Raw genomic sequence first — 144,179 nt, forward strand, 5'->3', positions numbered from 1 at the left:
CACACGGAAATTGCGTCGCTATGAATTACAATGGGTTCTATGACTTCTCCTTCTAAAACAAGTAACGTTTCTATGGAAACGACAGGACTTTTTTTTGGGATACGACAATCTCATTTCCGATCCATTAATCCTTCTTTACTGCATCCCTCACTCCCAAACATTGACGAATTCACACGGAAATTGCGTCGCTATGAAATACGAGTACTATGTGTTCTAAGACATTTCCTTCTAAATCGAGTAACGTTTCTATGGAAACGACAGGATTTTCTTTTGGGATACGACAATCACATTTCCGATCCACTAATCCTTTTTTACTGCGTCCCTCACTCCCACACATTGACGAATTCACACGGAAATTGCGTCGCTATGAATTACAATGGGTTCTATGACTTCTCCTTCTAAAACAAGTAACGTTTCTATGGAAACGACAGGACTTTTTTTTGGGATACGACAATCTCATTTCCGATCCATTAATCCTTCTTTACTGCATCCCTCACTCCCAAACATTGACGAATTCACACGGAAATTGCGTCGCTATAAACACTATGTGTTCTAAGAAGTTTCCTTCTAAATCGAGTAACGTTTCTATGGAAACGACAGGATTTTCTTTTGGGATACGACAATCTCATTTCAGATCCACTAATCCTTCTTTACTGCATCCCTCACTCCCACACATTGACGAATTCACACGGAAATTGCGTCGCTATGACAACCGAGTGCTATGTGTTCTAAGACATTTCCTTCTAAATCGAGTAACGTTTCTATGGAGACGACCGGATTTTCTTTTGGGATACGACAATCACATTTCCGATCCACTAATCCTTCTTTACTGCATCCCTCACTCCCAAACATAGACGAATTCACACGGAAATTGCGTCGCTATGAAATACTATGTGTTCTAAGATATTTCTTCCTAAATCGAGTAACGTTTCTATGGAAACGACAGGATTTTCTTTTGGGATACGACAATCTCATTTCCGATCCACTAATCCTTCTTTACTGCATCCCTCACTCCCAAACATTGACGAATTCTCACGGAAATTGCGTCGCTATGAAATACGAGTACTATGTGTTCTAATACATTTCCTTCTAAATCGAGTAACGTTTCTATGGAAACGACAGGATTTTCTTTTGGGATACGACAATCACATTTCCGATCCACTAATCCTTCTTTACTGCATCCCTCACTCCCACACATTGACGAATTCACACGGAAATTGCGTCGCTATGAATTACAATGGGTTCTATGACTTCTCCTTCTAAAACAAGTAACGTTTCTATGGAAACGACAGGACTTTTTTTTGGGATACGACAATCTCATTTCCGATCCATTAATCCTTCTTTACTGCATCCCTCACTCCCAAACATTGACGAATTCACACGGAAATTGCGTCGCTATTAAACACTATGTGTTCTAAGAAGTTTCCTTCTAAATCGAGTAACGTTTCTATGGAAACGACAGGATTTTCTTTTGGGATACGACAATCTCATTTCTGATCCACTAATCCTTCTTTACTGCATCCCTCACTCCCAAACATTGACGAATTCACACGGAAATTGCGTCGCTATGAAATACGGGTACTATGTGTTCCAAGACATTTCCTTCTAAATCGAGTAACGTTTCTATGGAAACGACAGGATTTTCTTTTGGGATACGACAATCGCATATCCGATCCACTAATCCTTCCTTACTGCATCCCTCACTCCCACACATTGACGAATTCACACGGAACTTGCGTCGCTATGAAATACTATGTGTTCTAAGACATTTCTTTCTAAATCGAGTAACGTTTCTATGGAAACGACAGGATTTTCTTTTGGGAAACGACAATCTCATTTCCGATCCACTAATCCTGCTTTACTGCATCCCTCACTCCCACACATTGACGAATTCACACGGAAATTGCGTCGCTATGAAATACTATGTGGTCTAAGACATTTCCTTCTAAATCGAGTTACGTTTCTATGGAAACGAAAGGATTTTCTTTTGGGATACGACAATCTCATATCCGATCCACTAATCCTTCCTTACTGCATCCCTCACTCCCACACATTGACGAATTCACACGGAAATTGCGTCGCTATGAAATACTATGTGTTCTAAGACATTTCCTTCTAAATCGAGTAACGTTTCTATGGAAACGACAGGATTTTCTTTTGGGATACGACAATCTCATTTCCGATCCACTAATCCTTCTTTACTGCATCCCTCACTCCCAAACATTGACGAATTCACACGGAAATTGCGTCGCTATGAAATACGAGTACTATGTGTTCTAAGACATTTCCTTCTAAATCGAGTAACGTTTCTATGGAAACGACAGGATTTTCTTTTGGGATACGACAATCACATTTCCGATCCACTAATCCTTCTTTACTGCATCCCTCACTCCCACACATTGACGAATTCACACGGAAATTGCGTCGCTATGAAATACTGTGTGTTCTAAGACATTTCCTTCTAAATCGAGTAACGTTTCTATGGAAACGACAGGATTTTCTTTTGGGATACGACAATCTCATTTCCGATCCACTAATCCTTCTTTACTGCATCCCTCACTCCCAAACATTGACGAATTCCCACGGAAATTGCGTCGCTATGAAATACGAGTACTATGTGTTCTAAGACATTTCCTTCTAAATCGAGTAACGTTTCTATGGAAACGACAGGATTTTCTTTTGGGATACGAAAATCTCATATCCGATCCACTAATCATTCCTTACTGCATCCCTCACTCCTACACATTGACGAATTCACACGGAAATTGCGTCGCTATGAAATAGTATGTGTTCTAAGACATTTCTTTCTAAATCCAGTAACGTTTCTATGGAAACAACAGGATTTTCTTTTGGGATACGACAATCTCATTTCCGATCCACTAATCCTGCTTTACTGCATCCCTCACTAGCACACATTGACGAATTCACACGGAAATTGCGTCGCAATGAAATACTATGTGTTCTAAGACATTTCCTTCTAAATCGAGTAACGTTTCTATTGAAACGACAGGATTTTCTTTTGGGATACGACAATCTCATTTCCGATCCACTAATCCTTCCTTACTGCATCCCTCACTCCCACACATTGACAAATTTACACGGAAATTGCGTCGCTATGAAACACTATGTGTTCTAAGACATTTCCTTCTAAATCGAGTAACGTTTCTATGGAAACGACAGAATTTTCTTTTGGGATACGACAATCTCATTTCCGATCCACTAATCCTTCTTTACTGCATCCCTCACTCCCAAACATTGACGAATTCACACGGAAATTGCGTCGCTATGAAATACTATGTGTTCTAAGACATTTCCTTCTAAATCGAGTAGCGTTTCTATGGAAACGACAGGATTTTCTTTTGGGATACGACAATCTCATTTCAGATCCACTAATCCTTCTTTACTGCATCCCTCACTCCCACACATTGACGAATTCACACGGAAATTGCGTCGCTATGAAATACTGTGTGTTCTAAGACATTTCCTTCTAAATCGAGTAACGTTTCTATGGAAACGACACGATTTTCTTTTGGGATACGACAATCTCATTTCCGCTCCACTAATCCTTCTTTACTGCATCCCTCACTCCCACACATTGACGAATTCACACGGAAATTGCGTCGCTATGAAATACGAGTACTATGTGTTCTAAGACATTTCCTTCTAAATCGAGTAACGTTTCTTTGGAAACGACAGGATTTTCTTTTGGGATACGACAATCACATTTCCGATCCACTAATCCTTCTTTACTGCATCCCTCACTCCCACACATTGACGAATTCACACGGAAATTGCGTCGCTATGAAATACGAGTACTATGTCTTCTAAGACATTTCCTTCTAAATCGAGTAACGTTTCTATGGAAACGACAGGATTTTCTTTTGGGATACGGCAATCATATTTCCGATCCTCTCATCCTTCTTTACTGCATCCCTCACTCCCACACATTGACGAATTCACACGGAAATTGCGTCGCCATGAAATACGAGTACAATGTGTTCTAAGACGTTTCCTTCTAAATCGAGTAACGTTTCTATGGAAACGACAAGATTTTTTTTTGGGATACGACAATCTCATTTCCGATCCACTAATCCCTCTTTACTGCATCCCTCACTCCCAAACATTGACGAATTCACACGGAAATTCCGTCGCTATGAACTACGAGTACTATGTGTTTTAAAACATTTCCTTCTAAATCGAGTAACGTTTCTATGGAAACGACAGGATTTTCATTTGGGATATGACAATCACATTTCCGATCCACTAATCCTTCATTACTGCATCCCTCACTCCCAAACATAGACGAATTCACACGGAAATTGCGTCGCTATGAAATACTATGTGTTCTAAGTCATTTCTTTCTAAATCGAGTAACGTTTCTATGGAAACGACAGGATTTTCTTTTGGGATACGACAATCTCATTTCCGATCCACTAATCCTTCTTTACTGCATCCCTCACACCCAAACATTGACGAATTCTCACGGAAACTGCGTCGCTATGAAATACGAGTACTATGTGTTCTAAGACATTTCCTTCTAAATCGAGTAACGTTTCTATGGAGACGACAGGATTTTCTTTTGGGATACGACAATCACATTTCCGATCCACTAATCCTTTTTTACTGCATCCCTCACTCCCACACATTGACGAATTCACACGGAAATTGCGTCGCTATGAATTACAATGGGTTCTATGACTTCTCCTTCTAAAACAAGTAACGTTTCTATGGAAACGACAGGACTTTTTTTTGGGATACGACAATCTCATTTCCGATCCATTAATCCTTCTTTACTGCATCCCTCACTCCCAAACATTGACGAATTCACACGGAAATTGCGTCGCTATTAAACACTATGTGTTCTAAGAAGTTTCCTTCTAAATCGAGTAACGTTTCTGTGGAAACGACAGGATTTTCTTTTGGGATACGACAATCTCATTTCAGATCCACTAATCCTTCTTTACTGCATCCCTCACTCCCACACATTGACGAATTCACACGGCAATTGCGTCGCTATGAAATACTATGTGTTCTAAGACATTTCTTTCTAAATCGAGTAACGTTTCTATGGAAACGACAGGATTTTCTTTTGGTATACGACAATCTCATTTCCGATCCACTAATCCTTCTTTACTGCATCCCTCACTCCCACACATTGACGAATTCACACGGAAATTGCGTCGCTATGAAATACGAGTACTATGTGTTCTAAGACATTTCCTTCTAAATCGAGTAACGTTTCTATGGAGACGACAGGATTTTCTTTTGGGATACGACAATCACATTTCCGATCCACTAATCCATTTTTACTGCATCCCTCACTCCCACACATTGACGAATTCACACGGAAATTGCGTCGCTATGAATTACAATGGGTTCTATGACTTCTCCTTCTAAATCAAGTAACGTTTCTATGGAAACGACAGGATTTTCTTTTGGGATACGACAATCACATTTCCGATCCACTAATCCTTCTTTACTGCATCCCTCACTCCCACACATTGACGAATTCACACGGAAATTGCGTCGCTATGAAATACTGTGTGTTCTAAGACATTTCCTTCTAAATCGAGTAACGTTTCTATGGAAACGACAGGATTTTCTTTTGGGATACGACAATCTCATTTCCGATCCACTAATCCTTCTTTACTGCATCCCTCACTCCCAAACATTGACGAATTCCCACGGAAATTGCGTCGCTATGAAATACGAGTACTATGTGTTCTAAGACATTTCTTTCTAAATCGAGTAACGTTTCTATCGAAACGACAGGATTTTCTTTTGTGATACGACAATCTCATATCCGATCCACTAATCCTTCCTTACTGCATCCCTCACTCCCACACATTGACGAATTCACACGGAAATTGCGTCGCTATGAAATACTATGTGTTCTAAGACATTTCTTTCTAAATCGAGTAACGTTTCTATGGAAACGACAGGATTTTCTTTTGGGATACGACAATCTCATTTCCGATCCTCTCATCCTTCGTTACTGCATCCCTCACTCCCACACATTGACGAATTCACACGGAAATTGCGTCGCCATGAAATACGAGTACAATGTGTTCTAAGACGTTTCCTTCTAAATCGAGTAACGTTTCTATGGAAACGACAGGATTTTTTTTTGGGATACGACAATCTCATTTCCGATCCACTAATCCTTCTTTACTGCATCCCTCACTCCCAAACATTGACGAATTCACACGGAAATTCCGTCGCTATGAACTACGAGTACTATGTGTTTTAAAACATTTCCTTCTAAATCGAGTACCGTTTCTATGGAAACGACAGGACTTTCTTTTGGGATACGGCAATCACATTTCCGATCCTCTAATCCTTCTTTACTGCATCCCTCACTCCCACACATTGACGAATTCACACGGAAATTGCGTCGCCATGAAATACGAGTACAATGTGTTCTAAGACGTTTCCTTCTAAATCGAGTAACGTTTCTATGGAAACGACAGGATTTTTTTTTGGGATACGACAATCTCATTTCCGATCCACTAATCCTTCTTTACTGCATCCCTCACTCCCAAACATTGACGAATTCACACGGAAATTCCGTCGCTATGAAATACGAGTACTATGTGTTCTAAAACATTTCCTTCTAAATCGAGTAACGTTTCTATGGAAACGACAGGATTTTCATTTGGGATATGACAATCTCATTTCCGATCCACTATTCCTTCTTTACTGCATCCCTCACACCCAAACATTGACGAAGTCTCACGGAAATTGCGTCGCTATGAAATACGAGTACTATGTGTTCTAAGACATTTCCTTCTAAATCGAGTAACGTTTCTATGGAGACGACAGGATTTTCTTTTGGGATACGACAATCACATTTCCGATCCACTAATCCTTTTTTACTGCATCCCTCACTCCCACACATTGACGAATTCACACGGAAATTGCGTCGCTATGAATTACAATGGGTTCTATGACTTCTCCTTCTAAAACAAGTAACGTTTCTATGGAAACGACAGGACTTTTTTTTGGGATACGACAATCTCATTTCCGATCTATTAATCCTTCTTTACTGCATCCCTCACTCCCAAACATTGACGAATTCACACGGAAATTGCGTCGCTATTAAACACTATGTGTTCTAAGAAGTTTCCTTCTAAATCGAGTAACGTTTCTATGGAAACGACAGGATTTTCTTTTGGGATACGACAATCTCATTTCAGATCCACTAATCCTTCTTTACTGCATCCCTCACTCCCACACATTGACGAATTCACACGGTAATTGCGTCGCTATGAAATACTATGTGTTCTAAGACATTTCCTTCTAAATCGAGTAACGTTTCTATGGAAGCGACAGGATTTTCTTTTGGTATACGTCAATTTCATTTCCGATCCACTAATCCTTCTTTACTGCATCCCTCACTCCCACACATTGCCGAATTCACACGGAAATTGCGTCGCTATGAAATACGAGTACTATGTGTTCTAAGACATTTCCTTCTAAATCGAGTAACGTTTCTATGGAGACGACAGGATTTTCTTTTGGGATACGACAATCACATTTCCGATCCACTAATCCTTTTTTACTGCATCCCTCACTCCCACACATTGACGAATTCACACGGAAATTGCGTCGCTATGAATTACAATGGGTTCTATGACTTCTCCTTCTAAAACAAGTAACGTTTCTATGGAAACGACAGGATTTTCTTTTGGGATACGACAATCTCATTTCCGATCCACTAATCCTTCCTTACTGCATCCCTCACTCCCACACATTGACGAATTCACACGGAAATTGCGTCGCTATGAAATACTATGTGTTCTAAGACATTTCCTTCTAAATCGAGTAGCGTTTCTATGGAAACGACAGGATTTTCTTTTGGGATACGACAATCTCATTTCAGATCCACTAATCCTTCTTTACTGCATCCCTCACTCCCACACATTGACGAATTCACACGGAAATTGCGTCGCTATGAAATACTGTGTGTTCTAAGACATTTCCTTCTAAATCGAGTAACGTTTCTATGGAAACGACACGATTTTCTTTGAGATACGACAATCTCATTTCCGATCCACTAATCCTTCTTTACTGCATCCCTCACTCCCAAACATTGACGAATTCACACGGAAATTCCGTCGCTATGAAATACGAGTACTATGTGTTCTAAAACATTTCCTTCTAAATCGAGTAACGTTTCTATGGAAACGACAGGATTTTCATTTGGGATATGACAATCTCATTTCCGATCCACTATTCCTTCTTTACTGCATCCCTCACACCCAAACATTGACGAATTCTCATGGAAATTGCGTCGCTATGAAATACGAGTACTATGTGTTCTAAGACATTTCCTTCTAAATCGAGTAACGTTTCTATGGAGACGACAGGATTTTCTTTTGGGATACGTCAATCTCATTTCAGATCCACTAATCCTTCTTTACTGCATCCCTCACTCCCACACATTGACGAATTCACACGGTAATTGCGTCGCTATGAAATACTATGTGTTCTAAGACATTTCCTTCTAAATCGAGTAACGTTTCTATGGAAGCGACAGGATTTTCTTTTGGTATACGACAATTTCATTTCCGATCCACTAATCCTTCTTTACTGCATCCCTCACTCCCACACATTGCCGAATTCACACGGAAATTGCGTCGCTATGAAATACGAGTACTATGTGTTCTAAGACATTTCCTTCTAAATCGAGTAACGTTTCTATGGAGACGACAGGATTTTCTTTTAGGATACGACAATCACATTTCCGATCCACTAATCCTTTTTTACTGCATCCCTCACTCCCACACATTGACGAATTCACACGGAAATTGCGTCGCTATGAATTACAATGGGTTCTATGACTTCTCCTTCTAAAACAAGTAACGTTTCTATGGAAACGACAGGATTTTGTTTTGGGATACGACAATCTCATTTCCGATCCACTAATCCTTCCTTACTGCATCCCTCACTCCCACACATTGACGAATTCACACGGAAATTGCGTCGCTATGAAATACTATGTGTTCTAAGACATTTCCTTCTAAATCGAGTAGCGTTTCTATGGAAACGACAGGATTTTCTTTTGGGATACGACAATCTCATTTCAGATCCACTAATCCTTCTTTACTGCATCCCTCACTCCCACACATTGACGAATCCACACGGAAATTGCGTCGCTATGAAATACTGTGTGTTCTAAGACATTTCCTTCTAAATCGAGTAACGTTTCTATGGAAACGACACGATTTTCTTTGGGATACGACAATCTCATTTCCGATCCACTAATCCTTCTTTACTGCATCCCTCACTCCCAAACATTGACGAATTCACACGGAAATTCCGTCGCTATGAAATACGAGTACTATGTGTTCTAAAACATTTCCTTCTAAATCGAGTAACATTTCTATGGAAACGACAGGATTTTCATTTGGGATATGACAATCTCATTTCCGATCCACTATTCCTTCTTTACTGCATCCCTCACACCCAAACATTGACGAATTCTCACGTAAATTGCGTCGCTATGAAATACGAGTACTATGTGTTCTAAGACATTTCCTTCTAAATCGAGTAACGTTTCTATGGAGACGACAGGATTTTCTTTTGGGATACGACAATCACATTTCCGATCCACTAATCCTTTTTTACTGCATCCCTCACTCCCACACATTGACGAATTCACACGGTAATTGCGTCGCTATGAAATACTATGTGTTCTAAGACATTTCCTTCTAAATCGAGTAACGTTTCTATGGAAACGACAGGATTTTCTTTTGGTATACGACAATTTCATTTCCGATCCACTAATCCTTCTTTACTGCATCCCTCACTCCCACACATTGACGAATTCACACGGAAATTGCGTCGCTATGAAATACGAGTACTATGTGTTCTAAGACATTTACTTCTAAATCGAGTAACGTTTCTATGGAGACGACAGGATTTTCTTTTGGGATACGACAATCAAATTTCCGATCCACTAATCCTTTTTTACTGCATCCCTCACTCCCACACATTGACGAATTCACACGGAAATTGCGTCGCTATGAATTACAATGGGTTCTATGACTTCTCCTTCTAAAACAAGTAACGTTTCTATGGAAACGACAGGATTTTCTTTTGGGATACGACAATCTCATTTCCGATCCACTAATCCTTCCTTACTGCATCCCTCACTCCCAAACATTGACGAATTCACACGGAAGTTGCGTCGCTATGAAATACTATGTGTTCTAAGACATTTCCTTCTAAATCGAGTAGCGTTTCTATGGAAACGACAGGATTTTCTTTTGGGATACGACAATCTCATTTCAGATCCACTAATCCTTCTTTACTGCATCCCTCACTCCCACACATTGACGAATTCACACGGAAATTGCGTCGCTATGAAATACTGTGTGTTCTAAGACATTTCCTTCTAAATCGAGTAACGTTTCTATGGAAACGACACGATTTTCTTTGGGATACGACAATCTCATTTCCGATCCACTAATCCTTCTTTACTGCATCCCTCACTCCCACACATTGACGAATTCACACGGAAATTGCGTCGCTATGAAATACGAGTACTATGTGTTCTAAGACATTTCCTTCTAAATCGAGTAACGTTTCTATGGAAACGACAGGATTTTCTTTTGGGATACGGCAATCACATTTCCAATCCTCTAATCCATCTTTACTGCATCCCTCACTCCCACACATTGACGAATTCACACGGAAATTGCGTCGCCATGAAACACGAGTACAATGTGTTCTAAGACGTTTCCTTCTAAATCGAGTAACGTTTCTATGGAAACGACAGGATTTTCTTTTGGGATACGACAATCACATTTCCGATCCACTAATCCTTCTTTACTGCATCCCTCACTCCCACACATTGACGAATTCACACGGAAATTGCGTCGCTATGAAATACGAGTACTATGTGTTCTAAGACATTTCCTTCTAAATCGAGTAACGTTTCTATGGAAACGACAGGATTTTCTTTTGGGATACGGCAATCACATTTCCGATCCTCTAAACCTTCTTTACTGCATCCCTCACTGCCACACATTGACGAATTCACACGGAAATTGCGTCGCCATGAAATACGAGTACAATGTGTTCTAAGACGTTTCCTTCTAAATCGAGTAACGTTTCTATGGAAACGACAGGATTTTCTTTTGGGATACGACAATGTCATTTCCGATCCACTAATCCTTCTTTACTGCATCCCTCACTCCCAAACTTTGACGAATTCACACGGAAATTCCGTCGCTATGAAATACGAGTACTATGTGTGCTAAAACATTTCCTTCTAAATCGAGTAACGTTTCTATGGAAACGACAGGATTTTCATTTGGGATATGACAATCACATTTCCGATCCACTAATCCTTCTTTACTGCATCCCTCACTCCCAAACATAGACGAATTCACACGGAAATTGCGTCGCTATGAAATACTATGTGTTCTAAGACATTTCTTTCTAAATCGAGTAACGTTTCTATGGAAACGACAGGATTTTCTTTTGGGATACGACAATCTCATTTCCGATCCACTAATCCTACTTTACTGCATCCCTCACACCCAAACATTGACGAATTCACACGGAAATTGCGTCGCTATGAAATACGAGTACTATGTGTTCTAAGACATTTCCTTCTAAATCGAGTAAGGTTTCTATGGAGACTACAGGATTTTCTTTTGGGATACGACAATCACATTTCCGATCCACTAATCCTTTTTTACTGCATCCCTCACTCCCACACATTGACGAATTCACACGGAAATTGCGTCGCTATGAATTACAATGGGTTCTATGACTTCTCCTTCTAAAACAAGTAACGTTTCTATGGAAACGACAGGACTTTTTTTTGGGATACGACAATCTCACTTCCGATCCATTAATCCTTCTTTACTGCATCCCTCACTCCAAAACATTGACGAATTCACACGGAAATTGCGTCGCTATTAAACACTATGTGTTCTAAGAAGTTTCCTTCTAAATCGAGTAACGTTTCTATGGAAACGACAGGATTTTCTTTTGGGATACGACAATCTCATTTCAGATCCACTAATCCTTCTTTACTGCATCCCTCACTCCCACACATTGACGAATTCACACGGTAATTGCGTCGCTATGAAATACTATGTGTTCTAAGACATTTCCTTCTAAATCGAGTAATGTTTCTATGGAAACGACAGGATTTTCTTTTGGTATACGACAATCTCATTTCCGATCCACTAATCCTTCTTTACTGCATCCCTCACTCCCACACATTGACGAATTCACACGGAAATTGTGTCGCTATGAAATACGAGTACTATGTGTTCTAAGACATTTCCTTCTAAATCGAGTAACGTTTCTATGGAGACGACAGGATTTTCTTTTGGGATACGACAATCACATTTCCGATCCACTAATCCTTCTTTACTGCATCCCTCACTCCCACACATTGACGAATTCACACGGAAATTGCTTCGCTATGAAATACGAGTACTGTGTGTTCTTAGACATTTCCTTCTAAATCGAGTAACGTTTCTATAGAAACGACAGGATTTTCTTTTGGGATACGACAAACTCATTTACGATCCCCTGATCCTTCTTTACTGCATCCCTCACTCACACACATTGACGAATTCACACGGAAATTGCGTCGCTACGAAATACGGGTACTATGTGTTCTAAGACATTTCCTTCTAAATCGAGTAACGTTTCTATGGAAACGACAGGATTTTCTTTTGGGATACGACAATTTCATTTCCGATCCACTAATCCTTCTTTACTGCATCCCTCACTCCCACACATTGACGAATTCACACGGAAATTGCGTCGCTATGAAATACGAGTACTATGTGTTCTAAGACATTTCCTTCTAAATCGAGTAACGTTTCTATGGAGACGACAGGATTTTCTTTTGGGATACGACAATCACATTTCCGATCCACTAATCCTTTTTTACTGCATCCCTCACTCCCACACATTGACGAATTCACACGGAAATTGCGTCGCTATGAATTACAATGGGTTCTATGACTTCTCCTTCTAAAACAAGTAACGTTTCTATGGAAACGACAGGATTTTCTTTTGGGATACGACAATCTCATTTCCGATCCACTAATCCTTCCTTACTGCATCCCTCACTCCCACACATTGACGAATTCACACGGAAATTGCGTCGCTATGAAATACTATGTGTTCTAAGACATTTCCTTCTAAATCGAGTAACGTTTCTATGGAAACGACAGGATTTTCTTTTGGGATACGACAATCTCATTTCCGATCCACTAATCCTTCTTTACTGCATCCCTCACTCCCAAACATGACGAATTCACACGGAAATTGCGTCGCTATGAAATACTATGTGTTCTAAGACATTTCCTTCTAAATCGAGTAGCGTTTCTATGGAAACGACAGGATTTTCTTTTGGGATACGACAATCTCATTTCAGATCCACTAATCCTTCTTTACTGCATCCCTCACTCCCACACATTGACGAATTCACACGGAAATTGCGTCGCTATGAAATACTGTGTGTTCTAAGACATTTCCTTCTAAATCGAGTAACGTTTCTATGGAAACGACACGATTTTGTTTGGGATACGACAATCTCATTTCCGATCCACTAATCCTTCTTTACTGCATCCCTCACTCCCAAACATTGACGAATTCACACGGAAATTCCGTCGCTATGAAATACGAGTACTATGTGTTCTAAAACATTTCCTTCTAAATCGAGTAACGTTTCCATGGAAACGACAGGATTTTCATTTGGGATATGACAATCTCATTTCCGATCCACTATTCCTTCTTTACTGCATCCCTCACTCCCACACATTGACGAATTCACACGGAAATTGCGTCGCTATGAATTACAATGGGTTCTATGACTTCTCCTTCTAAAACAAGTAACGTTTCTATGGAAACGACAGGACTTTTTTTTGGGATACGACAATCTCATTTCCGATCCATTAATCCTTCTTTACTGCATCCCTCACTCCCAAACATTGACGAATTCACACGGAAATTGCGTCGCTATTAAACACTATGTGTTCTAAGAAGTTTCCTTCTAAATCGAGTAACGTTTCTATGGAAACGACAGGATTTTCATTTGGGATACGACAATCTCATTTCAGATCCACTAATCCTTCTTTACTGCATCCCTCACTCCCACACATTGACGAATTCACACGGTAATTGCGTCGCTATGAAATACTATGTGTTCTAAGACATTTCCTTCTAAATCGAGTAACGTTTCTATGGAAACGACAGGATTTTCTTTTGGTATACGACAATTTCATTTCCGATCCACTAATCCTTCTTTACTGCATCCCTCACTCCCACACATTGACGAATTCACACGGAAATTGCGTCGCTATGAAATACGAGTACTATGTGTTCTAAGACATTTCCTTCTAAATCGAGTAACGTTTCTATGGAGACGACAGGATTTTCTTTTGGGATACGACAATCACATTTCCGATCCACTAATCCTTTTTTACTGCATCCCTCACTCCCACACATTGACGAATTCACACGGAAATTGCGTCGCTATGAATTACAATGGGTTCTATGATTTCTCCTTCTAAAACAAGTAACGTTTCTATGGAAACGACAGGATTTTCTTTTGGGATACGACAATCTCATTTCCGATCCACTAATCCTTCCTTACTGCATCCCTCACTCCCACACATTGACGAATTCACACGGAAATTGCGTCGCTATGAAATACTATGTGTTCTAAGACATTTCCTTCTAAATCGAGTAACGTTTCTATGGAAACGACAGGATTTTCTTTTGGGATACGACAATCTCATTTCCGATCCACTAATCCTTCTTTACTGCATCCCTCACTCCCAAACATTGACGAATTCACACGGAAATTGCGTCGCTATGAAATACTATGAGTTCTAAGACATTTCCTTCTAAATCGAGTAGCGTTTCTATGGAAACGACAGGATTTTCTTTTGGGATACGACAATCTCATTTCAGATCCACTAATCCTTCTTTACTGCATCCCTCACTCCCACACATTGACGAATTCACACGGAAATTGCGTCGCTATGAAATACTCTGTGTTCTAAGACATTTCCTTCTAAATCGAGTAACGTTTCTATGGAAACGACACGATTTTCTTTGGGATACGACAATCTCATTTCCGATCCACTAATCCTTCTTTACTGCATTTCTCACTCCCACACATTGACGAATTCACACGGAAATTGCGTCGCTATGAAATACGAGTACTATGTGTTCTAAGACATTTCCTTCTAAATCGAGTAACGTTTCTATGGAAACGACAGGACTTTCTTTTGGGATATGGCAATCACACTTCCGATCCTCTAATCCTTCTTCACTGCATCCCTCACTCCCACACATTGACGAATTCACACGGAAATTGCGTCGCCATGAAACACGAGTACAATGTGTTCTAAGACGTTTCCTTCTAAATCGAGTAACGTTTCTATGGAAACGACAGGATTTTCTTTTGGGATACGACAATCACATTTCCGATCCACTAATCCTTCTTTACTGCATCCCTCACTCCCACACATTGACGAATTCACACGGAAATTGCGTCGCTATGAAATACGAGTACTATGTGTTCTAAGACATTTCCTTCTAAATCGAGTAACGTTTCTATGGAAACGACAGGATTTTCTTTTGGGATACGGCAATCACATTTCCGATCCTCTAATCCTTCTTTACTGCATCCCTCACTGCCACACATTGACGAATTCACACGGAAATTGCGTCGCCATGAAATACGAGTACAATGTATTCTAAGACGTTTCCTTCTAAATCGAGTAACGTTTCTATGGAAACGACAGGATTTTCTTTTGGGATACGACAATGTCATTTCCGATCCACTAATCCTTCTTTACTGCATCCCTCACTCCCAAACATTGACGAATTCACACGGAAATTCCGTCGCTATGAAATACGAGTACTATGTGTTCTAAAACATTTCCTTCTAAATCGAGTAACGTTTCTATGGAAACGACAGGATTTTCATTTGGGATATGACAATCACATTTCCGATCCACTAATCCTTCTTTACTGCATCCCTCACTCCCAAACATAGACGAATTCACACGGAAATTGCGTCGCTATGAAATACTACGTGTTCTAAGACATTTCTTTCTAAATCGAGTAACGTTTCTATGGAAACGACAGGATTTTCTTTTGGGATACGACAATCTCATTTCCGATCCACTAATCCTACTTTACTGCATCCCTCACACCCAAACATTGACGAATTCACACGGAAATTGCGTCGCTATGAAATACGAGTACTATGTGTTTCCAAGACATTTCCTTCTAAATCGAGTAACGTTTCTATGGAGACTACAGGATTTTCTTTTGGGATACGACAATCACATTTCCGATCCACTAATCCTTTTTTACTGCATCCCTCACTCCCACACATTGACGAATTCACACGGAAATTGCGTCGCTATGAATTACAATGGGTTCTATGACTTCTCCTTCTAAAACAAGTAACGTTTCTATGGAAACGACAGGACTTTTTTTTGGGATACGACAATCTCATTTCCGATCCATTAATCCTTCTTTACTGCATCCCTCACGCCAAAACATTGACGAATTCACACGGAAATTGCGTCGCTATTAAACACTATGTGTTCTAAGAAGTTTCCTTCTAAATCGAGTAACGTTTCTATGGAAACGACAGGATTTTCTTTTGGGATACGACAATCTCATTTCAGATCCACTAATCCTTCTTTACTGCATCCCTCACTCCCACACATTGACGAATTCACACGGTAATTGCGTCGCTATGAAATACTATGTGTTCTAAGACATTTCCTTCTAAATCGAGTAATGTTTCTATGGAAACGACAGGATTTTCTTTTGGTATACGACAATCTCATTTCCGATCCACTAATCCTTCTTTACTGCATCCCTCACTCCCACACATTGACGAATTCACACGGAAATTGTGTCGCTATGAAATACGAGTACTATGTGTTCTAAGACATTTCCTTCTAAATCGAGTAACGTTTCTATGGAGACGACAGGATTTTCTTTTGGGATACGACAATCACATTTCCGATCCACTAATCCTTCTTTACTGCATCCCTCACTCCCACACATTGACGAATTCACACGGAAATTGCGTCGCTATGAAATACGAGTACTATGTGTTCTTAGACATTTCCTTCTAAATCGAGTAACGTTTCTATAGAAACGACAGGATTTTCTTTTGGGATATTACAAACTCATTTACGATCCCCTGATCCTTCTTTACTGCATCCCTCACTCACACACATTGACGAATTCACACGGAAATTGCGTCGCTACGAAATACGGGTTCTATGTGTTCTAAGACATTTCCTTCTAAATCGAGTAACGTTTCTATGGAAACGACAGGATTTTCTTTTGGGATACGACAATCTCATTTCCGATCCACTAATCCTTCTTTACTGCATCCCTCACTCCCAAACATTGACGAATTCACACGGAAATTCCGTCGCTATGAAATACGAGTACTATGTGTTCTAAAACATTTCCTTCTAAATCGAGTAACGTTTCTATGGAAACGACAGGATTTTCATTTGGGATATGACAATCACATTTCCGATCCACTGATCCTTCTTTACTGCATCCCTCACTCCCAAACATAGACGAATTCACTCGGAAATTGCGTCGCTATGAAATACTATGTGTTCTAAGACATTTCTTTCTAAATCGAGTAACGTTTCTATGGAAACGACAGGATTTTCTTTTGGGATACGACAATCTCATTTCCGATCCACTAATCCTTCTTTACTGCATCCCTCACTCCCAAACATTGACGAATTCTCACGGAAATTGCGTCGCTATGAAATACGAGTAATATGTGTTCTAAGACATTTCCTTCTAAATCGAGTAACGTTTCTATGGAAACGACAGGATTTTCTTTTGGGATACGACAATCACATTTCCGATCCACTAACCCTTCTTTACTGCATCCCTCACTCCCACACATTGACGAATTCACACGGAAATTGCGTCGCCATGAAATACGAGTACTTTGTGTTCTAAGACATTTCCTTCTAAATCGAGTAACGTTTCTATGGAAACGACAGGATTTTCTTTCGGGATTCGACAATCACATATCCGATCCACTAATCCTTCTTTACTGCATCCCTCATTCCCAAACATTAACGAATTCAGACGGAAATTGCGTCGCTATGAAATACTATGTGTTCTAAGACATTTCCTTCTAAATCGAGTAACGTTTCTATGGAAACGACAGGATTTTCTTTTGGGATACGACAATCTCATTTCCGATCCACTAATCCTTCTTTACTGCATCCCTCACTCCCACACATTGACGAATTCACACGGTAATTGCGTCGCTATGAAATACGAGTACTATGTGTTCTAAGACATTTCCTTCTAAATCGAGTAACGTTTCTATGGAAACGACAGGATTTTCTTTTGGGATACGACAATCTCATATCCGATCCACTAATCCTTCCTTACTGCATCCCTCACTCCCACACTTTGACGAATTCACACGGAAATAGCGTCGCTATGAAATACTATTTGTTCTAAGACATTTCTTTCTAAATCGAGTAACGTTTCTATGGAAACGACAGGATTTTCTTTTGGGATACGACAATCTCATTTCCGATCCACTAATCCTTCTTTACTGCATCCCTCACTCCCACACATTGACGAATTCACACGGTAATTGCGTCGCTATGAAATACTATGTGTTCTAAGACATTTCCTTCTAAATCGAGTAACGTTTCTATGGAAACGACAGGATTTTCTTTTGGTATACGACAATCTCATTTCCGATCCACTAATCCTTCTTTACTGCATCCCTCACTCCCACACATTGACGAATTCACACGGAAATTGCGTCGCTATGAAATACGAGTACTATGTGTTCTAAGACATTTCCTTCTAAATCGAGTAACGTTTCTATGGAGACGACAGGATATTCTTTTGGGATACGACAATCACATTTCCGATCCACTAATAATTTTTTACTGCTTCCCTCACTCCCACACATTGACGAATTCACACGGAAATTGCGTCGCTATGAATTACAATGGGTTCTATGACTTCTCCTTCTAAAACAAGTAACGTTTCTATGGAAACGACAGGATTTTCTTTTGGGATACGACAATCTCATTTCCGATCCACTAATCCTTCCTTATTGCATCCCTCACTCCCACACATTGACGAATTCACAAGGAAATTGCGTCGCTATGAAATACTATGTGTTCTAAGACATTTCCTTCTAAATCGAGTAACGTTTCTATGGAAACGACAGGATTTTCTTTTGGGATACGACAATCTCATTTCCGATCCACTAATCCTTCTTTACTGCATCCCTCACTCCCAAACATTGACGAATTCACACGGAAATTGCGTCGCTATGAAATACTATGTGTTCTAAGACATTTCCTTCTAAATCGAGTAGCGTTTCTATGGAAACGACAGGATTTTCTTTTGGGATATGATAATCTCATTTCAGATCCACTAATCCTTCTTTACTGCATCCCTCACTCCCACACATTGACGAATTCACACGGAAATTGCGTCGCTATGAAATACTGTGTGTTCTAAGACATTTCCTTCTAAATCGAGTAACATTTCTATGGAAACGACACGATTTTCTTTGGGATACGACAATCTCATTTCCGATCCACTAATCCTTCTTTACTGCATCCCTCACTCCCACACATTGACGAATTCACACGGAAATTGCGTCGCTATGAAATACGAGTACTATGTGTTCTAAGACATTTCCTTCTAAATCGAGTAACGTTTCTATGGAAACGACAGGATTTTTTTTTGGGATACGACAATCACATTTCCGATTCACAAATCCTTCTTTACTGCATCCCTCACTCCCACACATTGACGAATTCACACGGAAATTGCGTCGCTATGAAATACGAGTACTATGTGTTCCAAGACATTTCCTTCTAAATCGAGTAACGTTTCTATGGAAACGACAGGATTTTCTTTTGGGATACTTCAATCACATTTCCGATCCTCTAATCCTTCTTTACTGCATCCCTCACTCCCACACATTGACGAATTCACACGGAAATTGCGTCGCCATGAAATGCGAGTACAATGTGTTCTAAGACGTTTCCTTCTAAATCGAGTAACGTTTCTATGGAAACGACAGGATTTTCTTTTGGGATACGACAATCACATTTCCGATCCACGAATCCTTCTTTACTGCATCCCTCACTCCCAAACATAGACGAATTCACACGGAAATTGCGTCGCTATGAAATACTATGTGTTCTAAGACATTTCTTTCTAAATCGAGTAACGTTTCTATGGAAACGACAGGATTTTCTTTTGGGATACGACAATCTCATTTCCGATCCACTAATCCTTCTTTACTGCATCCCTCACACCCAAACATTGACGAATTCTCACGGAAATTGCGTCGCTATGAAATACGAGTACTATGTGTTCTAAGAATTTCCTTCTAAATCGAGTAACGTTTCTATGGAGACGACAGGATTTTCTTTTGGGATACGACAATCACATTTCCGATCCACTAATCCTTTTTTACTGCATCCCTCACTCCCACACATTGACGAATTCACACGGAAATTGAGTCGCTATGAATTACAATGGGTTCTATGACTTCTCCTTCTAAAACAAGTAACGTTTCTATGGAAACGACAGGACTTTTTTTTGGGATACAACAATCTCATTTCCGATCCATTAATCCTTCTTTACTGCATCCCTCACTCCCAAACATTGACGAATTCTCACGGTAATTGCGTCGCTATGAAATACTATGTGTTCTAAGACATTTCCTTCTAAATCGAGTAATGTTTCTATGGAAACGACAGGATTTTCTTTTGGTATACGACAATCTCATTTCCGATCCACTAATCCTTCTTTACTGCATCCCTCACTCCCACACATTGACGAATTCACACGGAAATTGTGTCGCTATGAAATACGAGTACTATGTGTTCTAAGACATTTCCTTCTAAATCGAGTAACGTTTCTATGGAGACGACAGGATTTTCTTTTGGGATACGACAATCACATTTCCGATCCACTAATCCTTCTTTACTGCATCCCTCACTCCCACACATTGACGAATTCACACGGAAATTGCGTCGCTATGAAATACGAGTACTATGTGTTCTTAGACATTTCCTTCTAAATCGAGTAACGTTTCTATAGAAACGACAGGATTTTCTTTTGGGATATTACAAACTCATTTACGATCCCCTGATCCTTCTTTACTGCATCCCTCATTTACACACATTGACGAATTCACACGGAAATTGCGTCGCTACGAAATACGGGTTCTATGTGTTCTAAGACATTTCCTTCTAAATCGAGTAACGTTTCTATGGAAACGACAGGATTTTCTTTTGGGATACGACAATCTCATTTCCGATCCACTAATCCTTCTTTACTGCATCCCTCACTCCCAAACATTGACGAATTCACACGGAAATTCCGTCGCTATGAAATACGAGTACTATGTGTTCTAAAACATTTCCTTCTAAATCGAGTAACGTTTCTATGGAAACGACAGGATTTTCATTTGGGATATGACAATCACATTTCCGATCCACTGATCCTTCTTTACTGCATCCCTCACTCCCAAACATAGACGAATTCACTCGGAAATTGCGTCGCTATGAAATACTATGTGTTCTAAGACATTTCTTTCTAAATCGAGTAACGTTTCTATGGAAACGACAGGATTTTCTTTTGGGATACGACAATCTCATTTCCGATCCACTAATTCTTCTTTACTGCATCCCTCACTCCCAAACATTGACGAATTCTCACGGAAATTGCGTCGCTATGAAATACGAGTAATATGTGTTCTAAGACATTTCCTTCTAAATCGAGTAACGTTTCTATGGAAACGACAGGAATTTCTTTTGGGATACGACAATCATATTTCCGATCCACTAACCCTTCTTTACTGCCTCCCTCACTCCCACACATTGACGAATTCACACGGAAATTGCGTCGCCATGAAATACGAGTACTTTGTGTTCTAAGACATTTCCTTCTAAATCGAGTAACGTTTCTATGGAAACGACAGGATTTTCTTTCGGGATTCGACAATCACATATCCGATCCACTAATCCTTCTTTACTGCATCCCTCATTCCCAAACATTAACGAATTCAGACGGAAATTGCGTCGCTATGAAATACTATGTGTTCTAAGACATTTCCTTCTAAATCGAGTAACGTTTCTATGGAAACGACAGGATTTTCTTTTGGGATACGACAATCTCATTTCCGATCCACTAATCCTTCTTTACTGCATCCCTCACTCCCACACATTGACGAATTCACACGGTAATTGCGTCGCTATGAAATACGAGTACTATGTGTTCTAAGACATTTCCTTCTAAATCGAGTAACGTTTCTATGGAAACGACAGGATTTTCTTTTGGGATACGACAATCTCATATCCGATCCACTAATCCTTCCTTACTGCATCCCTCACTCCCACACTTTGACGAATTCACACGGAAATAGCGTCGCTATGAAATACTATTTGTTCTAAGACATTTCTTTCTAAATCGAGTAACGTTTCTATGGAAACGACAGGATTTTCTTTTGGGATACGACAATCTCATTTCCGATCCACTAATCCTTCTTTACTGCATCCCTCACTCCCACACATTGACGAATTCACACGGTAATTGCGTCGCTATGAAATACTATGTGTTCTAAGACATTTCCTTCTAAATCGAGTAACGTTTCTATGGAAACGACAGGATTTTCTTTTGGTATACGACAATCTCATTTCCGATCCACTAATCCTTCTTTACTGCATCCCTCACTCCCACACATTGACGAATTCACACGGAAATTGCGTCGCTATGAAATACGAGTACTATGTGTTCTAAGACATTTCCTTCTAAATCGAGTAACGTTTCTATGGAGACGACAGGATATTCTTTTGGGATACGACAATCACATTTCCGATCCACTAATAATTTTTTACTGCATCCCTCACTCCCACACATTGACGAATTCACACGGAAATTGCGTCGCTATGAATTACAATGGGTTCTATGACTTCTCCTTCTAAAACAAGTAACGTTTCTATGGAAACGACAGGATTTTCTTTTGGGATACGACAATCTCATTTCCGATCCACTAATCCTTCCTTATTGCATCCCTCACTCCCACACATTGACGAATTCACAAGGAAATTGCGTCGCTATGAAATACTATGTGTTCTAAGACATTTCCTTCTAAATCGAGTAACGTTTCTATGGAAACGACAGGATTTTCTTTTGGGATACGACAATCTCATTTCCGATCCACTAATCCTTCTTTACTGCATCCCTCACTCCCAAACATTGACGAATTCACACGGAAATTGCGTCGCTATGAAATACTATGTGTTCTAAGACATTTCCTTCTAAATCGAGTAGCGTTTCTATGGAAACGACAGGATTTTCTTTTGGGATATGATAATCTCATTTCAGATCCACTAATCCTTCTTTACTGCATCCCTCACTCCCACACATTGACGAATTCACACGGAAATTGCGTCGCTATGAAATACTGTGTGTTCTAAGACATTTCCTTCTAAATCGAGTAACATTTCTATGGAAACGACACGATTTTCTTTGGGATACGACAATCTCATTTCCGATCCACTAATCCTTCTTTACTGCATCCCTCACTCCCACACATTGACGAATTCACACGGAAATTGCGTCGCTATGAAATACGAGTACTATGTGTTCTAAGACATTTCCTTCTAAATCGAGTAACGTTTCTATGGAAACGACGGGATTTTCTTTTGGGATACGACAATCACATTTCCGATTCACTAATCCTTCTTTACTACATCCCTCACTCCCACACATTGACGAATTCACACGGAAATTGCGTCGCTATGAAATACGAGTACTATGTGTTCCAAGCCATTTCCTTCTAAATCGAGTAACGTTTCTATGGAAACGACAGGATTTTCTTTTGGGATACGGCAATCACATTTCCGATCCTCTAATCCTTCTTTACTGCATCCCTCACTCCCACACATTGACGAATTCACACGGAAATTGCGTCGCCATGAAATGCGAGTACAATGTGTTCTAAGACGTTTCCTTCTAAATCGAGTAACGTTTCTATGGAAACGACAGGATTTTCTTTTGGGATACGACAATCACATTTCCGATCCACGAATCCTCCTTTACTGCATCCCTCACTTCCAAACATAGACGAATTCACACGGAAATTGCGTCGCTATGAAATACTATGTGTTCTAAGACATTTCTTTCTAAATCGAGTAACGTTTCTATGGAAACGACAGGATTTTCTTTTGGGATACGACAATCTCATTTCCGATCCACTAATCCTTCTTTACTGCATCCCTCACACCCAAACATTGACGAATTCTCACGGAAATTGCGTCGCTATGAAATACGAGTACTATGTGTTCTAAGACATTTCCTTCTAAATCGAGTAACGTTTCTATGGAGACGACAGGATTTTCTTTTGGGATACGACAATCACATTTCCGATCCACTAATCCTTTTTTACTGCTTCCCTCACTCCCACACATTGACGAATTCACACGGCAATTGCGTCGCTATTAATTACAATGGGTTCTATGACTTCTCCTTCTAAAACAAGTAACGTTTCTATGGAAACGACAGGACTTTTTTTTGGGATACAACAATCTCATTTCCGATCCATTAATCCTTCTTTACTGCATCCCTCACTCCCAAACATTGACGAATTCACACGGAAATTGCGTCGCTATTAAAAACTATGTGTTCTAAGAAGTTTCCTTCTAAATCGAGTAACGTTTCTATGGAAACGACAGGATTTTCTTTTGGGATACGACAATCTCATTTCAGATCCACTAATCCTTCTTTACTGCATCCCTCACTCCCACACATTGACGAATTCACACGGTAATTGCGTCGCTATGAAATACTATGTGTTCTAAGACATTTCCTTGTAAATGGAGTAGTGTTTCTATGGAAACTACAGGATTTTCTTTTGGTATACGACAATCTCAATACCGATCCACTAATCCTTCTTTACTGCATCCCTCACTCCCACACATTGACGAATTCACACAGAAATTGTGTCGCTATGAAATACGAGTACTATGTGTTCTAAGACATTTCCTTCTAAATCGAGTAACGCTTCTATGGAGACGACAGGATTTTCTTTTGGGATACGACAATCACATTTCCGATCCACTAATCCTTCTTTACTGCATCCCTCACTCCCACACATTGACGAATTCACACGGAAATTGCGTCGCTATGAAATACGAGTACTATGTGTTCTTAGACATTTCCTTCTAAATCGAGTAACGTTTCTATGGAAACGACAGGATTTTCTTTTGGGATACGACAATCTCATTTCAGATCCACTAATCCTTCTTTACTGCATCCCTCACTCCCACACATTGACGAATTCACACGGTAATTGCGTCGCTATGAAATACTATGTGTTCTAAGACATTTCCTTGTAAATGGAGTAGTGTTTCTATGGAAACTACAGGATTTTCTTTTGGTATACGACAATCTCAATACCGATCCACTAATCCTTCTTTACTGCATCCCTCACTCCCACACATTGACGAATTCACACGGAAATTGTGTCGCTATGAAATACGAGTACTATGTGTTCTAAGACATTTCCTTCTAAATCGAGTAACGCTTCTATGGAGACGACAGGATTTTCTTTTGGGATACGACAATCACATTTCCGATCCACTAATCCTTCTTTACTGCATCCCTCACTCCCAAACATTGACGAATTCACACGGAAATTCCGTCGCTATGAAATACGAGTACTATGTGTTCTAAAACATTTCCTTCTAAATCGAGTAACGTTTCTATGGAAACGACAGGATTTTCATGTGGGATATGACAATCACATTTCCGATCCACTAATCCTTCTTTACTGCATCCCTCACTCCCAAACATAGACGAATTCACACGGAAATTGCGTCGCTATGAAATACTATGTGTTCTAAGACATTTCTTTCTAAATCGAGTAACGTTTCTATGGAAACGACAGGATTTTCTTTTGGGATACGACAATCTCATTTCCGATCCACTAATCCTTCTTTACTGCATCCCTCACTCCCAAACATTGACGAATTCTCACGGAAATTGCGTCGCTATGAAATACGAGTACTATGTGTTCTAAGACATTTCCTTCTAAATCGAGTAACGTTTCTATGGAAACGACAGGATTTTCTTTTGGGATACGACAATCACATTTCCGATCCACTAATCCTTCTTTACTGCATCCCTCACTCCCACACATTGACGAATTCACACGGAAATTGCGTCGCCATGAAATACGAGTACTTTGTGTTCTAAGACATTTCCTTCTAAATCGAGTAACGTTTCTATGGAAACGACATTATTTTCTTCCGGGATTCGACAATCACATATCCGATCCACTAATCCTTCTTTACTGCATCCCTCATTCCCAAACATTGTCGAATTCAGACGGAAATTGCGTCGCTATGAAATACTATGTGTTCTAAGACATTTCTTTCTAAATCGAGTAACGTTTCTATGGAAACGACAGGATTTTCTTTTGGGATACGACAATCTCATTTCCGATCCACTAATCCTGCTTTACTGCATCCCTCACTCCCACACATTGACGAATTCACACGGAAATTGCGTCGCTATGAAATACTATGTGTTCTAAGACATTTCCTTCTAAATCGAGTAACGTTTCTATGGAAACGACAGGATTTTCTTTTGGGATACGACAATCTCATTTCCGATCCACTAATCCTTCCTTACTGCATCCCTCACTCCCACACATTGACGAATTCACACGGAAATTGCGTCGCTATGAAATACTATGTGTTCTAAGACATTTCCTTCTAAATCGAGTAACGTTTCTATGGAAACGACAGGATTTTCTTTTGGATACGACAATCTCATTTCCGATCCACTAATCCTTCTTTACTGCATCCCTCACTCCCAAACATTGACGAATTCACACGGAAATTGCGTCGCTGTGAAATACGAGTACTATGTGTTCTAAGACATTTCCTTCTAAATCGAGTAACGTTTCAATGGAAACGACAGGATTTTCTTTTGGGATACGACAATCACTTTTCCGATCCACTAATCCTTCCTTACTGCATCCCTCACTCCCACACATTGACGAATTCACACGGAAATTGCGTCGCTATGAAATACTATGTGTTCTAAGACATTTCCTTCTAAATCGAGTAACGTTTCTATGGAAACGACAGGATTTTCTTTTGGGATACGACAATCTCATTTCCGATCCACTAATCCTTCTTTACTGCATCCCTCACTCCCACACATTGAGGAATTCACACGGAAATTGCGTCGCTATGAAATACGAGTACTATGTGTTCTAAGACATTTCCTTCTAAATCGAGTAACGTTTCTATGGAAACGACAGGATTTTCTTTTGGGATACGACAATCTCATTTCCGATCCACTAATCCTTCCTTACTGCATCCCTCACTCCCGTACAATGACGAATTCACACGGAAATTGCGTCGCTATGAAATACTATGTGTTCTAAGACATTTCTTTCTAAATCGAGTAACGTTTCTATGAAAACGACAGGATTTTCTTTTGGGATACGACAATGTCATTTCCGATCCACTAATCCTGCTTTACTGCATCCCTCACTCCCACACATTGACGAATTCACACGGAAATTGCGTCGCTATGAAATACTATGTCTTCTAAGACATTTCCTTCTAAATCGAGTAACGTTTCTATGGAAACGACAGGATTTTCTTTTGGGATACGACAATCTCATTTCAGATCCACTAATCCTTCTTTACTGCATCCCTCACTCCCACACATTGACGAATTCACACGGTAATTGCGTCGCTATGAAATACTATGTGTTCTAAGACATTTCCTTCTAAATCGAGTAGTGTTTCTATGGAAACTACAGGATTTTCTTTTGGTATACGACAATCTCAATACCGATCCACTAATCCTTCTTTACTGCATCCCTCACTCCCACACATTGACGAATTCACACGGAGATTGTGTCGCTATGAAATACGAGTACTATGTGTTCTAAGACATTTCCTTCTAAATCGAGTAACGTTTCTATGGAGACGACAGGATTTTTTTTTGGGATACGACAATCACATTTCCGATCCACTAATCCTTCTTTACTGCATCCCTCACTCCCACACATTGACGAATTCACACGGAAATTGCGTCGCCATGAAATACGAGTACTTTGTGTTCTAAGACATTTCCTTCTAAATCGAGTATCGTTTCTATGGAAACGACATTATTTTCTTTCGGGATTCGACAATCACATATCCGATCCACTAATCCTTCTTTACTGCATCCCTCATTCCCAAACATTGTCGAATTCAGACGGAAATTGCGTCGCTATGAAATACTATGTGTTCTAAGACATTTCCTTCTAAATCGAGTAACGTTTCTACGGAAACGACAGGATTTTCTTTTGGGATACGACAATCTCATTTCCGATCCACTAATCCTTCTTTACTGCATCCCTCACTCCCAAACATTGACGAATTCACACGGAAATTGCGTCGCTATGAAATACGAGTACTATGTGTTCTAAGACATTTCCTTCTAAATCGAGTAACGTTTCTATGGAAACGACAGGATTTTCTTTTGGGATACGACAATCTCATATCCGATCCACTAATCCTTCCTTACTGCATCCCTCACTCCCACACATTGACGAATTCACACGGAAATAGCGTCGCTATGAAATACTATTTGTTCTAAGACATTTCTTTCTAAATCGAGTAACGTTTCTATGGAAACGACAGGATTTTCTTTTGGGATACGACAATCTCATTTCCGATCCACTAATCCTGCTTTACTGCATCCCTCACTCCCACACATTGACGAATTCACACGGAAATTGCGTCGCTATGAAATACTATGTGTTCTAAGACATTTCCTTCTAAATCGAGTAACGTTTCTATGGAAACGACAGGAATTTCTTTTGGGATACGACAATCTCATTTCCGATCCACTAATCCTTCCTTACTGCATCCCTCACTCCCACACATTGACGAATTCACACGGAAATTGCGTCGCTATGAAATACTATGTGTTCTAAGACATTTCCTTCTAAATCGAGTAACGTTTCTATGGAAACGACAGGATTTTCTTTTGGATACGACAATCTCATTTCCGATCCACTAATCCTTCTTTACTGCATCCCTCACTCCCAAACTTTGACGAATTCACACGGAAATTGCGTCGCTATGAAATACGAGTACTATGTGTTCTAAGACATTTCCTTCTAAATCGAGTAACGTTTCAATGGAAACGACAGGATTTTCTTTTGGGATACGACAATCACTTTTCCGATCCACTAATCCTTCCTTACTGCATCCCTCACTCCCACACATTGACGAATTCACACGGAAATTGCGTCGCTATGAAATACTATGTGTTCTAAGACATTTCCTTCTAAATCGAGTAACGTTTCTATGGAAACGACAGGATTTTCTTTTGGGATACGACAATCTCATTTCCGATCCACTAATCCTTCTTTACTGCATCCCTCACTCCCACACATTGAGGAATTCACACGGAAATTGCGTCGCTATGAAATACGAGTACTATGTGTTCTAAGACATTTCCTTCTAAATCGAGTAACGTTTCTATGGAAACGACAGGATTTTCTTTTGGGATACGACAATCTCATTTCCGATCCACTAATCCTTCCTTACTGCATCCCTCACTCCCGTACAATGACGAATTCACACGGAAATTGCGTCGCTATGAAATACTATGTGTTCTAAGACATTTCTTTCTAAATCGAGTAACGTTTCTATGAAAACGACAGGATTTTCTTTTGGGATACGACAATGTCATTTCCGATCCACTAATCCTGCTTTACTGCATCCCTCACTCCCACACATTGACGAATTCACACGGAAATTGCGTCGCTATGAAATTCTATGTCTTCTAAGACATTTCCTTCTAAATCGAGTAACGTTTCTATGGAAACGACAGGATTTTCTTTTGGGATACGACAATCTCATTTCAGATTCACTAATCCTTCTTTACTGCATCCCTCACTCCCACACATTGACGAATTCACACGGTAATTGCGTCGCTATGAAATACTATGTGTTCTAAGACATTTCCTTCTAAATCGAGTAGTGTTTCTATGGAAACTACAGGATTTTCTTTTGGTATACGACAATCTCAATACCGATCCACTAATCCTTCTTTACTGCATCCCTCACTCCCACACATTGACGAATTCACACGGAAATTGTGTCGCTATGAAATACGAGTACTATGTGTTCTAAGACATTTCCTTCTAAATCGAGTAACGTTTCTATGGAGACGACAGGATTTTCTTTTGGGATACGACAATCACATTTCCGATCCACTAATCCTTCTTTACTGCATCCCTCACTCCCACACATTGACGAATTCACACGGAAATTGCGTCGCTATGAAATACGAGTACTATGTGTTCTTAGACATTTCCTTCTAAATCGAGTAACGTTTCTATAGAAACGACAGGATTTTCTTTTGGGATACGACAATCTCATTTACGATCCCCTGATCCTTCTTTACTGCATCCCACACTCACACACATTGACGAATTCACACGGAAATTGCGTCGCTACGAAATACGGGTACTATGTGTTCTAAGACATTTCCTTCTAAATCGAGTAACGTTTCTATGGAAACGACAGGATTTTCTTTTGGGATACGACAATCTCATTTCCGATCCACTAATCCTTCTTTACTGCATCCTTCACTCCCAAACATTGACGAATTCACACGGAAATTCCGTCGCTATGAAATACGAGTACTATATGTTCTAAAACATTTCCTTCTAAATCGAGTAACGTTTCTATGGAAACGACAGGATTTTCATGTGGAATATGACAATCACATTTCCGATCCACTAATCCTTCTTTACTGCATCCCTCACTCCCAAACATAGACGAATTCACACGGAAATTGCGTCGCTATGAAATACTATGTGTTCTAAGACATTTCTTTCTAAATCGAGTAACGTTTCTATGGAAACGACAGGATTTTCTTTTGGGATACGACAATCTCATTTCCGATCCACTAATCCTTCTTTACTGCATCCCTCACTCCCAAACATTGACGAATTCTCACGGAAATTGCGTCGCTATGAAATACGAGTACTATGTGTTCTAAGACATTTCCTTCTAAATCGAGTAACGTTTCTATGGAAACGACAGGATTTTCTTTTGGGATACGACAATCACATTTCCGATCCACTAATCCTTCTTTACTGCATCCCTCACTCCCACACATTGACGAATTCACACGGAAATTGCGTCGCCATGAAATACGAGTACTTTGTGTTCTAAGACATTTCCTTCTAAATCGAGTAACGTTTCTATGGAAACGACAGGATTTTCTTTCGGGATTCGACAATCACATATCCGATCCACTAATCCTTCTTTACTGCATCCCTCATTCCCAAACATTGTCGAATTCAGACGGAAATTGCGTCGCTATGAAATACTATGTGTTGTAAGACATTTCCTTCTAAATCGAGTAACGTTTCTATGGAAACGACAGGATTTTCTTTTGGGATACGACAATCTCATTTCCGATCCACTAATCCTTCTTTACTGCATCCCTCACTCCCAAACATTGACGAATTCACACGGAAATTGCGTCGCTATGAAATACGAGTACTATGTGTTCTAAGACATTTCCTTCTAAATCGAGTAACGTTTCTATGGAAACGACAGGATTTTCTTTTGGGATACGACAATCTCATATCCGATCCACTAATCCTTCCTTACTGCATCCCTCACTCCCACACATTGACGAATTCACACGGAAATAGCGTCGCTATGAAATACTATTTGTTCTAAGACATTTCTTTCTAAATCGAGTAACGTTTCTATGGAAACGACAGGATTTTCTTTTGGGATACGACAATCTCATTTCCGATCCACTAATCCTGCTTTACTGCATCCCTCACTCCCACACATTGACGAATTCACACGGAAATTGCGTCGCTATGAAATACTATGTGTTCTAAGACATTTCCTTCTAAATCGAGTAACGTTTCTATGGAAACGACAGGATTTTCTTTTGGGATACGACAATCTCATTTCCGATCCACTAATCCTTCCTTACTGCATCCCTCACTCCCACACATTGACGAATTCACACGGAAATTGCGTCGCTATGAAATACTATGTGTTCTAAGACATTTCCTTCTAAATCGAGTAACGTTTCTATGGAAACGACAGGATTTTCTTTTGGATACGACAATCTCATTTCCGATCCACTAATCCTTCTTTACTGCATCCCTCACTCCCAAACATTGACGAATTCACACGGAAATTGCGTCGCTATGAAATACGAGTACTATGTGTTCTAAGACGTTTCCTTCTAAATCGAGTAACGTTTCTATGGAAACGACAGGATTTTCTTTTGGGATACGACAATCACTTTTCCGATCCACTAATCCTTCCTTACTGCATCCCTCACTCCCACACATTGACGAATTCACACGGAAATTGCGTCGCTATGAAATACTATGTGTTCTAAGACATTTCCTTCTAAATCGAGTAACGTTTCTATGGAAACGACAGGATTTTCTTTTGGGATACGACAATCTCATTTCCGATCCACTAATCCTTCCTTACTGCATCCCTCACTCCCACACATTGAGGAATTCACACGGAAATTGCGTCGCTATGAAATACGAGTACTATGTGTTCTAAGACATTTCCTTCTAAATGGAGTAACGTTTCTATGGAAACGACAGGATTTTCTTTTGGGATACGACAATCTCATTTCCGATCCACTAATCCTTCCTTACTGCATCCCTCACTCCCATACAATGACGAATTCACACGGAAATTGCGTCGCTATGAAATACTATGTGTTCTAAGACATTTCTTTCCAAATCGAGTAACGTTTCTATGAAAACGACAGGATTTTCTTTTGGGATACGACAATCTCATTTCCGATCCACTAATCCTGCTTTACTGCATCCCTCACTCCCACACATTGACGAATTCACACGGAAATTGCGTCGCTATGAAATACTATGTCTTCTAAGACATTTCCTTCTAAATCGAGTAACGTTTCTATGGAAACGACAGGATTTTCTTTTGGGATACGACAATCTCATTTCAGATCCACTAATCCTTCTTTACTGCATCCCTCACTCCCACACATTAACGAATTCACACGGTAATTGCGTCGCTATGAAATACTATGTGTTCTAAGACATTTCCTTCTAAATCGAGTAGTGTTTCTATGGAAACTACAGGATTTTCTTTTGGTATACGACAATCTCAATACCGATCCACTAATCCTTCTTTACTGCATCCCTCACTCCCACACATTGACGAATTCACACGGAAATTGTGTCGCTATGAAATACGAGTACTATGTGTTCTAAGACATTTCCTTCTAAATCGAGTAACGTTTCTATGGAGACGACAGGATTTTCTTTTGGGATACGACAATCACATTTCCGATCCACTAATCCTTCTTTACTGCATCCCTCACTCCCACACATTGACGAATTCACACGGAAATTGCGTCGCTATGAAATACGAGTACTATGTGTTCTTAGACATTTCCTTCTAAATCGAGTAACGTTTCTATAGAAACGACAGGATTTTCTTTTGGGATACGACAATCTCATTTACGATCCCCTGATCCTTCTTTACTGCATCCCTCACTCACACACATTGACGAATTCACATGGAAATTGCGTCGCTACGAAATACGGGTACTACGTGTTCTAAGACATTTCCTTCTAAATCGAGTAACGTTTCTATGGAAACGACAGGATTTTCTTTTGGGATACGACAATCTCATTTCCGATCCACTAATCCTTCTTTACTGCATCCCTCACTCCCAAACATTGACGAATTCACACGGAAATTCCGTCGCTATGAAATACGAGTACTATGTGTTCTAAAACATTTCCTTCTAAATCGAGTAACGTTTCTATGGAAACGACAGGATTTTCATGTGGGATATGACAATCACATTTCCGATCCACTAATCGTTCTTTACTGCATCCCTCACTCCCAAACATAGACGAATTCACACGGAAATTGCGTCGCTATGAAATACTATGTGTTCTAAGACATTTCTTTCTAAATCGAGTAACGTTTCTATGGAAACGACAGGATTTTCTTTTGGGATACGACAATCTCATTTCCGATCCACTAATCCTTCTTTACTGCATCCCTCACTCCCAAACATTGACGAATTCTCACGGAAATTGCGTCGCTATGAAATACGAGTACTATGTGTTCTAAGACATTTCCTTCTAAATCGAGTAACGTTTCTATGGAAACGACAGGATTTTCTTTTGGGATACGACAATCACATTTCCGATCCACTAATCCTTCTTTACTGCATCCCTCACTCCCACACATTGACGAATTCACACGGAAATTGCGTCGCCATGAAATACGAGTACTTTGTGTTCTAAGACATTTCCTTCTAAATCGAGTAACGTTTCTATGGAAAAGACAGGATTTTCTTTCGGGATTCGACAATCACATATCCGATCCACTAAACCTTCTTTACTGCATCCCTCATTCCCAAACATTGTCGAATTCAGACGGAAATTGCGTCGCTATGAAATACTATGTGTTCTAAGACATTTCCTTCTAAATCGAGTAACGTTTCTATGGAAACGACAGGATTTTCTTTTGGGATACGACAATCTCATTTCCGATCAACTAATCCTTCTTTACTGCATCCCTCACTCCCAAACATTGACGAATTCACACGGAAATTGCGTCGCTATGAAATACGAGTACTATGTGTTCTAAGACATTTCCTTCTAAATCGAGTAACGTTTCTATGGAAACGACAGGATTTTCTTTTGGGATACGACAATCTCATATCCGATCCACTAATCCTTCCTTACTGCATCCCTCACTCCCACACATTGACGAATTCACACGGAAATAGCGTCGCTATGAAATACTATTTGTTCTAAGACATTTCTTTCTAAATCGAGTAACGTTTCTATGGAAACGACAGGATTTTCTTTTGGGATACGACAATCTCATTTCCGATCCACTAATCCTGCTTTACTGCATCCCTCACTCCCACACATTGACGAATTCACACGGAAATTGCGTCGCTATGAAATACTATGTGTTCTAAGACATTTCCTTCTAAATCGAGTAACGTTTCTATGGAAACGACAGGATTTTCTTTTGGGATACGACAATCTCATTTCCGATCCACTAATCCTTCCTTACTGCATCCCTCACTCCCACACATTGACGAATTCACACGGAAATTGCGTCGCTATGAAATACTATGTGTTCTAAGACATTTCCTTCTAAATCGAGTAACGTTTCTATGGAAACGACAGGATTTTCTTTTGGATACGACAATCTCATTTCCGATCCACTAATCCTTCTTTACTGCATCCCTCACTCCCAAACATTGACGAATTCACACGGAAATTGCGTCGCTATGAAATACGAGTACTATGTGTTCTAAGACATTTCCTTCTAAATCGAGTAACGTTTCTATGGAAACGACAGGATTTTCTTTTGGGATACGACAATCACTTTTCCGATCCACTAATCCTTCCTTACTGCATCCCTCACTCCCACACATTGACGAATTCACACGGAAATTGCGTCGCTATGAAATACTATGTGTTCTAAGACATTTCCTTCTAAATCGAGTAACGTTTCTATGGAAACGACAGGATTTTCTTTTGGGATACGACAATCTCATTTCCGATCCACTAATCCTTCTTTACTGCATCCCTCACTCCCACACATTGAGGAATTCACACGGAAATTGCGTCGCTATGAAATACGAGTACTATGTGTTCTAAGACATTTCCTTCTAAATCGAGTAACGTTTCTATGGAAACGACAAGATTTTCTTTTGGGATACGACAATCTCATTTCCGATCCACTAATCCTTCCTTACTGCATCCCTCACTCCCATACAATGACGAATTCACACGGAAATTGCGTCGCTATGAAATACTATGTGTTCTAAGACATTTCCTTCTAAATCGAGTAACGTTTCTATGGAAACGAAAGGATTTTCTTTTGGGATACGACAATCTCATTTCAGATCCACTAATCCTTCTTTACTGCATCCCTCACTCCCACACATTGACGAATTCACACGGTAATTGCGTCGCTATGAAATACTATGTGTTCTAAGACATTTCCTTCTAAATCGAGTAGTGTTTCTATGGAAACTACAGGATTTTCTTTTGGTATACGACAATCTCAATACCGATCCACTAATCCTTCTTTACTGCATCCCTCACTCCCACACATTGACGAATTCACACGGAAATTGTGTCGCTATGAAATACGAGTACTATGTGTTCTAAGACATTTCCTTCTAAATCGAGTAACGTTTCTATGGAGACGACAGGATTTTCTTTTGGGATACGACAATCACATTTCCGATCCACTAATCCTTCTTTACTGCATCCCTCACTCCCACACATTGACGAATTCACACGGAAATTGCGTCGCTATGAAATACGAGTACTATGTGTTCTTAGACATTTCCTTCTAAATCGAGTAACGTTTCTATAGAAACGACAGGATTTTCTTTTGGGATACGACAATCTCATTTACGATCCCCTGATCCTTCTTTACTGCATCCCTCACTCACACACATTGACGAATTCACACGGAAATTGCGTCGCTACGAAATACGGGTACTATGTGTTCTAAGACATTTCCTTCTAAATCGAGTAACGTTTCTATGGAAACGACAGGATTTTCTTTTGGGATACGACAATCTCATTTCCGATCCACTAATCCTTCTTTACTGCATCCCTCACTCCCAAACATTGACGAATTCACACGGAAATTCCGTCGCTATGAAATACGAGTACTATGTGTTCTAAAACATTTCCTTCTAAATCGAGTAACGTTTCTATGGAAACGACAGGATTTTCATGTGGGATATGACAATCACATTTCCGATCCACTAATCCTTCTTTACTGCATCCCTCACTCCCAAACATAGACGAATTCACACGGAAATTGCGTCGCTATGAAATACTATGTGTTCTAAGACATTTCTTTCTAAATCGAGTAACGTTTCTATGGAAACGACAGGATTTTCTTTTGGGATACGACAATCTCATTTCCGATCCACTAATCCTTCTTTACTGCATCCCTCACTCCCAAACATTGACGAATTCACACGGAAATTCCGTCGCTATGAAATACGAGTACTATGTGTTCTAAAACATTTCCTTCTAAATCGAGTAACGTTTCTATGGAAACGACAGGATTTTCATGTGGGATATGACAATCACATTTCCGATCCACTAATCCTTCTTTACTGCATCCCTCACTCCCAAACATAGACGAATTCACACGGAAATTGCGTCGCTATGAAATACTATGTGTTCTAAGACATTTCTTTCTAAATCGAGTAACGTTTCTATGGAAACGACAGGATTTTCTTTTGGGATACGACAATCTCATTTCCGATCCACTAATCCTTCTTTACTGCATCCCTCATTCCCAAACATTGTCGAATTCAGACGGAAATTGCGTCGCTATGAAATACTATGTGTTCTAAGACATTTCCTTCTAAATCGAGTAACGTTTCTATGGAAACGACAGGATTTTCTTTTGGGATACGACAATCTCATTTCCGATCCACTAATCCTGCTTTACTGCATCCCTCACTCCCAAACATTGACGAATTCACACGGATATTGCGTCGCTATGAAATACGAGTACTATGTGTTCTAAGACATTTCCTTCTAAATCGAGTAACGTTTCTATGGAAACGACAGGATTTTCTTTTGGGATACGACAATCTCATATCCGATCCACTAATCCTTCCTTACTGCATCCCTCACTCCCACACATTGACGAATTCACACGGAAATAGCGTCGCTATGAAATACTATTTGTTCTAAGACATTTCTTTCTAAATCGAGTAACGTTTCTATGGAAACGACAGGATTTTCTTTTGGGATAAGACAATCTCATTTCCGATCCACTAATCCTGCTATACTGCATCCCTCACTCCCACACATTGACGAATTCACACGGAAATTGCGTCGCTATGAAATACTATGTGTTCTAAGACATTTCCTTCTAAATCGAGTAACGTTTCTATGGAAACGACAGGATTTTCTTTTGGGATACGACAATCTCATTTCCGATCCACTAATCCTTCCTTACTGCATCCCTCACTCCCACACATTGACGAATTCACACGGAAATTGCGTCGCTATGAAATACTATGTGTTCTAAGACATTTCCTTCTAAATCGAGTAACGTTTCTATGGAAACGACAGGATTTTCTTTTGGATACGACAATCTCATTTCCGATCCACTAATCCTTCTTTACTGCATCCCTCACTCCCAAACATTGACGAATTCACACGGAAATTGCGTCTCTATGAAATACGAGTGCTATGTGTTCTAAGACATTTCCTTCTAAATCGAGTAACGTTTCTATGGAAACGACAGGATTTTCTTTTGGGATACGACAATCACATTTCCGATCCACTAATCCTTCCTTACTGCATCCCTCACTCCCACACATTGACGAATTCACACGGAAATTGCGTCGCTATGAAATACAATGTGTTCTAAGACATTTCCTTCTAAATCGAGTAACGTTTCTATGGAAACGACAGGATTTTCTTTTGGGATACGACAATCTCATTTCCGATCCACTAATCCTGCTTTACTGCATCCCTCACTCCCACACATTGTCGAATTCACACGGAAATTGCGTCGCTATAAACACTATGTGTTCTAAGAAGTTTCCTTCTAAATCGAGTAACGTTTCTATGGAAACGACAGGATTTTCTTTTGGGATACGACAATCTCATTTCCGATCCACTAATCCTTCCTTACTGCATCCCTCACTCCCACACATTGACGAATTCACACGGAAATTGCGTCGCTATGAAATACTATGTGTTCTAAGACATTTCCTTCTAAATCGAGTAACGTTTCTATGGAAACGACAGGATTTTCTTTTGGATACGACAATCTCATTTCCGATCCACTAATCCTTCTTTACTGCATCCCTCACTCCCAAACATTGACGAATTCACACGGAAATTGCGTCGCTATGAAATACGAGTACTATGTGTTCTAAGACATTTCCTTCTAAATCGAGTAACGTTTCTATGGAAACGACAGGATTTTCTTTTGGGATACGACAATCTCATTTCCGATCCACTAATCCTTCCTTACTGCATCCCTCACTCCCATACAATGACGAATTCACACGGAAATTGCGTCGCTATGAAATACTATGTGTTCTAAGACATTTCTTTCTAAATCGAGTAACGTTTCTATGAAAACGACAGGATTTTCTTTTGGGATACGACAATCTCATTTCCGATCCACTAATCCTGCTTTACTGCATCCCTCACTCCCACACATTGACGAATTCACACGGAAATTGCGTCGCTATGAAATACTATGTCTTCTAAGACATTTCCTTCTAAATCGAGTAACGTTTCTATGGAAACGACAGGATTTTCTTTTGGGATACGACAATCTCATTTCCGATCCACTAATCCTTCCTTACTGCATCCCTCACTCCCACACATTGACGAATTCACACGGAAATTGCGTCGCTATGAAATACTATGTGTTCTAAGACATTTCCTTCTAAATCGAGTAACGTTTCTATGGAAACGACAGGATTTTCTTTTGGATACGACAATCTCATTTCCGATCCACTAATCCTTCTTTACTGCATCCCTCACTCCCACACATTGACGAATTCACACGGAAATTGCGTCGCTATGAAATACGAGTACTATGTGTTCTAAGACATTCCTTTTAAATCGAGTAACGTTTCTATGGAAACGACAGGATTTTCTTTTGGGATACGACAATCACATTTCCGATCCACTAATCCTTCCTTACTGCATCCCTCACTCCCACACATTGACGAATTCACACGGAAATTGCGTCGCTATGAAATACTATGTGTTCTAAGACATTTCCTTCTAAATCGAGTAACGTTTCTATGGAAACGACAGGATTTTCTTTTGGGATACGACAATCTCATTTCCGATCCACTAATCCTTCTTTACTGCATCCCTCACTCCCACACATTGAGGAATTCACATGGAAATTGCGTCGCTATGAAATACGAGTACTATGTGTTCTAAGACATTTCCTTCTAAATCGAGTAACGTTTCTATGGAAACGACAGGATTTTCATTTGGGATACGACAATCTCATTTCCGATCCACTAATCCTTCCTTACTGCATCCCTCACTCCCATACAATGACGAATTCACACGGAAATTGCGTCGCTATGATATACTATGTGTTCTAAGACATTTCTTTCTAAATCGAGTAACGTTTCTATGAAATCGACAGGATTTTCTTTTGGGATACGACAATCTCATTTCCGATCCACTAATCCTGCTTTACTGCATCCCTCACTCCCACACATTGACGAAATCACACGGAAATTGCGTCGCTATGAAATACTATGTGTTCTAAGACATTTCCTTCTAAATCGAGTAACGTTTCTATGGAAACGACAGGATTTTCTTTTGGGATACGACAATCTCATTTCCGATCCACTAATCCTTCCTTACTGCATCCCTCACTCCCACACATTGACGAAATCACACGGAAATTGCGTCGCTATGAAATATTATGTGTTCTAGGACATTTCCTTCTAAATCGAGTAACGTTTCTATGGAAACGACAGGATTTTCTTTTGGGATACGACAATCACATTTCCTTCTAAATCGAGTAACGTTTCTATGGAAACGACAGGATTTTCTTTTGGGATACGACAATCTCATTTCCGATCCACTAATCCTTCTTTACTGCATCCCTCACTACCAAACATTGACGAATTCACACGGAAATTGCGTCGCTATGAAATACGAGTACTATGTGTTCTAAGACATTTCCTTCTAAATCGAGTAACGTTTCTATGGAAACGACAGGATTTTCTTTTGGGATACGACAATCTCATTTCCGATCCACTAATCCTTCCTTACTGCATCCCTCACTCCCACACATTGACGAATTCACACGGAAATTGCGTCGCTATGAAATACTATGTGTTCTAAGACATTTCCTTCTAAATCGAGTAACGTTTCTATGGAAACGACAGGATTTTCTTTTGGGATACGACAATCTCATTTCCGATCCACTAATCCTTCTTTACTGCATCCCTCACTCCCACACATTGACGAATTCACACGGAAATTGCGTCGCCTCGAAATACGAGTACTTTGTGTTCTAAGGCATTTTCTTCTACATTGAGTAACGTTTCTATGGAAACGACAGGATTTTCTTTTGGGATACGACAATCTCATTTCCGATCCATTAATCCTTCTTTACTGCATCCTTCAATCCCACACATTGACGAATTCACACGGAAATTGCGTCGCTATGAAATACTATGTGTTCTAAGACATTTCTTTCTAAATCGAGTAACGTTTCTATGGAAACGACAGGATTTTCTTTACGGATACGACAATCTCATTTCCGATCCACTAATCCTTCTCTACTGCATCCCTCACTCCCACACATTGACGAATTCACACGGAAATTGCGTCGCTATGAAATACGAGTACTATGTGTTCTAAGACATTTCCTTCTAAATCGAGTAACGTTTCTATGGAAACGACAGGATTTTCTTTTGGGATACGACAATCACATTTCCGATCCACTAATCCTTCTTTACTGCATCCCTCACTCCCAAACATTAACGAATTCACACGGATTTCCGTCGCTATGAAATACGAGTACTATGTGTTCTTAGACATTTCCTTCTAAATCGAGTAACGTTTCTATCTAAACGACAGGATTTTCTTTTGGGATACAACAATCTCATTTCCGATCCACTAATCCTTCTTTACTGCATCCCTCACTCCCAAACATTGACGAATTCACACGGAAATTGCGTCGCTATGAAATACGAGTACTATGTGTTCTAAGACATTTCCTTCTAAATCGAGTAACGTTTCTATGGAAACGACAGGATTTTCTTTTGGGATACGACAATCACTTTTCCGATCCACTAATCCTTCCTTACTGCATCCCTCACTCCCACACATTGACGAATTCACACGGAAATTGCGTCGCTATGAAATACGAGTACTATGTGTTCTAAGACATTTCCTTCTAAATCGAGTAACGTTTCTATGGAAACGACAGGATTTTCCTTTGGGATACGACAATCTCATTTCCGATCCACTAATCCATCCTTACTGCATCCCTCACTCCCATACAATGACGAATTCACACGGAAATTGCGTCGCTATGAAATACTATGTGTTCTAAGACATTTCTTTCTAAATCGAGTAACGTTTCTATGAAAACGACTGGATTTTCTTTTGGGATACGACAATCTCATTTCCGATCCACTAATCCTGCTTTACTGCATCCCTCACTCCCACACATTGACGAATTCACACGGAAATTGCGTCGCTATGAAATACTATGTCTTCTAAGACATTTCCTTCTAAATCGAGTAACGTTTCTACGGAAACGACAGGATTTTCTTTTGGGATACGACAATCTCATTTCAGATCCACTAATCCTTCTTTACTGCATCCCTCACTCCCACACATTGACGAATTCACACGGTAATTGCGTCGCTATGAAATACTATGTGTTCTAAGACATTTCCTTCTAAATCGAGTAGTGTTTCTATGGAAACTACAGGATTTTCTTTTGGTATACGACAATCTCAATACCGATCCACTAATCCTTCTTTACTGCATCCCTCACTCCCACACATTGACGAATTCACACGGAAATTGTGTCGCTATGAAATACGAGTACTATGTGTTCTAAGACATTTCCTTCTAAATCGAGTAACGTTTCTATGGAGACGACAGGATTTTCTTTTGGGATACGACAATCACATTTCCGATCCACTAATCCTTCTTTACTGCATCCCTCACTCCCACACATTGACGAATTCACACGGAAATTGCGTCGCTATGAAATACGAGTACTATGTGTTCTTAGACATTTCCTTCTAAATCGAGTAACGTTTCTATAGAAACGACAGGATTTTCTTTTGGGATACGACAATCTCATTTACGATCCCCTGATCCTTCTTTACTGCATCCCTCACTCACACACATTGACGAATTCACACGGAAATTGCGTCGCTACGAAATACAGGTACTATGTGTTCTAAGACATTTCCTTCTAAATCGAGTAACGTTTCTATGGAAACGACAGGATTATCTTTTGGGATACGACAATCTCATTTCCGATCCACTAATCCTTCTTTACTGCATCCCTCACTCCCAAACATTGACGAATTCACACGGAAATTCCGTCGCTATGAAATACGAGTACTATGTGTTCTAAAACATTTCCTTCTAAATCGAGTAACGTTTCTATGGAAACGACAGGATTTTCATGTGGGATATGACAATCACATTTCCGATCCACTAATCCTTCTTTACTGCATCCCTCACTCCCAAACATAGACGAATTCACACGGAAATTGCGTCGCTATGAAATACTATGTGTTCTAAGACATTTCCTTCTAAATCGAGTAACGTTTCTATGGAAACGACAGGATTTTCATGTGGGATATGACAATCACATTTCCGATCCACTAATCCTTCTTTACTGCATCCCTCACTCCCAAACATAGACGAATTCACACGGAAATTGCGTCGCTATGAAATACTATGTGTTCTAAGACATTTCTTTCTAAATCGAGTAACGTTTCTATGGAAACGACAGGATTTTCTTTTGGGATACGACAATCTCATTTCCGATCCACTAATCCTTCTTTACTGCATCCCTCACTCCCAAACATTGTCGAATTCACACGGAAATTCCGTCGCTATGAAATACGAGTACTATGTGTTCTAAAACATTTCCTTCTAAATCGAGTAACGTTTCTATGGAAACGACAGGATTTTCATGTGGGATATGACAATCACATTTCCGATCCACTAATCCTTCTTTACTGCATCCCTCACTCCCAAACATAGACGAATTCACACGGAAATTGCGTCGCTATGAAATACTATGTGTTCTAAGACATTTTCCTCTAAATCGAGTAACGTTTCTATGGAAACGACAGGATTTTCTTTTGGGATACGACAATCTCATTTCCGATCCACTAATCCTTCTTTACTGCATCCCTCATTCCCAAACATTGTCGAATTCAGACGGAAATTGCGTCGCTATGAAATACTATGTGTTCTAAGACATTTCCTTCTAAATCGAGTAACGTTTCTATGGAAACGACAGGATTTTCTTTTGGGATACGACAATCTCATTTCCGATCCACTAATCCTTCCTTACTGCATCCCTCACTCCCACACATTGACGAATTCACACGGAAATAGCGTCGCTATGAAATACTATTTGTTCTAAGACATTTCTTTCTAAATCGAGTAACGTTTCTATGGAAACGACAGGATTTTCTTTTGGGATACGACAATCTCATTTCCGATCCACTAATCCTGCTTTACTGCATCCCTCACTCCCACACATTGACGAATTCACACGGAAATTGCGTCGCTATGAAATACTATGTGTTCTAAGACATTTCCTTCTAAATCGAGTAACGTTTCTATGGAAACGACAGGATTTTCTTTTGGGATACGACAATCTCATTTCCGATCCACTAATCCTTCCTTACTGCATCCCTCACTCCCACACATTGACGAATTCACACGGAAATTGCGTCGCTATGAAATACTATGTGTTCTAAGACATTTCCTTCTAAATCGAGTAACGTTTCTATGGAAACGACAGGATTTTCTTTTGGATACGACAATCTCATTTCCGATCCACTAATCCTTCTTTACTGCATCCCTCACTCCCAAACATTGACGAATTCACACGGATATTGCGTCGCTATGAAATACGAGTACTATGTGTTCTAAGACATTTCCTTCTAAATCGAGTAACGTTTCTATGGAAACGACAGGATTTTCTTTTGGGATACGACAATCACATTTCCGATCCACTAATCCTTCCTTACTGCATCCCTCACTCCCACACATTGACGAATTCACACGGAAATTGCGTCGCTATGAAATACTATGTGTTCTAAGACATTTCCTTCTAAATCGAGTAACGTTTCTATGGAAACGACAGGATTTTCTTTTGGGATACGACAATCTCATTTCCGATCCACTAATCCTTCTTTACTGCATCCCTCACTCCCACACATTGAGGAATTCACACGGAAATTGCGTCGCTATGAAATACGTGTACTATGTGTTCTAAGACATTTCCTTCTAAATCGAGTAACGTTTCTATGGAAACGACAGGATTTTCTTTTGGGATAAGACAATCTCATTTCCGATCCACTAATCCTTCCTTACTGCATCCCTCACTCCCATACAATGACGAATTCACACGGAAATTGCGTCGCTATGAAATACTATGTGTTCTAAGACATTTCTTTCTAAATCGAGTAACGTTTCTATGAAAACGACAGGATTTTCTTTTGGGATACGACAATCTCATTTCCGATCCACTAATCCTGCTTTACTGCATCCCTCACTCCCACACATTGACGAATTCACACGGAAATTGCGTCGCTATGAAATACTATGTCTTCTAAGACATTTCCTTCTAAATCGAGTAACGTTTCTATGGAAACGATAGGATTTTCTTTTGGGATACGACAATCTCATTTCCGATCCACTAATCCTTCCTTACTGCATCCCTCACTCCCACACATTGACGAATTCACACGGAAATTGCGTCGCTATGAAATACTATGTGTTCTAAGACATTTCCTTCTAAATCGAGTAACGTTTCTATGGAAACGACAGGATTTTCTTTTGGATACGACAATCTCATTTCCGATCCACTAATCCTTCTTTACTGCATCCCTCACTCCCAAACATTGACGAATTCACACGGAAATTGCGTCGCTATGAAATACGAGTACTATGTGTTCTAAGACATTCCTTCTAAATCGAGTAACGTTTCTATGGAAACGACAGGATTTTCTTTTGGGATACGACAATCACATTTCCGATCCACTAATCCTTCCTTACTGCATCCCTCACTCCCACACATTGACGAATTCACACGGAAATTGCGTCGCTATGAAATACTATGTGTTCTAAGACATTTCCTTCTAAATCGAGTAACGTTTCTATGGTAACGACAGGATTTTCTTTTGGGATACGACAATCTCATTTCCGATCCACTAATCCTTCTTTACTGCATCCCTCACTCCCACACATTGAGGAATTCACACGGAAATTGAGTCGCTATGAAATACGAGTACTATGTGTTCTAAGACATTTCCTTCTAAATCGAGTAACGTTTCTATGGAAACGACAGGATTTTCATTTGGGATACGACAATCTCATTTCCGATCCACTAATCCTTCCTTACTGCATCCCTCACTCCCATACAATGACGAATTCACACGGAAATTGCGTCGCTATGATATACTATGTGTTTTAAGACATTTCTTTCTAAATCGAGTAACGTTTCTATGAAAACGACAGGATTTTCTTTTGGGATACGACAATCTCATTTCCGATCCACTAATTCTGCTTTACTGCATCCCTCACTCCCACACATTGACGAATTCACACGGAAATTGCGTCGCTATGAAATACTATGTGTTCTAAGACATTTCCTTCTAAATCGAGTAACGTTTCTATGGAGACGACAGGATTTTCTTTTGGGATACGACAATCTCATTTCCGATCCACTAATCCTTCCTTACTGCATCCCTCACTCCCACACATTGACGAAATCACACGGAAATTGCGTCGCTATGAAATACTATGTGTTCTAAGACATTTCCTTCTAAATCGAGTAACGTTTCAATGGAAACGACAGGATTTTCTTTTGGGATACGACAATCTCATTTCCGATCCACTAATCCTTCTTTACTGCATCCCTCACTCCCAAACATTGACGAATTCACACGGAAATTGCGTCGCTATGAAATACGAGTACTATGTGTTCTAAGACATTTCCTTCTAAATCGAGTAACGTTTCTATGGAAACGACAGGATTTTCTTTTGGGATACGACAATCTCATTTCCGATCCACTAATCCTTCCTTACTGCATCCCTCACTCCCACACATTGACGAATTCACACGGAAATTGCGTCGCTATGAAATACTATGTGTTCTAAGACATTTCCTTCTAAATCGAGTAACGTTTCTATGGAAACGACAGGATTTTCTTTTGGGATACGACAATCTCATTTCCGATCCACTAATCCTTCTTTACTGCATCCCTCAATCCCACACATTGACGAATTCACACGGAAATTGCGTCGCCTCGAAATACGAGTACTTTGTGTTCTAAGGCATTTTCTTCTAAATCGAGTAACGTTTCTATGGAAACGACAGGATTTTCTTTTGGGATACGACAATCTCATTTCCGATCCATTAATCCTTCTTTACTGCATCCTTCAATCCCACACATTGACGAATTCACACGGAAATTGCGTCGCTATGAAATACTATGTGTTCTAAGACATTTCTTTCTAAATCGAGTAACATTTCTATGGAAACGACAGGATTTTCTTTAGGGATACGACAATCTCATTTCCGATCCACTAATCCTTCTCTACTGCATCCCTCACTCCCACACATTGACGAATTCACACGGAAATTGCGTCGCTATGAAATACGAGTACTATGTGTTCTAAGACATTTCCTTCTAAATCGAGTAACGTTTCTATGGAAACGACAGGATTTTCTTTTGGGATACGACAATCACATTTCCGATCCACTAATCCTTCTTTACTGCATCCCTCACTCCCAAACATTAACGAATTCACACGGAAATTCCGTCGCTATGAAATACGAGTACTATGTGTTCTTAGACATTTCCTTCTAAATCGAGTAACGTTTCTATCTAAACGACAGGATTTTCTTTTGGGATACAACAATCTCATTTCCGATCCACTAATCCTTCTTTACTGCAACCCTCACTCCCACACATTGACGAATTCATACGGAAATTGCGTCGCTATGAAATACTATGTGTTCTAAGACATTTTCTTCTAAATCGAGTAACGTTTCTATGGACACGACAGGATTTTCTTTTGGGATACGACAATCTCATTTCCGATCCACTAATCCTTCTTTACTGCATCCCTCACTCCCACACATTGACGAATTCACACGGAAATTGCGTCGCTATGAAATACGAGTACTATGTGTTCTAAGACATTACCTTCTAAATCGAGTAACGTTTCTATGGAAACGACAGGATTTTATTTGGGATACGACAATCACATTTCCGATCCACTAATCCTTCTTTACTGCATCCCCCACTCCCAAACATTGACGAATTCACACGGAAATTGCGTCGCTATGAATTACTATGACTTCTATGACTTCTCCTTCTGAATCGAGTAACGTTTCTATGGAAACGACAGGATTTTCTTTTGGGATACGACAATCTCATTTCCGATCCACTAATCCTTCTTTACTGCATCCCTCACTCCCACACATTGACGATTTCACACGGAAATTGCGTCGCTATGAAATACGAGTACTATGTGTTCTAAGACATTTCCATCTAAATCGAGTAACGTTTCTATGGAAAAGACAGGATTTTCTTTTGGGATACGACAGTCACTTTTACGATCCACTAATCCTTCTTTACTGCATCCCTCACTCCCAAACATTGACGAATTCACACGGAAATTGCGTCGCTATGCAATACTATGTGTTCTAAGACATTTCTTTCTAAATCGAGTAACGTTTCTATGGAAACGACAGGATTTTCTTTTGGGATACGACAATCTCATTTCCGATCCACTAATCCTTCTTTACTGCATCCCTCACTCCCACACATTGACGAATTCACACGGAAATTGCGTCGCTATGAAATACGAGTACTATGTGTTCTAAGGCATTTCCTTCTAAATCGAGTAACATTTCTATGGAAACGACAGGATTTTCTTTTGGGATACGACAATCACATGTCCGATCCACTAATCCTTCTTTACTGCATCCTTCACTCCCACACATTGACGAATTCACACGGAAATTCCGTCGCTATGAATTACTATGGGTCCTATGACTTCTCCTTCTAAATCAAGTAACGTTTCTATGGAAACGACAGGACTTTTTTTTGGGTTACGACAATCTCATTTCCGATCCACTAGTCCTCCTTTACTGCATCCCTCACTCCCAAACATTGACGAATTCACACGGAAATTGCGTCGCTATGAAATACTATGTGTTCTAAGACATTTCCTTCTAAATCGAGTAACGTTTCTATGGAAACGACAGGATTTTCTTTTGGGATAATAAAATCTCATTTCCGATCCACTAATCCTTGTTTACTGCATCCCTCACTCCCACACATTGACGAATTCACACGGAAATTCCGTCACTATGATATACGAGTACTCTGTGTTCTAAGACATTTCCTTCTAAATCGAGTAACGTTTCTATGGAAACGACAGGATTTTTTTTGGGATACGACAATCTCATTTCCGATCCACTAATCCTTCTTTACTGCATCCCTCACTCCCACACATTGACGAATTCACACGGAAATTGCGTCGCTTTGAAATACGAGTACTATGTGTTCTAAAACATTTCCTTCTAAATCGAGTAACGTTTCTATGGAAACGACAGGATTTTCTTTTGGGCTACGACAATCTCATTTCCGATCCACTAATCCTTCTTTACTGCATCCCTCACTCCCACACATTGACGAATTCACACGGAAATTGCGTCGCTATGAAATACGAGTACTATGTGTTCTAAGACATTTCCTTCTAAATCGAGTAACGTTACTATGGAAACGACAGGATTTTCTTTTGGGATACGACAATCACATTTCCGATCCACTAATCCTTCTTTACTGCATCCCTCACTCCCACACATTGAAGAATTCACACGGAAATTCCGTCGCTATGAACTACTATGGGTTCTATGACTTCTCCTTCTAAATCGAGTAACGTTTCTATGGAAACGACAGGATTTTCTATTGGGATACGACAATCTCATTTCCGATCCACTAATCCTTCTTTACTGCATCCCACACTCCCACTCATTGACGAATTCACATGGAAATTGCGTCACTATGAAATACTATGTGTTCTAAGACATTTCCTTCTAAATCGAGTAACGTTTCTATGGAAACGACAGGATTTTGTTTTGAGATACGACAATCACATTTCCGATCCACTAATCCTTCTTTACTGCATCCCTCACTCCCACACATTGACGAGTTCACATGGAAAGTGCGTCGCTATGAAATACTATGGGTTCTATGACTTCTCCTTCTAAATCGAGTAACGTTTCTATGGAAACGACAGGATTTTCTTTTGGGATACGACAATCTCATTTCCGATCCACTAATCCTTCTCTACTGCATCCCTCACTCCCACACATTGACGATTTAACACGGAAATTGCGTCGCTATGAAATACTATGTGTTCTAAGACATTTCCTTCTACATCGAGAAACGTTTCTATGGAAACGACAGGATTTTCTTTTGGGATACGACAATCTCATTTCCGATCCACTAACCCTTCTTTACTGCATCCCTTACTCCCACACATTGACGAAATCACACGGAAATTGCGTCGCTATGAAATACGAGTACTATGTGTTCTAAGACATTTCCTTCTAAATCGAGTAACGTTTCTATGGAAACGACAGGATTTTCTTTTGGGATACGACAATCACATTTCCGATCCACTAATCCTTCTTTACTGCATCCCCCACTCCCAAACATTGACGAATTCACACGGAAATTGCGTCGCTATGAATTACTATGGGTTCTATGATTTCTCCTTCTAAATCGAGTAACGTTTCTTTGGAAACGACAGGATTTTCTTTTTGGATACGACAATCTTATTTCCGATCCACTAAACCTTCTTTACTGCATCCCTCACTCCCACACATTGACGAATTCACACGGAAATTGCGTCGCTATGAAATACGAGTACTATGTGTTCTAAGACATTACCTTCTAAATCGAGTAACGTTTCTATGGAAACGACAGGATTTTATTTGGGATACGACAATCACATTTCCGATCCACTAATCCTTCTTTACTGCATCCCCCACTCCCAAACATTGACGAATTCACACGGAAATTGCGTCGCTATGAATTACTATGACTTCTATGACTTCTCCTTCTGAATCGAGTAACGTTTCTATGGAAACGACAGGATTTTCTTTTGGGATACGACAATCTTCCGATCCACTAATCCTTCTTTACTGCATCCCTCAATCCCATACATTGACGAATTCACACGGAAATTGCGTCGCTATGAAATACTATGTGTTCTAAGACATTTCTTTCTAAATCGAGTAACGTTTCTATGGAAACGACAGGATTTTCTTTCGGGATACGACAATCTCATTTCCGATCCACTAATCCTTCTCTACTGCATCCCTCACTCCCACACATTGACGAATTCACACTGAAATTGCGTCGCTATGAAATACGAGTACTATGTGTTCTAAGACATTTCCTTCTAAATCGAGTAACGTTTCAATGGAAACGACAGGATTTTCTTTTGGGATACGACAATCTCATTTCCGATCCACTAATCCTTCCTTACTGCATCCCTCACTCCCACACATTGACGAATTCACACGGAAATAGCGTCGCTATGAAATACTATTTGTTCTAAGACATTTCTTTCTAAATCGAGTAACGTTTCTATGGAAACGACAGGATTTTCTTTTGGGATACGACAATCTCATTTCCGATCCACTAATCCTGCTTTACTGCATCCCTCACTCCCACACATTGACGAATTCACACGGAAATTGCGTCGCTATGAAATACTATGTGTTCTAAGACATTTCCTTCTAAATCGAGTAACGTTTCTATGGAAACGACAGGATTTTCTTTTGGGATACGACAATCTCATTTCCGATCCACTAATCCTTCCTTACTGCATCCCTCACTCCCACACATTGACGAATTCACACGGAAATTGCGTCGCTATGAAATACTATGTGTTCTAAGACATTTCCTTCTAAATCGAGTAACGTTTCTATGGAAACGACAGGATTTTCTTTTGGATACGACAATCTCTTTTCTGATCCACTAATCCTTCTTTACTGCATCCCTCACTCCCAAACATTGACGAATTCACACGGAAATTGCGTCGCTATGAAATACGAGTACTATGTGTTCTAAGACATTTCCTTCTAAATCGAGTAACGTTGTTATGGAAACGACAGGATTTTCTTTTGGGATACGACAATCACATTTCCGATCCACTAATCCTTCCTTACTGCATCCCTCACTCCCACACATTGACGAATTCACACGGAAATTGCGTCGCTATGAAATACTATGTGTTCTAAGACATTTCCTTCTAAATCGAGTAACGTTTCTATGGAAACGACAGGATTTTCTTTTGGGATACGACAATCTCATTTCCGATCCACTAATCCTTCTTTACTGCATCCCTCACTCCCACACATTGAGGAATCACACGGAAATTGCGTCGCTATGAAATACGAGTACTATGTGTTCTAAGACATTTCCTTCTAAATCGAGTAACGTTTCTATGGAAACGACAGGATTTTCTTTTGGGATAAGACAATCTCATTTCCGATCCACTAATCCTTCCTTACTGCATCCCTCACTCCCATACAATGACGAATTCACACGGAAATTGCGTTGCTATGAAATACTATGTGTTCTAAGACATTTCTTTCTAAATCGAGTAACGTTTCTATGAAAACGACATGATTTTCTGTTGGGATACGACAATCTCATTTCCGATCCACTAATCCTGCTTTACTGCATCCCTCACTCCCACACATTGACGAATTCACACGGAAATTGCGTCGCTATGAAATACTATGTCTTCTAAGACATTTCCTTCTAAATCGAGTAACGTTTCTATGGAAACGACAGGATTTTCTTTTGGGATACGACAATCTCATTTCCGATCCACTAATCCTTCCTTACTGCATCCCTCACTCCCACACATTGACGAATTCACACGGAAATTGCGTCGCTATGAAATACTATGTGTTCTAAGACATTTCCTTCTAAATCGAGTAACGTTTCTATGGAAACGACAGGATTTTCTTTTGGATACGACAATCTCATTTCCGATCCACTAATCCTTCTTTACTGCATCCCTCACTCCCAAACATTGACGAATTCACACGGAAATTGCGTCGCCATGAAATACGAGTACTATGTGTTCTAAGACATTCCTTCTAAATCGAGTAACGTTTTTATGGAAACGACAGGATTTTCTTTTGGGATACGACAATCTCATTTCCGATCCACTAATCCTTCCTTACTGCATCCCTCACTCCCACACATTGACGAATTCACACGGAAATTGCGTCGCTATGAAATACGAGTACTATGTGTTCTAAGACATTACCTTCTAAATCGAGTAACGTTTCTATGGAAACGACAGGATTTTCTTTTGGGATACGACAATCACATTTCCGATCCACTAATCCTTCTTTACTGCATCCCTCACTCCCACACATTGACGAGTTCACATGGAAAGTGCGTCGCTATGAAATACTATGGGTTCTATGACTTCTCCTTCTAAATCGAGTAACGTTTCTATGGAAACGACAGGATTTTCTTTTGGGATACGACAATCTCATTTCCGATCCACTAATCCTTCTCTACTGCATCCCTCACTCCCACACATTGACGATTTAACACGGAAATTGCGTCGCTATGAAATACTATGTGTTCTAAGACATTTCCTTCTACATCGAGAAACGTTTCTATGGAAACGACAGGATTTTCTTTTGGGATACGACAATCTCATTTCCGATCCACTAACCCTTCTTTACTGCATCCCTTACTCCCACACATTGACGAAATCACACGGAAATTGCGTCGCTATGAAATACGAGTACTATGTGTTCTAAGACATTTCCTTCTAAATCGAGTAACGTTTCTATGGAAACGACAGGATTTTCTTTTGGGATACGACAATCACATTTCCGATCCACTAATCCTTCTTTACTGCATCCCCCACTCCCAAACATTGACGAATTCACACGGAAATTGCGTCGCTATGAATTACTATGGGTTCTATGATTTCTCCTTCTAAATCGAGTAACGTTTCTTTGGAAACGACAGGATTTTCTTTTGGGATACGACAATCTTATTTCCGATCCACTAAACCTTCTTTACTGCATCCCTCACTCCCACACATTGACGAATTCACACGGAAATTGCGTCGCTATGAAATACGAGTACTATGTGTTCTAAGACATTTCCTTCTAAATCGAGTAACGTTTCTATGGAAACGACAGGATTTCTTTTGGGATACGACAATCACATTTCCGATCCACTAATCCTTCTTTACTGCATCCCTCACTCCCACACATTGACGAATTCACACGGAAATTGCGTCGCCATGAAATACGAGTACTTTGTGTTCTAAGACATTTTCTTCTAAATCGAGTAACGTTTCTATGGAAACGACAGGATTTTCTTTTGGGATACGACAATCTTCCGATCCACTAATCCTTCTTTACTGCATCCCTCAATCCCATACATTGACGAATTCACACGGAAATTGCGTCGCTATGAAATACTATGTGTTCTAAGACATTTCTTTCTAAATCGAGTAACGTTTCTATGGAAACGACAGGATTTTCTTTCGGGATACGACAATCTCATTTCCGATCCACTAATCCTTCTCTACTGCATCCCTCACTCCCACACATTGACGAATTCACACTGAAATTGCGTCGCTATGAAATACGAGTACTATGTGTTCTAAGACATTTCCTTCTAAATCGTGTAACGTTTCAATGGAAACGACAGGATTTTCTTTTGGGATACGACAATCTCATTTCCGATCCACTAATCCTTCCTTACTGCATCCCTCACTCCCACACATTGACGAATTCACACGGAAATAGCGTCGCTATGAAATACTATTTGTTCTAAGACATTTCTTTCTAAATCGAGTAACGTTTCTATGGAAACGACAGGATTTTCTTTTGGGATACGACAATCTCATTTCCGATCCACTAATCCTGCTTTACTGCATCCCTCACTCCCACACATTGACGAATTCACACGGAAATTGCGTCGCTATGAAATACTATGTGTTCTAAGACATTTCCTTCTAAATCGAGTAACGTTTCTATGGAAACGACAGGATTTTCTTTTGGGATACGACAATCTCATTTCCGATCCACTAATCCTTCCTTACTGCATCCCTCACTCCCACACATTGACGAATTCACACGGAAATTGCGTCGCTATGAAATACTATGTGTTCTAAGACATTTCCTTCTAAATCGAGTAACGTTTCTATGGAAACGACAGGATTTTCTTTTGGGATACGACAATCACATTTCCGATCCACTAATCCTTCTTTACTGCATCCCTCAATCCCACACATTGACGAATTCACACGGAAATTGCGTCGCCTCGAAATACGAGTACTTTGTGTTCTAAGGCATTTTCTTCTAAATCGAGTAACGTTTCTATGGAAACGACAGGATTTTCTTTTGGGATACGACAATCTCATTTCCGATCCATTAATCCTTCTTTACTGCATCCTTCAATCCCACACATTGACGAATTCACACGGAAATTGCGTCGCTATGAAATACTATGAGTTCTAAGACATTTCTTTCTAAATCGAGTAACGTTTCTATGGAAACGACAGGATTTTCTTTAGGGATACGACAATCTCATTTCCGATCCACTAATCCTTCTCTACTGCATCCCTCACTCCCACACATTGACGAATTCACACGGAAATTGCGTCGCTATGAAATACGAGTACTATGTGTTCTAAGACATTTCCTTCTAAATCGAGTAACGTTTCTATGGAAACGACAGGATTTTGTTTTGGGATACGACAATCACATTTCCGATCCACTAATCCTTCTTTACTGCATCCCTCACTCCCAAACATTAACGAATTCACACGGAAATTCCGTCGCTATGAAATACGAGTACTATGTGTTCTTAGACATTTCCTTCTAAATCGAGTAACGTTTCTATCTAAACGACAGGATTTTCTTTTGGGATACAACAATCTCATTTCCGATCCACTAATCCTTCTTTACTGCAACCCTCACTCCCACACATTGACGAATTCACACGGAAATTGCGTCGCTATGAAATACTATGTGTTCTAAGACATTTCCTTCTAAATCGAGTAACGTTTCTATGGAAACGACAGGATTTTCTTTTGGGATACGACAATCTCATTTCCGATCCACTAATCCTTCTTTACTGCATCCCTCACTCCCACACATTGACGAATTCACACGGAAATTGCGTCGCTATGAAATACGAGTACTATGTGTTCTAAGACATTACCTTCTAAATCGAGTAACGTTTCTATGGAAACGACAGAATTTTATTTGGGATACGACAATCACATTTCCGATCCACTAATCCTTCTTTACTGCATCCCCCACTCCCAAACATTGACGAATTCACACGGAAATTGCGTCGCTATGAATTACTATGACTTCTATGACTTCTCCTTCTGAATCGAGTAACGTTTCTATGGAAACGACAGGATTTTCTTTTGGGATACGACAATCTCATTTCCGATCCACTAATCCTTCTTTACTGCATCCCTCACTCCCACACATTGACGAATTCACACGGAAATTGCGTCGCTATGAAATACGAGTACTATGTGTTCTAAGACATTTCCTTCTAAATCGAGTAACGTTTCTATGGAAAAGACAGGATTCTCTTTTGGGATACGACAGTCACTTTTACGATCCACTAATCCTTCTTTACTGCATCCCTCACTCCCAAACATTGACGAATTCACACGGAAATTGCGTCGCTATGCAATACTATGTGTTCTAAGACATTTCTTTCTAAATCGAGTAACGTTTCTATGGAAACGACAGGATTTTCTTTTGGGATACGACAATCTCATTTCCGATCCACTAATCCTTCTTTACTGCATCCCTCACTCCCACACATTGACGAATTCACACGGAAATTGCGTCGCTATGAAATACGAGTACTATGTGTTCTAAGGCATTTCCTTCTAAATCGAGTAACATTTCTATGGAAACGACAGGATTTTCTTTTGGGATACGACAATCACATGTCCGATCCACTAATCCTTCTTTACTGCATCCTTCACTCTCACACATTGACGAATTCACACGGAAATTCCGTCGCTATGAATTACTATGGGTCCTATGACTTCTCCTTCTAAATCAAGTAACGTTTCTATGGAAACGACAGGACTTTTTTTTGGGATACGACAATCTCATTTCCGATCCACTAGTCCTCCTTTACTGCATCCCTCACTCCCAAACATTGACGAATTCACACGGAAATTGCGTCGCTATGAAATACTATGTGTTCTAAGACATTTCCTTCTAAATCGAGTAACGTTTCTATGGAAACGACAGGATTTTCTTTTGGGATAATAAAATCTCATTTCCGATCCACTAATCCTTCTTTACTGCATCCCTCACTCCCACACATTGACGAATTCACACGGAAATTCCGTCACTATGATATACGAGTACTCTGTGTTCTAAGACATTTCCTTCTAAATCGAGTAACGTTTCTATGGAAACGACAGGATTTTTTTTGGGATACGACAATCTCATTTCCGATCCACTAATCCTTCTTTACTGCATCCCTCACTCCCACACATTGACGAATTCACACGGAAATTGCGTCGCTTTGAAATACGAGTACTATGTGTTCTAAAACATTTCCTTCTAAATCGAGTAACGTTTCTATGGAAACGACAGGATTTTCTTTTGGGCTACGACAATCTCATTTCCGATCCACTAATCCTTCTTTACTGCATCCCTCACTCCCACACATTGACGAATTCACACGGAAATTGCGTCGCTATGAAATACGAGTACTATGTGTTCTAAGACATTTCCTTCTAAATCGAGTAACGTTACTATGGAAACGACAGGATTTTCTTTTGGGATACGACAATCACATTTCCGATAAACTAATCCTTCTTTACTGCATCCCTCACTCCCACACATTGAAGAATTCACACGGAAATTCCGTCGCTATGAACTACTATGGGTTCTATGACTTCTCCTTCTAAATCGAGTAACGTTTCTATGGAAACGACAGGATTTTCTATTGGGATACGACAATCTCATTTCCGATCCACTAATCCTTCTTTACTGCATCCCACACTCCCACTCATTGACGAATTCACACGGAAATTGCGTCACTATGAAATACTATGTGTTCTAAGACATTTCCTTCTAAATCGAGTAACGTTTCTATGGAAACGACAGGATTTTGTTTTGAGATACGACAATCACATTTCCGATCCACTAATCCTTCTTTACTGCATCCCTCACTCCCACACATTGACGAGTTCACATGGAAAGTGCGTCGCTATGAAATACTATGGGTTCTATGACTTCTCCTTCTAAATCGAGTAACGTTTCTATGGAAACGACAGGATTTTCTTTTGGGATACGACAATCTCATTTCCGATCCACTAATCCTTCTCTACTGCATCCCTCACTCCCACACATTGACGACTTAACACGGAAATTGCGTCGCTATGAAACACTATGTGTTCTAAGACATTTCCTTCTACATCGAGAAACGTTTCTATGGAAACGACAGGATTTTCTTTTGGGATACGACAATCTCATTTCCGATCCACTAACCCTTCTTTACTGCATCCCTTACTCCCACACATTGACGAATTCACACGGAAATTGCGTCGCTATGAAATACGAGTACTATGTGTTCTAAGACATTTCCTTCTAAATCGAGTAACGTTTCTATGGAAACGACAGGATTTTCTTTTGGGATACGACAATCACATTTCCGATCCACTAATCCTTCTTTACTGCATCCCCCACTCCCAAACATTGACGAATTCACACGGAAATTGCGTCGCTATGAATTACTATGGGTTCTATGATTTCTCCTTCTAAATCGAGTAACGTTTCTTTGGAAACGACAGGATTTTCTTTTGGGATACGACAATCTCATTTCCGATCCACTAAACCTTCTTTACTGCATCCCTCACTCCCACACATTGACGAATTCACACGGAAATTGCGTCGCTATGAAATACGAGTACTATGTGTTCTAAGACATTTCCTTCTAAATCGAGTAACGTTTCTATGGAAACGACAGGATTTCTTTTGGGATACGACAATCACATTTCCGATCCACTAATCCTTCTTTACTGCATCCCTCACTCCCACACATTGACGAATTCACACGGAAATTGCGTCGCCATGAAATATGAGTACTTTGTGTTCTAAGACATTTTCTTCTAAATCGAGTAACGTTTCTATGGAAACGACAGGATTTTCTTTTGGGATACGACAATCTTCCGATCCACTAATCCTTCTTTACTGCATCCCTCAATCCCATACATTGACGAATTCACATCTAAATTGCGTCGCTATGAAATACTATGTGTTCTAAGACATTTCTTTCTAAATCGAGTAACGTTTCTATGGAAACGACAGGATTTTCTTTTGGGATACGACAATCTCATTTCCGATCCACTAATCCTTCTCTACTGCATCCCTCACTCCCACACATTGACGAATTCACACGGAAATTGCGTCGCTATGAAATACGAGTACTATGTGTTCTAAGACATTTCCTTCTAAATCGAGTAACGTTTCTATGGAAACGACACGATTTTCTTTTGGGATACGACAATCACCTTTCCGATCCACTAATCCTTCTTTACTGCATCCCTCACTCCCAAACATTGACGAATTCACACGGAAATTCCGTCGCTATGAAATACGAGTGCTGTGTTCTTAGACATTTCCTTCTAAATCGAGTAACGTTTCTATGGAAACGACAGGATTTTCTTTTGGGATACGACAATCTCATTTCCGATCCACTAATCCTTCTTTACTGCATCCCTCACTCCCACACATTGACGAATTCACACGGAAATTGCGTCGCTATGAAATACTACGTGTTCTAAGACATTTCCTTCTAAATCGAGTAACGTTTCTATGGAAACGACAGGATTTTCTTTTGGGATACGACAATCTCATTTCCGATCCACTAATCCTTCTTTACTGCATCCCTCACTCCCACACATTGACGAATTCACACGGAAATTGCGTCGCTATGAAATACGAGTACTATGTGTTCTAAGACATTTCCTTCTAAATCGAGTAACGTTTCTATGGAAACGACACGATTTTCTTTTGGGATACGACAATCACATTTCCGATCCACTAATCCTTCTTTACTGCATCCCCCACTCCCAAACATTGACGAATTCACACGGAAATTGCGTCGCTATGAATTACTATGAGTTCTATGACTTCTCCTTCTGAATCGAGTAACGTTTCTATGGAAACGACAGGATTTTCTTTTGGGATACGACAATCTCATTTCCGATCCACTAATCCTTCTTTACTGCATCCCTCACTCCCACACATAGACGAATTCACACGGAAATTGCGTCGCTATGAAATACGAGTACTATGTGTTCGAAGACATTTCCTTCTAAATCGAGTAACGTTTCTATGGAAACGACAGGATTTTCTTTTGGGATACGACAGTCACATTTACGATCCACTAATCCTTCTTTACTGCATCCCTCACTCCCAAACATTGACGAATTCCCACGGAAATTGCGTCGCTATGACATACTATGTGTTCTAAGACATTTCTTTCTAAATCGAGTAACGTTTCTATGGAAACGACTGGATTTTCTTTTGGGATACGACAATCTCATTTCCGATCCACTAATCCTTCTTTACTGCATCCCTCACTCCCACACATTGACGAATTCACACGGAAATTGCGTCGCTATGAAATACGAGTACTATGTGTTCTAAGGCATTTCCTTCTAAATCGAGTAACGTTTCTATGGAAACGACAGGATTTTCTTTTGGGATACGTCAATCACATGTCCGATCCACTAATCCTTCTTTACTGCATCCCTCACTCCCACACATTGACGAATTCACACGGAAATTCCGACGCTATGAATTACTATGGGTCCTATGACTTCTCCTCCTAAATCAAGTAACGTTTCTATGGATACGACAGGACTTTTTTTTGGGATACGACAATCTCATTTCCGATCCACTAATCCTCCTTTACTGCATCCCTCACTCCCAAACATTGACGAATTCACACGAAAATTGCGTCGCTATGAAATACTATGTGTTCTAAGACATTTCCTTCTAAATCGAGTAACGTTTCTATGGAAACGACAGCATTTTCTTTTGGGATACGACAATCTCATTTCCGATCCACTAATCCTTCTTTACTGCATCCCTCACTCCCACACATTGACGAATTCACACGGAAATTCCGTCACTATGATATACGAGTACTATGTGTTCTAAGACATTTCCTTCTAAATCGAGTAACGTTTCTATGGAAACGACAGGATTTTTTTTTTGGGATACGACAATCTCATTTCCGATCCACTAATCCTTCTTTACTGCATCCCTCACTCCCACACATTGACGAATTCACACGGAAATTGCGTCGCTATGAAATACGAGTACTATGTGTTCTAAACCATTTACTTCTAAATCAAGTAACGTTTCTATCGAAACGACAGGATTTTCTTTTGGGATACGACAATCTCATTTCCGATCCGCTAATCCTTCTTTACTGCATCCCTCACTCCCACACATAGACGAATTCACACGGAAATTGCGTCGCTATGAAATACTATGTGTTCTAAGACATTTCCTTCTACATCGAGTAACGTTTCTATGGAAACGACAGGATTTTGTTTTGAGATACGACAATCACATTTCCGATCCACTAATCCTTCTTTACTGCATCCCTCACTCCCACACATTGTCGAATTCACAAGGAAATTGCGTCGCTATGAGATACTATGTGTTCTAAGACATTTCGTTGTAAATGGAGTAACGATTCTATGGAAACGACAGGATTTTCTTTTGGGATACGACAATCACATTTCCGATCCACTAATCCTTCTTTACTGCATCCCTCACTCCCACACATTGACGAGTTCACACGGAAAGTGCGTCGCTATGAAATACTATGGGTTCTATGACTTCTCCTTCTAAATCGAGTAACGTTTCTATGGAAACGACAGGATTTTCTTTTGGGATACGACAATCACATTTCCGAACCAGAATCCTTCTTTACTGCATCCCCCACTCCCAAACATTGACGAATTCACACGGAAATTGCGTCGCTATGAATTACTATGGGTTCTATGATTTCTCCTTCTAAATCGAGTAACGTTTCTTTGGAAACGACAGGATTTTCTTTTGGGATACGACAATCTCATTTCCGATCCACTAATCCTTCTTTACTGCATCCCTCACTCCCACACATTGACGAATTCACACGGAAATTGCGTCGTTATGAAATACGAGTACTATGTGTTCTAAGACATTTCCTTCTAAATCGAGTAACGTTTCTATGGAAACGACAGGATTTCTTTTGGGATACGACAATCACATTTCCGATCCACTAATCCTTCTTTACTGCATCCCTCACTCCCACACATTGACGAATTCACACGGAAATTGCGTCGCTATGAATTACTATGAGTTCTATGACTTCTCCGTCTGAATCGAGTAACGTTTCTATGGAAACGACAGGATTTTCTTTTGGGATACGACAATCTCATTTCCGATCCACTAATCCTTCTTTACTGCATCCCTCACTCCCACACATTGACGAATTCACACGGAAATTGCGTCGCTATGAAATACGAGTACTATGTGTTCTAAGACATTTCCTTCTAAATCGAGTAACGTTTCTATGGAAACGACAGGATTTTCTTTTGGGATACGACAGTCACATTTACGATCCACTAATCCTTCTTTACTGCATCCCTCACTCCCAAACATTGACGAATTCACACGGAAATTGCGTCGCTATGAAATACTATGTGTTCTAAGACATTTCTTTCTAAATCGAGTAACGTTTCTATGGAAACGACAGGATTTTCTTTTGGGATACGACAATCTCATTTCCGATCCACTAATAATTCTTTACTGCATCCCTCACTCCCACACATTGACGAATTCACACGGAAATTGCGTCGCTATGAAATACGAGTACTATGTGTTCTAAGGCATTTCCTTCTAAATCGAGTAACGTTTCTATGGAAACGACAGGATTTTCTTTTGGGATACGACAATCACATGTCCGATCCACTAATCCTTCTTTACTGCATCCCTCACTCCCACACATTGACGAATTCACACGGAAATTCCGTCGCTCTGAATTACTATGGGTCCTATGACTTCTCCTTCTAAATCAAGTAACGTTTCTATGGAAACGACAGGACTTTTTTTTGGTATACGACAATCTCATTTCCGATCCACTAATCCTCCTTTACTGCATCCCTCACTCCCAAACATTGACGAATTCACACGGAAATTGCGTCGCTATGAAATACTATGTGTTCTAAGACATTTCCTTCTAAATCGAGTAACGTTTCTATGGAAACGACAGGATTTTCTTTTGGGATACGACAATCTCATTTCCGATCCACTAATCCTTCTTTACTGCATCCCTCACTCCCACACATTGACGAATTCACACGGAAATTCCGTCGCTATGATATACGAGTACTATGTGTTCTAAGACATTTCCTTCTAAATCGAGTAACGTTTCTATGGAAACGACAGGATTTTTTTTGGGATACGACAATCTCATTTCCGATCCACTAATCCTTCTTTACTGCATCCCTCACTCCCACACATTGACGAATTCGCACGGAAATTGCGTCGCTATTAAATACGAGTACTATGTGTTCTAAAACATTTACTTCTAAATCGAGTAACGTTTCTATGGAAACGACAGGATTTTCTTTTGGGATACGACAATTTCATTTCCGATCCACTAATCCTTCTTTACTGCATCCCTCACTCCCACACATAGACGAATTCACACGGAAATTGCGTCGCTATGAAATACTATGTGTTCTAAGACATTTCCTTCTAAATCGAGTAGCGTTTCTATGGAAACGACAGGATTTTGTTTTGAGATACGACAATCACATTTCCGATCCACTAATCCTTCTTTACTGCATCCCTCACTCCCACACATTGTCGAATTCACACGGAAATTGCGTCGCTATGAGATACTATGTGTTCTAAGACATTTCGTTGTAAATTGAGTAACGATTCTATGGAAACGACAGGATTTTCTTTTGGGATACGACAATCACATTTCCGATCCACTAACCCTTCTTTACTGCATCCCTCACTCCCACACGTTGACGAGTTCACATGGAAAGTGCGTCGCTATGAAATACTATGGGTTCTATGACTTCTCCTTCTAAATCGAGTAACGTTTCTATGGAAACGACAGGATTTTCTTTTGGGATACGACAATCTCATTTCCGATCCACTAATCCTTCTCTACTGCATCCCTCAGTTCCACACATTGACGACTTAACACGGAAATTGCGTCGCTATGAAATACTATGTGTTCTAAGACATTTCCTTCTACATCGAGAAACGTTTCTATGGAAACGACAGGATTTTCTTTTGGGATACGACAATCTCATTTCCGATCCACTAACCCTTCTTTACTGCATCCCTTACTCCCACTCATTGACGAATTCACACGGAAATTGCGTCGCTATGAAATACGAGTACTATGTGTTCTAAGACATTTCCTTCTAAATCGAGTAACGTTTCTATGGAAACGACAGGATTTTCTTTTGAGATACGACAATCACATTTCCGATCCACTAATCCTTCTTTACTGCATCCCTCACTCCCACACATTGACGAATTCACACGGAAATTCCGACGCTATGAATTACTATGGGTCCTATGACTTCTCCTCCTAAATCAAGTAACGTTTCTATGGAAACGACAGGACTTTTTTTTGGGATACGACAATCTCATTTCCGATCCACTAATCCTCCTTTACTGCATCCCTCACTCCCAAACATTGACGAATTCACACGGAAATTGCGTCGCTATGAAATACTATGTGTTCTAAGACATTTCCTTCTAAATCGAGTAACGTTTCTATGGAAACGACAGGATTTTCTTTTGGGATACGACAATCTCATTTCCGATCCACTAATCCTTCTTTACTGCATCCCTCACTCCCACACATTGACGAATTCACACGGAAATTCCGTCGCTATGATATACGAGTACTATGTGTTCTAAGACATTTCTTTCTAAATCGAGTAACGTTTCTATGGAAACGACAGGATTTTTTTTGGGATACGACAATCTCATTTCCGATCCACTAATCCTTCTTTACTGCATCCCTCACTCCCACACATTGACGAATTCACACGGAAATTGCGTCGCTATGAAATACGAGTACTATGTGTTCTAAAACATTTACTTCTAAATCAAGTAACGTTTCTATCGAAACGACAGCATTTTCTTTTGGGATACGACAATCTCATTTCCGATCCACTAATCCTTCTTTACTGCATCCCTCACTCCCACACATAGACGAATTCACACGGAAATTGCGTCGCTATGAAATACTATGTGTTCTAAGACATTTCCTTCTAAATGGAGTAACGTTTCTATGGAAACGACAGGATTTTGTTTTGAGATACGACAATCACATTTCCGATCCACTAATCCTTCTTTACTGTTTCCCTCACTCCCACACATTGTCGAATTCACAAGGAAATTGCGTCGCTATGAGATACTATGTGTTCTAAGACATTTCGTTGTAAATGGAGTAACGATTCTATGGAAACGACAGGATTTTCTTTTGGGATACGACAATCACATTTCCGATCCACTAATCCTTCTTTACTGCATCCCTCACTCCCACACATTGACGAGTTCACATGGAAAGTGCGTCGCTATGAAATACTATGGGTTCTATGACTTCTCCTTCTAAATCGAGTAACGTTTCTATGGAAACGACAGGATTTTCTTTTGGGATACGACAATCTCATTTCCGATCCACTAATCCTTCTCTACTGAATCCCTCACTCCCACACATTGACGACTTAACACGGAAATTGCGTCGCTATGAAATACTATGTGTTCTAAGACATTTCCTTCTACATCGAGAAACGTTTCTATGGAAACGACAGGATTTTGTTTTGAGATACGACAATCACATTTCCGATCCACTAATCCTTCTTTACTGCATCCCTCACTCCTACACATTGTCGAATTCACACGGAAATTGCGTCGCTATGAGATACTATGTGTTCTAAGACATTTCGTTGTAAATGGAGTAACGATTCTATGGAAACGACAGGATTTTCTTTTGGGATACGACAATCACATTTCCGATCCACTAATCCTTCTTTACTGCATCCCTCACTCCCACACATTGACGAGTTCACATGGAAAGTGCGTCGCTATGAAATACTATGGGTTCTATGACTTCTCCTTCTAAATCGAGTAACGTTTCTATGGAAACGACAGGATTTTCTTTTGGGATACGACAATCTCATTTCCGATCCACTAATCCTTCTCTACTGCATCCCTCACTCCCACACATTGACGATTTAACACGGAAATTGCGTCGCTATGAAATACTATGTGTTCTAAGACATTTCCTTCTACATCGAGAAACGTTTCTATGGAAACGACAGGATTTACTTTTGGGATACGACAATCACATTTCCGATCCACTAATCCTTCTTTACTGCATCCCTCACTCCCACACATTGACGAGTTCACATGGAAAGTGCGTCGCTATGAAATACTATGGGTTCTATGACTTCTCCTTCTAAATCGAGTAACGTTTCTATGGAAACGACAGGATTTTCTTTTGGGATACGACAATCACATTTCCGATCCACTAATCCCTCTTTACTGCATCCCCCACTCCCAAACATTGACGAATTCACACGGAAATTGCGTCGCTATGAATTACTATGGGTTCTATGATTTCTCCTTCTAAATCGAGTAACGTTTCTTTGGAAACGACAGGATTTTCTTTTGGGATACGACAATCTCATTTCCGATCCACTAAACCTTCTTTACTGCATCCCTCACTCCCACACATTGACGAATTCACACGGAAATTGCGTCGCTATGAAATACGAGTACTATGTGTTCTAAGACATTTCCTTCTAAATCGAGTAACGTTTCTATGGAAACGACAGGATTTCTTTTGGGATACGACAATCACATTTCCGATCCACTAATCCTTCTTTACTGCATCCCTCACTCCCACACATTGACGAATTCACACGGAAATTGCGTCGCCATGAAATACGAGTACTTTGTGTTCTAAGACATTTTCTTCTAAATCGAGTAACGTTTCTATGGAAACGACAGGATTTTCTTTTGGGATACGACAATCTCATTTCCGATCCACTAATCCTTCTTTACTGCATCCCTCAATCCCATACATTGACGAATTCACACGGAAATTGCGTCGCTATGAAATACTATGTGTTCTAAGACATTTCTTTCTAAATCGAGTAACGTTTCTATGGAAACGACAGGATTTTCTTTTGGGATACGACAATCTCATTTCCGATCCACTAATCCTTCTCTACTGCATCCCTCACTCCCACACATTGACGAATTCACACGGAAATTGCGTCGCTATGAAATACGAGTACTATGTGTTCTAAGACATTTCCTTCTAAATCGAGTAACGTTTCTATGGAAACGACACGATTTTCTTTTGGGATACGACAATCACATTTCCGATCCACTAATCCTTCTTTACTGCATCCCTCACTCCCAAACATTGACGAATTCACACGGAAATTCCGTCGCTATGAAATACGAGTGCTGTGTTTTTAGACATTTCCTTCTAAATCGAGTAACGTTTCTATGGAAACGACAGGATTTTCTTTTGGGATACGACAATCTCATTTCCGATCCACTAATCCTTCTTTACTGCATCCCTCACTGCCACACATTGACGAATTCACACGGAAATTGCGTCGCTATGAAATACTACGTGTTCTAAGACATTTCCTTCTAAATCGAGTAACGTTTCTATGGAAACGACAGGATTTTCTTTTGGGATACGACAATCTCATTTCCGATCCACTAATCGTTCTTTACTGCATCCCTCACTCCCACACATTGACGAATTCACACGGAAATTGCGTCGCTATGAAATACGAGTACTATGTGTTCTAAGACATTTCCTTCTAAATCGAGTAACGTTTCTATGGAAACGACACGATTTTCTTTTGGGATACGACAATCACATTTCCGATCCACTAATCCTTCTTTACTGCATCCCCCACTCCCAAACATTGACGAATTCACACGGAAATTGCGTCGCTATGAATTACTATGAGTTCTATGACTTCTCCTTCTGAATCGAGTAACGTTTCTACGGAAACGACAGGATTTTCTTTTGGGATACGACAATCTCATTTCCGATCCACTAATCCTTCTTTACTGCATCCCTCACTCCCACACATTGACGATTTCACACGGAAATTGCGTCGCTATGAAATACGAGTACTATGTGTTCGAAGACATTTTCTTCTAAATCGAGTAACGTTTCTATGGAAACGACAGGATTTTCTTTTGGGATACGACAGTCACATTTACGATCCACTAATCCTTCTTTACTGCATCCCTCACTCCCAAACATTGACGAATTCCCACGGAAATTGCGTCGCTATGAAATACTATGTGTTCTAAGACATTTCTTTCTAAATCGAGTAACGTTTCTATGGAAACGACAGGATTTTTTTTTGGGATACGACAATCTCATTTCCGATCCACTAATCCTTCTTTACTGCATCCCTCACTCCCACACATTGTCGAATTCACAAGGAAATTGCGTCGCTATGAGATACTATGTGTTCTAAGACATTTCGTTGTAAATGGAGTAACGATTCTATGGAAACGACAGGATTTTCTTTTGGGATACGACAATCTCATTTCCGATCCACTAATCCTTCTTTACTGCATCCCTCACTCCCACACATTGACGAGTTCACATGGAAAGTGCGTCGCTATGAAATACTATGGGTTCTATGACTTCTCCTTCTAAATCGAGTAACGTTTCTATGGAAACGACAGGATTTTCTTTTGGGATACGACAATCTCATTTCCGATCCACTAATCCTTCTCTACTGCATCCCTCACTCCCACACATTGACGACTTAACACGGAAATTGCGTCGCTATGAAATACTATGTGTTCTAAGACATTTCCTTCTAAATCGAGTAACGTTTCTATGGAAACGACAGGATTTTCTTTTGGGATACGACAATCTCATTTCCGATCCACTAATCCTTCTTTACTGCATCCCTCACTCCCACACATTGACGAATTCACACGGAAATTCCGTCGCTATGAATTACTATGGGTTCTATGATTTCTCCTTCTAAATCGAGTAACGTTTCTTTGGAAACGACAGGATTTTCTTTTGGGATACGACAATCTCATTTCCGATCCACTAATCCTTCTCTACTGCATCCCTCACTCCCACACATTGACGAATTCACACGGAAATTGCGTCGCTATGAAATACGAGTACTATGTGTTCTAAGGCATTTCCTTCTAAATCGAGTAACGTTTCTATGGAAACGACAGGATTTTCTTTTGGGATACGACAATCACATGTCCGATCCACTAATCCTTCTTTACTGCATCCCTCACTCCCACACATTGACGAATTCACACGGAAATTCCGTCGCTCTGAATTACTATGGGTCCTATGACTTCTCCTTCTAAATCAAGTAACGTTTCAATGGAAACGACAGGACTTTTTTTTGGTATACGACAATCTCATTTCCGATCCACTAACCCTCCTTTACTGCATCCCTCACTCCCAAACATTGACGAATTCACACGGAAATTGCGTCGCTATGAAATACTATGTGTTCTAAGACATTTCCTTCTAAATCGAGTAACGTTTCTATGGAAACGACAGGATTTTCTTTTGGGATACGACAATCTCATTTCCGATCCACTAATCCTTCTTTACTGCATCCCTCACTCCCACACATTGACGAATTCACACGGAAATTCCGTCGCTATGATATACGAGTACTATGTGTTCTAAGACATTTCCTTCTAAATCGAGTAACGTTTCTATGGAAACGACAGGATTTTTTTTGGGATACGACAATCTCATTTCCGATCCACTAATCCTTCATTATTGCATCCCTCACTAACACACATTGACGAATTCACACGGAAATTGCGTCGCTATGAAATACGAGTACTATGTGTTCTAAAACATTTACTTCTAAATCGAGTAACGTTTCTATGGAAACGACAGGATTTTCTTTTGGGATACGACAATTTCATTTCCGATCCACTAATCCTTCTTTACTGCATCCCTCACTCCCACACATAGACGAATTCACACGGAAATTGCGTCGCTATGAAATACTATGTGTTCTAAGACATTTCCTTCTAAATCGAGTAACGTTTCTATGGAAACGACAGGATTTTGTTTTGAGATACGACAATCACATTTCCGATCCACTAATCCTTCTTTACTGCATCCCTCACTCCCACACATTGTCGAATTCACACGGAAATTGCGTCGCTATGAGATACTATGTGTTCTAAGACATTTCGTTGTAAATGGAGTAACGATTCTATGGAAACGACAGGATTTTCTTTTGGGATACGACAATCACATTTCCGATCCACTAATCCTTCTTTACTGCATCCCTCACTCCCACACATTGACGAGTTCACATGGAAAGTGCGTCGCTATGAAATACTATGGGTTCTATGACTTCTCCTTCTAAATCGAGTAACGTTTCTATGGAAACGACAGGATTTTCTTTTGGGATACGACAATCTCATTTCCGATCCACTAATCCTTCTCTACTGCATCCCTCAGTTCCACACATTGAGGACTTAACACGGAAATTGCGTCGCTATGAAATACTATGTGTTCTAAGACATTTCCTTCTACATCGAGAAACGTTTCTATGGAAACGACAGGATTTTCTTTTGGGATACGACAATCTCATTTCCGATCCACTAACCCTTCTTTACTGCATCCCTTACTCCCACTCATTGACGAATTCACACGGAAATTGCGTCGCTATGAAATACGAGTACTATGTGTTCTAAGACATTTCCTTCTAAACCGAGTAACGTTTCTATGGAAACGACAGGATTTTCTTTTGGGATACGACAATCACATTTCCGATCCACTAATCCTTCTTTACTGCATCCCTCACTCCCACACATTGACGAATTCACACGGATATTCCGACGCTATGAATTACTATGGGTCCTATGACTTCTCCTCCTAAATCAAGTAACGTTTCTATGGAAACGACAGGACTTTTTTTTGGGATACGACAATCTCATTTCCGATCCACTAATCCTCCTTTACTGCATCCCTCACTCCCAAAAATTGACGAATTCACACGGAAATTGCGTCGCTATGAAATACTATCTGTTCTAAGACATTTCCTTCTAAATCGAGTAACGTTTCTATGGAAACGACAGGATTTTTTTTGGGATACGACAATCTCATTTCCGATCCACTAATCCTTCTTTACTGCATCCCTCACTCCCACACATTGACGAATTCACACGGAAATTGCGTCGCTATGAAATACGAGTACTATGTGTTCTAAAACATTTACTTCTAAATCAAGCAACGTTTCTATCGAAACGACAGGATTTTCTTTTGGGATACGACAATCTCATTTCCGATCCACTAATCCTTCTTTACTGCCTCCCTCACTCCCACACATAGACGAATTCACACGGAAATTGCGTCGCTATGAAATACTATGTGTTCTAAGACATTTCCTTCTAAATCGAGTAACGTTTCTATGGAAACGACAGGATTTTGTTTTGAGATACGACAATCACATTTCCGATCCACTAATCCTTCTTTACTGCATCCCTCACTCCCACACATTGTCGAATTCACAAGGAAATTGCGTCGCTATGAGATACTATGTGTTCTAAGACATTTCGTTGTAAATGGAGTAACGATTCTATGGAAACGACAGGATTTTCTTTTGGGATACGACAATCACATTTCCGATCCACTAATCCTTCTTTACTGCAGCCCTCACTCCCACACATTGACGAATTCACACGGAAATTGCGTCGTTATGAAATACGAGTACTATGTGTTCTAAGACATTTCCTTCTAAATCGAGTAACGTTTCTATGGAAACGACAGGATTTCTTTTGGGATATGACAATCACATTTCCGATCCACTAATCCTTCTTTACTGCATCCCTCACTCCCACACATTGACGAATTCACACGGAAATTGCGTCGCTATGAATTACTATGAGTTCTATGACTTCTCCTTCTGAATCGAGTAACGTTTCTATGGAAACGACAGGATTTTCTTTTGGGATACGACAATCTCATTTCCGATCCACTAATCCTTCTTTACTGCATCCCTCACTCCCACACATTGACGAATTCACACGGAAATTGCGTCGCTATGAAATACGAGTACTATGTGTTCTAAGACATTTCCTTCTAAATCGAGTAACGTTTCTATGGAAACGACAGGATTTTCTTTTGGGATACGACAGTCACATTTACGATCCACTAATCCTTTTTTACTGCATCCCTCACTCCCAAACATTGACGAATTCACACGGAAATTGCGTCGCTATGAAATACTATGTGTTCTAAGACATTTCTTTCTAAATCGAGTAACGTTTCTATGGAAACGACAGGATTTTCTTTTGGGATACGACAATCTCATTTCCGATCCACTAATCCTTCTTTACTGCATCCCTCACTCCCACACATTGACGAATTCACACGGAAATTGCGTCGCTATGAAATACGAATACTATGTGTTCTAAGGCATTTCCTTCTAAATCGAGTAACGTTTCTATGGAAACGACAGGATTTTCTTTTGGGATACGACAATCACATAATCACATGTCCGATCCACTAATCCTTCTTTACTGCATCCCTCACTCCCACACATTGACGAATTCACACGGAAATTCCGTCGCTATGAATTACTATGGGTCCTATGACTTCTCCTCCTAAATCAAGTAACGTTTCTATGGAAACGACAGGACTTTTTTTGGTATACGACAATCTCATTTCCGATCCACTAATCCTCTTTTACTGCATCCCTCACTCCCAAACATTGACGAATTCACACGGAAATTGCGTCGCTATGAAATACTATGTGTTCTAAGACATTTCCTTCTAAATCGAGTAACGTTTCTATGGAAACGACAGGATTTTGTTATGAGATACGACAATCACATTTCCGATCCACTAATCCTTCTTTACTGCATCCCTCACTCCCACACATTGTCGAATTCACACGGAAATTGCGTCGCTATGAGATACTATGTGTTCTAAGACATTTCGTTGTAAATGGAGTAACGATTCAATGGAAACGACAGGATTTTCTTTTGGGATACGACAATCACATTTCCGATCCACTAATCCTTCTTTACTGCATCCCTCACTCCCACACATTGACGAGTTCACATGGAAAGTGCGTCGCTATGAAATACTATGGGTTCTATGACTTCTCCTTCTAAATCGAGTAACGTATCTATGGAAACGACAGGATTTTCTTTTGGGATACGACAATCTCATTTCCGATCCACTAATCCTTCTCTACTGCATCCCTCACTTCCACACATTGACGACTTTACACGGAAATTGCGTCGCTATGAAATACTATGTGTTCTAAGACATTTCCTTCTACATCGAGAAACGTTTCTATGGAAACGACAGGATTTTCTTTTGGGATACGACAATCTCATTTCCGATCCACTAACCCTTCTTTACTGCATCCCTTACTCCCACTCATTGACGAATTCACATGGAAATTGCGCCGCTATGAAATACGAGTACTATGTGTTCTAAGACATTTTCTTCTAAATCGAGTAACGTTTCTATGGAAACGACAGGATTTTCTTTTGGGATACGACAATCACATTTCCGATCCACTAATCCTTCTTTACTGCATCCCCCACTCCCAAACATTGCCGAATTCACACGGAAATTGAGTCGCTATGAATTACTATGGGTTCTATGATTTCTCCTTCTAAATCGAGTAACGTTTCCTTGGAAACGACAGGATTTTCGTTTGGGATACGACAATCTCATTTCCGATCCACTAATCCTTCTTTACTGCATCCCTCACTCCCACACATTGACGAATTCACACGGAAATTGAGTCGCTATGAAATACGAGTACTATGTGTTCTAAGACATTTCCTTCTAAATCGGGTAACGTTTCTATGGAAACGACAGGATTTCTTTTGGGATACGACAATCACATTTCCGATCCACTAATCCTTCTTTACTGCATCCCTCACTCCCACACATTGACGAATTCACACGGAAATTGCGTCGCCATGAAATACGAGTATTTTGTGTTCTAAGACATTTTCTTCTAAATCGAGTAACGTTTCTATGGAAACGACAGGATTTTCTTTTGGGATACGACAATCTCATTTCCGATCCACTAATCCTTCTTTTCTGCATCCCTCAATCCCACACATTGACGAATTCACACGGAAATTGCGTCGCTATGAAATACTATGTGTTCTAAGACATTTCTTTCTAAATCGAGTAACGTTTCTATGGAAACGACAGGATTTACTTTTGGGATACGACAATCTCATTTCCGATCCACTAATCCTTCTCTACTGCATCCCTCACTCCCACACATTGACGAATTCACACGGAAATTGCGTCGCTATGAAATACAAGTACTATGTGTTCTAAGACATTTCCTTCTAAATCGAGTAACGTTTCTATGGAAACGACAGGATTTTCTATTGGGATACGACAATCACATTTCCGATCCACTAATCCTTCTTTACTGCATCCCTCACTCCCAAACATTGACGAATTCACACGGAAATTCCGTCGCTATGAAATACGAGTACTGTGTTCTTAGACATTTCCTTCTAAATCGAGTAACGTTTCTATGGAAACGACAGGATTTTCTTTTGGGATACGACAATCTCATTTCCGATCCACTAATCCTTCTTTACTGCATCCCTCACTCCCACACATTGACGAATTCACACGGAAATTGCGTCGCTATGAAATACTATGTGTTCTAAGACATTTCCTTCTAAATCGAGTAACGTTTCTATGGAAACGACGGGATTTTCTTTTGGGATACGACAATCTCATTTCCGATCCACTAATCCTTCTTTACTGCATCCCTCACTCCCACACATTGACGAATTCACACGGAAATTGCGTCGCTATGAAATACGAGTACTATGTGTTCTAAGACATTACCTTCTAAATCGAGTAACGTTTCTATGGAAACGACAGGATTTTCTTTTGGGATACGACAATCACATTTCCGATCCACTAATCCTTCTTTACTGCATCCCGCACTCCCAAACATTGACGAATTCACACGGAAATTGCGTCGCTATGAATTACTATGAGTTCTATGACTTCTCCTTCTGAATCGAGTAACGTTTCTATGGAAACGACAGGATTTTCTTTTGGGATACGACAATCTCATTTCCGATCCACTAATCCTTCTTTACTGCATCCCTCACTCCCACACATTGACGAATTCACACGGAAATTACGTCGCTATGAAATACGAGTACTATGTGTTCTAAGACATTTCCTTCTAAATCGAGTAACGTTTCTATGGAAACGACAGGATTTTCTTTTGGGATACGACAGTCACATTTACGATCCACTAATCCTTCTTTACTGCATCCCTCACTCCCAAACATTGACGAATTCACACGGAAATTGCGTCGCTATGAAATACTATGTGTTCTAAGACATTTCTTTCTAAATCGAGTAACGTTTCTATGGAAACGAGAGGATTTTCTTTTGGGATACGACAATCTCATTTAAGATCCACTAATCCTTCTTTACTGCATCCCTCACTCCCACACATTGACGAATTCACACGGAAATTGCGTCGCTATGAAATACGAGTACTATGTGTTCTAAGGCATTTCCTTCTAAATCGAGTAACGTTTCTATGGAAACGACAGGATTTTCTTTTGGGATACGACAATCACATGTCCGATCCACTAATCCTCCTTTACTGCATCCCTCACTCCCACACATTGACGTATTCACACGGAAATTCCGTCGCTATGAAATACTATGGGTCCTATGACTTCTCCTCCTAAATCAAGTAACGTATCTATGGAAACGACAGGACTTTTTTTTGAGATACGACAATCTCATTTCCGATCCACTAATCCTCCTTTACTGCATCCCTCACTCCCAAACATTGACGAATTCACACGGAAATTGCGTCGCTATGAAATACTATGTGTTCTAAGACATTTCCTTCTAAATCGAGTAACGTTTCTATGGAAACGACAGGATTTTCTTTTGGGATACGACAATCTCATTTCCGATCCACTAATCCTTCTTTACTGCATCCCTCACTCCCACACATTGACGAATTCACACGGAAATTCCGTCGCTATGATATACGAGTACTATGTGTTCTAAGACATTTCCTTCTAAATCGAGTAATGTTTCTATGGAAACGACAGGATTTTTTTTGGGATACGACAATCTCATTTCCGATCCACTAATCCTTCTTTACTGCATCCCTCACTCCCACACATTGACGAATTCACACGGAAATTGCGTCGCTATGAAATACGAGTACTATGTGTTCTAAAACATTTCCTTCTAAATCGAGTAACGTTTCAATGGAAACGACAGGATTTTCTTTTGGGATACGACAATCACATTTCCGATCCACTAATCCTTCATTACTGCATCCCTCACTCCCACACATTGACGAATTCACACGGAAATTGCGTCGCTATGAAATACTATGTGTTCTAAGACATTTCCTTCTAAATCGAGTATCGTTTCTATGGAAACGACAGGATTTTGTTTTGAGATACGACAATCACATTTCCGATCCACTAATCCTTCTTTACTGCATCCCTCACTCCCACACATTGTCGAATACACACGGAAATTACGTCGCTATGAATTACTATGGGTCCTATGACTTCTCCTCCTAAATCAAGTAACGTTTCTATGGAAACGACAGGACTTTTTTTTGGTATACGACAATCTCATTTCCGATCCACTAATCCTCCTTTACTGCATCCCTCACTCCCAAACATTGACGAATTCACACGGAAATTGCGTCGCTATGAAATACTATGTGTTCTAAGACATTTCCTTCTAAATCGAGTAACGTTTCTATGGAAACGACAGGATTTTCTTTTGGGATACGACAATCTCATTTCCGATCCACTAATCCTTCTTTACTGCATCCCTCACTCCCACACATTGACGAATTCACACGGAAATTCCGTCGCTATGATATACGAGTACTATGTGTTCTAAGACATTTACTTCTAAATCGAGTAACGTTTCTATGGAAACGACAGGATTTTTTTTGGGATACGACAATCTCATTTCCGATCCACTAATCCTTCTTTACTGCATCCCTCACTCCCACACATTGACGAATTCACAAGGAAATTGCGTCGCTATGAAATACGAGTACTATGTGTTCTAAAACATTTACTTCTAAATCGAGTAACGTTTCTATGGAAACGACAGGATTTTCTTTTGGGATACGACAATCTCATTTCCGATCCACTAATCCTTCTCTACTGCATCCCTCACTTCCACACATTGACGACTTAACACGGAAATTGCGTCGCTATGAAATACTATGTGTTCTAAGACATTTCCTTCTACATCGAGAAACGTTTCTATGGAAACGACAGGATTTTCTTTTGGGATACGACAATCTCATTTCCGATCCACTAACCCTTCTTTACTGCATCCCTTACTCCCACTCATTGACGAATTCACACGGAAATTGCGTCGCTATGAAATACGAGTACTATGTGTTCTAAGACATTTCCTTCTAAATCGAGTAACGTTTCTATGGAAACGACAGGATTTTCTTTTGGGATACGACAATCACATTTCCGATCCACTAATCCTTCTTTACTGCATCCCCCACTCCCAAAGATTGACGAATTCACACGGAAATTGCGTCGCTATGAATTACTATGGGTTCTATGATTTCTCCTTCTAAATCGAGTAACGTTTCCTTGGAAACGACAGGATTTTCTTTTGGGATACGACAATCTCATTTCCGATCCACTAATCCTTCTTTACTGCATCCCTCACTCCCACACATTGACGAATTCACACGGAAATTGCGTCGCTATGAAATACGAGTACTATGTGTTCTAAGACATTTCCTTCTAAATCGAGTAACGTTTCTATGGAAACGACAGGATTTTCTTTTGGGATACGACAATCTCATTTCCGATCCACTAATCCTTCTTTTCTGCATCCCTCAATCCCACACATTGACGAATTCACACGGAAATTGCGTCGCTATGAAATACTATGTGTTCTAAGACATTTCTTTCTAAATCGAGTAACGTTTCTATGGAAACGACAGGATTTACTTTTCGGATACGACAATCTCATTTCCGATCCACTAATCCTTCTCTACTGCATCCCTCACTCCCACACATTGACGAATTCACACGGAAATTGCGTCGCTATGAAATACGAGTACTATGTGTTCTAAAACATTTACTTCTAAATCGAGTAACGTTTCTATGGAAACGACAGGATTTTCTTTTGGGATACGACAATTTCATTTCCGATCCACTAATCCTTCGTTACTGCATCCCTCACTCCCACACATAGACGAATTCACACGGAAATTGCGTCGCTATGAAATACTATGTGTTCTAAGACATTTCCTTCTAAATCGAGTAACGTTTCTATGGAAACGACAGGATTTTGTTTTGAGATACGACAATCACATTTCCGATCCACTAATCCTTCTTTACTGCATCCCTCACTCCCACACATTGACGAATTCACACGGAAATTCCGTCGCTATGATATACGAGTACTATGTGTTCTAAGACATTTCCTTCTAAATCGAGTAACGTTTCTATGGAAACGACAGGATTTTGTTTGGGATACGACAATCTCATTTCCGATCCACTAATCCTTCTTTACTGCATCCCTCACTCCCACACATTGACGAATTCACACGGAAATTGCGTCGCTATGAAATACGAGTACTATGTGTTCTAAAACATTTACTTCTAAATCGAGTAACGTTTCTATGGAAACGACAGGACTTTCTTTTGGGATACGACAATTTCATTTCCGATCCACTAATCCTTCTTTACTGCATCCCTCACTCCCACACATAGACGAATTCACACGGAAATTGCGTCGCTATGAAATACTATGTGTTCTAAGACATTTCCTTCTAAATCGAGTAACGTTTCTATGGAAACGACAGGATTTTGTTTTGAGATACGACAATCACATTTCCGATCCACTAATCCTTCTTTACTGCATCCCTCACTCCCACACATTGTCGAATTCACACGGAAATTGCGTCGCTATGAGATACTATGAGTTCTAAGACATTTCGTTGTAAATGGAGTAACGATTCTATGGAAACGACAGGATTTTCTTTTGGGATACGACAATCTCATTTCCGATCCACTAATCCTTCTTTACTGCATCCCTCACTCCCACACATTGACGAGTTCACATGGAAAGTGCGTCGCTATGAAATACTATGGGTTCTATGACTTCTCCTTCTAAATCGAGTAACGTTTCTTTGGAAACGACAGGATTTTCTTTTGGGATACGACAATCTCATTTCCGATCCACTAATCCTTCTCTACTGCATCCCTCACTTCCACACATTGACGACTTAACACGGAAATTGCGTCGCTATGAAATACTATGTGTTCTAAGACATTTCCTTCTACATCGAGAAACGTTTCTATGGAAACGACAGGATTTTCTTTTGGGATACGACAATCTCATTTCCGATCCACTAACCCTTCTTTACTGCATCCCTTACTCCCACTCATTGACGAATTCACACGGAAATTGCGTCGCTATGAAATACGAGTACTATGTGTTCTAAGACATTTCCTTCTTAATCGAGTAACGTTTCTATGGAAACGACAGGATTTTCTTTTGGGATACGACAATCTCATTTCCGATCCACTAATCCTTCTTTTCTGCATCCCTCAATCCCACACATTGACGAATTCACACGGAAATTGCGTCGCTATGAAATACTATGTGTTCTAAGACATTTCTTTCTAAATCGAGTAACGTTTCTATGGAAACGACAGGATTTACTTTTGGGATACGACAATGTCATTTCCGATCCACTAATCCTTCTCTACTGCATCCCTCACTCCCACACATTGAGGAATTCACACGGAAATTGCGTCGCTATGAAATACGAGTACTATGTGTTCTAAAACATTTTCTTCTAAATCGAGTAACGTTTCTATGGAAACGACAGGATTTTCTTTTGGGATACGACAATCTCATTCCGATCCACTAATCCTTCTTTACTGCATCCCTCACTCCCACACATTGACGAATTCACACGGAAATTCCGTCGCTATGAATTACTATGGGTCCTATGACTTCTCCTCCTAAATCAAGTAACGTTTCTATGGAAACAACAGGACTTTTTTTTGGTATACGACAATCTCATTTCCGATCCACTAATCCTCCTTTACTGCATCCCTCACTCCCAAACATTGACGAATTCACACGGAAATTGCGTCGCTATGAAATACTATGTGTTCTAAGACATTTCCTTCTAAATCGAGTAACGTTTCTATGGAAACGACAGGATTTTCTTTTGGGATACGACAATCTCATTTCCGATCCACTAATCCTTCTTTAATGCATCCCTCACTCCCACACATTGACGAATTCACACGGAAATTCCGTCGCTATGATATACGAGTACTATGTGTTTTAAGACATTTCCTTCTAAATCGAGTAACGTTTCTATGGAAATGACAGGATTTTCTTTTGGGATACGACAATCTCATTTCCGATCCACTAATCCTTCTTTAATGCATCCCTCACTCCCACACATTGACGAATTCACACGGAAATTCCGTCGCTATGATATACGAGTACTATGTGTTCTAAGACATTTCCTTCTAAATCGAGTAACGTTTCTATGGAAACGACAGGATTTTTTTTGGGATACGACAATCTCATTTCCGATCCACTAATCCTTCTTTACTGCATCCCTCACTCCCACACATAGACGAATTCACACGGAAATTGCGTCGCTATGAAATACTATGTGTTCTAAGACATTTCCTTCTAAATCGAGTAACGTTTCTATGGAAACGACAGGATTTTGTTTTGAGATACGACAATCACATTTCCGATCCACTAATCCTTCTTTACTGCATCCCTCACTCCCACACATTGTCGAATTCACACGGAAATTGCGTCGCTATGAGATACTATGTGTTCTAAGACATTTCGTTGTAAATGGAGTAACTATTCTATGGAAACGACAGGATTTTCTTTTGGGATACGACAATCTCATTTCCGATCCACTAATCCATCTTTACTGCATCCCTCACTCCCACACATTGACGAGTTCACATGGAAAGTGCGTCGCTATGAAATGCTATGGGTTCTATGACTTCTCCTTCTAAATCGAGTAACGTTTCTATGGAAACGACAGGATTTTCTTTTGGGATACGACAATCTCATTTCCGATCCACTAATCCTTCTCTACTGCATCCCTCACTTCCACTCATTGACGAATTCACACGGAAATTGCGTCGCTATGAAATACGAGTACTATGTGTTCTAAGACATTTCCTTCTAAATCGAATAACGTTTCTATGGAAACGACAGGATTTTCTTTTGGGATACGACAATCACATTTCCGATCCACTAATCCTTCTTTACTGCATTCCCCACTCCCAAACATTGACGAATTCACACGGAAATTGCGTCGCTATGAATTACTATGGGTTCTATGATTTCTCCTTCTAAATCGAGTAACGTTTCCTTGGAAACGACAGGATTTTCTTTTGGGATACGACAATCTCATTTCCGATCCACTAATCCTTCTTTACTGCATCCCTCACTCCCACACATTGACGAATTCACACGGAAATTGCGTCGCTATGAAATACGAGTACTATGTGTTCTAAGACATTTCCTTCTAAATCGGGTAACGTTTCTAAGGAAACGACAGGATTTCTTTTGGGATACGACAATCACGTTTCCGATCCACTAATCCTTCTTTACTGCATCCCTCACTCCCACACATTGACGAATTCACACGGAAATTGCGTCGCCATGAAATACGAGTACTTTGTGTTCTAAGACATTTTCTTCTAAATCGAGTAACGTTTCTATGGAAACGACAGGATTTTCTTTTGGGATACGACAATCTCATTTCCGATCCAGTAATCCTTCTTTTCTGCATCCCTCAATCCCACACATTGACGAATTCACACGGAAATTGCGTCGCTATGAAATACAATGTGTTCTAAGACATTTCTTTCTAAATCGAGTAACGTTTCTATGGAAACGACAGGATTTACTTTTGGGATACGACAATCTCATTTCCGATCCACTAATCCTTCTCTACTGCATCCCTCACTCCCACACATTGACGAATTCACACGGAAATTGCGTCGCTATGAAATACGAGTACTATGTGTTCTAAGACATTTCCTTCTAAATCGAGTAACGTTTCTATGGAAACGACAGGATTTTCTTTTGGGATACGACAATCACATTTCCGATCCACTAATCCTTCTTTACTGCATCCCTCACTCCCAAACATTGACGAATTCACACGGAAATTCCGTCGCTATGAAATACGAGTACTGTGTTCTTAGACATTTCCTTCTAAATCGAGTAACGTTTCTATGGAAACGACAGGATTTTCTTTTGGGATACGACAATCTCATTTCCGATCCACTAATCCTTCTTTACTGCAACCCTCACTCCCACACATTGACGAATTCACACGGAAATTGCGTCGCTATGAAATACTATGTGTTCTAAGACATTTCCTTCTAAATCGAGTAACGTTTCTATGGAAACGACAGGATTTTCTTTTGGGATACGACAATCTCATTTCCGATCCACTAATCCGTGTTTACTGCATCCCTCACTCCCACACATTGACGAATTCACACGGAAATTGCGTCGCTATGAAATACGAGTACTATGTGTTCTAAGACATTACCTTCTAAATCGAGTAACGTTTCTATGGAAACGACAGGATTTTCTTTTGGGATACGACAATCACATTTCCGATCCACTAATCCTTCTTTACTGCATCCCCCACTCCCAAACATTGACGAATTCACACGGAAATTGCGTCGCTATGAATTACTATGAGTTCTATGACTTCTCCTTCTGAATCGAGTAATGTTTCTATGGAAACGACAGGATTTTCTTTTGGGATACGACGATCTCATTTCCGATCCACTAATCCTACTCTACTGCATCCCTCACTCCCACACATTGACGATTTAACACGGAAATTGCGTCGCTATGAAATACTATGTGTTCTAGGACATTTCCTTCTACATCGAGAAACGTTTCTATGGAAACGACAGGATTTTCTTTTGGGATACGACAATCTCATTTCCGATCCACTAACCCTTCTTTACTGCATCCCTTACTCCCACTCATTGACGAATTCACACGGAAATTGCGTCGCTATGAAATACGAGTACTATGTGTTCTAAGGCATTTCCTTCTAAATCGAGTAACGTTTCTATGGAAACGACAGGATTTTCTTTTGGGATACGACAATCACATTTCCGATCCACTATTCCTTCCTTACTGCATCCCTCACTCCCACACATTGACGAATTCACACGGAAATTGCGTCGCTATGAATTACTATGGGTTCTAAGACATTTATTTCTAAGTCGGGTAACGTTTCTATGGAAACGACAGGATTTTCTTTTGGGATACGACAATCTCATTTCCGATCCACTAATCCTTCTTTACTGCATCCCTCACTCCCACACATTGACGAATTCACACGGAAATTGCGTCGCTACGAAATACGAGTACTATGTGTTCTAAGACATTTCCTTCTAAATCGAGTAACGTTTCTATGGAAACGACAGGATTTTCTTTTGGGATACGACAATCTCATTTCTGATCCACTAATCCTTCTTTACTGGATCCCTCACTCCCACACATTGACGAATTCACACGGAAATTGCGTCGCTATGAAATACGAGTACTATGTGTTCTAAGACATTTCCTTCTAATTCGAGTAACGTTTCTATAGAAACGACAGGACTTTCTTTTGGGATACGACAATCTCATTTCCGATCCACTAATCCTTCTTTACTGGATCCCTCACTCCCACACATTGACGACTTCACACGGAAATTGCGTCGCTACGAAATACGAGTACTATGTGTTCTAAGACATTTCCTTCTAAATCGAGTAACGTTTCTATGGAAACGACAGGATTTTCTTTTGGGATACGTTAATCTGATTTCCGATCCACTAATCCTTCTTTACTGCATCCCACACTCCCACTCATTGACGAATTCACACGGAAATTGCGTCGCTATGAAAAACTATGTGTTCTAAGACATTTCCTTCTAAATCGAGTAACGTTTCTATGGAAACGACAGGATTTTCTTTTGGTATACGACAATCTCATTTCCGATCCACTAATCCTTCTTTACTGCATCCCTCACTCCCACACATTGACGAATTCACACGGAAATTGCGTCGCTATGAAATACGAGTACTATGTGTTCTAAGACATTACCTTCTAAATCGAGTAACGTTTCTATGGAAACGACAGGATTTGCTTTTGGGATACGACAATCACATTTCCGATCCACTAATCCTTCTTTACTGCATCCCCCACTCCCAGACATTGACGAATTCACACGGAAATTGCGTCGCTATGAATTACTATGAGTTCTATGACTTCTCCTTCTGAATCGAGTAACGTTTCTATGGAAACGACAGGATTTTCTTTTGGGATACGACAATCTCATTTCCGATCCACTAATCCTTCTTTACTGCATCCCTCACTCCCACACATAGACGAATTCACACGGAAATTGCGTCGCTATGAAATACGAGTAGTATGTGTTCTAAGACATTTCCTTCTAAATCGAGTAACGTTTCTATGGAAACGACAGGATTTTCTTTTGGGATACGACAGTCACATTTACGATCCACTAATCCTTCTTTACTGCATCCCTCACTCCCAAACATTGACGAAATCACACGGAAATTTCGTCGCTATGAAATACTATGTGTTCTAAGACATTTCTTTCTAAATCGAGTAACGTTTCTATGGAAACGAGAGGATTTTCTTTTGGGATACGACAATCTCATTTCCGATCCACTAATCCTTCTTTACTGCATCCCTCACTCCCACACATTGACGAATTCACACGGAAATTGCGTCGCTATGAAATACGAGTACTATGTGTTCTAAGGCATTTCCTTCTAAATCGAGTAACGTTTCTATGGAAACGACAGGATTTTCTTTTGGGATACGACAATCACATGTCCGATCCACTAATCCTCCTTTACTGCATCCCTCACTCCCACACATTGACGAATTCACACGGAAATTCCGTCGCTATGAATTACTATGGGTCCTATGACTTCTCCTCCTAAATCAAGTAACGTTTCTATGGAAACGACAGGACTTTTTTTTGGGATACGACAATCTCATTTCCGATCCACTAATCCTCCTTTACTGCATCCCTCACTCCCAAACATTGACGAATTCACACGGAAATTGCGTCGCTATGAAATACTATGTGTTCTAAGACATTTCCTTCTAAATCGAGTAACGTTTCTATGGAAACTACAGGATTTTCTTTTGGGATACGACAATCTCATTTCCGATCCACTAATCCTTCTCTACTGCATCCCTCACTCCCACACATTGACGAATTCACACGGAAATTGCGTCGCTATGAAATACGAGTAGTATGTGTTCTAAGACATTTCCTTCTAAATCGAGTAACGTTTCTATGGAAACGACAGGATTTTCTTTTGGGATACGACAGTCACATTTACGATCCACTAATCCTTCTTTACTGCATCCCTCACTCCCAAACATTGACGAAATCACACGGAAATTTCGTCGCTATGAAATACTATGTGTTCTAAGACATTTCTTTCTAAATCGAGTAACGTTTCTATGGAAACGAGAGGATTTTCTTTTGGGATACGACAATCTCATTTTCGATCCACTAATCCTTCTTTACTGCATCCCTCACTCCCACACATTGACGAATTCACACGGAAATTGCGTCGCTATGAAATACGAGTACTATGTGTTCTAAGGCATTTCCTTCTAAATCGAGTAACGTTTCTATGGAAACGACAGGATTTTCTTTTGGGATACGACAATCACATGTTCGATCCACTAATCCTCCTTTACTGCATCCCTCACTCCCACACATTGACGAATTCACACGGAAATTCCGTCGCTATGAATTACTATGGGTCCTATGACTTCTCCTCCTAAATCAAGTAACGTTTCTATGGAAACGACAGGACTTTTTTTTGGGATACGACAATCTCATTTCCGATCCACTAATCCTCCTTTACTGCATCCCTCACTCCCAAACATTGACGAATTCACACGGAAATTGCGTCGCTATGAAATACTATGTGTTCTAAGACATTTCCTTCTAAATCGAGTAACGTTTCTATGGAAACGACAGGATTTTCTTTTGGGATACGACAATCTCATTTCCGATCCACTAACCCTTCTTTACTGCATCCCTTACTCCCACTCATTGACGAATTCACACGGAAATTGCGTCGCTATGAAATACGAGTACTATGTGTTCTAAGGCATTTCCTTCTAAATCGAGTAACGTTTCTATGGAAACGACAGGATTTTCTTTTGGGATACGACAATCACATTTCCGATCCACTATTCCTTCTTTACTGCATCCCTCACTCCCACACATTGACGAATTCACACGGAAATTTCGTCGCTATGAATTACTATGGGTTCTAAGACATTTATTTCTAAGTCGGGTAACGTTTCTATGGAAACGACAGGATTTTCTTTTGGGATACGACAATCTCATTTCCGATCCACTAATCCTTCTTTACTGCATCCCTCACTCCCACACATTGACGAATTCACACGGAAATTGCGTCGCTACGAAATACGAGTACTATGTGTTCTAAGACATTTCCTTCTAAATCGAGTAACGTTTCTATGGAAACGACAGGATTTTCTTTTGGGATACGACAATCTCATTTCTGATCCACTAATCCTTCTTTACTGGATCCCTCACTCCCACACATTGACGAATTCACACGGAAATTGCGTCGCTATGAAATACGAGTACTATGTGTTCTAAGACATTTCCTTCTAATTCGAGTAACGTTTCTATAGAAACGACAGGACTTTCTTTTGGGATACGACAATCTCATTTCCGATCCACTAATCCTTCTTTACTGGATCCCTCACTCCCACACATTGACGACTTCACACGGAAATTGCGTCGCTACGAAATACGAGTACTATGTGTTCTAAGACATTTCCTTCTAAATCGAGTAACGTTTCTATGGAAACGACAGGATTTTCTTTTGGGATACGTTAATCTGATTTCCGATCCACTAATCCTTCTTTACTGCATCCCACACTCCCACTCATTGACGAATTCACACGGAAATTGCGTCGCTATGAAAAACTATGTGTTCTAAGACATTTCCTTCTAAATCGAGTAACGTTTCTATGGAAACGACAGGATTTTTTTTGGGATACGACAATCTCATTTCCGATCCACTAATCCTTCTTTACTGCATCCCTCACTCCCACACATTGCCGAATTCACACGGAAATTGCGTCGCTATGAAATACGAGTACTATGTGTTCTAAAACATTTCCTTCTAAATCGAGAAACGTTTCTATGGAAACGACAGGATTTTCTTTTGGGATACGACAATCTCATTTCCGATCCACTAATCCTTCTTTACTGCATCCCTCACTCCCAAACATTGACGAATTCACACGGAAATTCCGTCGCTATGAAATACGAGTACTGTGTTCTTAGACATTTCCTTCTAAATCGAGTAACTTTTCTATGGAAACGACAGGATTTTCTTTTGGGATACGACAATCTCATTTCCGATCCACTAATCCTTCTTTACTGCATCCCTCACTCCCACACATTGACGAATTCACACGGAAATTGCGTCGCTATGAAATACTATGTGTTCTAAGACATTTCCTTCTAAATCGAGTAACGTTTCTATGGAAACGACAGGATTTTCTTTTGGGATACGACAATCTCATTTCCGATCCACTAATCCTTCTTTACTGCATCCCTCACTCCCACACATTGACGAATTCACACGGAAATTGCGTCGCTATGAAATACGAGTACTATGTGTTCTAAGACATTACCTTCTAATCGAGTAACGTTTCTATGGAAACGACAGGATTTGCTTTTGGGATACGACAATCACATTTCCGATCCACTAATCCTTCTTTACTGCATCCCCCACTCCCAAACATTGACGAATTCACACGGAAATTGCGTCGCTATGAATTACTATGAGTTCTATGACTTCTCCTTCTGAATCGAGTAACGTTTCTATGGAAACGACAGGATTTTCTTTTGGGATACGACAATCTCATTTCCGATCCACTAATCCTTCTTTACTGCATCCCTCACTCCCACACATTGACGAATTCACACGGAAATTGCGTCGCTATGAAATACGAGTAGTATGTGTTCTAAGACATTTCCTTCTAAATCGAGTAACGTTTCTATGGAAACGACAGGATTTTCTTTTGGGATACGACAGTCACATTTACGATCCACTAATCCTTCTTTACTGCATCCCTCACTCCCAAACATTGACGAAATCACACGGAAATTTCGTCGCTATGAAATACTATGTGTTCTAAGACATTTCTTTCTAAATCGAGTAACGTTTCTATGGAAACGAGAGGATTTTCTTTTGGGATACGACAATCTCATTTCCGATCCACTAATCCTTCTTTACTGCATCCCTCACTCCCACACATTGACGAATTCACACGGAAATTGCGTCGCTATGAAATACGAGTACTATGTGTTCTAAGGCATTTCCTTCTAAATCGAGTAACGTTTCTATGGAAACGACAGGATTTTCTTTTGGGATACGATAATCACATGTCCGATCCACTAATCCTCCTTTACTGCATCCCTCACTCCCACACATTGACGAATTCACACGGAAATTCCGTCGCTATGAATTACTATGGGTCCTATGACTTCTCCTCCTAAATCAAGTAACGTTTCTATGGAAACGACAGGACTTTTTTTTGGGATACGACAATCTCATTTCCGATCCACTAATCCTCCTTTACTGCATCCCTCACTCCCAAACATTGACGAATTCACACGGAAATTGCGTCGCTATGAAATACTATGTGTTCTAAGACATTTCCTTCTAAATCGAGTAACGTTTCTATGGAAACGACAGGATTTTCTTTTGGGATACGACAATCTCATTTCCGATCCACCAATCCTTCTCTACTGCATCCCTCACCCCCACACATTGACGAATTCACACGGAAATTGCGTCGCTGTGAAATACGAGTAGTATGTGTTCTAAGACATTTCCTTCTAAATCGAGTAACGTTTCTATGGAAACGACAGGATTTTCTTTTGGGATACGACAGTCACATTTACGATCCACTAATCCTTCTTTACTGCATCCCTCACTCCCAAACATTGACGAAATCACACGGAAATTTCGTCGCTATGAAATACTATGTGTTCTAAGACATTTCTTTCTAAATCGAGTAACGTTTCTATGGAAACGAGAGGATTTTCTTTTGGGATACGACAATCTCATTTCCGATCCACTAATCCTTCTTTACTGCATCCCTCACTCCCACACATTGACGAATTCACACGGAAATTGCGTCGCTATGAAATACGAGTACTATGTGTTCTAAGGCATTTCCTTCTAAATCGAGTAACGTTTCTATGGAAACGACAGGATTTTCTTTTGGGATACGACAATCACATGTTCGATCCACTAATCCTCCTTTACTGCATCCCTCACTCCCACACATTGACGAATTCACACGGAAATTCCGTCGCTATGAATTACTATGGGTCCTATGACTTCTCCTCCTAAATCAAGTAACGTTTCTATGGAAACGACAGGACTTTTTTTTGGGATACGACAATCTCATTTCCGATCCACTAATCCTCCTTTACTGCATCCCTCACTCCCAAACATTGACGAATTCACACGGAAATTGCGTCGCTATGAAATACTATGTGTTCTAAGACATTTCCTTCTAAATCGAGTAACGTTTCTATGGAAACGACAGGATTTTCTTTTGGGATACGACAATCTCATTTCCGATCCACTAATCCTTCTCTACTGCATCCCTCACTCCCACACATTGACGAATTCACACGGAAATTGCGTCGCTATGAAATACGAGTACTATGTGTTCTATGACATTTCCTTCTAAATCGAGTAACGTTTCTATGGAAACGACAGGATTTTCTTTTGGGATACGACAATCTCATTTCCGATCCACTAATCCTTCTTTACTGCATCCCTCACTCCCACACATTGACGAATTCACACGGAAATTGCGTCGCTATGAAATACGAGTACTATGTGTTCTAAAACATTTCCTTCTAAATCGAGTAACGTTTCTATGGAAACGACAGGATTTTCTTTTGGGATACGACAATCTCATTTCCGATCCACTAATCCTTCTTTACTGCATCCCTCACTCCCACACATTGACGAATTCACACGGAAATTGCGTCGCTATGAAATACTATGTGTTCTAAGACATTTCCTTCTAAATCGAGTATCGTTTCTATGGAAACGACAGGATTTTCTTTTGGGATACGACAATCACATGTCCGATCCACTAATCCTTCTTTACTGCATCCCTCACTCCCACACATTGACGAATTCACACGGAAATTCCGTCGCTATGAATTACTATGGGTCCTATGACTTCTCCTCCTAAATCAAGTAACGTTTCTATGGAAACGACAGGACTTTTTTTTGGTATACGACAATCTCATTTCCGATCCACTAATCCTCCTTTACTGCATCCCTCACTCCCAAACATTGACGAATTCACACGGAAATTGCGTCGCTATGAAATACTATGTGTTCTAAGACATTTCCTTCTAAATCGAGTAACGTTTCTATGGAAACGACAGGATTTTCTTTTGGGATACGTTAATCTGATTTCCGATCCACTAATCCTTCTTTACTGCATCCCACACTCCCACTCATTGACGAATTCACACGGAAATTGCGTCGCTATGAAAAACTATGTGTTCTAAGACATTTCCTTCTAAATCGAGTAACGTTTCTATGGAAACGACAGGATTTTTTTTGGGATACGACAATCTCATTTCCGATCCACTAATCCTTCTTTACTGCATCCCTCACTCCCACACATTGACGAATTCACACGGAAATTGCGTCGCTATGAAATACGAGTACTATGTGTTCTAAAACATTTCCTTCTAAATCGAGAAACGTTTCTATGGAAACGACAGGATTTTCTTTTGGGATACGACAATCTCATTTCCGATCCACTAATCCTTCTTTACTGCATCCCTCACTCCCAAACATTGACGAATTTACACGGAAATTCCGTCGCTATGAAATACGAGTACTGTGTTCTTAGACATTTCCTTCTAAATCGAGTAACTTTTCTATGGAAACGACAGGATTTTCTTTTGGGATACGACAATCTCATTTCCGATCCACTAATCCTTCTTTACTGCATCCCTCACTCCCACACATTGACGAATTCACACGGAAATTGCGTCGCTATGAAATACTATGTGTTCTAAGACATTTCCTTCTAAATCGAGTAACGTTTCTATGGAAACGACAGGATTTTCTTTTGGGATACGACAATCTCATTTCCGATCCACTAATCCTTCTTTACTGCATCCCTCACTCCCACACATTGACGAATTCACACGGAAATTGCGTCGCTATGAAATACGAGTACTATGTGTTCTAAGACATTACCTTCTAAATCGAGTAACGTTTCTATGGAAACGACAGGATTTGCTTTTGGGATACGACAATCACATTTCCGATCCACTAATCCTTCTTTACTGCATCCCCCACTCCCAAACATTGACGAATTCACACGGAAATTGCGCCGCTATGAATTACTATGAGTTCTATGACTTCTCCTTCTGAATCGAGTAACGTTTCTATGGAAACGACAGGATTTTCTTTTGGGATACGACAATCTCATTTCCGATCCACTAATCCTTCTTTACTGCATCCCTCACTCCCACACATTGACGAATTCACACGGAAATTGCGTCGCTATGAAATACGAGTAGTATGTGTTCTAAGACATTTCCTTCTAAATCGAGTAACGTTTCTATGGAAACGACAGGATTTTCTTTTGGGATACGACAGTGACATTTACGATAAACTAATCCTTCTTTACTGCATCCCTCACTCCCAAACATTGACGAAATCACACGGAAATTTCGTCGCTATGAAATACTATGTGTTCTAAGACATTTCTTTCTAAATCGAGTAACGTTTCTATGGAAACGAGAGGATTTTCTTTTGGGATACGACAATCTCATTTCCGATCCACTAATCCTTCTTTACTGCATCCCTCACTCCCACACATTGACGAATTCACACGGAAATTGCGTCGCTATGAAATACGAGTACTATGTGTTCTAAGGCATTTCCTTCTAAATCGAGTAACGTTTCTATGGAAACGACAGGATTTTCTTTTGGGATACGACAATCACATGTCCGATCCACTAATCCTCCTTTACTGCATCCCTCACTCCCACACATTGACGAATTCACACGGAAATTCCGTCGCTATGAATTACTATGGGTCCTATGACTTCTCCTCCTAAATCAAGTAACGTTTCTATGGAAACGACAGGACTTTTTTTTGGGATACGACAATCTCATTTCCGATCCACTAATCCTCCTTTACTGCATCCCTCACTCCCAAACATTGACGAATTCACACGGAAATTGCGTCGCTATGAAATACTATGTGTTCTAAGACATTTCCTTCTAAATCGAGTAACGTTTCTATGGAAACGACAGGATTTTCTTTTGGGATACGACAATCTCATTTCCGATCCACTAATCCTTCTCTACTGCATCCCTCACTCCCACACATTGACGAATTCACACGGAAATTGCGTCGCTATGAAATACGAGTACTATGTGTTCTAAGACATTTCCTTCTAAATCGAGTAACGTTTCTATGGAAACGACAGGATTTTCTTTTGGGATACGACAATCTCATTTCCGATCCACTAATCCTTCTTTACTGCATCCCTCACTCCCACACATTGACGAATTCACACGGAAATTGCGTCGCTATGAAATACGAGTACTATGTGTTCTAAAACATTTCCTTCTAAATCGAGTAACGTTTCTATGGAAACGACAGGATTTTCTTTTGGGATACGACAATCTCATTTCCGATCCACTAATCCTTCTTTACTGCATCCCTCACTCCCACACATTGACGAATTCACACGGAAATTGCGTCGCTATGAAATACTATGTGTTCTAAGACATTTCCTTCTAAATCGAGTATCGTTTCTATGGAAACGACAGGATTTTCTTTTGGGATACGACAATCACATGTCCGATCCACTAATCCTTCTTTACTGCATCCCTCACTCCCACACATTGACGAATTCACACGGAAATTCCGTCGCTATGAATTACTATGGGTCCTATGACTTCTCCTCCTAAATCAAGTAACGTTTCTATGGAAACGACAGGACTTTTTTTTGGTATACGACAATCTCATTTCCGATCCACTAACCCTCCTTTACTGCATCCCTCACTCCCAAACATTGACGAATTCACACGGAAATTGCGTCGCTATGAAATACTATGTGTTCTAAGACATTTCCTTCTAAATCGAGTAACGTTTCTATGGAAACGACAGGATTTTCTTTTGGGATACGTTAATCTGATTTCCGATCCACTAATCCTTCTTTACTGCATCCCACACTCCCACTCATTGACGAATTCACACGGAAATTGCGTCGCTATGAAAAACTATGTGTTCTAAGACATTTCCTTCTAAATCGAGTAACGTTTCTATGGAAACGACAGGATTTTTTTTGGGATACGACAATCTCATTTCCGATCCACTAATCCTTCTTTACTGCATCCCTCACTCCCACACATTGACGAATTCACACGGAAATTGCGTCGCTATGAAATACGAGTACTATGTGTTCTAAAACATTTCCTTCTAAATCGAGAAACGTTTCTATGGAAACGACAGGATTTTCTTTTGGGATACGACAATCTCATTTCCGATCCACTAATCCTTCTTTACTGCATCCCTCACTCCCAAACATTGACGAATTTACACGGAAATTCCGTCGCTATGAAATACGAGTACTGTGTTCTTAGACATTTCCTTCTAAATCGAGTAACTTTTCTATGGAAACGACAGGATTTTCTTTTGGGATACGACAATCTCATTTCCGATCCACTAATCCTTCTTTACTGCATCCCTCACTCCCACACATTGACGAATTCACACGGAAATTGCGTCGCTATGAAATACTATGTGTTCTAAGACATTTCCTTCTAAATCGAGTAACGTTTCTATGGAAACGACAGGATTTTCTTTTGGGATACGACAATCTCATTTCCGATCCACTAATCCTTCTTTACTGCATCCCTCACTCCCACACATTGACGAATTCACACGGAAATTGCGTCGCTATGAAATACGAGTACTATGTGTTCTAAGACATTACCTTCTAAATCGAGTAACGTTTCTATGGAAACGACATGATTTGCTTTTGGGATACGACAATCACATTTCCGATCCACTAATCCTTCTTTACTGCATCCCCCACTCCCAAACATTGACGAATTCACACGGAAATTGCGTCGCTATGAATTACTATGAGTTCTATGACTTCTCCTTCTGAATCGAGTAACGTTTCTATGGAAACGACAGGATTTTCTTTTGGGATACGACAATCTCATTTCCGATCCACTAATCCTTCTTTACTGCATCCCTCACTCCCACACATTGACGAATTCACACGGAAATTGCGTCGCTATGAAATACGAGTAGTATGTGTTCTAAGACATTTCCTTCTAAATCGAGTAACGTTTTTATGGAAACGACAGGATTTTCTTTTGGGATACGACAGTCACATTTACGATAAACTAATCCTTCTTTACTGCATCCCTCACTCCCAAACATTGACGAAATCACACGGAAATTTCGTCGCTATGAAATACTATGTGTTCTAAGACATTTCTTTCTAAATCGAGTAACGTTTCTATGGAAACGAGAGGATTTTCTTTTGGGATACGACAATCTCATTTCCGATCCACTAATCCTTCTTTACTGCATCCCTCACTCCCACACATTGACGAATTCACACGGAAATTGCGTCCCTATGAAATACGAGTACTATGTGTTCTAAGGCATTTCCTTCTAAATCGAGTAACGTTTCTATGGAAACGACAGGATTTTCTTTTGGGATACGACAATCACATGTCCGATCCACTAATCCTCCTTTACTGCATCCCTCACTCCCACACATTGACGAATTCACACGGAAATTCCGTCGCTATGAATTACTATGGGTCCTATGACTTCTCCTCCTAAATCAAGTAACGTTTCTATGGAAACGACAGGACTTTTTTTTGGGATACGACAATCTCATTTCCGATCCACTAATCCTCCTTTACTGCATCCCTCACTCCCAAACATTGACGAATTCACACGCAAATTGCGTCGCTATGAAATACTATGTGTTCTAAGACATTTCCTTCTAAATCGAGTAACGTTTCTATGGAAACGACAGGATTTTCTTTTGGGATACGACAATCTCATTTCCGATCCACTAATCCTTCTCTACTGCATCCCTCACTCCCACACATTGACGAATTCACACGGAAATTGCGTCGCTATGAAATACGAGTACTATGTGTTCTAAGACATTTCCTTCTAAATCGAGTAACGTTTCTATGGAAACGGCAGGATTTTCTTTTGGGATACGACAATCTCATTTCCGATCCACTAATCCTTCTTTACTGCATCCCTCACTCCCACACATTGACGAATTCACACGGAAATTGCGTCGCTATGAAATACGAGTACTATGTGTTCTAAAACATTTCCTTCTAAATCGAGTAACGTTTCTATGGAAACGACAGGATTTTCTTTTGGGATACGACAATCTCATTTCCGATCCACTAATCCTTCTTTACTGCATCCCTCACTCCCACACATTGACGAATTCACACGGAAATTGCGTCGCTATGAAATACTATGTGTTCTAAGACATTTCCTTCTAAATCGAGTATCGTTTCTATGGAAACGACAGGATTTTCTTTTGGGATACGACAATCACATGTCCGATCCACTAATCCTTCTTTACTGCATCCCTCACTCCCACACATTGACGAATTCACACGGAAATTCCGTCGCTATGAATTACTATGGGTCCTATGACTTCTCCTCCTAAATCAAGTAACGTTTCTATGGAAACGACAGGACTTTTTTTTGGTATACGACAATCTCATTTCCGATCCACTAATCCTCCTTTACTGCATCCCTCACTCCCAAACATTGACGAATTCACACGGAAATTGCGTCGCTATGAAATACTATGTGTTCTAAGACATTTCCTTCTAAATCGAGTAACGTTTCTATGGAAACGACAGGATTTTCTTTTGGGATACGACAATCTCATTTCCGATCCACTAATCCTTCTTTACTGCATCTCTCACTCCCACACATTGACGAATTCACACGGAAATTCCGTCGCTATGATATACGAGTACTATGTGTTCTAAGACATTTCCTTTTAAATCGAGTAACGTTTCTATGGAAACGACAGGATTTTTTTTTGGGATACGACAATCTCATTTCCGATCCACTAATCCTTCTTTACTGCATCCCTCACTCCCACACATTGACGAATTCACACGGAAATTGCGTCGCTATGAAATACGAGTACTATGTGTTCTAAAACATTTACTTCTAAATCGAGTAACGTTTCTATGGAAACGACAGGATTTTCTTTTGGGATACGACAATTTCATTTCCGATCCACTAATCCTTCTTTACTGCATCCCTCACTCCCACACATAGACGAATTCACACGGAAATTGCGTCGCTATGAAATACTATGTGTTCTAAGACATTTCCTTCTAAATCGAGTAACGTTTCTATGGAAACGACAGGATTTTGTTTTGAGATACGACAATCACATTTCCGATCCACTAATCCTTCTTTACTGCATCCCTCACTCCCACACATTGTCGAATTCACACGGAAATTGCGTCGCTATGAGATACTATGTGTTCTAAGACATTTCGTTGTAAATGGAGTAACGATTCTATGGAAACGACAGGATTTTCTTTTGGGATACGACAATCACATTTCCGATCCACTAATCCTTCTTTACTGCATCCCTCACTCCCACACATTGACGAGTTCACATGGAAAGTGCGTCGCTATGAAATACTATGGGTTCTATGACTTCTCCTTCTAAATCGAGTAACGTTTCTATGGAAACGACAGGATTTTCTTTTGGGATACGACAATCTCATTTCCGATCCACTAATCCTTCTCTACTGCATCCCTCACTTCCACACATTGACGACTTTACACGGAAATTGCGTCGCTATGAAATACTATGTGTTCTAAGACATTTCCTTCTACATCGAGAAACGTTTCTATGGAAACGACAGGATTTTCTGTTGGGATACGACAATCTCATTTCCGATCCACTAATCCTTCTTTTCTGCATCTCTCAATCCCACACATTGATGAATTCACACGAAAATTGCGTCGCTATGAATTACTATGGGTTCTATGATTTCTCCTTCTAAATCGAGTAACGTTTCCTTGGAAACGACAGGATTTTCTTTTGGGATACGACAATCTCATTTCCGATCCACTAATCCTTCTTTACTGCATCCCTCACTCCCACACATTGACGAATTCACACGGAAATTGCGTCGCTATGAAATACGAGTACTATGTGTTCTAAGACATTTCCTTCTAAATCGGGTAACGTTTCTATGGAAACGACAGGATTTCTTTTGGGATACGACAATCACATTTCCGATCCACTAATCCTTCTTTACTGCATCCCTCACTCCCACACATTGACGAATTCACACGGAAATTGCGTCGCCATGAAATACGAGTACTTTGTGTTCTAAGACATTTTCTTCTAAATCGAGTAACGTTTCTATGGAAACGACAGGATTTTCTTTTGGGATACGACAATCTCATTTCCGATCCACTAATCCTTCTTTTCTGCATCCCTCAATCCCACACATTGACGAATTCACACGGAAATTGCGTCGCTATGAAATACTATGTGTTCTAAGACATTTCTTTCTAAATCGAGTAACGTTTCTATGGAAACGACAGGATTTACCTTTGGGATACGACAATCTCATTTCCGATCCACTAATCCTTCTCTACTGCATCCCTCACTCCCACACATTGACGAATTCACACGGAAATTGCGTCGCTATGAAATACGAGTACTATGTGTTCTAAGACATTTCCTTCTAAATCGAGTAACGTTTCTATGGAAACGACAGGATTTTCTTTTGGGATACGACAATCACATTTCCGATCCACTAATCCTTCTTTACTGCATCCCTCACTCCCAAACATTGACGAATTCACACGGAAATTCCGTCGCTATGATATACGAGTACTGTGTTCTTAGACATTTCCTTCTAAATCGAGTAACGTTTCTATGGAAACGACAGGATTTTCTTTTGGGATACGACAATCTCATTTCCGATCCACTAATCCTTCTTTACTGCATCCCTCACTCCCACACATTGACGAATTCACACGGAAATTGCGTCGCTATGAAATACTATGTGTTCTAAGACATTTCCTTCTAAATCGAGTAACGTTTCTATGGAAACGACAGGATTTTCTTTTGGGATACGACAATCTCATTTCCGATCCACTAATCCTTCTTTACTGCATCCCTCACTCCCACACATTGACGAATTCACACGGAAATTGCGTCGCTATGTAATACGAGTACTATGTGTTCTAAGACATTACCTTCTAAATCGAGTAACGTTTCTATGGAAACGACAGGATTTTCATTTGGGATACGACAATCACATTTCCGATCCACTAATCCTTCTTTACTGCATCCCCCACTCCCAAACATTGACGAATTCACACGGAAATTGCGTCGCTATGAATTACTATGAGTTCTATGACTTCTCCTTCTGAATCGAGTAACGTTTCTATGGAAACGACAGGATTTTCTTTTGGGATACGACAATCTCATTTCCGATCCACTAATCCTTCTTTACTGCATCCCTCACTCCCACACATTGACGAATTCACACGGAAATTGCGTCGCTATGAAATACTAGTACTATGTGTTCTAAGACATTTCCTTCTAAATCGAGTAACGTTTCTATGGAAACGACAGGATTTTTTTTTGGGATACGACAGTCACATTTACGATCCACTAATCCTTCTTTACTGCATCCCTCACTCCCAAACATTGACGAATTCACACGGAAATTGCGTCGCTATGAAATACTATGTGTTCTAAGACATTTCTTTCTAAATCGAGTAACGTTTCTATGGAAACGAGAGGATTTTCTTTTGGGATACGACAATCTCATTTCCGATCCACTAATCCTTCTTTACTGCAACCCTCACTCCCACACATTGACGAATTCGCACGGAAATTGCGTCGCTATGAAATACGAGTACTATGTGTTCTAAGGCATTTTCTTCTAAATCGAGTAACGTTTCTATGGAAACGACAGGATTTTCTTTTGGGATACGTCAATCACATGTCCGATCCACTAATCCTCCTTTACTGCATCCCTCACTCCCACACATTGACGAATTCACACGGAAATTCCGTCGCTATGAATTACTATGGGTCCTATGACTTCTCCTCCTAAATCAAGTAACGTTTCTATGGAAACGACAGGACTTTTTTTTGGGATACGACAATCTCATTTCCGATCCACTAATCCTCCTTTACTGCATCCCTCACTCCCAAACATTGACGAATTCACACGGAAATTGCGTCGCTATGAAATACTATGTGTTCTAAGACATTTCCTTCTAAATCGAGTAACGTTTCTATGGAAACGACAGGATTTTCTTTTGGGATACGACAATCTCATTTCCGATCCACTAATCCTTCTTTACTGCATCCCTCACTCCCACACATTGACGAATTCACACGGAAATTCCGTCGCTATGATATACGAGTACTATGTGTTCTAAGACGTTTCCTTCTAAATCGAGTAATGTTTCTATGGAAACGACAGGATTTTTTTTGGGATACGACAATCTCATTTCCGATCCACTAATCCTTCTTTACTGCATCCCTCACTCCCACACATTGACGAATTCACACGGAAATTGCGTCGCTATGAAATACGAGTACTATGTGTTCTAAAACATTTCCTTCTAAATCGAGTAACGTTTCTATGGAAACGACAGGATTTTCTTTTGGGATGCGACAATCTCATTTCCGATCCACTAATCCTTCTTTACTGCATCCCTCACTCCCACACATTGACGAATTCACACGGAAATTGCGTCGCTATGAAATACTATGTGTTCTAAGACATTTCCTTCTAAATCGAGTATCGTTTCTATGGAAACGACAGGATTTTGTTTTGAGATACGACAATCACATTTCCGATCCACTAATCCTTCTTTACTGCATCCCTCACTCCCACACATTGTCGAATACACACGGAAATTGCGTCGCTATGAGATACTATGTGTTCCAAGACATTTCGTTGTAAATGGAGTAACGTTTCTATGGAAACGACAGGATTTTCTTTTGGGATACGACAATCACATGTCCGATCCACTAATCCTTCTTTACTGCATCCCTCACTCCCACACATTGACGAATTCACACGGAAATTCCGTCGCTATGAATTACTATGGGTCCTATGACTTCTCCTCCTAAATCAAGTAACGTTTCTATGGAAACGACAGGACTTTTTTTTGGTATACGACAATCTCATTTCCGATCCACTAATCCTCCTTTACTGCATCCCTCACTCCCAAACATTGACGAATTCACACGGAAATTGCGTCGCTATGAAATACTATGTGTTCCAAGACATTTCCTTCTAAATCGAGTAACGTTTCTATGGAAACGACAGGATTTTGTTTTGAGATACGACAATCACATTTCCGATCCACTAATCCTCCTTTACTGCATCCCTCACTCCCACACATTGACGAATTCACACGGAAATTCCGTCGCTATGATATACGAGTACTATGTGTTCTAAGACATTTCCTTCTAAATCGAGTAACGTTTCTATGGAAACGACAGGATTTTTTTTGGGATACGACAATCTCATTTCCGATCCCCTAATCCTTCTTTACTGCATCCCTCACTCCCACACATTGACGAATTCACACGGAAATTGCGTCGCTATGAAATACGAGTACTATGTGTTCTAAATCATTTACTTCTAAATCGAGTAACGTTTCTATGGAAACGACAGGATTTTCTTTTGGGATACGACAATTTCATTTCCGATCCACTAATCCTACTTTACTGCATCCCTCACTCCCACACATAGACGAATTCACACGGAAATTGCGTCGCTATGAAATACTATGTGTTCTAAGACATTTCCTTCTAAATCGAGTAACGTTTCTATGGAAACGACAGGATTTTGTTTTGAGATACGACAATCACATTTCCGATCCACTAATCCTCCTTTACTGCATCCCTCACTCCCACACATTGTCGAATTCACACGGAAATTGCGTCGCTATGAGATACTATGTGTTCTAAGACATTTCGTTGTAAATGGAGTAACGATTCTATGGAAACGACAGGATTTTCTTTTGGGATACGACAATCTCATTTCCGATCCACTAATCCTTCTTTACTGCATCCCTCACTCCCACACATTGACGAGTTCACATGGAAAGTGCGTCGCTATGAAATACTATGGGTTCTATGACTTCTCCTTCTAAATGGAGTAACGTTTCTATGGAAACGACAGGATTTTCTTTTGGGATACGACAATCTCATTTCCGATCCACTAATCCTTCTCTACTGCATCCCTCACTTCCACACATTGACGACTTAACACGGAAATTGCGTCGCTATGAAATACTATGTGTTCTAAGACATTTCCTTCTACATCGAGGAACGTTTCTATGGAAACGACAGGATTTTCTTTTGGGATACGACAATCACATTTCCGATCCACTAATCCTTCTTTACTGCATCCCCCACTCCCAAACATTGACGAATTCACACGGAAAATGCGTCGCTATGAATTACTATGGGTTCTATGATTTCTCCTTCTAAATCGAGTAACGTTTCCTTGGAAACGACAGGATTTTCTTTTGGGATACGACAATCTCATTTCCGATCCGCTAATCCTTCTTTACTGCATCCCTCACTCCCACACATTGACGAATTCACACGGAAATTGCGTCGCTATGAAATACGAGTACTATGTGTTCTAAAACATTTCCTTCTAAATCGAGTAACGTTTCTATGGAAACGACAGGATTTTCTTTTGGGATGCGACAATCTCATTTCCGATCCACTAATCCTTCTTTACTGCATCCCTCACTCCCACACATTGACGAATTCACACGGAAATTGCGTCGCTATGAAATACTATGTGTTCTAAGACATTTCCTTCTAAATCGAGTATCGTTTCTATGGAAACGACAGGATTTTGTTTTGAGATACGACAATCACATTTCCGATCCACTAATCCTTCTTTACTGCATCCCTCACTCCCACACATTGTCGAATACACACGGAAATTGCGTCGCTATGAGATACTATGTGTTCCAAGACATTTCGTTGTAAATGGAGTAACGTTTCTATGGAAACGACAGGATTTTCTTTTGGGATACGACAATCACATGTCCGATCCACTAATCCTTCTTTACTGCATCCCTCACTCCCACACATTGACGAATTCACACGGAAATTCCGTCGCTATGAATTACTATGGGTCCTATGACTTCTCCTCCTAAATCAAGTAACGTTTCTATGGAAACGACAGGACTTTTTTTTGGTATACGACAATCTCATTTCCGATCCACTAATCCTCCTTTACTGCATCCCTCACTCCCAAACATTGACGAATTCACACGGAAATTGCGTCGCTATGAAATACTATGTGTTCCAAGACATTTCCTTCTAAATCGAGTAACGTTTCTATGGAAACGACAGGATTTTGTTTTGAGATACGACAATCACATTTCCGATCCACTAATCCTCCTTTACTGCATCCCTCACTCCCACACATTGACGAATTCACACGGAAATTCCGTCGCTATGATATACGAGTACTATGTGTTCTAAGACATTTCCTTCTAAATCGAGTAACGTTTCTATGGAAACGACAGGATTTTTTTTGGGATACGACAATCTCATTTCCGATCCCCTAATCCTTCTTTACTGCATCCCTCACTCCCACACATTGACGAATTCACACGGAAATTGCGTCGCTATGAAATACGAGTACTATGTGTTCTAAATCATTTACTTCTAAATCGAGTAACGTTTCTATGGAAACGACAGGATTTTCTTTTGGGATACGACAATTTCATTTCCGATCCACTAATCCTACTTTACTGCATCCCTCACTCCCACACATAGACGAATTCACACGGAAATTGCGTCGCTATGAAATACTATGTGTTCTAAGACATTTCCTTCTAAATCGAGTAACGTTTCTATGGAAACGACAGGATTTTGTTTTGAGATACGACAATCACATTTCCGATCCACTAATCCTCCTTTACTGCATCCCTCACTCCCACACATTGTCGAATTCACACGGAAATTGCGTCGCTATGAGATACTATGTGTTCTAAGACATTTCGTTGTAAATGGAGTAACGATTCTATGGAAACGACAGGATTTTCTTTTGGGATACGACAATCTCATTTCCGATCCACTAATCCTTCTTTACTGCATCCCTCACTCCCACACATTGACGAGTTCACATGGAAAGTGCGTCGCTATGAAATACTATGGGTTCTATGACTTCTCCTTCTAAATCGAGTAACGTTTCTATGGAAACGACAGGATTTTCTTTTGGGATACGACAATCTCATTTCCGATCCACTAATCCTTCTCTACTGCATCCCTCACTTCCACACATTGACGACTTAACACGGAAATTGCGTCGCTATGAAATACTATGTGTTCTAAGACATTTCCTTCTACATCGAGAAACGTTTCTATGGAAACGACAGGATTTTCTTTTGGGATACGACAATCACATTTCCGATCCACTAATCCTTCTTTACTGCATCCCCCACTCCCAAACATTGACGAATTCACACGGAAAATGCGTCGCTATGAATTACTATGGGTTCTATGATTTCTCCTTCTAAATCGAGTAACGTTTCCTTGGAAACGACAGGATTTTCTTTTGGGATACGACAATCTCATTTCCGATCCACTAATCCTTCTTTACTGCATCCCTCACTCCCACACATTGACGAATTCACACGGAAATTGCGTCGCTATGAGATACTATGTGTTCCAAGACATTTCGTTGTAAATGGAGTAACGATTCTATGGAAACGACAGGATTTTCTTTTGGGATACGACAGTCACATTTCCGATCCACTAATCCTTCTTTACTGCATCCCTCACTCCCACACATTGACGAGTTCACATGGAAATTGCGTCGCTATGAAATACTATGGGTTCTATGACATCTCCTTCTAAATCGAGTAACGTTTCTGTGGAAACGACAGGATTTTCTTTTGGGAAACGACAATCTCATTTCCGATCCACTAATCCTTCTCTACTGCATCCCTCACTCCCACACATTGACGATTTAACACGGAAATTGCGTCGCTATGAAATACTATGTGTTCTAAGACATTTCCCTCTACATCGAGAAACGTTTCTATGGAAACGACAGGATTTTCTTTTGGGATACGACAATCTCATTTCAGATCCACCAACCCTTCTTTACTGCATCCCTTACTCCCACTCATTGACGAATTCACACGGAAATTGCGTCGCTATGAAATACGAGTACTATGTGTTCTAAGGCATTTCCTTCTAAATCGAGTAACGTTTCTATGGAAACGACAGGATTTTCTTTTGGGATACGACAATCACATTTCCGATCCACTATTCCTTCTTTACTGCATCCCTCACTCCCACACATTGACGAATTCACACGGAAATTGCGTCGCTATGAATTACTATGGGTTCTAAGACATTTCCTTCTAAGTCGGGTAACGTTTCTATGGAAACGACAGGATATTCTTTTGGGATACGACAATCTCATTTCCGATCCACTAATTCTTCTTTACTGCATCCCTCACTCCCACACATTGACGAATTCACACGGAAATTGCGTCGCTACGAAATACGAGTACTATGTGTTCTAAGACATTTCCTTCTAAATCGAGTAACGTTTCTATGGAAACGACAGGATTTTCTTTTGGGATACGACAATCTCATTTCCGATCCACTAATCCTTCTTTACTGGATCCCTCACTCCCACACATTGACGAATTCACACGGAAATTGCGTCGCTATGAAATACGAGTACTATGTGTTCTAAGACATTTCCTTCTAATTCGAGTAACGTTTCTATAGAAACGACAGGACTTTCTTTTGGGATACGACAATCTCATTTCCGATCCACTAATCCTTCTTTACTGGATCCCTCACTCCCACACATTGACGACTTCACACGGAAATTGCGTCGCTACGAAATACGTGTACTATGTGTTCTAAGACATTTCCTTCTAAATCGAGTAACGTTTCTATGGAAACGACAGGATTTTCTTTTGGGATACGTTAACCTGATTTCCGATCCACTAATCCTTCTTTACTGCATCCCACACTCCCACTCATTGACGAATTCACACGGAAATTGCGTCGCTATGAAAAACTATGTGTTCTAAGACATTTCCTTCTAAATCGAGTAACGTTTCTATGGAAACGACAGGATTTTTTTTGGGATACGACAATCTCATTTCCGATCCACTAATCCTTCTTTACTGCATCCCTCACTCCCACACATTGACGAATTCACACGGAAATTGCGTCGCTATGAAATACGAGTACTATGTGTTCTAAAACATTTCCTTCTAAATCGAGAAACGTTTCTATGGAAACGACAGGATTTTCTTTTGGGTACGACAATCTCATTTCCGATCCACTAATCCTTCTTTACTGCATCCCTCACTCCCAAACATTGACGAATTCACACGGAAATTCCGTCGCTATGAAATACGAGTACTGTGTTCTTAGACATTTCCTTCTAAATCGAGTAACGTTTCTATGGAAACGACAGGATTTTCTTTTGGGATACGACAATCTCATTTCCGATCCACTAATCCTTCTTTACTGCATCCCTCACTCCCACACATTGACGAATTCACACGGAAATTGCGTCGCTATGAAATACTATGTGTTCTAAGACATTTCCTTCTAAATCGAGTAACGTTTCTATGGAAACGACAGGATTTTCTTTTGGGATACGACAATCTCATTTCCGATCCACTAATCCTTCTTTACTGCATCCCTCACTCCCACACATTGACGAATTCACACGGAAATTGCGTCGCTATGAAATACGAGTACTATGTGTTCTAAGACATTACCTTCTAAATCGAGTAACGTTTCTATGGAAACGACAGGATTTTCTTTTGGGATACGACAATCACATTTCCGATCCACTAATCTTTCTTTACTGCATCCCCCATTCCCAAACATTGACGAATTCACATGGAAATGGCGTCGCTATGAATTACTATGAGTTCTATGACTTCTCCTTCTGAATCGAGTAACGTTTCTATGGAAACGACAGGATTTTCTTTTGGGATACGACAATCTCATTTCCGATCCACTAACCCTTCTTTACTGCATCCCTCACTCCCACACATTGACGAATTCACACGGAAATTGCGTCGCTATGAAATACGAGTACTATGTGTTCTAAGACATTTCCTTCTAAATCGAGTAACGTTTCTATGGAAACGACAGGATTTTCTTTTGGGATACGACAGTCACATTTACGATCCACTAATCCTTCTTTACTGCATCCCTCACTCCCAAACATTGACGACTTCACACGGAAATTGCGTCGCTATGAAATACTATGTGTTCTAAGACATTTCTTTCTAAATCGAGTAACGTTTCTATGGAAACGAGAGGATTTTCTTTTGGGATACGACAATCTCATTTCCGATCCACTAATCCTTCTTTACTGCATCCCTCACTCCCACACATTGACGAATTCACACGGAAATTGCGTCGCTATGAAATACGAGTACTATGTGTTCTAAGGCATTTCCTTCTAAATCGAGTAACGTTTCTATGGAAACGACAGGATTATCTTTTGGGATACGACAATCACATGTCCGATCCACTAATCCTCCTTTACTGCATCCCTCACTCCCACACATTGACGAATTCACACGGAAATTCCGTCGCTATGAATTACTATGGGTCCTATGACTTCTCCTCCTAAATCAAGTAACGTTTCTATGGAAACAACAGGACTTTTTTTTGGGATACGACAATCTCATTTCCGATCCACTAATCCTCCTTTACTGCATCCCTCACTCCCAAACATTGACGAATTCACACGGAAATTGCGTCGCTATGAAATACTATGTGTTCTAAGACATTTCCTTCTAAATCGAGTAACGTTTCTATGGAAACGACAGGATTGTCTTTTGGGATACGACAATCTCATTTCCGATCCACTAATCCTTCTTTACTGCATCCCTCACTCCCACACATTGACGAATTCACACGGAAATTCCGTCGCTATGATATACGAGTACTATGTGTTCTAAGACGTTTCCTTCTAAATCGAGTAATGTTTCTATGGAAACGACAGGATTTTTTTTGGGATACGACAATCTCATTTCCGATCCACTAATCCTTCTTTACTGCATCCCTCACTCCCACACATTGACGAATTCATACGGAAATTGCGTCGCTATGAAATACGAGTACTATGTGTTCTAAAACATTTCCTTCTAAATCGAGTAACGTTTCTATGGAAACGACAGGATTTTCTTTTGGGATGCGACAATCTCATTTCCGATCCACTAATCCTTCTTTACTGCATCCCTCACTCCCACACATTGACGAATTCACACGGAAATTTCGTCGCTATGAAATACTATGTGTTCTAAGACATTTCCTTCTAAATCGAGTATCGTTTCTATGGAAACGACAGGATTTTGTTTTGAGATACGACAATCACATTTCCGATCCACTAATCCTTCTTTACTGCATCCCTCACTCCCACACATTGTCGAATACACACGGAAATTGCGTCGCTATGAGATACTATGTGTTCCAAGACATTTCGTTGTAAATGGAGTAACGTTTCTATGGAAACGACAGGATTTTCTTTTGGGATACGACAATCACATGTCCGATCCACTAATCCTTCTTTACTGCATCCCTCACTCCCACACATTGACGAGTTCACATGGAAAGTGCGTCGCTATGAAATACTATGGGTTCTATGACTTCTCCTTCTAAATCGAGTAACGTTTCTATGGAAACGACAGGATTTTCTTTTGGGATACGACAATCTCATTTCCGATCCACTAATCCTTCTCTACTGCATCCCTCACTTCCACACATTGACGACTTAACACGGAAATTGCGTCGCTATGAAATACTATGTGTTCTAAGACATTTCCTTCTACATCGAGAAACGTTTCTATGGAAACGACAGGATTTTCTTTTGGGATACGACAATCACATTTCCGATCCACTAATCCTTCTTTACTGCATCCCCCACTCCCAAACATTGACGAATTCACACGGAAAATGCGTCGCTATGAATTACTATGGGTTCTATGATTTCACCTTCTAAATCGAGTAACGTTTCCTTGGAAACGACAGGATTTTCTTTTGGGATACGACAATCTCATTTCCGATCCACTAATCCTTCTTTACTGCATCCCTCACTCCCACACATTGACGAATTCACACGGAAATTGCGTCGCTATGAGATACTATGTGTTCCAAGACATTTCGTTGTAAATGGATTAACGATTCTATGGAAACGACAGGATTTTCTTTTGGGATACGACAGTCACATTTCCGATCCACTAATCCTTCTTTACTGCATCCCTCACTCCCACACATTGACGAGTTCACATGGAAATTGCGTCGCTATGAAATACTATGGGTTCTATGACATCTCCTTCTAAATCGAGTAACGTTTCTGTGGAAACGACAGGATTTTCTTTTGGGAAACGACAATCTCATTTCCGATCCACTAATCCTTCTCTACTGCATCCCTCACTCCCACACATTGACGATTTAACACGGAAATTGCGTCGCTATGAAATACTATGTGTTCTAAGACATTTCCCTCTACATCGAGAAACGTTTCTATGGAAACGACAGGATTTTCTTTTGGGATACGACAATCTCATTTCCGATCCACTAACCCTTCTTTACTGCATCCCTTACTCCCACTCATTGACGAATTCACACGGAAATTGCGTCGCTATGAAATACGAGTACTATGTGTTCTAAGGCATTTCCTTCTAAATCGAGTAACGTTTCTATGGAAACGACAGGATTTTCTTTTGGGATACGACAATCACATATCCGATCCACTATTCCTTCTTTACTGCATCCCTCACTCCCACACATTGACGAATTCACACGGAAATTGCGTCGCTATGAATTACTATGGGTTCTAAGACATTTCCTTCTAAGTCGAGTAACGTTTCTATGGAAACGACAGGATTTTCTTTTGGGATACGACAATCTCATTTCCGATCCACTAATCCTTCTTTACTGGATCCCTCACTCCCACACATTGACGAATTCACACGGAAATTGCGTCGCTATGAAATACGAGTACTATGTGTTCTAAGACATTTCCTTCTAATTCGAGTAACGTTTCTATAGAAACGACAGGACTTTCTTTTGGGATACGACAATCTCATTTCCGATCCACTAATCCTTCTTTACTGGATCCCTCACTCCCACACATTGACGACTTCACACGGAAATTGCGTCGCTACGAAATACGAGTACTATGTGTTCTAAGACATTTCCTTCTAAATCGAGTAACGTTTCTATGGAAACGACAGGATTTTCTTTTGGGATACGTTAACCTGATTTCCGATCCACTAATCCTTCTTTACTGCATCCCACACTCCCACTCATTGACGAATTCACACGGAAATTGCGTCGCTATGAAAAACTATGTGTTCTAAGACATTTCCTTCTAAATCGAGTAACGTTTCTATGGAAACGACAGGATTTTTTTTGGGATACGACAATCTCATTTCCGATCCACTAATCCTTCTTTACTGCATCCCTCACTCCCACACATTGACGAATTCACACGGAAATTGCGTCGCTATGAAATACGAGTACTATGGGTTCTAAAACATTTCCTTCTAAATCGAGAAACGTTTCTATGGAAACGACAGGATTTTCTTTTGGGTACGACAATCTCATTTCCGATCCACTAATCCTTCTTTACTGCATCCCTCACTCCCAAACATTGACGAATTCACACGGAAATTCCGTCGCTATGAAATACGAGTACTGTGTTCTTAGACATTTCCTTCTAAATCGAGTAACGTTTCTATGGAAACGACAGGATTTTCTTTTGGGATACGACAATCTCATTTCCGATCCACTAATCCTTCTTTACTGCATCCCTCACTCCCACACATTGACGAATTCACACGGAAATTGCGTCGCTATGAAATACTATGTGTTCTAAGACATTTCCTTCTAAATCGAGTAACGTTTCTATGGAAACGAAAGGATTTTCTTTTGGGATACGACAATCTCATTTCCGATCCACTAATCCTTCTTTACTGCATCCCTCACTCCCACACATTGACGAATTCACACGGAAATTGCGTCGCTATGAAATACGAGTACTATGTGTTCTAAGACATTACCTTCTAAATCGAGTAACGTTTCTATGGAAACGACAGGATTTTCTTTTGGGATACGACAATCACATTTCCGATCCACTAATCTTTCTTTACTGCATCCCCCACTCCCAAACATTGACGAATTCACATGGAAATGGCGTCGCTATGAATTACTATGAGTTCTATGACTTCTCCTTCTGAATCGAGTAACGTTTCTATGGAAACGACAGGATTTTCTTTTGGGATACGACAATCTCATTTCCGATCCACTAATCCTTCTTTACTGCATCCCTCACTCCCACACATTGACGAATTCACACGGAAATTGCGTCGCTATGAAATACGAGTACTATGTGTTCTAAGACATTTCCTTCTAAATCGAGTAACGTTTCTATGGAAACGACAGGATTTTCTTTTGGGATACGACAGTCACATTTACGATCCACTAATCCTTCTTTACTGCATCCCTCACTCCCAAACATTGACGACTTCACACGGAAATTGCGTCGCTATGAAATACTATGTGTTCTAAGACATTTCTTTCTAAATCGAGTAACGTTTCTATGGAAACGAGAGGATTTTCTTTTGGGATACGACAATCTCATTTCCGATCCACTAATCCTTCTTTACTGCATCCCTCACTCCCACACATTGACGAATTCACACGGAAATTGCGTCGCTATGAAATACGAGTACTATGTGTTCTAAGGCATTTCCTTCTAAATCGAGTAACGTTTCTATGGAAACGACAGGATTATCTTTTGGGATACGACAATCACATGTCCGATCCACTAATCCTCCTTTACTGCATCCCTCACTCCCACACATTGACGAATTCACACGGAAATTCCGTCGCTATGAATTACTATGGGTCCTATGACTTCTCCTCCTAAATCAAGTAACGTTTCTATGGAAACAACAGGACTTTTTTTGGGATACGACAATCTCATTTCCAATCCACTAATCCTCCTTTACTGCATCCCTCACTCCCAAACATTGACGAATTCACACGGAAATTGCGTCGCTATGAAATACTATGTGTTCTAAGACATTTCCTTCTAAATCGAGTAACGTTTCTATGGAAACGACAGGATTGTCTTTTGGGATACGACAATCTCATTTCCGATCCACTAATCCTTCTTTACTGCATCCCTCACTCCCACACATTGACGAATTCACACGGAAATTCCGTCGCTATGATATACGAGTACTATGTGTTCTAAGACATTTCCTTCTAAATCGAGTAATGTTTCTATGGAAACGACAGGATTTTTTTTGGGATACGACAATCTCATTTCCGATCCACTAATCCTTCTTTACTGCATCCCTCACTCCCACACATTGACGAATTCACACAGAAATTGCGTCGCTATGAAATACGAGTACTATGTGTTCTAAAACATTTCCTTCTAAATCGAGTAACGTTTCTATGGAAACGACAGGATTTTCTTTTGGGATACGACAATCTCATTTCCGATCCACTAATCCTTCTTTACTGCATCCCTCACTCCCACACATTGACGAATTCACACGGAAATTGCGTCGCTATGAAATACTATGTGTTCTAAGACATTTCCTTCTAAATCGAGTATCGTTTCTATGGAAACGACAGGATTTTGTTTTGAGATACGACAATGACATTTCCGATCCACTAATCCTTCTTTACTGCATCCCTCACTCCCACACATTGTCGAATACACACGGAAATTGCGTCGCTATGAGATACTATGTGTTCCAAGACATTTCGTTGTAAATGGAGTAACGTTTCTATGGAAACGACAGGATTTTCTTTTGGGATACGACAGTCACATGTCCGATCCACTAATCCTTCTTTACTGCATCCCTCACTCCCACACATTGACGAATTCACACGGAAATTCCGTCGCTATGAATTACTATGGGTCCTATGACTTCTCCTCCTAAATCAAGTAACGTTTCTATGGAAACGACAGGACTTTTTTTTGGTATACGACAATCTCATTTCCGATCCACTAATCCTCCTTTACTGCATCCCTCACTCCCAAACATTGACGAATTCACACGGAAATTGTGTCGCTATGAAATACTATGTGTTCTAAGACATTTCCTTCTAAATCGAGTAACGTTTCTATGGAAACGACAGGATTTTCTTTAGGGATACGACAATCTCATTTCCGATCCACTAATCCTTCTTTACTGCATCCCTCACTCCCACACATTGACGAATTCTCACGGAAATTCCGTCGCTATGATATACGAGTACTATGTGTTCTAAGACATTTCCTTCTAAATCGAGTAACGTTTCTATGGAAACGACAGGATTTTTTTTGGGATACGACAATCTCATTTCCGATCCACTAATCCTTCTTTACTGCATCCCTCACTCCCACACATTGACGAATTCACACGGAAATTGCGTCGCTATGAAATACGAGTACTATGTGTTCTAAAACATTTACTTCTAAATCGAGTAACGTTTCTATGGAAACGACAGGATTTTCTTTTGGGATACGACAATTTCATTTCCGATCCACTAATCCTTCTTTACTGCATCCCTCACTCCCACACATAGACGAATTCACACGGTAATTGCGTCGCTATGAAATACTATGTGTTCTAAGACATTTCCTTCTAAATCGAGTAACGTTTCTATGGAAACGACAGGATTTTGTTTTGAGATACGACAATCACATTTCCGATCCACTAATCCTTCTTTACTGCATCCCTCACTCCCACACATTGTCGAATTCACACGGAAATTGCGTCGCTATGAGATACTATGTGTTCTAAGACATTTCGTTGTAAATGGAGTAACGATTCTATGGAAACGACAGGATTTTCTTTTGGGATACGACAATCTCATTTCCGATCCACTAATCCTTCTCTACTGCATCCCTCACTTCCACACATTGACGACTTTACACGGAAATTGCGTCGCTATGAAATACTATGTGTTCTAAGACATTTCCTTCTACATCGAGAAACGTTTCTATGGAAACGACAGGATTTTCTTTTGGGATACGACAATCTCATTTCCGATCCACTAACCCTTCTTTACTGCATCCCTTACTCCCACTCATTGACGAATTCACACGGAAATTGCGTCGCTATGAAATACGAGTACTATGTGTTCTAAGACATTTCCTTCTAAATCGAGTAACGTTTCTATGGAAACGACAGGATTTTCTTTTGGGATACGACAATCACATTTCCGATCCACTAATCCTTCTTTACTGCATCCCCCACTCCCAAACATTGCCGAATTCACACGGAAATTGCGTCGCTATGAATTACTACGGGTTCTATGATTTCTCCTTCTAAATCGAGTAACGTTTCCTTGGAAACGACAGGATTTTCTTTTGGGATACGACAATCTCATTTCCGATCCACTAATCCTCCTTTACTGCATCCCTCACTCCCACACATTGACGAATTCACACGGAAATTCCGTCGCTATGAAATACTATGTGTTCTAAGACATTTCCTTCTAAATCGAGTATCGTTTCTATGGAAACGACGGGATTTTGTTTTGAGATACGACAATCACATTTCCGATCAACTAACCCTTCTTTACTGCATCCCTCACTCCCACACATTGTCGAATACACACGGAAATTGCGTCGCTATGAGATACTATGCGTTCCAAGACATTTCGTTGTAAATGGAGTAACGTTTCTATGGAAACGACAGGATTTTCTTTTGGGATACGACAATCACATGTCCGATCCACTAATCCTTCTTTACTGCATCCCTCACTCCCACACATTGACGAATTCACACGGAAATTCCGTCGCTATGAATTACTATGGGTCCTATGACTTCTCCTCCTAAATCAAGTAACGTTTCTATGGAAACGACAGGACTTTTTTTTGGTATACGACAATCTCATTTCCGATCCACTAATCCTCCTTTACTGCATCCCTCACTCCCAAACATTGACGAATTCACACGGAAATTGCGTCGCTATGAAATACTATGTGTTCTAAACATTTCCTTCTAAATCGAGTAACGTTTCTATGGAAACGACAGGATTTTCTTTTGGGATACGACAATCTCATTTCCGATCCACTAATCCTTCTTTACTGCATCCCTCAGTCCCACACATTGACGAACTCACACGGAAATTCCGTCGCTATGATATACGAGTACTATGTGTTCTAAGACATTTCCTTCTAAATCGAGTAACGTTTCTATGGAAACGACAGGATTTTTTTTGGGATACGACAATCTCATTTCCGATCCACTAATCCTTCTTTACTGCATCCCTCACTCCCACACATTGACGAATTCACACGGAAATTGCGTCGCTATGAAATACGAGTACTATGTGTTCTAAAACATTTACTTCTAAATCGAGTAACGTTTCTATGGAAACGACAGGATTTTCTTTTGGGATACGACAATTTCATTTCCGATCCACTAATCCTACTTTACTGCATCCCTCACTCCCACACATAGACGAATTCACACGGAAATTGCGTCGCAATGAAATACTATGTGTTCTAAGACATTTCCTTCTAAATCGAGTAACGTTTCTATGGAAACGACAGGATTTTGTTTTGAGATACGACAATCACATTTCCGATCCACTAATCCTTCTTTACTGCATCCCTCACTCCCACACATTGTCGAATTCACACGGAAATTGCGTCGCTATGAGATACTATGTGTTCTAAGACATTTCGTTGTAAATGGAGTAACGATTCTATGGAAACGACAGGATTTTCTTTTGGGATACGACAATCTCATTTCCGATCCACTAATCCTTCTTTACTGCATCCCTCACTCCCACACATTGACGAGTTCACATGGAAAGTGCGTCGCTATGAAATACTATGGGTTCTATGACTTCTCCTTCTAAATCCAGTAACGTTTCTATGGAAACGACAGGATTTTCTTTTGGGATACGACAATCTCATTTCCGATCCACTAATCCTTCTTTACTGCATCCCTCACTCCCACACATTGACGAATTCACACGGAAATTGCGTCGCTATGAAATACGAGTACTATGTGTTCTAAGGCATTTTCTTCTAAATCGAGTAACGTTTCTATGGAAACGACAGGATTTTCTTTTGGGATACGTCAATCACATGTCCGATCCACTAATCCTCTTTTACTGCATCCCTCACTCCCACACATTGACGAATTCACACGGAAATTCCGACGCTATGAATTACTATGGGTCCTATGACTTCTCCTCCTAAATCAAGTAACGTTTCTATGGAAACGACAGGACTTTTTTTTGGGATACGACAATCTCATTTCCGATCCACTAATCCTCCTTTACTGCATCCCTCACTCCCAAACATTGACGAATTCACACGGAAATTGCGTCGCTATGAAATACTATGTGTTCTAAGACATTTCCTTCTAAATCGAGTAACGTTTCTATGGAAACGACAGGATTTTCTTTTGGGATACGACAATCTCATTTCCGATCCACTAATCCTTCTTTACTGCATCCCTCACTCCCACACATTGACGAATTCACACGGAAATTCCGTCGCTATGATATACGAGTACTATGTGTTCTAAGACATTTCCTTCTAAATCGAGTAATGTTTCTATGGAAACGACGGGATTTTTTTTGGGATACGACAATCTCATTTCCGATCCACTAATCCTTCTTTACTGCATCCCTCACTCCCACACATTGACGAATTCACACGGAAATTGCGTCGCTATGAAATACGAGTACTATGTGTTCTAAAACATTTCCTTCTAAATCGAGTAACGTTTCTATGGAAACGACAGGATTTTCTTTTGGGATACGACAATCTCATTTCCGATCCACTAATCCTTCTTTACTGCATCCCTCACTCCCACACTTTGACGAATTCACACGGAAATTGCGTCGCTATGAAATACTATGTGTTCTAAGACATTTCCTTCTAAATCGAGTATCGTTTCTATGGAAACGACAGGATTTTGTTTTGAGATACGACAATCACATTTCCGATCCACTAATCCTTCTTTACTGCATCCCTCACTCCCACACATTGTCGAATACACACGGAAATTGCGTCGCTATGAGATACTATGTGTTCCAAGACATTTCGTTGTAAATGGAGTAACGTTTCTATGGAAACGACAGGATTTTCTTTTGGGATACGACAATCACATGTCCGATCCACTAATCCTTCTTTACTGCATCCCTCACTCCCACACATTGACGAATTCACACGGAAATTCCGTCGCTATGAATTACTATGGGTCCTATGACTTCTCCTCCTAAATCAAGTAACGTTTCTATGGAAACGACAGGACTTTTTTTTGGTATACGACAATCTCATTTCCGATCCACTAATCCTCCTTCACTGCATCCCTCACTCCCAAACATTGACGAATTCACACGGAAATTCCGTCGCTATGATATACGAGTACTATGTGTTCTAAGACATTTCCTTCTAAATCGAGTAACGTTTCTATGGAAACGACAGGATTTTTTTTGGGATTAGACAATCTCATTTCCGATCCACTAATCCTTCTTTACTGCATCCCTCACTCCCACACATTGACGAATTCACACGGAAATTGCGTCGCTATGAAATACGAGTACTATGTGTTCTAAAACATTTACTTCTAAATCGAGTAACGTTTCTATGGAAACGACAGGATTTTCTTTCGGGATACGACAATTTCATTTCCGATCCACTAATCCTACTTTACTGCATCCCTCACTCCCACACTTAGACGAATTCACACGGAAATTGCGTCGCTATGAAATACTATGTGTTCTAAGACATTTCCTTCTAAATCGAGTAACGTTTCTATGGAAACGACAGGATTTTGTTTTGAGATACGACAATCACATTTCCGATCCACTAATCCTTCTTTACTGCATCCCTCACTCCCACACATTGTCGAATTCACACGGAAATTGCGTCGCTATGAGATACTATGTGTTCTAAGACATTTCGTTGTAAATGGAGTAACGATTCTATGGAAACGACAGGATTTTCTTTTGGGATACGACAATCTCATTTCCGATCCACTAATCCTTCTTTACTGCATCCCTCACTCCCACACATTGACGAGTTCACATGGAAAGTGCGTCGCTATGAAATACTATGGGTTCTATGACTTCTCCTTCTAAATCGAGTAACGTTTCTATGGAAACGACAGGATTTTCTTTTGGGATACGACAATCTCATTTCCGATCCACTAATCCTTCTCTACTGCATCCCTCACTTCCACACATTGACGACTTAACACGGAAATTGCGTCGCTATGAAATACTATGTGTTCTAAGACATTTCCTTCTACATCGAGAAACGTTTCTATGGAAACGACAGGATTTTCTTTTGGGATACGACAATCTCATTTCCGATCCACTAACCCTTCTTTACTGCATCCCTTACTCCCACTCATTGACGAATTCACACGGAAATTGCGTCGCTATGAAATACGAGTACTATGTGTTCTAAGACATTTCCTTCTAAATCGAGTAACGTTTCTATGGAAACGACAGGATTTTCTTTTGGGATACGACAATCACATTTCCGATCCACTATTCCTTCTTTACTGCATCCCTCACTCCCACACATTGACGAATTCACACGGAAATTGCGTCGCTATGAATTACTATGGGTTCTAAGACATTTCCTTCTAAGTCGGGTAACGTTTCTATGGAAACGACAGGATTTTCTTTTGGGATACGACAATCTCATTTCCGATCCACTAATTCTTCTTTACTGCATCCCTCACTCCCACACATTGACGAATTCACACGGAAATTGCGTCGCTACGAAATACGAGTACTATGTGTTCTAAGACATTTCCTTCTAAATCGAGTAACGTTTCTATGGAAACGACAGGATTTTCTTTTGGGATACGACAATCTCATTTCCGATCCACTAATCCTTCTTTACTGGATCCCTCACTCCCACACATTGACGAATTCACACGGAAATTGCGTCGCTATGAAATACGAGTACTATGTGTTCTAGGACATTTCCTTCTAATTCGAGTAACGTTTCTATAGAAACGACAGGACTTTCTTTTGGGATACGACAATCTCATTTCCGATCCACTAATCCTTCTTTACTGGATCCCTCACTCCCACACAATGACGACTTCACACGGAAATTGCGTCGCTACGAAATACGAGTACTATGTGTTCTAAGACATTTCCTTCTAAATCGAGTAACGTTTCTATGGAAACGACAGGATTTTCTTTTGGGATACGTTAATCTGATTTCCGATCCACTAATCCTTCTTTACTGCATCCCACACTCCCACTCATTGACGACTTCACACGGAAATTGCGTCGCTATGAAAAACTATGTGTTCTAAGACATTTCCTTCTAAATCGAGTAACGTTTCTATGGAAACGACAGGATTTTTTTTGGGATACGACAATCTCATTTCCGATCCACTAATCCTTCTTTACTGCATCCCTCACTCCCCCACATTGACGAATTCACACGGAAATTGCGTCGCTATGAAATACGAGTACTATGTGTTCTAAAACATTTCCTTCTAAATCGAGAAACGTTTCTATGGAAACGACAGGATTTTCTTTTGGGATACGACAATCTCATTTCCGATCCACTAATCCTTCTTTACTGCATCCCTCACTCCCAAACATTGACGAATTCACACGGAAATTCCGTCGCTATGAAATACGAGTACTGTGTTCTTAGAGATTTCCTTCTAAATCAAGTAACGTTTCTATGGAAACGACAGTATTTTCTTTTGGGATACGACAATCTCATTTCCGATCCACTAATCCTTCTTTACTGCATCCCTCACTCCCACACATTGACGAATTCACACGGAAATTGCGTCGCTATGAAATACTATGTGTTCTAAGACATTTCCTTCTAAATCGAGTAACGTTTCTATGGAAACGACAGGATTTTCTTTTGGGATACGACAATCTCATTTCCGATCCACTAATCCTTCTTTACTGCATCCCTCACTCCCACACATTGACGAATTCACACGGAAATTGCGTCGCTATGAAATACGAGTACTATGTGTTCTAAGACATTACCTTCTAAATCGAGTAACGTTTCTATGGAAACGACAGGATTTTCTTTTGGGATACGACAATCACATTTCCGATCCACTAATCTTTCTTTACTGCATCCCCCACTCCCAAACATTGACGAATTCACACGGAAATGGCGTCGCTATGAATTACTATGAGTTCTATGACTTCTCCTTCTGAATCGAGTAACGTTTCTATGGAAACGACAGGATTTTCTTTTGGGATACGACAATCTCATTTCCGATCCACTAATCCTTCTTTACTGCATCCCTCACTCCCACACATTGACGAATTCACACGGAAATTGCGTCGCTATGAAATACGAGTACTATGTGTTCTAAGACATTTCCTTCTAAATCGAGTAACGTTTGTATGGAAACGACAGGATTTTCTTTTGGGATACGACAGTCACATTTACGATCCACTAATCCTTCTTTACTGCATCCCTCCCTCCCAAACATTGACGACTTCACACGGAAATTGCGTCGCTATGAAATACTATGTGTTCTAAGACATTTCTGTCTAAATCGAGTAACGTTTCTATGGAAACTAGAGGATTTTCTTTTGGGATACGACAATCTCATTTCCGATCCACTAATCCTTCTTTACTGCATCCCTCACTCCCACACATTGACGAATTCACACGGAAATTGCGTCGCTATGAAATACGAGTACTATGTGTTCTAAGGCATTTCCTTCTAAATCGAGTAACGTTTCTATGGAAACGACAGGATTTTCTTTTGGGATACGACAATCACATGTCCGATCCACTAATCCTCCTTTACTGCATCCCTCACTCCCACACATTGACGAATTCACACGGAAATTCCGTCGCTATGAATTACTATGGGTCCTATGACTTCTCCTCCTAAATCAAGTAACGTTTCTATGGAAACAACAGGACTTTTTTTTGGGATACGACAATCTCATTTCCGATCCACTAATCCTCCTTTACTGCATCCCTCACTCCCAAACATTGACGAATTCACACGGAAATTGCGTCGCTATGAAATACTATGTGTTCTAAGACATTTCCTTCTAAATCGAGTAACGTTTCTATGGAAACGACAGGATTGTCTTTTGGGATACGACAATTTCATTTCCGATCCACTAATCCTTCTTTACTGCATCCCTCACTCCCACACATTGACGAATTCACACAGAAATTGCGTCGCTATGAAATACGAGTACTATGTGTTCTAAAACATTTCCTTCTAAATCGAGTAACGTTTCTATGGAAACGACAGGATTTTCTTTTGGGATACGACAATCTCATTTCCGATCCACTAATCCTTCTTTACTGCATCCCTCACTCCCACACATTGACGAATTAACGCGGAAATTGCGTCGCTAAGAAATACTATGTGTTCTAAGACATTTCCTTGTAAATCGAGTATCGTTTCTATGGAAACGACAGGATTTTGTTTTGAGATACGACAATGACATTTCCGATCCACTAATCCTTCTTTACTGCATCCCTCACTCCCACACATTGTCGAATACACACGGAAATTGCGTCGCTATGAGATACTATGTGTTCCAAGACATTTCGTTGTAATTGGAGTAACGTTTCTATGGAAACGACAGGATTTTCTTTTGGGATACGACAATCACATGTCCGATCCACTAATCCTTCTTTACTGCATCCCTCACTCCCACACATTGACGAATTCACACGGAAATTCCGTCGCTATGAATTACTATGGGTCCTATGACTTCTCCTCCTAATTCAAGTAACGTTTCTATGGAAACGACAGGACTTTTTTTTGGTATACGACAATCTCATTTCCGATCCACTAATCCTCCTTTACTGCATCCCTCACTCCCAAACATTGACGAATTCACACGGAAATTGCGTCGCTATGAAATACTATGTGTTCTAAGACATTTCCTTCTAAATCGAGTAACGTTTCTATGGAAACGACAGGATTTTCTTTTGGGATACGACAATCTCATTTCCGATCCACTAATCCTTCTTTACTGCATCCCTCACTCCCACACATTGACGAATTCACACGGAAATTCCGTCGCTATGATATACGAGTACTATGTGTTCTAAGACATTTCCTTCTAAATCGAGTAACGTTTCTATGGAAACGACAGGATTTTTTTTGGGATACGACAATCTCATTTCCGATCCACTAATCCTTCTTTACTGCATCCCTCACTCCCACACATTGACGAATTCACACGGAAATTGCGTCGCTATGAAATACGAGTACTATGTGTTCTAAAACATTTACTTCTAAATCGAGTAACGTTTCTATGGAAACGACAGGATTTTCTTTTGGGATACGACAATTTCATTTCCGATCCACTAATCCTTCGTTACTGCATCCCTCACTCCCACACATAGACGAATTCACACGGTAATTGCGTCGCTATGAAATACTATGTGTTCTAAGACATTTCCTTCTAAATCGAGTAACGTTTCTATGGAAACGACAGGATTTTGTTTTGAGATACGACAGTCACATTTCCGATCCACTAATCCTTCTTTACTGCATCCCTCACTCCCACACATTGTCGAATTCACACGGAAATTGCGTCGCTATGAGATACTATGTGTTCTAAGACATTTCGTTGTAAATGGAGTAACGATTCTATGGAAACGACAGGATTTTCTTTTGGGATACGACAATCACATTTCCGATCCACTAATCCTTCTTTACTGCATCCCTCACTCCCACACATTGACGAGTTCACATGGAAAGTGCGTCGCTATGAAATACTATGGGTTCTATGACTTCTCCTACTAAATCGAGTAACGTTTCTATGGAAACGACAGGATTTTCTTTTGGGATACGACAATCTCATTTCCGATCCACTAATCCTTCTCTACTGCATCCCTCACTTCCACACATTGACGACTTTACACGGAAATTGCGTCGCTATGAAATACTATGTGTTCTAAGACATTTCCTTCTACATCGAGAAACGTTTCTATGGAACCGACAGGATTTTCTTTTGGGATACGACAATCTCATTTCCGATCCACTAATCCTTCTTTACTGCATCCCTCACTCCCACACATTGACGAATTCACACGGAAATTGCGTCGCTATGAAATACTATGTGTTCTAAGACATTTCCTTCTAAATCGAGTATCGTTTCTATGGAAACGACAGGATTTTGTTTTGAGATACGACATTGACATTTCCGATCCACTAATCCTTCTTTACTGCATCCCTCACTCCCACACATTGTCGAATACACACGGAAATTGCGTCGCTATGAGATACTATGTGTTCCAAGACATTTCGTTGTAAATGGAGTAACGTTTCTATGGAAACGACAGGATTTTCTTTTGGGATACGACAATCACATGTCCGATCCACTAATCCTTCTTTACTGCATCCCTCACTCCCACACACTGACGAATTCACACGGAAATTCCGTCGCTATGAATTACTATGGGTCCTATGACTTCTCCTCCTAAATCAAGTAACGTTTCTATGGAAACGACAGGACTTTTTTTTGGTATACGACAATCTCATTTCCGATCCACTAATCCTCCTTTACTGCATCCCTCACTCCCAAACATTGACGAATTCACACGGAAATTGCGTCGCTATGAAATACTATGTGTTCTAAGACATTTCCTACTAAATCGAGTAACGTTTCTATGGAAACGACAGGATTTTCTTTTGGGATACGACAATCTCATTTCCGATCCACTAATCCTTCTTTACTGCATCCCTCACTCCCACACATTGACGAATTCACACGGAAATTCCGTCGCTATGATATACGAGTACTATGTGTTCTAAGATATTTCCTTCTAAATCGAGTAACGTTTCTATGGAAACGACAGGATTTTTTTTGGGATACGACAATCTCATTTCCGATCCACTAATCCTTCTTTACTGCATCCCTCACTCCCACACATTGACGAATTCACACGGAAATTGCGTCGCTATGAAATACGAGTACTATGTGTTCTAAAACATTTACTTCTAAATCGAGTAACGTTTCTATGGAAACGACAGGATTTTCTTTTGGGATACGACAATTTCATTTCCGATCCACTAATCCTTCTTTACTGCATCCCTCACTCCCACACATAGACGAATTCACACGGTAATTGCGTCGCTATGAAATACTATGTGTTCTAAGACATTTCCTTCTAAATCGAGTAACGTTTCTATGGAAACGACAGGATTTTGTTTTGAGATACGACAATCACATTTCCGATCCACTAATCCTTCTGTACTGCATCCCTCACTCCCACACATTGTCGAATTCACACGGAAATTGCGTCGCTATGAGATACTATGTGTTCTAAGACATTTCGTTGTAAATGGAGTAACGATTCTATGGAAACGACAGGATTTTCTTTTGGGATACGACAGTCACATTTACGATCCACTAATCCTTCTTTACTGCATCCCTCCCTCCCAAACATTGACGACTTCACACGGAAATTGCGTCGCTATGAAATACTATGTGTTCTAAGACATTTCTTTCTAAATCGAGTAACGTTTCTATGGAAACTAGAGGATTTTCTTTTGGGATACGACAATCTCATTTCCGATCCACTAATCCTTCTTTACTGCATCCCTCACTCCCACACATTGACGAATTCACACGGAAATTGCGTCGCTATGAAATACGAGTACTATGTGTTCTAAGGCATTTCCTTCTAAATCGAGTAACGTTTCTATGGAAACGACAGGATTTTCTTTTGGGATACGACAATCACATGTCCGATCCACTAATCCTCCTTTACTGCATCCCTCACTCCCACACATTGACGAATTCACACGGAAATTCCGTCGCTATGAATTACTATGGGTCCTATGACTTCTCCTCCTAAATCAAGTAACGTTTCTATGGAAACAACAGGACTTTTTTTTGGGATACGACAATCTCATTTCCGATCCACTAATCCTCCTTTACTGCATCCCTCACTCCCAAACATTGACGAATTCACACGGAAATTGCGTCGCTATGAAATACTATGTGTTCTAAGACATTTCCTTCTAAATCGAGTAACGTTTCTATGGAAACGACAGGATTGTCTTTTGGGATACGACAATTTCATTTCCGATCCACTAATCCTTCTTTACTGCATCCCTCACTCCCACACATTGACGAATTCACACAGAAATTGCGTCGCTATGAAATACGAGTACTATGTGTTCTAAAACATTTCCTTCTAAATCGAGTAACGTTTCTATGGAAACGACAGGATTTTCTTTTGGGATACGACAATCTCATTTCCGATCCACTAATCCTTCTTTACTGCATCCCTCACTCCCACACATTGACGAATTAACGCGGAAATTGCGTCGCTATGAAATACTATGTGTTCTAAGACATTTCCTTGTAAATCGAGTATCGTTTCTATGGAAACGACAGGATTTTGTTTTGAGATACGACAATGACATTTCCGATCCACTAATCCTTCTTTACTGCATCCCTCACTCCCACACATTGTCGAATACACACGGAAATTGCGTCGCTATGAGATACTATGTGTTCCAAGACATTTCGTTGTAATTGGAGTAACGTTTCTATGGAAACGACAGGATTTTCTTTTGGGATACGACAATCACATGTCCGATCCACTAATCCTTCTTTACTGCATCCCTCACTCCCACACATTGACGAATTCACACGGAAATTCCGTCGCTATGAATTACTATGGGTCCTATGACTTCTCCTCCTAATTCAAGTAACGTTTCTATGGAAACGACAGGACTTTTTTTTGGTATACGACAATCTCATTTCCGATCCACTAATCCTCCTTTACTGCATCCCTCACTCCCAAACATTGACGAATTCACACGGAAATTGCGTCGCTATGAAATACTATGTGTTCTAAGACATTTCCTTCTAAATCGAGTAACGTTTCTATGGAAACGACAGGATTTTCTTTTGGGATACGACAATCTCATTTCCGATCCACTAATCCTTCTTTACTGCATCCCTCACTCCCACACATTGACGAATTCACACGGAAATTCCGTCGCTATGATATACGAGTACTATGTGTTCTAAGACATTTCCTTCTAAATCGAGTAACGTTTCTATGGAAACGACAGGATTTTTTTTGGGATACGACAATCTCATTTCCGATCCACTAATCCTTCTTTACTGCATCCCTCACTCCCACACATTGACGAATTCACACGGAAATTGCGTCGCTATGAAATACGAGTACTATGTGTTCTAAAACATTTACTTCTAAATCGAGTAACGTTTCTATGGAAACGACAGGATTTTCTTTTGGGATACGACAATTTCATTTCCGATCCACTAATCCTTCGTTACTGCATCCCTCACTCCCACACATAGACGAATTCACACGGTAATTGCGTCGCTATGAAATACTATGTGTTCTAAGACATTTCCTTCTAAATCGAGTAACGTTTCTATGGAAACGACAGGATTTTGTTTTGAGATACGACAGTCACATTTCCGATCCACTAATCCTTCTTTACTGCATCCCTCACTCCCACACATTGTCGAATTCACACGGAAATTGCGTCGCTATGAGATACTATGTGTTCTAAGACATTTCGTTGTAAATGGAGTAACGATTCTATGGAAACGACAGGATTTTCTTTTGGGATACGACAATCACATTTCCGATCCACTAATCCTTCTTTACTGCATCCCTCACTCCCACACATTGACGAGTTCACATGGAAAGTGCGTCGCTATGAAATACTATGGGTTCTATGACTTCTCCTACTAAATCGAGTAACGTTTCTATGGAAACGACAGGATTTTCTTTTGGGATACGACAATCTCATTTCCGATCCACTAATCCTTCTCTACTGCATCCCTCACTTCCACACATTGACGACTTTACACGGAAATTGCGTCGCTATGAAATACTATGTGTTCTAAGACATTTCCTTCTACATCGAGAAACGTTTCTATGGAACCGACAGGATTTTCTTTTGGGATACGACAATCTCATTTCCGATCCACTAATCCTTCTTTACTGCATCCCTCACTCCCACACATTGACGAATTCACACGGAAATTGCGTCGCTATGAAATACTATGTGTTCTAAGACATTTCCTTCTAAATCGAGTATCGTTTCTATGGAAACGACAGGATTTTGTTTTGAGATACGACATTGACATTTCCGATCCACTAATCCTTCTTTACTGCATCCCTCACTCCCACACATTGTCGAATACACACGGAAATTGCGTCGCTATGAGATACTATGTGTTCCAAGACATTTCGTTGTAAATGGAGTAACGTTTCTATGGAAACGACAGGATTTTCTTTTGGGATACGACAATCACATGTCCGATCCACTAATCCTTCTTTACTGCATCCCTCACTCCCACACACTGACGAATTCACACGGAAATTCCGTCGCTATGAATTACTATGGGTCCTATGACTTCTCCTCCTAAATCAAGTAACGTTTCTATGGAAACGACAGGACTTTTTTTTGGTATACGACAATCTCATTTCCGATCCACTAATCCTCCTTTACTGCATCCCTCACTCCCAAACATTGACGAATTCACACGGAAATTGCGTCGCTATGAAATACTATGTGTTCTAAGACATTTCCTTCTAAATCGAGTAACGTTTCTATGGAAACGACAGGATTTTCTTTTGGGATACGACAATCTCATTTCCGATCCACTAATCCTTCTTTACTGCATCCCTCACTCCCACACATTGACGAATTCACACGGAAATTCCGTCGCTATGATATACGAGTACTATGTGTTCTAAGATATTTCCTTCTAAATCGAGTAACGTTTCTATGGAAACGACAGGATTTTTTTTGGGATACGACAATCTCATTTCCGATCCACTAATCCTTCTTTACTGCATCCCTCACTCCCACACATTGACGAATTCACACGGAAATTGCGTCGCTATGAAATACGAGTACTATGTGTTCTAAAACATTTACTTCTAAATCGAGTAACGTTTCTATGGAAACGACAGGATTTTCTTTTGGGATACGACAATTTCATTTCCGATCCACTAATCCTTCTTTACTGCATCCCTCACTCCCACACATAGACGAATTCACACGGTAATTGCGTCGCTATGAAATACTATGTGTTCTAAGACATTTCCTTCTAAATCGAGTAACGTTTCTATGGAAACGACAGGATTTTGTTTTGAGATACGACAATCACATTTCCGATCCACTAATCCTTCTGTACTGCATCCCTCACTCCCACACATTGTCGAATTCACACGGAAATTGCGTCGCTATGAGATACTATGTGTTCTAAGACATTTCGTTGTAAATGGAGTAACGATTCTATGGAAACGACAGGATTTTCTTTTGGGATACGACAATCACATTTCCGATCCACTAATCCTTCTTTACTGCATCCCTCACTCCCACACATTGACGAGTTCACATGGAAAGTGCGTCGCTATGAAATACTATGGGTTCTATGACTTCTCCTTCTAAATCGAGTAACGTTTCTATGGAAACGACAGGATTTTCTTTTGGGATACGACAATCTCATTTCCGATCCACTAATCCTTCTCTACTGCATCCCTCACTTCCACACATTGACGACTTTACACGGAATATGCGTCGCTATGAAATACTATGTGTTCTAAGACATTTCCTTCTAAATCGAGTAACGTTTCTATGGAAACGACAGGATTTTCTTTTGGGATACGACAATCTCATTTCCGATCCACTAATCCTTCTTTACTGCATCCCTCACTCCCAAACATTGACGAATTCACACGGAAATTCCGTCGCTATGAAATACGAGTACTGTGTTCTTAGAGATTTCCTTCTAAATCAAGTAACGTTTCTATGGAAACGACAGGATTTTCTTTTGGGATACGACAATCTCATTTCCGATCCACTAATCCTTCTTTACTGCATCCCTCACTCCCACACATTGACGAATTCACACGGAAATTGCGTCGCTATGAAATACTATGTGTTCTAAGACATTTCCTTCTAAATCGAGTAACGTTTCTATGGAAACGACAGGATTTTCTTTTGGGATACGACAATCTCATTTCCGATCCACTAATCCTTCTTTACTGCATCCCTCACTCCCACACATTGACGAATTCACACGGAAATTGCGTCGCTATGAAATACGAGTACTATGTGTTCTAAGACATTACCTTCTAAATCGAGTAACGTTTCTATGGAAACGACAGGATTTTCTTTTGGGATACGACAATCACATTTCCGATCCACTAATCTTTCTTTACTGCATCCCCCACTCCCAAACATTGACGAATTCACACGGAAATGGCGTCGCTATGAATTACTATGAGTTCTATGACTTCTCCTTCTGAATCGAGTAACGTTTCTATGGAAACGACAGGATTTTCTTTTGGGATACGACAATCTCATTTCCGATCCACTAATCCTTCTTTACTGCATCCCTCACTCCCACACATTGACGAATTCACACGGAAATTGCGTCGCTATGAAATACGAGTACTATGTGTTCTAAGACATTTCCTTCTAAATCGAGTAACGTTTCTATGGAAACGACAGGATTTTCTTTTGGGATACGACAGTCACATTTACGATCCACTAATCCTTCTTTACTGCATCCCTCCCTCCCAAACATTGACGACTTCACACGGAAATTGCGTCGCTATGAAATACTATGTGTTCTAAGACATTTCTTTCTAAATCGAGTAACGTTTCTATGGAAACTAGAGGATTTTCTTTTGGGATACGACAATCTCATTTCCGATCCACTAATCCTTCTTTACTGCATCCCTCACTCCCACACATTGACGAATTCACACGGAAATTGCGTCGCTATGAAATACGAGTACTATGTGTTCTAAGGCATTTCCTTCTAAATCGAGTAACGTTTCTATGGAAACGACAGGATTTTCTTTTGGGATACGACAATCACATGTCCGATCCACTAATCCTCCTTTACTGCATCCCTCACTCCCACACATTGACGAATTCACACGGAAATTCCGTCGCTATGAATTACTATGGGTCCTATGACTTCTCCTCCTAAATCAAGTAACGTTTCTATGGAAACAACAGGACTTTTTTTTGGGATACGACAATCTCATTTCCGATCCACTAATCCTCCTTTACTGCATCCCTCACTCCCAAACATTGACGAATTCACACGGAAATTGCGTCGCTATGAAATACTATGTTTCTAAGACATTTCCTTCTAAATCGAGTAACGTTTCTATGGAAACGACAGGATTGTCTTTTGGGATACGACAATTTCATTTCCGATCCACTAATCCTTCTTTACTGCATCCCTCACTCCCACACATTGACGAATTCACACAGAAATTGCGTCGCTATGAAATACGAGTACTATGTGTTCTAAAACATTTCCTTCTAAATCGAGTAACGTTTCTATGGAAACGACAGGATTTTCTTTTGGGATACGACAATCTCATTTCCGATCCACTAATCCTTCTTTACTGCATCCCTCACTCCCACACATTGACGAATTAACGCGGAAATTGCGTCGCTATGAAATACTATGTGTTCTAAGACATTTCCTTGTAAATCGAGTATCGTTTCTATGGAAACGACAGGATTTTGTTTTGAGATACGACAATGACATTTCCGATCCACTAATCCTTCTTTACTGCATCCCTCACTCCCACACATTGTCGAATACACACGGAAATTGCGTCGCTATGAGATACTATGTGTTCCAAGACATTTCGTTGTAATTGGAGTAACGTTTCTATGGAAACGACAGGATTTTCTTTTGGGATACGACAATCACATGTCCGATCCACTAATCCTTCTTTACTGCATCCCTCACTCCCACACATTGACGAATTCACACGGAAATTCCGTCGCTATGAATTACTATGGGTCCTATGACTTCTCCTCCTAATTCAAGTAACGTTTCTATGGAAACGACAGGACTTTTTTTTGGTATACGACAATCTCATTTCCGATCCACTAATCCTCCTTTACTGCATCCCTCACTCCCAAACATTGACGAATTCACACGGAAATTGCGTCGCTATGAAATACTATGTGTTCTAAGACATTTCCTTCTAAATCGAGTAACGTTTCTATGGAAACGACAGGATTTTCTTTTGGGATACGACAATCTCATTTCCGATCCACTAATCCTTCTTTACTGCATCCCTCACTCATACACATTGACGAATTCACACGGAAATTCCGTCGCTATGATATACGAGTACTATGTGTTCTAAGACATTTCCTTCTAAATCGAGTAACGTTTCTATGGAAACGACAGGATTTTTTTTGGGATACGACAATCTCATTTCCGATCCACTAATCCTTCTTTACTGCATCCCTCACTCCCACACATTGACGAATTCACACGGAAATTGCGTCGCTATGAAATACGAGTACTATGTGTTCTAAAACATTTACTTCTAAATCGAGTAACGTTTCTATGGAAACGACAGGATTTTCTTTTGGGATACGACAATTTCATTTCCGATCCACTAATCCTTCGTTACTGCATCCCTCACTCCCACACATAGACGAATTCACACGGTAATTGCGTCGCTATGAAATACTATGTGTTCTAAGACATTTCCTTCTAAATCGAGTAACGTTTCTATGGAAACGACAGGATTTTGTTTTGAGATACGACAGTCACATTTCCGATCCACTAATCCTTCTTTACTGCATCCCTCACTCCCACACATTGTCGAATTCACACGGAAATTGCGTCGCTATGAGATACTATGTGTTCTAAGACATTTCGTTGTAAATGGAGTAACGATTCTATGGAAACGACAGGATTTTCTTTTGGGATACGACAATCACATTTCCGATCCACTAATCCTTCTTTACTGCATCCCTCACTCCCACACATTGACGAGTTCACATGGAAAGTGCGTCGCTATGAAATACTATGGGTTCTATGACTTCTCCTACTAAATCGAGTAACGTTTCTATGGAAACGACAGGATTTTCTTTTGGGATACGACAATCTCATTTCCGATCCACTAATCCTTCTCTACTGCATCCCTCACTTCCACACATTGACGACTTTACACGGAAATTGCGTCGCTATGAAATACTATGTGTTCTAAGACATTTCCTTCTACATCGAGAAACGTTTCTATGGAACCGACAGGATTTTCTTTTGGGATACGACAATCTCATTTCCGATCCACTAATCCTTCTTTACTGCATCCCTCACTCCCACACATTGACGAATTCACACGGAAATTGCGTCGCTATGAAATACTATGTGTTCTAAGACATTTCCTTCTAAATCGAGTATCGTTTCTATGGAAACGACAGGATTTTGTTTTGAGATACGACATTGACATTTCCGATCCACTAATCCTTCTTTACTGCATCCCTCACTCCCACACATTGTCGAATACACACGGAAATTGCGTCGCTATGAGATACTATGTGTTCCAAGACATTTCGTTGTAAATGGAGTAACGTTTCTATGGAAACGACAGGATTTTCTTTTGGGATACGACAATCACATGTCCGATCCACTAATCCTTCTTTACTGCATCCCTCACTCCCACACACTGACGAATTCACACGGAAATTCCGTCGCTATGAATTACTATGGGTCCTATGACTTCTCCTCCTAAATCAAGTAACGTTTCTATGGAAACGACAGGACTTTTTTTTGGTATACGACAATCTCATTTCCGATCCACTAATCCTCCTTTACTGCATCCCTCACTCCCAAACATTGACGAATTCACACGGAAATTGCGTCGCTATGAAATACTATGTGTTCTAAGACATTTCCTTCTAAATCGAGTAACGTTTCTATGGAAACGACAGGATTTTCTTTTGGGATACGACAATCTCATTTCCGATCCACTAATCCTTCTTTACTGCATCCCTCACTCCCACACATTGACGAATTCACACGGAAATTCCGTCGCTATGATATACGAGTACTATGTGTTCTAAGATATTTCCTTCTAAATCGAGTAACGTTTCTATGGAAACGACAGGATTTTTTTTGGGATACGACAATCTCATTTCCGATCCACTAATCCTTCTTTACTGCATCCCTCACTCCCACACATTGACGAATTCACACGGAAATTGCGTCGCTATGAAATACGAGTACTATGTGTTCTAAAACATTTACTTCTAAATCGAGTAACGTTTTTATGGAAACGACAGGATTTTCTTTTGGGATACGACAATTTCATTTCCGATCCACTAATCCTTCTTTACTGCAACCCTCACTCCCACACATAGACGAATTCACACGGTAATTGCGTCGCTATGAAATACTATGTGTTCTAAGACATTTCCTTCTAAATCGAGTAACGTTTCTATGGAAACGACAGGATTTTGTTTTGAGATACGACAATCACATTTCCGATCCACTAATCCTTCTGTACTGCATCCCTCACTCCCACACATTGTCGAATTCACACGGAAATTGCGTCGCTATGAGATACTATGTGTTCTAAGACATTTCGTTGTAAATGGAGTAACGATTCTATGGAAACGACAGGATTTTCTTTTGGGATACGACAATCACATTTCCGATCCACTAATCCTTCTTTACTGCATCCCTCACTCCCACACATTGACGAGTTCACATGGAAAGTGCGTCGCTATGAAATACTATGGGTTCTATGACTTCTCCTTCTAAATCGAGTAACGTTTCTATGGAAACGACAGGATTTTCTTTTGGGATACGACAATCTCATTTCCGATCCACTAACCCTTCTTTACTGCATCCCTTACTCCCACTCATTGACGAATTCACACGGAAATTGCGTCGCTATGAAATACGAGTACTATGTGTTCTAAGACATTTCCTTCTAAATCGAGTAACGTTTCTATGGAAACGACAGGATTTCTTTTGGGATACGACAATCACATTTCCGATCCACTAATCCTTCTTTACTGCATCCCTCACTCCCACACATTGACGAATTCACACGGAAATTGCGTCGCCATGAAATACGAGTACTTTGTGTTCTAAGACATTTTCTTCTAAATCGAGTAACGTTTCTATGGCAACGACAGGATTTTCTTTTGGGATACGACAATCTCATTTCCGATCCACTAATCCTTCTTTTCTGCATCCCTCAATCCCACACATTGACGAATTCACACGGAAATTGCGTCGCTATGAAATACTATGTGTTCTAAGACATTTCTTTCTAAATCGAGTAACGTTTCTATGGAAACGACAGGATTTACTTTTGGGATACGACAATCTCATTTCCGATCCACTAATCCTTCTCTACTGCATCCCTCACTCCCACACATTGACGAATTCACACGGAAATTGCGTCGCTATGAAATACGAGTACTATGTGTTCTAAGACATTTCCTTCTAAATCGAGTAACGTTTCTATGGAAACGACAGGATTTTCTTTTGGGATACGACAATCACATTTCCGATCCACTAATCCTTCTTTCCTGCATCCCTCACTCCCAAACATTGACGAATTCACACGGAAATTCCGTCGCTATGAAATACGAGTACTGTGTTCTTAGACATTTCCTTCTAAATCGAGTAACGTTTCTATGGAAACGACAGGATTTTCTTTTGGGATACGACAATCTCATTTCCGATCCACTAATCCTTCTTTACTGCATCCCTCACTCCCACACATTGACGAATTCACACGGAAATTGCGTCGCTATGAAATACTATGTGTTCTAAGACATTTCCTTCTAAATCGAGTAACGTATCTATGGAAACGACAGGATTTTCTTTTGGGATACGACAATCTCATTTCCGATCCACTAATCCTTCTTTACTGCATCCCTCACTCTCACACATTGACGAATTCACACGGAAATTGCGTTGCTATGAAATACGAGTACTATGTGTTCTAAGACATTACCTTCTAAATCGAGTAACGTTTCTATGGAAACGACAGGATTTTCTTTTGGGATACGACAATCACATTTCCGATCCACTAATCCTTCTTTACTGCATCCCTCACTCCCACACATTGACGAGTTCACATGGAAAGTGCGTCGCTATGAAATACTATGGGTTCTATGACTTCTCCTACTAAATCGAGTAACGTTTCTATGGAAACGACAGGATTTTCTTTTGGGATACGACAATCTCATTTCCGATCCACTAATCCTTCTCTACTGCATCCCTCACTTCCACACATTGACGACTTTACACGGAAATTGCGTCGCTATGAAATACTATGTGTTCTAAGACATTTCCTTCTACATCGAGAAACGTTTCTATGGAACCGACAGGATTTTCTTTTGGGATACGACAATCTCATTTCCGATCCACTAATCCTTCTTTACTGCATCCCTCACTCCCACACATTGACGAATTCACACGGAAATTGCGTCGCTATGAAATACTATGTGTTCTAAGACATTTCCTTCTAAATCGAGTATCGTTTCTATGGAAACGACAGGATTTTGTTTTGAGATACGACATTGACATTTCCGATCCACTAATCCTTCTTTACTGCATCCCTCACTCCCACACATTGTCGAATACACACGGAAATTGCGTCGCTATGAGATACTATGTGTTCCAAGACATTTCGTTGTAAATGGAGTAACGTTTCTATGGAAACGACAGGATTTTCTTTTGGGATACGACAATCACATGTCCGATCCACTAATCCTTCTTTACTGCATCCCTCACTCCCACACACTGACGAATTCACACGGAAATTCCGTCGCTATGAATTACTATGGGTCCTATGACTTCTCCTCCTAAATCAAGTAACGTTTCTATGGAAACGACAGGACTTTTTTTTGGTATACGACAATCTCATTTCCGATCCACTAATCCTCCTTTACTGCATCCCTCACTCCCAAACATTGACGAATTCACACGGAAATTGCGTCGCTATGAAATACTATGTGTTCTAAGACATTTCCTTCTAAATCGAGTAACGTTTCTATGGAAACGACAGGATTTTCTTTTGGGATACGACAATCTCATTTCCGATCCACTAATCCTTCTTTACTGCATCCCTCACTCCCACACATTGACGAATTCACACGGAAATTCCGTCGCTATGATATACGAGTACTATGTGTTCTAAGATATTTCCTTCTAAATCGAGTAACGTTTCTATGGAAACGACAGGATTTTTTTTGGGATACGACAATCTCATTTCCGATCCACTAATCCTTCTTTACTGCATCCCTCACTCCCACACATTGACGAATTCACACGGAAATTGCGTCGCTATGAAATACGAGTACTATGTGTTCTAAAACATTTACTTCTAAATCGAGTAACGTTTCTATGGAAACGACAGGATTTTCTTTTGGGATACGACAATTTCATTTCCGATCCACTAATCCTTCTTTACTGCATCCCTCACTCCCACACATTGACGAATTCACACGGTAATTGCGTCGCTATGAAATACTATGTGTTCTAAGACATTTCCTTCTAAATCGAGTAACGTTTCTATGGAAACGACAGGATTTTGTTTTGAGATACGACAATCACATTTCCGATCCACTAATCCTTCTGTACTGCATCCCTCACTCCCACACATTGTCGAATTCACACGGAAATTGCGTCGCTATGAGATACTATGTGTTCTAAGACATTTCGTTGTAAATGGAGTAACGATTCTATGGAAACGACAGGATTTTCTTTTGGGATACGACAATCACATTTCCGATCCACTAATCCTTCTTTACTGCATCCCTCACTCCCACACATTGACGAGTTCACATGGAAAGTGCGTCGCTATGAAATACTATGGGTTCTATGACTTCTCCTTCTAAATCGAGTAACGTTTCTATGGAAACGACAGGATTTTCTTTTGGGATACGACAATCTCATTTCCGATCCACTAATCCTTCTCTACTGCATCCCTCACTTCCACACATTGACGACTTTACACGGAATATGCGTCGCTATGAAATACTATGTGTTCTAAGACATTTCCTTCTACATCGAGAAACGTTTCTATGGAACCGACAGGATTTTCTTTTGGGATACTACAATCTCATTTCCGATCCACTAACCCTTCTTTACTGCATCCCTTACTCCCACTCATTGACGAATTCACACGGAAATTGCGTCGCTATGAAATACGAGTACTATGTGTTCTAAGACATTTCCTTCTAAATCGAGTAACGTTTCTATGGAAACGACAGGATTTTCTTTTGGGATACGACAATCACATTTCCGATCCACTAATCCTTCTTTACTGCATCCCCCACTCCCAAACATTGCCGAATTCACACGGAAATTGCGTCGCTATGAATTACTATGGGTTCTATGATTTCTCCTTCTAAATCGAGTAACGTTTCCTTGGAAACGACAGGATTTTCTTTTGGGATACGACAATCTCATTTCCGATCCACTAATCCTTCTTTACTGCATCCCTAACTCCCACACATTGACGAATTCACACGGAAATTGCGTCGCTATGAAATACGAGTACTATGTGTTCTAAGACATTTCCTTCTAAATCGGGTAACGTTTCTATGGAAACGACAGGATTTCTTTTGGGATACGACAATCACATTTCCGATCCACTAATCCTTCTTTACTGCATCCCTCACTCCCACACATTGACGAATTCACACGGAAATTGCGTCGCCATGAAATACGAGTACTTTGTGTTCTAAGACATTTTCTTCTAAATCGAGTAACGTTTCTATGGCAACGACAGGATTTTCTTTTGGGATACGACAATCTCATTTCCGATCCACTAATCCTTCTTTTCTGCATCCCTCAATCCCACACATTGACGAATTCACACGGAAATTGCGTCGCTATGAAATACTATGTGTTCTAAGACATTTCTTTCTAAATCGAGTAACGTTTCTATGGAAACGACAGGATTTACTTTTGGGATACGACAATCTCATTTCCGATCCACTAATCCTTCTCTACTGCATCCCTCACTCCCACACATTGACGAATTCACACGGAAATTGCGTCGCTATGAAATACGAGTACTATGTGTTCTAAGACATTTCCTTCTAAATCGAGTAACGTTTCTATGGAAACGACAGGATTTTCTTTTGGGATACGACAATCACATTTCCGATCCACTAATCCTTCTTTCCTGCATCCCTCACTCCCAAACATTGACGAATTCACACGGAAATTCCGTCGCTATGAAATACGAGTACTGTGTTCTTAGACATTTCCTTCTAAATCGAGTAACGTTTCTATGGAAACGACAGGATTTTCTTTTGGGATACGACAATCTCATTTCCGATCCACTAATCCTTCTTTACTGCATCCCTCACTCCCACACATTGACGAATTCACACGGAAATTGCGTCGCTATGAAATACTATGTGTTCTAAGACATTTCCTTCTAAATCGAGTAACGTTTCTATGGAAACGACAGGATTTTCTTTTGGGATACGACAATCTCATTTCCGATCCACTAATCCTTCTTTACTGCATCCCTCACTCCCACACATTGACGAATTCACACGGAAATTGCGTTGCTATGAAATACGAGTACTATGTGTTCTAAGACATTACCTTCTAAATCGAGTAACGTTTCTATGGAAACGACAGGATTTTCTTTTGGGATACGACAATCACATTTCCGATCCACTAATCCTTCTTTACTGCATCCCCCACTCCCAAACATTGACGAATTCACACGGAAATTGCGTCGCTATGAATTACTATGAGTTCTATGACTTCTCCTTCTGAATCGAGTAACGTTTCTATGGAAACGACAGGATTTTCTTTTGGGATACGACAATCTCATTTACGATCCACTAATCCTTCTTTACTGCATCGCTCACTCCCACACATTGACGAATTCACACGGAAATTGCGTCGCTATGAAATACGAGTACTATGTGTTCTAAGACATTTCCTTCTAAATCGAGTAACGTTTCTATGGAAACGACAGGATTTTCTTTTGGGATACGACAGTCACATTTACGATCCACTAATCCTTCTTTACTGCATCCCTCACTCCCAAACATTGACGAATTCACACGGAAATTGCGTCGCTATGAAATACTATGTGTTCTAAGACATTTCTTTCTAAATCGAGTAACGTTTCTATGGAAACGAGAGGATTTTCTTTTGGGATACGACAATCTCATTTTTGATCCACTAATCCTTCTTTACTGCATCCCTCACTCCCACACATTGACGACTTCACACGGAAATTGCGTCGCTATGAAATACGAGTACTATGTGTTCTAAGGCATTTCCTTCTAAATCGAGTAACGTTTCTATGGAAACGACAGGATTTTCTTTTGGGATACGACAATCACATGTCCGATCCACTAATCCTCCTTTACTGCATCCCTCACTCCCACACATTGACGAATTCACACGGAAATTCCGTCGCTATGAATTACTATGGGTCCTATGACTTCTCCTCCTAAATCAAGTAACGTTTCTATGGAAACGACAGGACTTTTTTTTGGGATACGACAATCTCATTTCCGATCCACTAATCCTCCTTTACTGCATCCCTCACTCCCAAACATTGACGAATTCACACGGAAATTGCGTCGCTATGAAATACTATGTGTTCTAAGACATTTCCTTCTAAATCGAGTAACGTTTCTATGGAAACGACAGGATTTTCTTTTGGGATACGACAATCTCATTTCCGATCCACTAATCCTTCTTTACTGCATCCCTCACTCCCACACATTGACGAATTCACACGGAAATTCCGTCGCTATGATATACGAGTACTATGTGTTCTAAGACATTTCCTTCTAAATCGAGTAATGTTTCTATGGAAACGACAGGATTTTTTTTGGGATACGACAATCTCATTTCCGATCCACTAATCCTTCTTTACTGCATCCCTCACTCCCACACATTGACGAATTCACACGGAAATTGCGTCGCTATGACATACGAGTACTATGTGTTCTAAAACATTTCCTTCTAAATCGAGTAACGTTTCTATGGAAACGACAGGATTTTCTTTTGGGATACGACAATCTCATTTCCGATCCACTAATCCTTCTTTACTGCATCCCTCACTCCCACACATTGACGAATTCACACGGAAATTGCGTCGCTATGAAATACTATGTGTTCTAAGATATTTCCTTCTAAATCGAGTATCGTTACTATGGAAACGACAGGATTTTGTTTTGAGATACGACAATCACATTTCCGATCCACTAATCTTTCTTTACTGCATCCCTCACTCCCACACATTGTCGAATACACACGGAAATTGCGTCGCTATGAGATACTATGTGTACCAAGACATTTCGTTGTAAATGGAGTAACGTTTCTATGGAAACGACAGGATTTTCTTTTGGGATACGACAATCTCATTTCCGATCCACTAATCCTTCTTTACTGCATCCCTCACTCCCACACATTGACGAATTCACACGGAAATTCCGTCGCTATGATATACGAGTACTATGTGTTCTAAGACATTTCCTTCTAAATCGAGTAATGTTTCTATGGAAACGACAGGATTTTTTTTGGGATACGACAATCTCATTTCCGATCCACTAATCCTTCTTTACTGCATCCCTCACTCCCACACATTGACGAATTCACACGGAAATTGCGTCGCTATGAAATACGAGTACTATGTGTTCTAAAACATTTCCTTCTAAATCGAGTAACGTTTCTATGGAAACGACAGGATTTTCTTTTGGGATACGACAATCTCATTTCCGATCCACTAATCCTTCTTTACTGCATCCCTCACTCCCACACATTGACGAATTCACACGGAAATTGCGTCGCTATGAAATACTATGTGTTCTAAGATATTTCCTTCTAAATCGAGTATCGTTACTATGGAAACGACAGGACTTTTTTATGGTATACGACAATCTCATTTCCGATCCACTAATCCTCCTTTACTGCATCCCTCACTCCCAAACATTGACGAATTCACACGGAAATTGCGTCGCTATGAAATACTATGTGTTCTAAGACATTTCCTTCTAAATCGAGTAACGTTTCTATGGAAACGACAGGATTTTCTTTTGGGATACGATAATCTCATTTCCGATCCACTAATCCTTCTTTACTGCATCCCTCACTCCCACACATTGACGAATTCACACGGAAATTCCGTCGCTATGATATACGAGTACTATGTGTTCTAAGACATTTCCTTCTAAATCGAGTAACGTTTCTATGGAAACGACAGGATTTTTTTTGGGATACGACAATCTCATTTCCGATCCACTAATCCTTCTTTACTGCATCCCTCACTCCCACACATTGACGAATTCACACGGAAATTGCGTCGCTATGAAATACGAGTACTATGTGTTCTAAAACATTTACTTCTGAATCGAGTAACGTTTCTATGGAAACGACAGGATTTTCTTTTGGGATACGACAATTTCATTTCCGATCCACTAATCCTTCTTTACTGCATCCCTCACTCCCACACATAGACGAATTCACACGGAAATTGCGTCGCTATGAAATACTATGTGTTCTAAGACATTTCCTTCTAAATCGAGTAATGTTTCTATGGAAACGACAGGATTTTTTTTGGGATACGACAATCTCATTTCCGATCCACTAATCCTTCTTTACTGCATCCCTCACTCCCACACATTGACGAATTCACACGGAAATTGCGTCGCTATGACATACGAGTACTATGTGTTCTAAAACATTTCCTTCTAAATCGAGTAACGTTTCTATGGAAACGACAGGATTTTCTTTTGGGATACGACAATCTCATTTCCGATCCACTAATCCTTCTTTACTGCATCCCTCACTCCCACACATTGACGAATTCACACGGAAATTGCGTCGCTATGAAATACTATGTGTTCTAAGATATTTCCTTCTAAATCGAGTATCGTTACTATGGAAACGACAGGATTTTGTTTTGAGATACGACAATCACATTTCCGATCCACTAATCTTTCTTTACTGCATCCCTCACTCCCACACATTGTCGAATACACACGGAAATTGCGTCGCTATGAGATACTATGTGTACCAAGACATTTCGTTGTAAATGGAGTAACGTTTCTATGGAAACGACAGGATTTTCTTTTGGGATACGACAATCTCATTTCCGATCCACTAATCCTTCTTTACTGCATCCCTCACTCCCACACATTGACGAATTCACACGGAAATTCCGTCGCTATGATATACGAGTACTATGTGTTCTAAGACATTTCCTTCTAAATCGAGTAATGTTTCTATGGAAACGACAGGATTTTTTTTGGGATACGACAATCTCATTTCCGATCCACTAATCCTTCTTTACTGCATCCCTCACTCCCACACATTGACGAATTCACACGGAAATTGCGTCGCTATGAAATACGAGTACTATGTGTTCTAAAACATTTCCTTCTAAATCGAGTAACGTTTCTATGGAAACGACAGGATTTTCTTTTGGGATACGACAATCTCATTTCCGATCCACTAATCCTTCTTTACTGCATCCCTCACTCCCACACATTGACGAATTCACACGGAAATTGCGTCGCTATGAAATACTATGTGTTCTAAGATATTTCCTTCTAAATCGAGTATCGTTACTATGGAAACGACAGGACTTTTTTATGGTATACGACAATCTCATTTCCGATCCACTAATCCTCCTTTACTGCATCCCTCACTCCCAAACATTGACGAATTCACACGGAAATTGCGTCGCTATGAAATACTATGTGTTCTAAGACATTTCCTTCTAAATCGAGTAACGTTTCTATGGAAACGACAGGATTTTCTTTTGGGATACGATAATCTCATTTCCGATCCACTAATCCTTCTTTACTGCATCCCTCACTCCCACACATTGACGAATTCACACGGAAATTCCGTCGCTATGATATACGAGTACTATGTGTTCTAAGACATTTCCTTCTAAATCGAGTAACGTTTCTATGGAAACGACAGGATTTTTTTTGGGATACGACAATCTCATTTCCGATCCACTAATCCTTCTTTACTGCATCCCTCACTCCCACACATTGACGAATTCACACGGAAATTGCGTCGCTATGAAATACGAGTACTATGTGTTCTAAAACATTTACTTCTGAATCGAGTAACGTTTCTATGGAAACGACAGGATTTTCTTTTGGGATACGACAATTTCATTTCCGATCCACTAATCCTTCTTTACTGCATCCCTCACTCCCACACATAGACGAATTCACACGGAAATTGCGTCGCTATGAAATACTATGTGTTCTAAGACATTTCCTTCTAAATCGAGTAACGTTTCTATGGAAACGACAGGATTTTGTTTTGAGATACGACAATCACATTTCCGATCCACTAATCCTTCTTTACTGCATCCCTCACTCCCACACATTGTCGAATTCACACGGAAATTGCGTCGCTATGAGATACTTTGTGTTCTAAGACATTTCGTTGTAAATGGAGTAACGATTCTATGGAAACGACAGGATTTTCTTTTGGGATACGACAATCTCATTTCCGATCCACTAATCCTTCTTTACTGCATCCCTCACTCCCACACATTGACGAGTTCACATGGAAAGTGCGTCGCTATGAAATACTATGGGTTCTATGACTTCTCCTTCTAAATCGAGTAACGTTTCTATGGAAACGACAGGATTTTCTTTTGGGATGCGACAATCTCATTTCCGATCCACTAATCCTTCTCTACTGCATCCCTCACTTCCACACATTGACGACTTAACACGGAAATTGCGTCGCTATGAAATGCGAGTACTATGTGTTCTAAGACATTTCCTTCTACATCGAGAAACGTTTCTATGGAAACGACAGGATTTTCTTTTGGGATACGACAATCTCATTTCCGATCCACTAACCCTTCTTTACTGCATCCCTTACTCCCACTCATTGACGAATTCACACGGAAATTGCGTCGCTATGAAATACGAGTACTATGTGTTCTAAGACATTTCCTTCTAAATCGAGTAACGTTTCTATGGAAACGACAGGATTTTCTTTTGGGATACGACAATCACATTTCCGATCCACTAATCCTTCTTTACTGCATCCCCCACTCCCAAACATTGACGAATTCACACGGAAATTGCGTCGCTATGAATTACTATGGGTTCTATGATTTCTCCTTCTAAATCGAGTAACGTTTCCTTGGAAACGACAGGATTTTCTTTTGGGATACGACAATCTCATTTCCGATCCACTAATCCTTCTTTACTGCATCCCTCACTCCCACACATTGACGAATTCACACGGAAATTGCGTCGCTATGAAATACGAGTACTATGTGTTCCAAGACATTTCCTTCTAAATCGGGTAACGTTTCTAAGGAAACGACAGGATTTCTTTTGGGATACGACAATCACATTTCCGATCCACTAATCCTTCTTTACTGCATCCCTCACTCCCACACATTGACGAATTCACACGGAAATTGCGTCGCCATGAAATACGAGTACTTTGTGTTCTAAGACATTTTCTTCTAAATCGAGTAACGTTTCTATGGAAACGACAGGATTTTCTTTTGGGATACGACAATCTCATTTCCGATCCACTAATCGTTCTTTTCTGCATCCCTCAATCCCACACACTGACGAATTCACACGGAAATTGCGTCGCTATGAAATACTATGTGTTCTAAGACATTTCTTTCTAAATCGAGTAACGTTTCTATGGAAACGACAGGATTTACTTTTGGGATACGACAATCTCATTTCCGATCCACTAATCCTCCTCTACTGCATCCTTCACTCCCACACATTGACGAATTCACACGGAAATTGCGTCGCTATGAAATACGAGTACTATGTGTTCTAAAACATTTACTTCTAAATCGAGTAACGTTTCTATGGAAACGACAGGATTTTCTTTTGGGATACGACAATTTCATTTCCGATCCACTAATCCTTCTTTACTGCATCCCTC

This window comes from Schistocerca americana, chromosome 5, assembly GCF_021461395.2.
Source record: "Schistocerca americana isolate TAMUIC-IGC-003095 chromosome 5, iqSchAmer2.1, whole genome shotgun sequence".
Classification (NCBI taxonomy): domain Eukaryota; kingdom Metazoa; phylum Arthropoda; class Insecta; order Orthoptera; family Acrididae; genus Schistocerca; species Schistocerca americana.